At 41.2% G+C, this 144,179-nt stretch overlaps 3 protein-coding genes, 1 long non-coding RNA gene and 1 other non-coding gene across 10 annotated transcripts; 2 read left to right on the top strand and 3 right to left on the bottom strand.

Moving 5' to 3' along the window:
* Positions 1-24,474: 24,474 nt before the first annotated feature.
* On the bottom strand, positions 24,475-35,575 carry Morf4l2 (mortality factor 4 like 2). Of its 3 annotated transcripts, none has more exons than XM_027432062.2 (4): positions 35,468-35,575; positions 31,649-31,738; positions 26,993-27,093; positions 24,475-26,018 (listed from the first exon to the last, which is right to left on the bottom strand). In XM_027432062.2, exon 4 carries the CDS (start codon positions 25,992-25,994, stop codon positions 25,128-25,130), a length of 867 nt encoding a protein of 288 aa, XP_027287863.1. In that variant the 5' UTR covers positions 25,995-26,018; positions 26,993-27,093; positions 31,649-31,738; positions 35,468-35,575; the 3' UTR covers positions 24,475-25,127. The 3 variants fall into 3 exon arrangements, with proteins under 3 accessions (XP_027287863.1, XP_027287864.1, XP_027287862.1); XM_027432063.2 differs by lacking the exon at positions 35,468-35,575 and adding an exon at positions 34,521-34,630; XM_027432061.2 differs by lacking the exon at positions 35,468-35,575 and adding an exon at positions 33,060-33,213.
* On the top strand, positions 33,488-60,249 carry LOC113837583. 2 transcript variants are annotated; one of them, XR_003488260.2, is made up of 6 exons: positions 33,488-33,783; positions 35,443-35,590; positions 36,732-36,976; positions 56,423-56,631; positions 57,535-57,616; positions 60,145-60,249. It is a non-coding gene; the product is annotated as an uncharacterized LOC113837583 (long non-coding RNA). The 2 variants fall into 2 exon arrangements; XR_003488261.2 differs by having other exon boundaries at positions 33,489-33,758.
* Positions 55,250-76,843, bottom strand: LOC100766637. Its single transcript, XM_027432060.2, has 9 exons — positions 76,776-76,843; positions 72,956-73,086; positions 72,608-72,675; positions 71,682-71,905; positions 71,466-71,548; positions 69,887-70,027; positions 66,141-66,355; positions 61,545-61,694; positions 55,250-55,540 (listed from the first exon to the last, which is right to left on the bottom strand). Exons 1-9 carry the CDS (start codon positions 76,841-76,843, stop codon positions 55,250-55,252), a joined length of 1,371 nt encoding a protein of 456 aa, XP_027287861.1.
* A 906-nt stretch (positions 76,844-77,749) lies between these two features.
* On the top strand, positions 77,750-133,155 carry Plp1 (proteolipid protein 1). 3 transcript variants are annotated; one of them, XM_027432064.2, is made up of 10 exons: positions 77,750-77,856; positions 78,632-78,739; positions 114,842-114,990; positions 117,083-117,229; positions 126,104-126,290; positions 127,009-127,270; positions 128,320-128,488; positions 129,029-129,102; positions 130,111-130,176; positions 131,100-133,155. In XM_027432064.2, the coding sequence occupies exons 4-10, from the start codon at positions 117,226-117,228 to the stop codon at positions 131,169-131,171; spliced, it is 834 nt and encodes a 277-aa protein (XP_027287865.1). In that variant the 5' UTR covers positions 77,750-77,856; positions 78,632-78,739; positions 114,842-114,990; positions 117,083-117,225; the 3' UTR covers positions 131,172-133,155. The 3 variants fall into 3 exon arrangements, with proteins under 3 accessions (XP_027287865.1, XP_027287866.1, XP_035305685.1); XM_027432065.2 differs by having other exon boundaries at positions 127,009-127,165; positions 131,100-133,154; XM_035449794.1 differs by lacking the exon at positions 78,632-78,739 and having other exon boundaries at positions 77,756-77,856.
* Positions 133,156-137,879: 4,724 nt separating this feature from the next.
* On the bottom strand, positions 137,880-137,986 carry LOC113830897. The gene has a single exon (XR_003488264.1). It is a non-coding gene; the product is annotated as a U6 spliceosomal RNA (small nuclear RNA).
* Between the last annotated feature and the right edge of the window lie 6,193 nt (positions 137,987-144,179).

The following is a 144,179-nucleotide window of genomic DNA, read 5'->3' as shown; positions in this document are numbered from 1 at the left end:
AGGTCAGAAGAAGGTGTCAGATCCCCTGGAACTGGATTTATAGATGGTCCTGAGCCACCATATGGATGGGTGGGATTTGAACCCAAGTCCTCTGGAAGAGCAACAAATGCTGTTAACCGCTGAGCCATCTCTCTAGCCCCTCTTCTGAATCTCTTAAGCAGAAATACAAATGAGAATTTTTATTATCAGTAGGAAAAACATTTTCCACGTTAAATAATAGGAAGACGCACATTACAGTACTGCTGTGGAACTAAATGAGAAAAGGATCCTTTGAGATCTGTTTGTTTTGTTTTGTTTTGGTAGGTCCTCCCAACCTCTGTAGATTCCTTTGGAGCCAAGAAATTAACACCTAAAGAAATCTCTCTGGTGCTCATCCAAAATTCCTGTGAGATTCCAAGTGAGTTTCACATTCTGTTCATGTTCTTCTGTATTCATATGCATTGCCATACCTACCAGGCACAGCTTCCCATCTTCTAGGTCCTGTTGTTTCCACTGGATCCTATTCTGCTAATATCCTCACGGTGTAATACCTGTTTTGCAATCCCCAGTGAAACACAATTGCAGTGTATTTCTCCCAAATCTATGGAGAACGCCCTTTCCTCCAGCTGTACTATTAAACATACTCAAGTGTATATAGTCACAGTGCTGTTAAGACTTTGATATAGTAAAAGAATGCTCTAATTATTTTTAAATGCTCAGCAGAATGGCCTTTTCCATGATTTTTCTCTTAAAGTGTCTTCTTTCTTCCTAGACTCAAACATGAAGTCATGGAGACCTGGGATAGGAAGCCAAATTTGTAAGATGGACACCATGCTGTGTCATTAGAATAGATACTCCCTTTCAATCTATCCAAGATTAACTGCAATTTCAATTGCCTTATCAACCTTAGAGTGGGTTTTTTCCTCAGGGGTTTCTTGCAGAATTGCCTTGTCTATTCAGTTAGCTGGTATAAAGAAAAGAGGAACATAAAAATTAATGTTCGTGTCATAGTAAATGAGGCCTGAAATTCCAACTCTTGGGAAGTTGAGGAGGAGGGTTGCCATAAGATGGAGGCCAGACTGGGCTACACAGTGAGGTCTAGGCCAGCATGAACTACAGAGTGAAACTCTATGTAAAAAAAATCAAAAAAGTCCCCAAACAAAAACCCCAAACAAAAATAGAATAATAATAAAAAAATCATTAGGCTCAAACTAGGACCTTCCCATCTCCAATAATTCACAGCAACAACATGCACACAAAAGTTGTCAATGTGTAGTAAAACATAAGAATTAATTTCTCCTAACTGTAACATCACATTCATTGGCCAACCATTCTCTATTACCTTCCATACACCATCTCTTAAACTCTTTAAAGTTTAAAAACTGAGCACCACACTGGGTATAGTGCCGCACGCCTTTAATACAGAAGCGCACAAAAGGCAGAGGCAGGCAGATCTCTGTGAGCTCAAGACCATTCTGCTCTGCATAGTGAGTTCTGAACCAATCAGAGCTACACAGTGAGACCTTGCTTCAAAAATGTGAATAACAAACAATAATAAATGATACATGAAAAAGTAGTAAAACATTGGAAACATGTTACATACTTACAAATATATTTTAAAAACAAATACCTCAACTTACCTACTGAAAAATGGTCAAATAAGTTAATCCACATGAGAAGCAAGGCAAATTTTATAGACAAATATGCATACATATATTCTATTTTCCATATACAAAACACTTATACATGATACTGTGTATGTGTATATTACATACATATAAATGTATATTAACAGGCTCTAACTGACACTGCATAAAAGATTCCACATCCTGTATTTCATCCATTGAGATATTTTTCATGAACAGCACAGTAGAGCTGACCCTAGTGGGGGATGTGAACCAGCTAAGAATGTGAGTATGAGAAATCTGGCCCCACCCTTCTTCTGCCATATGGTGGTGGGGAGGGGAAGATGCCTCTTACCACCTGTGGCAGGTGTGAGAGCTCTCCCTGGCCCTCACCAGCTGCAGCACTGGGGAGGGTGGCCCTTGTAAGTCACCTGGATGACACAGAGCTGGCCCTGAAGGTGTAGGAGTGGGAAAGCTGACCCTGAGTGAGTGAAAGCAGAACTGACCCTACTCCTTGCTTATAGCTGTAAGGAATGAACTAGCCAGGGCAGTGCTGGAGAGCTCACCCTAGTGGTAAGGACAAGGGAGAGCTGGCAGTTTGACCAACCCTGTTTCTACCCAGGCCCAGAACCAGGGTTATGAGTTGGTCCACCCCAACCAACATCCACCCCATCTATGATCTGCTGAAGCACGTGAAGGGACCAGTCTTGAAGACCCAAAGCTGCAGGATCTCCCCAACACAGCACAACAAATGAATATTCAAGAGAAGCCCCAGTGAGGGCCCAGTATCCACAGGGTAACAAAAGCCAGAGGCCTTGAACCAGACTAGTGACTCTTTGCAATGAACACTCGCAAGTAAAGATGTAGGGACAAAAGGATGCACTGTGTGACTCATTGCTTCCATGACAAGATTGAGTTTTCCTTTTTCTCTCTTAAATTTTATTTTATTTTATCGGGGGTGGGGGAGGTTGCAAGGGCAGAGGGTGGATACAAAGGCACAGGGAAATGAAGGGGAGAGAGATGCATGATGTGAAAGACACAAAGAATAAATAAAAGAAAGTTAAAAAATACTTTAACCCTACAATATGTCCTGAAAATCTACACATTACACATGAACCTAGTTTAGATATAAATGATGTTCATATAGCATACTTTGAACATATTGTAGACTATTTATTTACTAATAATGGAGAATTCAGTAACTTCTGGTATTTTAGTATTGCAATATGCCGTAGTGATCATTCTCTTTTTTAAATTTGTATTAAATCTGTTCTTTGACAATTTCGAACATGAATAAGATGCATTCTGATTACTATAACTCTCCACCTTCTCTAGTCTCATTTCCACCTCTGTTAATCATCCTTCTATCCTCTGCCTTTTTTCAAACATTCCTTTTTCTTTTTTGAGAAATCATGGAATTTAACCAGAATCATCGGTGTCACCTTCAGCATAGAGCTGTACACTGGGGTCCCCTGAGCTCATCAGTGAGTACAGTGAGAGTGAGCAAAGACAATGACTTTGCCAGAAACCATCAGTAGCCAAGAGTTTATCAGGGAAGGGTAGGGTCCCATGGGCCTTTCCCTGGTCCATGAGCAACTGCTGACAGATCTAGTATTATGTAGACCTACAGCATATAATCACCGATGTTGTGAAGCTGTGTTTGAAATTGGCTGTGCCCTGCCCAGAAGACGGAATTTCAAAAACATTCTTCTTTCAGAAGTTTCTCTGTGTAGCTCTAGCTGTCCTGGAACTTGTTCTGTAGATCAGGTTGGCCTCAGCCTCAGAGATCAGCCTGCCTCTCCCTCCTGAGTGCTAGAATTAACAGTGTGTGCCACAATGCCTGGCGTTTCAGTTTTGTTTAAAGACTATTTGGGAGATTTATCTTATTATTTCTCATCTATGCTTTTCTGTGTCTCTGTCTCCCCCCACATGTGTGTGTGCAGGTGCCCACAGAGGGCAGAAGAGGACTTGGATCCTCTGATACTGGATTTATAGTCAATTGTGAGTCACCTGACATGGGTGCAGGGAACTAAATTTAGGTCTTTGGGAAGAAAAGCAACTTCTCTTAACTTCTAAGCCATCTCTCTAGAAGCAATATCTTCCAGCCCTTGTGTTCTTTTTGACCCCTCTTCCTAGAAGATCACTGACCATTAGAGGGGATGCTATGAATGTTCTGTTTAAGCCTGAGCACTCAACTATTAATTATTCTCAGTACTTTGAGCTCTCAGTTTTTATTTATCACCACACACTAGCCAGTCCTGATCATGCTTCCTTGTATTTTTATTTATTTCTGTCTGTATAACACACACACACACACACACACACACACACACACACACACACACACACACACGTAACTAGAAGTAGAATAATTGGGTCTAAAGATGCATTTAGAGTGTGCTGTCAAACTAGTCCCTGTAATAGGCTTGTGCCATCCAAATCCTTTCTAGCTGGGCTACCCCATTCGTGCCTTTGAGGCCAAAGCTCCATGCCTTTGCTCAGGCCCCTGCTTCTGTCTAGAATGTCTTCACTCCTTCTGTCCAGCAAAATCCCATTCAGTCAGTCCCAGAGGATACTTCTTACAGTCACCAAACCAAGCTGTTAGCTATTCTTTCCTGGTGCTTCTGAATTACCAAGCGATTTAAGCTTTTATTATTGTTGTTGTTGTTATGCGTTAAAATTATTCTATGCATTTACTTCCTCTGGAAATCAGTGAGCCTCTCTGAGACACCTGTATCTTGCTTCCCAGCATATCCAAGACACAGTGAAGAGCAAATATTCCTTAAATATAATCTCTGTGTATCAGTCTGATGTTATCTCTACTCCAACCTGTGTTGCCCACACCTAAAGCTGAGTTTGGTTGTTTTGGGTGCTTTAGTGAGTCCTTGGTATAAAGAGTAGCTGCATAATGTGCTAGAATACAGCAAGGAATGCAAGTATTTTCCTTTGAGACTATCTGGATTCCATGCAGAGATGGTAGCAGCCAGTCTGGAGGATGTTCCCATACAGATCAAGTGATGCTCCTGTTATCTCGAAAAAGCTGAATCACCTCACCAAATCATAGAAGCCAGTTATTGGAGGGGCATAATGGTGGTACAGAATAGACTTCAGTATGATGAACTAAATGGTCAAAACTGGCTGTATGATCATCCTAAGGAACATCTGAGCTCACAACTTCAAGTGAAGATCATACATAGAACTTAAAATTGTTTATTTTTATTTCACACGCATGAGTGTTTTGTCTATGCTTATGTGTGTATCACATACATGCAGTAACCAAAGAGGCCACAGAAGGACACAAGACTCCCTGGAACTGTAGTTACAGAAAGAAGGGTTTGAAGTGCCATTTGAGTAGTGGGAATCAAACCTGAGTCCCTCTGCAACAAATGCTCTTAACTGCTGAGCCATCTTTCCAGAACCTTATTTAAGAACTTTTAAGGCAGTGGAATTTAGCAAGTGATGAATCAGTGCCAGGGCACACATTAATCAGGCAGTGGTCCATTTCTGAGGCACATCCTGATATTATCTGAAGGTCACCAGATGCTCTGGGTCCCATAAATCTGAAGGAAGATTACAGATTAGGAAGTCTTATGACCAATGCTCCTTTTATCCCCCTTTTTCCTGGAATGTTTGACCCTAGAAACTAATATTTTAATCATTTATCAGCATATGTTCTTCATAATTTAAAATGTCGGGCAAAGGTAAGGAAAACAAACAGTAAGTTTACAAGGACAATCTGCAAAGGTCAAATTAACTCATTAGACTGTTCTATTACCAAAAGAGGCCTCTTTTCAGTGTGTTGGGAGTGTAGCATCACTTCATTCTAAAACTAGAAGGCACCTCATTTATGCTTCTACTACAGCATCATTTTAAGGAAAAAGAGACTGTTAACAGCAGCAATAATAGAAGGTCAAGGCACCAATGTATGTATTCAGAACCTCTACTGAGTGACTGATAACATGAATTCTGCCCAGGCCCCAGAGTGTTACGGGCTCCTTTCAGCCCAGATGGGACCATATTCTCTGTCCCTACATGTTTCCAAAAGCTTGAGTTGCTGCCTAATCCTTCAGAGGCATTGCTTGATTTTAGGGAAACATGCAGGTGTGTGTGTGTGTGTGTGTGTGTGTGTGTGTGTGTGTGTGTGTGTGTGTGTGTGTGTTTCTAGGCCTCAGTTAAGATAATACCAGAAGCAAAAAAGAGAGGGCTTATCAAGTCATTGTATTCACACATGGATACCCTGCTCCTGAGACAGGGCAAGGCTGAGACAGAACAGGAGAGCCAAAGGCTGGGCAGGGCTTGCTGCAGTGAACAGATGCTAGCCTGACAGCAAGAACTGCCACCTTAATGTGGTTTTAGGAAAGAATATGGAGGAGGCAGCAACAGAGCACCCTGGGCTGGAGGAACCCAGGCAGGACAGGTCCTGCTGTGTGAAAACAGGAGGCAATTAGAGGGAGGAAAAGCTCTGTTCCTGCCACTGGGGTTAGGAAATGGTGAACCAGAAATTCTCCCTGGAATCCCTCATATTCCACCAGAGAAAGTCTGGGGCCTGGCAACTGTTGCCATGGCAGCAGTTATCAGCTTCTCCTTTCTTTGCATAGATGTGCTGCCTGTCTTCTGATGCCTTTAGTGTCTGCTTCCAGAAAAAGGCCTGCTAGCTCACCCTGACTATGGGAATGTGGCTGGGGCTCATTTACATCAGATCAGCTTTAGCAGAATACCTCAGTACCATATTCTAGACCAAAGTATAGAAGGTGAGATGTGGGGAGAAATGTCTTCCTGAATCATACAAACTAGTCACAATCTAGAAGGAATAGGTAGCTTATAGTCCACAATGTGAGTTATGGTGTTATCTCTCTCTGTGATTTTCTAAGTGAACCTAGCCATCTGTTCAATCTTATTTGTTTTTGTTTTCTCATTGTTAAATGAGACTAGAAGCAGTATATTGTCCTTAGCACAGGATGTCCTAAGCTTGGCAGTATCTTATCCCAAAATAAAAGGGAATTATGTCCTTCCAGCACGTACAAATACATTTTTACAAAATTTCGGAGTCTGATCTAAATTCAGGACTGTGCACCAATGACAGTTTGGACTGGGTTCAAATTAGCGTTGGGTTGATTATACTAAAGTAACAAATATGCAGTGCAAGTAATAGAAGGTATGGCCTAGTAGCACCAATAGTCTATGTAAGGAACATGGCATGCTTGCCAGATCAGAGGAACGGGAGAATTGTAGATAAAAATCAATCTTTTTTTTTCCTGTGGTAGAGATTCAAGCCAGGCCTTGTTTTTGGGTTACTGCTTTTTAAACTCTTGGTCCTTTAAGGTCTCAAAAACTACTTTGATTTCATTAACAAGGGAATCCATCTGCTATTTATTAAGTAAGCCATTTCACCAAGGCCTGGTATAAGGCTCTTGGTCTAAACCTTTCTCTGACTGAACATGAAACAGCATTCCTTATCTGTGTTTGCTCTTCATGGGGATTTTCCTTGCATACCAGCTTAGGGGCTTTTTATAACAAGGTTGACCATAATCTACTTCAGTGGAAGGATAATTCTTTTCACCTATGCTCAGTCTGGCATAAGAAATGTCTTAGGGCATTTCTTTTGGAGTGATTAGAAAGGGATTAAGACACTTATAGCTAAGGACCCATGTCTGAATAGGAGAGGAGATCAAAGGTGTTCGAATTGAAGATCTGTGTGTACCCTGCAATGATGAAACCAGATGCACACAAGAATCAGTGGGTCCACAATGTTCTGCAAAAAATCTCTCTTCACAAGCTTGAACTAAACTATTTGGTTCCTCCAGAAATATGGCTATGTTATCAGTGAATGGGTTAGTAATGACTCTCAGCCTGTGTGGTCTATTTTAATGCTTCAGAAATATCCCCAAAAAGAAAGCCACTTATGCGATGCTGATCTTAGAATGCCAGACTTAGGGAAGTTACTTATTCTAGAGGCAAGGGTGCAGACAAGAAATGCATAAAGTATGTTTGGGTTACACTGATTGGGTGGTCTCTTTTGGCTAAAGCAGAGGGAAAACCATGACAAAGCCTAGAATTTATGACCTAGTCTAGATTCTTAAAAGCTTTGAGAATTAAGGGGATGAAATTGGGTGGGGGAGTACATTTAGTCATTTATATGGGTTAAAAAAATTATAGTAATTCTAATCTACACTGCCACTACTTTCTTCAAATTCCCATTGATCTGGCAAGAATTAATAGTTCACACATTAATGAACAAGGGGATGTGGGCTAACCCCTATACCTACACAAGGCAGATATTCCTATGCCAGTCACGTGACAAGCACTCTGTAATGGTGAAGCTCCCAGAAGTCTGTAGAGGAAATATGCTGTTTTCCTGTGTTTGGTTTTTGTGTATCTATCGGCTTGACATATTCAGTGTGTATATAAGAAAGCATTGTGACTACAATTAGTTGAATGGCCAAATTTTAAAGATGTACTATCACCATCTCAGTGTTGGAGCACTTGAGTTCCATTCCCAGCACTGTAAAACAAATAAAAGTGGTCAATTCATAATGTAACATCTGTTAGAATTACAAGCACTAAGTAATCCATAATTGTGTAAGACTGAGGTTTGGAAACTCATTAGCAGGCTAGACTTATATAAAAGAAGTGAGAAAAAACAGATGAATGGTTAATAGGTAGTGAATAGGTGAAATTGTCTTGAAGTTAATGAAGCATAAGCTTCAAGGCCCTTTAATTTCTACAAGTAACTAGATGTTGATTTGTACAGGCCTTTAGGAAGAGTTGTTGCAGGCAGGATATATAAGCTGATTATTCAATAGACTGAACTTATGTATGTCCTTACTTTTGACATTAGATGGAATCCATGAATACAGTGAGGTATCACACCCATAATTACATTAATGAGGACAGGTTTTAGAAATACAATCAAAATTCCAAACCATTAAGCTAAAATGTTTATCATTATGTGATCTTGACATAAATTTACGTTTTAAAAGAATTGGCCCTTTCTCGGGTCAGGAAAATGTAAAACATGAAAAAGATTGAGTGTTAGAGGAATTTTCCAGTGCTGACTTTGAAGTTTAAGGAGACTACTCGAAGAATGTGAATGTTTAGGAGCTAAGGATTATCTCTGATAGTCATCTAGGATGAAACTATGGTCTCTTAGTTTCTCTGAGTAAGTAAATTCTGCCACAGCAACATAAGTTTTGAAAAGGACTTCAAACTTCAGACACAGCTTGACACATTGACTTTAACTTTATAACACACTGACCAGAGATCCACATCATGCCATACCTGGAATTCCCACATAGCCATCTGTCAGCTAAATAAGTGGATACTATTTTAAGTCTGTAAGTGTGATACTTTGTTTGCATGGCAACAGAAAATGAATGTACAGTGCATTATTATCTTATGTATGATAGAGTGCTAGATGGAAAGCGGGATTTCATTAAAAATAGTGCTCGCCATTCTAGAGCATCTCTATTGTAACTTTTCTGTTGTTTTTCTTTAACAAGATGGATGTAGGCATTTGGTGTAAGAGGGAGTTGATTTGGAGTTACATTTAGCTTAGGTTTAGTTAGGTAATTTATTCCTGTGTTCCTCACACCCTTCCACGTATAATTAAGTAAATAAATTAGGATAATTACAGGGTAGTTAGTGAAAGGCATAAAATTCAAATTAGGGTTATCTAACTCTAGTGCTGCTGAGCCTCACTACCTTATTCAATTGCCATTCTTGGGCTTTGTAAATATAATGGAACAATTAAAAATTAAAACAATTAAAAGCATGGTAGTCACTCATTTTTCTTTTTCCACCATTTGATAGTAGTTCCCATTTCCTTACCTGATGCCAAGATACCTTTTTAGTCTCAGTGAACACTACTGCCAATAAGTACCACTGCGAAACCAAAAATGGAATCTTGGGCTGGGTGGGCTTAGTGGTACACACCTTTAATCCCAGCACCCAGGAGGCAGAGATAGGCAGATCTCTGTGAGTTCGAGGACAGCATTGTTTACATGGTAAGTTCCACCACAGCTGGGGCCACATAGAGAGACCCTGTCTCAAAAACACACATATATGTGGAATTTTGGTCATACATTACAACATCTAAAACTTTTCCTAATATATCAAATAGGCTTACTTTATTTTTGGTGATGTGGCATGAAATATTTATACTCACCAAGACATTATGAAATTCATAATACACTACCACAAAAAGGCATTGACATCAAAGTGGATTCTGTATATTTGAAATATTTAAGATTTGTTTATGGGGCTGTAGCTCAATATTCTTGCTAATTATACTTGAGGCTCTGTATTTTACATCCCCAGGAAAGTACATGTGCATGTACATCTGCAAGAACACACACACACACACACACACACACACAAACACACACACACACACACGCACACAAGTATTTAGTATTAGTATATGCACAAGAAAAGTTGAAATGCTCTGAAATGTTAAATATTAAAAAGAAACTTGGCAGAAGTCAATAATGGTTTCCTCAACTTTGGCAATAATAAAAATTTGAAAATGTTAAAATAACAAAAATACAGCTACCACCGATAATGAATTATAAGGCCAAAAAATTGTAAATCAATAACAAAATTGATTATGTCAAAGGAAAGACTAAAGAACAATTTAATTTTATTTAGGAAGAGTGATATTACCAAAATGTCATATGAAGAGAGGACCTGGATGTTTGCAACCAAAAGTGTTTTCTGGGGCAAGAAATAATTATAAAAGTATACCAGGAAGTAAAGAAAATACATTTTAACTTTCAAATTATGGTATTTTGTATGTCATTGTTAAATTCAAAGTGTGTTACTTTAATTTCTCATTATAAATATATGTTAACATGGATGCTAGTTGTCTGCATTGCCCATATCTTTTATTCATCCATCACCTTAACAATTGGCCACGCTGTCATCCCTAACCCATACCCTTTAACTGTCCTTTTGCTTAAAGAGGGTCCTTTAAAGGATATATTGTAAACTCCTTAACCAGCATCTGACCCTTAAGTGGTAAGCAGGAGGGAGGGGCCATGAATGAGAATCCCTGGAAAGAAGTTGTGACTGATAAAGCTGTATACTGGTTTGTTTATATTGTCAACTTGACACAAACTAGGGTCACCTAGGAAGAAGAAACTTCATCTGAAGAACTACCTTCATCAACCTTGTCTGTGGGCATGTCTGTAGGAAATTGTCTTATCGATGATTGAAATGGGATGGCCCAGCCCAATGTGGGTGGCACCATTCCTAAAGCAGGTGGGCTTTGAATGAGAAAGCTAAAAAGCAAGAGAAGAAGCAAGCCACTAGGCAGAACTCCCACCATAGTTTCTGCTCCACATTCCTGCCTCAGTTTCCTGCCGTGAGTTCCTGCTTTGGCCACTCTTGCTGATGAATTGTAATTAGGATGCCTAGTTCAGACTGTTTTATGATAACAGCAGTAAAACCAACTAGAACTGGTTAGCTGACTGATTAGAACTCCAGTGATGTGAAGAGGTTGGAATGCTGCAAGTCCAGAGCCAAATTTTCTTAGACTATCTTTAGCCCCCTTAATAGCCGTTTATTGCCCCCCTTTTTATATGATCTAACATCTTTGTGATCATTAGGTACATCCTTTGGAATGTGCAAACAGACCCCTAGTTTCCACCAAGGGAAAGGCTAAGACAGCAAGCAGATAGTGCGTGAGGCCTATAGCTGAGGTTTCCCTGCTTCTCTGAAACTTGCCTATATAATGTGCCCACCAGAGTATTTGAAGTCTCTTGACTTATGGTTTCCATTGTTCTGTTATTATAAGACTTACTGGAACTTTTCCCATGTTGGAACATGGTATCTTGGGGAAACCTGAATCTGTGTTCCTCACGGCCACTCATATTTTGCTCTACAATAAACTATCTTTTCTGTTGTTTTGAGTTTCGAGCTGATTCCTTCATCAACAGTAACAAGCTTTTAAAATGTGAAAACCCAACCTGCTTCTATACTGGGCATCATGTGGTCATAATAGCTGACTTCATGGAAAAGCCTCTCACATACACGGGGGGCCCTTAGGGGAGCTCCAGCTGCTCTGTACATTTCAAACTTCCAAAATAGTGGCGGCTTAAGAGGATCTATATTTGTATTATCACTGAGCAGCAAAAACAGGTGGCTGAGTTATTTGCTTACCCACATGAACTCTTTTATCCACCTCCTGCTTCTCAAATGAAAACAGATCTTTTCTATTTTCAAATGACAGGCAGGATGTAGACTGATAATAATGTAAAAAGAATTCAGTGGTGATAAGGGACAGAGTGCACAAATAGTGAAAAGAAGTAGCAGAAATCTTTCTCTTTTTCACTCTCGGCCTCATTTCCTGGGCCCTGTCTTTTCAGGGTCTGTAGAGCACTGCAAGGGAAGCAGTAGACCTTAGGGTCTTGGGGGTGGGGAGCTGGAGACTCTTAGGGAATAAGAAAGAAAAAAAGGAACCATTGTCTATTTATCCCAAGTGCTGAGCCTGTCTGATAATCTGAGAAGAAAGGGAATAGAAACTCTAGAAAGATAATATACTTTTAGTGTCTCCAGCAGTAAGACAAAGGATTGACAAGTGGGAGGCAGGAAAGGGTGGGCGACTGGGCTCCTGATGAAGTGCTGTTGGGATAATTCAGAGCCTAAGCTTCCTGATAACACAGACTCCACTGAACAAAGAATGTACATTGAAGTTGCCATGTAGTTCCAGTCTTCTTTTTCCACCTGAGTGTTGTCTCCCTGTTGCCTTGGTGGCAGACAAATGTGTCCACTAGACAAAAAAAAAAAAAAAAAAAAAAAAAAAAAAAAAAAAGACAGTGCCGGTTCTGGATCTGACGTGGTTTTAATGAGCTGATGCTAGCTTAAGGCAGAGACTAGGATAAAGTCCAGGGCAAGTGCGGGACTTCATAGCTGCATTTCAAAGTAGAAATGTATAACAAAAATAAAAGAAAACAATGACTTTCAGGGGAGGTATCTAGGAAAGGGACTGCACTCAGGTTTGGCCACGGAAAGCAGGATGGTGTCTGTCCCAGGAAAAGAGGAGAAAATGCTCCCTGCACATCAGGGCAAAAGTAAGAACGACTTGCAAAATGCCGGAGTGGAAAAAGTGGGGGAAATGGATGCTGCAGCTGGTCATGTACTGTAGGTCTGATACAACAGCTAAGTGCTCTGTCCATTTTGATTCAGAAAATGGTGGGAACAAGGAGGAGGATTGTTGGGGAAGTGATCTGAATCCTGCATGGGTGCCAGCTTCCTTTTACAGTGGGAGCCGGCATGGTGGGCATAAACGGGGAAAAGCGTAAGCCACTAAAGCCCTGTGGGTGGGTGTAACAGTGACTGGTGCCTGTGGCTCCCCGGCGGGGGTGGGGAAGCTGATCCTTTCCTAGACTATATTCCCTACAATTTTGTCCCACCTTCTTGTTCCTTTTAGTAAGAAAAACAAAACCAAAAATCCATAGTGGCTTAGAGCAAAGGTCTATTTCTAGTTCCCCCACATGCCCAAGTTGTATTAATGAAGGTCAGGAATGAAAGAGCCCTGCCCCACCCCAGGGTTTATTAGGGACTTCGGAAAATAGAGACTCACAACCTGGATTATTATTGATCCCTGTCACAGAGGAGACCATCATGAAAATCTCTTACTCACTACACAATAGTCTACAGAGAGCCTGTTACTACTACTATTCACAGCATAGTCACTAAAACTAAAAAGCACCTTTGCCTACCACTGGAGTCTAGAGGGCAGTGATCTATGAAGTATAGTTTCCTGTGTAGGAGAGGTGAACTATAAAGTGAGAAAAATTTCTAACAAAATAGTCATAAGAATTCAAGGTAACACACATTTTAAATGCATCAAAATAAATCAAAAAGAAATGCATTAAAATAAAAACAGAAGAGAAAATTATGCTTCTGTAAAATAAGTAAAAAATATGCCCTTTATTCATACATACTCCCTTCTCCTTCCTTCCCTCACCCTCATGCTATTTTGGGAGCTGCTCATGTCTTCAGGTCTCTCTCTTTAAGGCTATGGCAGCTTGCTGCATGCTGGTGGGGCTGGAATTCCTACGAGAGTGAGGTAAGGTTTCTGGGCACAAGTGCCAGGTTTATAATAAGAAAGGGTAAATCCATCCCTTAGCCTTCAAAGGGGGCACTCTTACAGGAAGAGCTTTCCAGTGCCACAATCCTCTAGGGGATGCTTCTACCCTTTGGTGCTCCAGCCTTCAGGAGGCTTAGGTCCTCTAGGTCTGTTGGCAGAGCTGTTCCAGACATACTGACTTAGAGGAAGCCAACTATCTTCTTTGCTGATGAGAGCATGCTGCCATTCTCCTCGTTGCCCTTTCTTTTGCAGGACTTGTTTTATAGGGGGGAACACCCCAAAGCTCCCTCACTTGACAAAGTGGTTGGGACTGTCTTTGGATCAAATTGATGTCACCTTGGGTCTGAATATATTACTTGGGGTTGAAGCAGAAATAGCTGACCTTTCTTCCCTCAGAGTCCAGTGAGGTAGCCTCTAGAATAACTGGCCAAAATGAGGTTAGCCAGCAGACAAGACCTTGCCCATCCCTCTCCTATCCACCCTGCTCTGACTCTCAGAAGGGCTTGGGATGTGCCCTGGCCTGCTTCAGTGATTCTGTGATGACTTAACTCTGTGTCTGCCTGGTGTAGACCATTTTATGTCTGAGTAATCGCAGGCTCAGAAGTACAAGAGATCCCAGAAAAGGGAGCTTGCAAAGGCCTGTGAGCCTCCAACTTAGTAGGAAAAGGTTGTTACCTCCTGTTCAAACAACCCTGTGCACTGAAGATAACACTTGATTTGAAAACCAAGGCAGTCAGGCTATGAATTGGTGTTTGAAAAACTTGTTTCCAGCTCCCTCATCATTTCCTTTCCCACACGAAAGGCTAGTATCTCAATCACATGTCCAAGCACTGATTGGTTGGCTAAGTTCTTGACAGAAAACATTGAAGTCTTGGGATCCTAGAAGGAAAAGAGAGAAAGAAAGAAAGAAAGAAAGAAAGAAAGAAAGAAAGAAAGAAAGAAAGGAGGGTAGAGGGAGGGGGGAAGGAAGGAAAAGACAAACAGACATATGCTAACTACAATCGCCCTGCTGTTAGGAGACAGTACACTGAGAGGAAGCTTTTATGATGAGGTAGCATAGATCCGATAAGACTCATGCCCCTAGCAACATACTGAGGCCTTGCTCAGCAGAAGATATGTGGATAACTGCAAGGGAACAATCCCTATAACTACCCTTACATAGATTACTCACAAGGCTGTGAATACCCAGACTATTACAAATACCATGACTGAGCACTACTGGATTATTAGAACTAGGCCTTTACAGCTTGATGGGGAGTTTCTTCCATATTTGCTTACATTTTCACTAGCCTGTTCCCGATTCTCATTAACACACTGTCATCCAAATCTCATTTGGCTAAATTCTTCCTTCCATCTTCCACAAATGTGAGATATGTAACAGTCTGAACATTCTCCTCACCTCCTGATCTCCCTTCCTTTATCCACACGAAGCCTCTCTCCAGCTTCTCTTTGGTGTACGTTGAACCTTATCTTGGCATGTGTGTCTAGAAGGACCTGCATTATCTTTCACAGATAGTCTGATGTCTCACAGTTTTATTTAGCTGTACAAGTTTTCAGAGACAGGATAGTATGTTGGTTAAAAGTACTCAAAAGTAACTGTGAACTGGATTTAAGTCCCAGATCTGCCCCTCTTAGCTGTGTGTCTTTGGCCCCTGAATAGCCATATGTGGTGGTGATAATTGAACACAGAGCGTCACCCAAGCTAAATGTGTTCTTGACCACTGAACTATACTGTTTTGTTGCATTTTGAAATGATCATGATTACATAACTACACCTTATGGTTGTTGTAATGCTCGTGTAGATCATTTAATGCTGACACATGGTGTGTCATGTGAACCTTCTATTTTCCATCCTCAATAGATGAGGTCACAGGGGAGAAAAGATCTCACTAAGCCTTAAAGCTTTTAATGAGTTTGGAGCTAGAGCTCTCATTGTAAACCTATGGAGCTCTAAGTATATTTGCTTCAATGTGTTTTTAAACATAGAATTTAAGTTGAGTTTCAGGGAAAATCATAAAACAAACACAATGATTACAGTCTTCTATTTTTAACTCCCCAAATGAAAATGTTGTTTCTTTGACTATACATAATCAACCACATAATTCATTCTGGGATACAGAAATGCATGGAAGATCATATCTGGGCTTTCCTTTTCTTGTCCTGTCTTACTAAGACAAGCAGTGGTTCTCAACCTGAGGGTAGAACAACACTTTTCACAGGAGTAGCCTAAGACCATTGGAAAACACAGATATTTACATCACAATCCATAACAGTAGCAAAATTACAGTTATAAAGTAGCAATGAAAATAATTTTATAGTTGTGCGGGTCACCACACCATGAGGAACTGTATTAAAGGGTCACAGCATTAGGAAGGTTGAGAATCATTTAAAAGGAGGAAAGAGGCAAATTATGTAGGAAACATGTGCTTGAGTGCCCATCAATTCAGCAGTTGGTGTTCTATGTTGGTTTTCTCTTTAATTCTTGTAAAACAACAAAAAAGAATATCCTATAAGATAGCAATAATCCCATTAAATGACAAAGAAACAGAATTTAGAGAGGCTGACTACATAGATTAAGTCCTTATTCTAGTAAATTGTAACTTGAATTTTTGACAGTTTTTTCATACTTCAAAAGCCAATGCTCCCACCTCCATTCTGCCTTTTTACCTTGTTTTATGTGCATTGGTGTTTTTTCCCACATGAATGTCTGTGTGAGAGGTCAGTCTCCTGGAACTGGAGTTGCAGACAGATATGAGCTGCCACGTGGATGCTGGAATTGAACCCAGGTCGTCTGGAAGAACAGCTCTTAACTGCAGAGCCATCTCTCTACCGCCCCCCCCCCGCCACACACACACACACACACACACACACACACACACACACACACACACACACACACTGCCTTTTAAATGTCTTTTAAACACTAGATGGTAACTTTCCAGGATTAAGGGACTAACAGGTTTAAACTCGCAGGACAGTATGTCAAATCAGAAGTTCACTCTTAGGTATCAAGATGTGACAGGTATGAAGTTAAATCCACATTTAAAACAATAAGTCAGGAGCTCTCAAACCCATAACGAAGATTCAAAAGGCCAAGAGCAGAGCTATGAAGAGGGGGTGAAGTGGCATTGGGATACATCCCTAACCCATTCTGAAGAGGATTTCTCTTAGCTAGGCTTTCATGAGTGAAGAGTTGTATTGCTTTCCCTTTCATCCCACAGGTTCAGCTAGACCTCTTGAAGTTGAAATTGAGAAGCACAATGGGACATTATCTGTTTGTAGCATGAGAAATCTTAGTGGCTAAGGAATGGAACTATGCTGATGGAATGTAGTGGAGGTGACTGTATTGTGGTCTGTCTGAATTTACAGTTCATCAAGAAGAAAAAAGATGCTTGAGTTTTCCTGTATGCCAGAGATGGATCAGGAAGGAGCACAAACTGCTTGGCATTGAAGCCTTTCGGGGAAAATGTTTAGATGTACAACAAGTCTCAGCAGAGAAACTGTATGGAATGTATGGGTGGCTGGGGGAACAACAATAGAATGTTTCACTGTTGGTGTGCAAATTTCAGTCTAGTAGCCTGTAATGAGAGTTTGCTTTAAGTAGTGGCTAGATCCAATCGCTATGAAACACGTTTGCTATGCTACAAGTCAAGAAGTTACAGCCCTTGTCCTGCTTACTTTCTCTTCACTCCGATGGTGGACAGGCCTGAAGTCAAAATCAGTCAGCTACAGAAGGAGGATGGGCCAAGAGAAGAAACTTGGCACAACCCTTAGTGGTGGAGGGTCATCTAAAGTTAGTGCAAGATGAACAAAGAGGTCTTAATACTAAATCAAGCCCAGGAGGTCCTCCCTTTATTATTTGATATTGGACATTCTAATCGCTTAAGGCTGAATTTGTGATTAAAAGTAATTGTACAGCTATTTGGATGACAGAAAAGTCATAAGTCTGAGAAAAATTTAACTTTAAATGTATCATATTACACAAATTGAAAGCTGCACTTTCATATCTTTTCCCTAGTATTTTTTGTCAATATATTGACTGCATTTGCTTGGTACATGTCTATCCCATGCCGTGCTTCTATGGACGAATACCATTAGTGATTTAACTATGACTATTGTGGGATATCTGTACACTGTGTGAAGGTGTATTGCTGTGATTGGTGTAATAAACGGCTGAATGGCCCATAGCTAGGCAGGAGGTATAATCAGGATTTCCAGGGAAAGAAAGGAAGAGGAGAAGAAATCTCAGCATGCAAGAGATGCCAGGAGACACCAAGAGGAAACAGGAGGTGCAAGATGGAAGAGAAAGGCAATGCCACGTGGTAGAATATAGATTAATAAAAATGTGGGTTAATTAAAGTTATATGACCTAGTTAATTGGGAACAAGCAAAGCTAAGGCCAAATTCTCATAATTAATAACAAGTCTCCAAGTCATTATTTGGGGGCTAACAATCCAAAAAGGGTCCAAAGATCAAAGAGAACACTTGCTACATATGATTTTGTTGTTCCAACTTCCTTCTGTTTACTGTTTGCCTGCTAGCTATATATTTTTCCATTGTAATTTTTATGATGCTAGGAATTGAACTCAGGGTCTTGCCCATGCTAAGCAAGCATCCTATCACTGAGGCCCACTTTATCCTCTTCCGATCATTTTCTTTTGAACTCTTCTGGGTACTTCTAATGACACTCTAAAAAAATATCCTGAACTCTTATGTCCTGTAAAAATAATCCAGCCTGGTGTTTTCTTTTCATAAGAGGGTTTAAATCATATAGATTATTGACATATTGTATAGCTATTTCTGCCTTCACAGTTCATTGTGTTTTCTTTATTTTTTTATTTTTTCCTTTTTTAAAAAATTTGAATTAGAAACAAGATTGTTTTACATGTCAATCCCAGTTCCCTTTCCCTCCCCTCCTTCCCTACCACCCCCTCATTGTGTTTTCTATTTCTATTTGCCATGTATTTTCTTTGCATTTTTCCATCCCTTCCTTTCTTGCCTATTGAACCAATGAGTTTTCTTTGAAAGTTTGAAACCTTTTTTTGTTTGTTTTTGTTTTTCAAGACAGGGTTTCTCTATGTAGAAATCATTTTCCCAAAAGTGGGGAAATAACTTTATTCAAAGGAAACAAGGAAACAACAGTATAGATTAGAAAATGATACACTGTCAAAATTGATAGTAGCCAAGATTAGTAAGAGCCCCAGGTTACAGCCTGGGGAGTCCTTTTGCGAAGTCTAAAAGAAGGAGAAGTTTTGTTGTTTGTATATTTGTTTTTAATTTTCAATAATTATTAAAAATTTTTCCAAATTGTTCATCTACCTATATTTTTCTTTCTATCTCTCCATTTTTTATTTAAATTAGAAACAAGATTATTTTACATGTCAATCCTAGTTTCCTCTGTCCCTCCCCCCCAACTAACACCCTACCTATCCCATATCCTTTCTGCTCTCCAGGGAGGGTGAGACCTTTCATAGGGGGTCTTCAGAGCTGTCATATCCTTTAGGATAGGGCCTAGGCCCACCCCCTTGTGTCTAGGCTCAGGGAGTATCCCTCTATGTGGAATGGACTCCCAAAGTCTATTCCTATGCTAGGGTTAAGTAGTGATCTACTACAAGAGGCCCCATAGATTTCCAAGACCTCCTCACTGAAACCCATTTTCCTGGCGTCTGGATCAGTCCCATGCTGGTTTCCCACCTATCAGTCTGGGAAACAAGAGTTCCCCCTTGTTCAGGTCAGCGTTTCTGTGGGTTTCACCAGCCTGGTCTTGACCCCTTTGCTCATCACTCCTCCTTCTCTGCAACTGGATTCCAGTTCAGTTCAGTGTTTAGCTGTTATCTACCTATATTTTTAGCATGATCTAGAATAAAATATCTCCCAACCCTATATTTTTCCTTGTACAGATTTTTATAATATATTTTGGAATATATACTGCACATATATTATTATATATGTTATATAATATATGGTATGATATTGGATACTTCCATAAAAATAAAATCATAAGTTCAGTTAATTATGTACTTTGAAAATTTGAAAATACACCCTTTAATTCTAGGAAGTTGTAAACTAAGTCTTACCTTGGAAATTAATTTAAATGTCAAAAATAAGAAAGACAAAGGAACTGTCCAATTTTTTGAGACAGAATCATTTTATGCAAGCCAGGCTTGAGACTCTAGCTTTTTGAGTGCTGGGATTACATGCATACACCATCACACCTGGTTTTCTTCAATTCTCGTGGTATCTTTACAGAACCTTAGTCTGGGTACATCAGGTTGAGAACTGTATCTCTTGAGGTTAGATTCCTCACACTTTACCTTTCAGTAAGGGAGAGAGGAGAGAGAATAATCATTTCTGAATATTTATTCTGTGCCCAAAATAGCCCTAGCTGGCCTGGTATTTGCTAATAAGCCAGTTGGCCACAAACACACAGAGATCCTCCTGGGTCTTCCTCCTGAGTGCTGGGATTGCACCACTACATGCACCACTACATCTGGCTGATTTATTTTCTTTTTAATGTGTATGCATGTGTATCTGTATGTTGGTATTCACAGATGCCTATGGAGGCCAGATGAGGGTGTCAGATTCCCTGGAACTAGAGTTACAGGTGGTTATATTTCTCCTGGCATGGGTGTGGGAACTGAACACAGGTCCTCTGTAAGAGCAGTGTGAACTCATATTGCTGAGCCATCTCTCTAGTCCTTAAACACAATTTAAAAATGTAATATCTCTTACATGCTTAAGCATATCAGCTTATACCCCTGGTAAGCTTCTTGTTCTAAGTTTTAATAATAAATCCTGTTCATCCTTTGGGATGTTTCATGAGTATCATTCATACAATGTTTCCTGAACTGGATTAAAGTCCTTTTTAAGAACTCATCTTAATGGTCTAACCCTAGATCCCACAAAGGATGTGGAGAAATAGGGTCTCCAAACCTACCCTTATAGTAACTTGCCAATCGATAATTCAGAATATGAATACTTAAGTCCTCTGACCCAAAGAATTCATCTACCGAAATGAGTTACTCACTAAGATACAAAGACTGCGCTATTCATTGAGTAATTTACATGCTCCATGCACCAGGGTTAAGGTGTGATAGTAGTTAGGTAATCAATAAGGTGCATATAATTATCAGCAAAACCCCTTTTATTGTTTATGCAGGTCCTTCTGCTACTCTTTCTCTGTCCTTAACCTAAAACAACCAGAATTTTGGAGGACTAATTAACATACAGTATGCTTAGCCTGCACCATGGTCATACTGGAGCTGGGTTATACTATTGTCTGACAAATATACTGACTGAACCCAGCTCCGGTATGACCACTGTGCAATGCCTAGGCATACTATAGCTAGGGAGTTGGCATGGGACTGACCTAGGCAGGCCCTCTGCATCTGTATGACAGTTGTGTAGCTTAGTCTTTTGTGGCACCCCGAGAGTGTAACCAGGACCTATCCCTGATGCATGAGCTGGCTCTTTGGAACCTATTCCCTATGATGGGATGCCTTGTTTGGCCTTGATGCAAGGGGTAGGAATTTGGTCCTGTCTTAGCTTGATCTGCCATGCTTTGTTGATTGCCATGGATGGCCTTACCTCATCTGAATGGAGATGGAGGTGGAGTGGATGGAGGGGGCAGAAGGGATGTGGGGGAAGGAATGCGAGGAGAGGAGGGCAGGAAATCTGTGGTTGGTATGTAAAACAAATTTTAAAATGCCGAATAAAAAATAAAATAAAAAAGAATTTATATCTAAGGTTGCATATGGTGAGGAATGCCTTTAATCCCAAAATGTGGGAGGCAGAGACAGGCAGATCTCTGTCCCAGTTAGGGTTACTATTGTTGTGCTAAAGCATCATGGCCAAAATCAAGTTGGAAAGGAAAGGGTTCATTGGCTTACACTTCCACATTGTCATCTTCATTGAAGGCAGTCAGAACAGGAACTCAAGCAGGCCAGGAATCTGGAGGCAGGGGCTGTTGCAGAGGCCATGGAGGGGTGCTGCTTATCAGCTTGCTCTTCATGGCTTGCTCAGCCTGCTTTCTTATAGCACCCAGGACCGAGTCAATTCAGTGGGGGCCCCACCCACAATGGACTGGGCCCTCCCCCATGGATCACTAAGAAAATGCTCTACAGACTTGTCTACAGCCAATCTCATATAAAGGCATTTTCTCAACTGAGCATCCTAACTATCAAATGACTCTAGCCTATGTGAAGATGACATAAAACTAACCAGCACTATCCTGGTCTACTTAGCAACTTTCAGGTCATGCAGGGCAACATAGAGATGTTGTCTCAAAACAATTTATGTCTAGGTTAAAGAAAGCTACTTTTTTAAATTAGCCTGTTTCTTTAGCTTTACTTTCCTAGTCCACTATCAAAATTTTTATGAACACTTTGCCAATAATCTAATATTCACAAAGGGCGTATCTCCATCAAGAGTATAAAAACCTCTACTTTAGGGCAGCATCCTTTGGTTTCATTGATAAAATGTGAACCATTAATTCACTTAAATATACTTTATAGTAAAATATAATGCAAAAAATCACTTCCAGAAGGATTTTCTCAAAATATTTCTTGACTATATTATGCTTTCATTGATTCAATGTTCTAACACATGAAATACATATGTTCAGTCATTTACATTCTGTTCTATTTTGGTGGCTAAAATAACTTTTACTGAGTATCATTTTATACCAAAATTTATACCAAAATTTGCTATGTAACAACTCTTTAAAATATTTTATTTTGCACGTCTTTAATCCCAGCACACGGGAGGCAGAGGCAGGCGGATTTTTGTGAGTTCGAGGCCAGCCTGGTCTCCAGAGCGAGCTCCAGGATAGGCTCCAAAACTCCACAGAGAAACCCTGTTTCGAAAAACAAAATAATTTTTTTGTGTGTTTTGCATGCACGTGTCCTAGAAATGAAGTTATGAATGCTTGTGAACCACCATGTAGATGCTGGGAATTGAACTCAGGTCCTCTGCAGGAGCAACAAGTGCTCTTAACTTCTGAGCTGGCTGTGTAGGCCCCTCCTTACCCTTTCCCCCAAATTTTCCCATTTGACATTTTATATTCATTCCCTCACTTTAAAACAATGAAAAAAGAGACCATGAATTTGACAGCAGGCAAAGGAAGACTTAGATGGGAGGGACTGAAGGGAGGAAAAGTGAAATGATGTCATTGTAATTCCAAAAATTTTAAAACAAGTAACTTTAAAAATGGAAAGAGAAAACCACCATACCCACCAAAATCATAACAAAGAAGAGTCCTTTTTATATCAATCTGGGAACAAAGACACTTAAATTATATGTATATTTTTGATGTAGCCTTTATTCAAATTATGCACATTCAGAATTTTGAGTATATGGTAAAATAGTAGTTATGGTTACTTCATGTGTGCTAGACAGCCTCACATTGTACCTCACCGCCTCCATCCATTTCTGTACTTGTTCTGTGTACCTCAGGCTTCCCAATATAGCCTACGTATAAGGTATTCCTTCTCTGGCTTCCAGTTCGGCAAAAGGAAGGAGGCTGTATACTGGCATGATGCAGAAGTGAAACAGAGGTTTGTCACTTATCTTGGCATCTTTTTTTTAAGGATTCATATGTGCATCACAACTGCTGTAAGATGGTTCCTTTTCCACACAATTATGTACCTACCATTCCAGTAACCTTTGCCCCATTCCTCATCACCTCCTTTGCCTAGGGGTACTAAACCCCATGTGATGGGCTAAATTATAAGCCCCCTCTTCATATAGCCCTTACAGATCAAAATGTAGTTATATTTGAAAAGTCTTTACAGACATAATTACGTTTAAGCAATGTCACCACAGCAGGCCCCAATCCAATGACTGGGTCCTTGTAAGAAATTGGAAATATATAGACACAGAGATGGTCATGGACAATCCCAAGGAAAAACCATCTCTGTCAGCACCTTGATCCTTTATGCTTTAGAACTAAGATCAATTTCTTTTCACCAGTCTGTAGCACTGTTATGCTTGTCCAAACCAAACAATATATGCCATGACTCTGCCTCTCTGCCAATGAGAAAAAAAGCCCCAAGACTTTGATCCTATAGCATTCACAATTCTCACTTCCAATTTGTCCATCACTTTCCCAAATTCCAACAAAAATCATATGCTTTTCTTGTCGCAAGTATAAAAAATAGCCATATTGGGGTAGGGGGAAGATGACTGGGGAATTTCCATGAGAATTAGAAAAATCCACAAGTATTCCTGATAGAAATACATAGGGTAACCCACCCATGCTTCCTCTTGTGGGAAAATTAAAGCTTTTAGCCTGGGTCCTGGACATAGTTTTCACAATCAAAATAAGGGGCAGTTTAGAGTACTCATCCCACTGTACATGCCAAAATCACAGGCATAAGCACCAGGAACAAACCTGGCTGGTATAAGCACCACTAGTAAGCAATCTAGCCGAGAAGCAACACTGAGGAGAAATGCCTTGACAGGGCATAATCTTATCTGCTACAGCAAGCATTTTTTAAAGATTTGTACTTTTAATTATGTGTATGTGTGGGGGCGTGTGCATGTCCATACACATACCTGAGATGGCCAGAAGGTCCCAGATCCTCTGCTGGAGTTACAGATGGTTTTTGAACTTCAGGGAACCAAACCTAGGTGCTCTGAAAGAGCGGCATAGGCTGAGCAACCTCTCAGGCCCAAGAAAGGAATTTTTCTTTTGGGAGACAAACGCTTTTGTGCCACCTAAGTATTCCAGGAACCTGCATTTGTCAGTCTCACTAACATAAAAAGGCACATCACACAGAATTTTGCTTTGAAATTTAGAAACAAGTTTTATTTAAGATCTGAAATACAATTCCTAAAATATCAACTTTTCAGAAAACTGTGGCTACACAATAATGCATTGCCTCTATCATGTTAGAACGTGCATGAGACTCAAATACAAAAACCAAGAAACAAATCACCATCCTTCAACAATTTGAGCAAAGATAGAATGAATGCCTAAGGAACAAGATGGACTTGCAGAGGATGGGCTGTTTACGTCAAGCACCATAAAAAAAAAAAGAGCACAAATGCATGGGATTTCAGGTATATACATTAAGTTGAACCTTTGGCACTAGGAACCAGGGCATCTTATCACGTAGCATTAACACATATTAGAAAACCGTGTAGTGTCAAAGGGATAGAACCACCAGCATTCAAGCAATGTTGTCAACTAGGCAATAAAATGTTCTACTGAATTTCTTCTTTGTCTAATTACTGCATACACTGGTAGCAACTTTGAAATGAGGAAAGGAGCTGGGCACTCCTTTTATTTTCTGTTTACAACAGAACAGGAAACAAACTGAAACATAAGCCCTGTTTTACATCGACAGTTGTAAAGAACATCAATTATACAATGAAAGGACTAAACAGAAGTGTTTACAGATACCAGACGATAGTGAGTGGTCAGTAGACCTTCACAGGGCTTTGCGATGGTAGTCAGCAGAAGCCACTTTGTAATCACTGGCAGTGAACAGAGAGGCAGAATTCTTTGCCAGATATTTAAGGAAATCATGCAAATAGCCCAACAATAATGCCAGGCTTTTCTCATCAAGGGGCGTATAGGCCAACATTGCCCCAATTCTCACAAATAATCTCAGTAGGTGTGGCGCCCCATAGATCTGCGACATTGGCGCATCTGGGTGTGCCAGAAGGATTTCGGCATATTGGGGCCGCTCAAACTTGTAGAGCAGCTGAGTGCCCAGCATCACATTGAAATACTCTTTTATCCCTCCCACAACTTCATTAACCGCATACTCCTTATTATCAACGTTTCCCTGTGATTTCTTACAATTGGCATACTCCTCAAGAATGGCATCTACATTCTTTTTAGCAGGGAGCTGGAACAACTGCTTCTGCCTGGTAACCAAGTCCCAGTCCTCCACCAGCCATGGTTTTAGCTCTTCGGGAATCTTCACTTTCACTTCCATTCTATTCTTGAATGCTTCCTCACTCTCCACAGTGGGGTCAGCCCGTGCCCGTTTCTTCCGGGGGGGCTGGGGCACTTCGCTGGTACTGCCACCATCTCCGTTGCCAGGAATCTTCTGCTTGTTCTTCCTGGTCTTCCGCGCAGAACCAGAAGGGGGGTTCTCAGCAGAGCGACCGCCCCATCTTCCTGGGAGGGCTGGTTCAAGATTCTTTGGCTGTGAACCAGCCGACTTCTTTCCTGAGGCAGCTCCCCTCATCTTACTTCTCTGCATGTTGCTTCGAGTTGGCTTCTTAAAGTTGTCTTCTTCAGCAGATTGTTGTCCACGAGTTTGAGAAGCCTGCTTTCTGGAACTCATTCAACCCTGTTTTTATTCCAACCACTGTAATATATAAAGTATTTTATTTGGTTGTTTACTATGGTGACTTTGAGAGCCATCAGAGCACAACACATGCCAAAATCTGTTGGATATTGATTTCAGGTCCTATTTCTGGACCATTTATAAGTGCACTTCTATCCTCTCCTTTCTCTAATCCTTACTACCACCCACAAGCCTTGCCTCACCCAACAACTCATCAGACATGCCCACAAATTTGTTTCTTGATGCTATTTAAAAGACAGGGATTTAATTTTAGAGAAAGAGATTTTGACAAAACCATAGAAGGAAGTGGATCTGAAATTTAAGACTCTGGAACAAGAATAAGGATTTGAAAGTAATAAGCAAGAGTAGTTTAATGGGTTGCAGGTAAAAAGAATTAACAGTAAAGGTTTGCGTATCCAAGTGTAGGTAGGCCTTAACTAGTATTAATGGCAGTGAAGAGAAACACACACAGAGCAATACAATATTGAAGGTCAGAGTCAAACTGGGTTCTGAACAACTAAGCCTGAGTAGTTAATCAAAAGCAGGTTTTTAAGGATTAATTTGACACCACCAGAAAGCAAAATTAGTCCCATGATGGTTATTTGCATAAAACATCTCAGGGACTGCTTGCTGGAAGATGAAACTGCAGGTGTCAGTGACAACTTTCAGGTTTTGAGGATGGATGATTTTATTTGTATCATCACCAAATGAGATGGTATATATACAAGTAAACTGCTTAGAGGAGAAAGATGCTTAGCTTTGGACTTTTTCTATCTGGGGTGTGCACTTGAACACAGAATGTTCAAACTCAGGTCAGAGCAGAGATGGAGATTTCAGTAACTGCTGTAGAGCTGGTAGCATATACTATGAGACAGTGAACCTTTTCATTGAGAACAGAGGAATTTCACACAGAGAATTCTGGAAAACTTAAAAAAAAAATAAGTCTCCTGCTACTCTTATATAGCACAACTCATTAAACAACCCCCTTGACTTACACAATCTTCCTTCTTTCCCTTCCAAGGACTCCTAGTAATTTCCCAGATGGAATCTGACAGATCTCCTAGGATGGTCTGGAAAGATGAAGTGGGAATACAACCTAAAAAGGAAAGTAGGTATCTGAAATGAAGATGAACTTTTGTGGAAATATGCAAGAAAAAAATTACAAATGTGTCTTAACATATGAAGGAAAATTCTAAGAGATCTTGATTTGCCACATGGAGTTGGAAGAAATCAGACAAATGATACATGACAAACTATTTCTGGTTGTTACAGGCTGCTACAAGCATGCCACGTTATGGCTGAACAGCTAACTTAGAACGCCACAGAAACACTTCCCCACGTGAATGGAGATACAAAGATATTCACTGAAGTGGTATTTGTAACGGGAAACTGTGTACATTTACATATTCATCAGGGAGACAGTAATAAGAATTACATATGCCCACTGCAGAATACTCTATTTAAGCAGAGGCCCATATAGTGACACTAAAAGCTGTTCAATGTTTAGGCAAATAGGTAAGTAGCACAGAAAGGGAGCCTAAAATGAACAGATAGCACAGGAAAAATTAAGCACAATTCTTATGAGCAATGCAACCCTGTTTGTTTTAAAGAGGTGTGTAAATGTGTAGAACCTGACTCTTACATATTCAGGGAAACCTCTGAGAAAAGGATGACAGTCCAGCTTTAATTAAAGCCAGATCTAGCCAATCATGTGGTTAGGTGTCATGGAATTGCCAAGGAAAATTCAGACTTAAGAATTGCTTAGAAATGAAAGCCACTGGTGCTTAGGGTATTATGCAATTTATGGAAATATCCTTTAATTCAAAGGACAAAGTTCCATGCAGATAGTGAAAGGCAATACCAGCCTTCCAAACATTAGAACTGGCAAATACAGAAGCTAACCACGTAGGAATGAAAATCACTATTTTAAGACGTAAAAATACGCCCTGTAAAGGTTCTGTAGTGATGGTAGCTAGAAAAGCCATTATCTTTTAAACTCCCATGTTCACAAAATGCTATAGCTAGGGTTTTTTTCTTTTTTTAAAATGTAGAATTGTGAATAGGATAAAAAGGACCTTGGAGAATGAGTGAATTCCAGAAAGCCCACCCTGGGACTCACTATAACTATCCCATAAAACTAAAAAAAAAAAAATCCTAAAACAATGAAATCACCCAGGAACCATTTTGGATGCCACACTGATCATCAGCACTTCCTTACCAATAAACCTGAGAATGACAGCTGAATTTATGAAACATCCTTGTTATTAATTATAGTCTTACTCATTTTGTAAGAATTCTACCATTCATACACATTCCTATGCTAAATGCAATGCCTTGACATTTCTATAGGAAAGTCCACACATTGGGCAAAGTGTGTATGACCAGAGTAAATAAAAGCCAGGACTGACTCTACCTCCCAGGTGCTGGGATTAAAGCTCCTTGATGTGCCTACATGCTTAAGGACAGCCTTACTATTTACTATGCTCTGTACTCCTTTCCCAGAAGTTTAATATCACCCCAGGAACTTTAAAATAATGCCATTATATATTGGCACACAGTGCTTAAATTTTTACTCCATTTTGTGCGTCTCTTCCCTGCTCCCCAAATCCCACTACTAAATGTTTAGTTAGCATACCTACCTTTATTCAACTTCCTCTCCCTCGTTTATATATAAGTAAAGCCCCACTAGAGCTTGACCACTAGATGCCTACATGCTAGCTCTAGAACAATCCAAAGCATTTATAACATATTTTTATATTTGCCTCTACTTGTGTATTGAAGTATAGGTAAGCACAATGCATCAAATCTTGGATCTCATCTTTAAAAAAAATCCTTTAAAAAATCGTGTACCCATATGAAGGTTATAATATACATCTTTTGGGCTATGAAAGATTTTTTTTTCATTTTTCCAACACTCCAAGCTGGAGTGAATCAAGGCATAACATATTTAAGGCTTTTTAACATGGTGCTATATTGTTTTACCTTCAAAACCTGCAATAATTTACAACCCTAACAGTGAGTAAAAGTGATCAGTCACACTACACCCTCCGGTAAGCACCAGCAAATCTTTACTTTTATTTCTGCCTTGCCTCTAAGGCAAGTGCTCCACCACTAAATTATATTCCCACCCTCAAGGGTTTAATTCAGGGCCTCCCACATATCAGGCAAGCATTCAACTGCCAAGGCAACTATACCCCAATCTTTAAGCCCCCACCTGCCTTTTGCCAATATAACTTTTATAGTGTGGTATCTTCATTTGAAAATGTATTACCAAGCCACCTTTGCATAAATCACTGGTCAGTTCTTTTTCTTTCTTCTAGGGTGCTTCTTGTTTCATATTGATTATAACACCTTTTTTTTGCTAAAATATTTTAGGTATGGTTAATAGTGTCTTATAGACTGAATGTTCTCAAATCTCAGCATTACAAGCAAACCTGGGTGGCCTTTCCTTTGCAACCTTTGGCTTTGTTGTGCTCAGGGAAAATGATGTCAAATAAATGTTGTAGAAATGAGTTCCTATATTATTTCTTTGTGTGTTTTTAATTTTCCCCAAATTTACAGCAATATTTTCTCAATGTTCATTGCTGATTAATCTATCACTTTCTCAAGGACAAATGCTAATATCCATAAATGTATGTGACCTAAAAAATTTATGTGACTTTTAAGGGGCTCTCTTCCCAAGCTCAGGCTGGCCTGGAATTTGCATTAATCCTCCTGCTTTTGCTTTCCAACCTCTGAAATTAGAGGCACAAGTCACCACACCCATTTCTAGGCCCTATGAATGATAATTCTGGTTGTTCTTGTAACAGTATCATAGTGGTTCAGTTATCATGGTTTAAGGGCATAAATGATGCTCTAGAACACTACCTGTAAATCGATATAAAAGATGGCTGATGTGGTATTACATTAGCTGTAAAATACTGGGGATAACCTTATAGTGATTTAAGTAAAGGAAGGTCACTGTGAAAGAAATACCATGAAAGAAGTTAGACAGAGATCTACAAATGGACAAAGACTATTTGTTAAGTAATTATAGGTAGTTATAAAATAGTATATATACTGACACCAGTTTGTGCAAGGGAAATCATAAAACACCCATATGCATATCTATACACAATATAGACAAGTTTGTAATTGGGTCTTCTAGAAGGAAATTAAGAAATCTGCTAAGTTATTGATCTTAGGGAGAAGTAGGGTTAGTGTATATTATTCATGACTTTGGGATGTGCTCATCCATGGATTTTACAAGTACTTTCATTTCATTTCCACCATATACTGTATGCTTCATAGGCATACTACTCAGCTAGTTCCCAAAGATCCAAGTCAACATCCTTTTCCTCTTTTGAGGCTTTCCCTAGTTCAGATCTCTCTGGCCCTTGCTTTGTCAGTTCCTATTGATCCACTTTCAGACCTCAATCATCCTCTAAATTGCTTCTCTTCTACCAGGGAAGGGCTCTCCGGAGAAACCTTTCACAAAGGAGAAAAAAATGGAGGAAATTATATAACTCCTTTAGAAATGTAGCTGTGAAGACATGGAGACACACCCCTTCCTTTCACTGCTTCATGCAAGGAGACTCCAAAGGCAGTTTTGTGTATATGTGTTACAGACACATGTACTGAACTCCAATAATTTGTTGGCATAAACCTTTAGTAAACTGTACATATGGGACCACATCAATTACATTTTTCATCTCTTGGTCTCTGGATAAAATCAGGCATACATCAACTTTCTCATTTGGATCTTAAAACATTTCTTATTCTTAAAAAAAAATCTTTTTGAGAAAGGATCTCACGTGTCCCAGGCTAGATTGAAAAGTTACTATAAAGCTTAGGATGACCTTGAGCTTTGAAGCTTCCTGCCTCCACCCCCCAAATGCTCAGATTGCAGGCATGTGCCTCCACACCTGGCTTGTGCAGAGCTGGGGAATCAAGCCTGGAACTTCATGCATGCTGCAGAAGCAACTCCACCCACTGAGCTACATTCCCAACCCCATGGATTATTTTCAGTCTGAACAAAAGAAGAAAATGATATTAAAAAAATGGCTAGCTGCTAGAAATGGTAGCTAAAATTATAGGTCCTAGAAATTTCCTCAAAAGTAAATGTACTTAGAACTTTGATCAGATAATCCAGAAGTCTTAAATTTCAGAATTCAGTTCTAGTAGTTACTTGCTGCTTCTGGAAAATGAGAAACCAAAAATATTAATTAAAAAATCCAAGAAAAATATATTTACTATTCAAAAATGTGTTTATGTGTGTGAGTATAACATGTTTCATGACTCCTAAAGCCAGAAGTATCATTCCAGCAAATATTTTCATGAGGACACTTTGGAACAAAGGAAGTTTCTTGTCCAAGATTACACAGTAAGTGGAAGAGCAGGCAATCAAATCCATCAAGTATGAATTTGCTCTTGAGAAAAATATTTGAATCTGTGACACTATTCCAGAGCACTAATTTTCAGAATGTTTTTAAATTAAGAGATAAAGATTACACAGGGCTATATTGTTTATCTAATGTGTATCTTTCCCCTTTCAGAATTTAGAGTACTTTCTCAGATGGGAGCTGATTAATCTTCCAAATATTCCTAGACATTTAGGAAGGTTATGTGATATGATTTTGTCTGTGAACTGAGGCCAGAAGGAAGGCACTTACCCTGTATTCTGCAAACAGGAATGGTTCTGCAACCAGGGTCAGATCTCCTGATCCTTATTGTGTAGCAAACTTAGCTTTTCTGATGATGACCTAGAAGGTCAAACAAAGAGATGGAAAAGGACATAAAAAGATATGAGATGGTGATTTTCTTTTCCATCAGTCAATGCAATTTTATCTCACACAAAGGACATCAAAGCTGATAATGTACAATTTTTATTTTTCTGTGGTTATATTTTCAAATGCACTTCATTGTTTATCAATTTTTGAAAAAAAGGATTAATTTCTCTTAAGTTCAATGTGAAATAAATAAAACTGCAAAGGGACACCATTACAAACCGATGCGAATCCATCATCCAGCTCCAACAATTACCAACTGAAGGCCATCTTGTTTCATCTGTAACCCCACCCACTGCTCCCCCCCCCACTTTTTTAAGCTACCGAAAAATGACTTCAGAATTATGAAAAATTTCAAATATATACGAAGGGTAAAAGATGAATACAGAAAACCCCATCTGCCTACCCCTCAGCTTAAAACGATTATTAATCTAGGGTCCCAATTATACCCCTCCCATCTCTCTCTACCGCTGAAATTATTCTGAAGCAAATCCTAGTCATCCACGTATTTTGAAGCCATTTTCAGACATTATTTAATCCCTACGCAAATATATACATTTATTTCTGCAAAATAAAGCAATCTGAAAACATAACCACATCGCTACCATAAAAGACTAAAAAATTCTGACACCGATTTCATTAAAGAATATTAAATTCCGCATTTAAAAATTCCCGATGCTTCTTAAAGAAAATTTTACAATTGGTGTGCTCGAATCAGGATTCAAACAAGGCCTACTCATCGCATGTGCTTCATATCTAGCTTGTTCTCATTCTCCTCCTTCCCCACCTCCTTTCTCTCTCTCTCTTTTTTTTTTGACTTTAATTGTGGGAAAATTCCAATCCTCAGCTATTTTGAAGCAAATCTCAGGCTAGCTAATTATTTTATCGGTAAGGCTTAATATATATTTATTATCAAAATTTCTTCTGAGAAAGAGGATGATGTGCAGAAAAAATATAATATATCGAGTGAATCTGCGTAATTTATAATTTTCTTCTGCTACAAAAATATCTTAAATAACAATTTCTAATATCGTTCGGAGACAGACTTCACATTGAATACCTTACACGCACTATTACTGTGCACATCTGAGTCCACGTCTCTGAGATGGGTACTATTATCACCGTTTTACAAACATGGAAACCGAGACACAGAAAGGAGCCTTGCCCAAGTTGGGCGTTGGCGAGTCGGGATACGAATCCCGCTTTGCCTGAATGTGAAGCTACTAGCTAATCCTGTCTAGAGACACGAAGAAAAGAGGAAATCATCGACCCTTCCTCCCCACCCCCACCCCGAAACCTGAAACGAGAATCCAGTTCTTTCCAGCAGCCGACGTGTGATCACTGCTGCTCCTCCAACCGCCATAGTAAAGCCAGGTTTCTCTGGCAACTGATATCCATAGGCAGACACGTCACCCAGGGGGTGGGCTTAGCGTTTCAGCCAATCATAGTCGTCTTGTCTCAGTTTTAGAATGTTCCATAACCAAATGATTGGATCAAGGCTCGCACGTCAGCAGTGACACTTCGCCGCAGTAAAGGCGGGTGCTAGCAACCTGCTTCTTCATGGTTAGGGCCGAAATCAAACCAATTACCGTCCTTCTTCAGTGCGGATTTCGGCCAATCACAATCGCCCTTTTAGGCTCTGAGCCCGCCCTCCAAATGCGCTACAGCCGTTGGGTCATAAGTCTATAGGGCAGCGTGTTCACGTGGCCTATTTTCACGACCCAGAGTTCCCCTGACCGTGGGTTTTTTTTACCCCCACCTCCTTTCCCTCGCTCTCTTCTTCTCCTGCAGGGAGGCATTATGGGTTTGTGGGTCCCTTCCCCTCCCCCGCCCCCGCACCACTGGGAAAGGAAGTGTCTACGTGGCTTGCGGAAATAGGATAGGCGGAAATGAGCTAAGGTTCCCGCGAGTGGGAAGAGCGAGGTCAAACCTCGGGCCACGCCCCCGAGCTTGTTGCGCAACTCTCGGAACAGGAGAAAAAAAAGGAATAACGAAGGTTTTGATGTGTGTGTGTGAGGGTGGTGAGTGCCACGGGCGGATGGCGTGAGCACCGGGGTGTATGTTCGCGGGCAGGCTCGCGTGGCCGCCGAGTGTGGTTGTGGGTGCACACCAGCCCTCGTGGCGCCGGAGGTGATGGGTGTGCGCAGGCGTGCACTCCTTGCTGTGGCGGGAGGGGCCCTGACCGCTCTTTATATTGGTGGATTGCTGTTTTTTTTTTTTTTAATGTTTGCAAACTGCTTTAATGGAAAGGAAAATAATTAAGGAAAATTACTAGTAACAGAAGTAAAGGGCTTTTGTTAGAAAAGGCCCGCCGATTTAATTTTTTTACGTGTGTGTGTGTGTGTGTGTGTGTGTGTGTGTGTGTGTCTGTTGTTTGAGACCCGGTCTCGCTAATATAATCTTGGATGGCCTGGAACTCATGGAGATCCGCCTTTCTCTTTTCTTCTTCCCGAGTACTGGGATTAAAGGCATGCGCCACTCCACTCAGATTTAATTTTAGATTATATAGATGCTCTTTATTCTCACATTTTACTCCACCAAAATAAACTCGCATGCTTAAGATTCAAAACTATATTAGTAAAGGGGCACTTCTTTAAAGTTTCCAAGTATACTCCCCTCCTGTCTATCACTGAGACCTTCCCCTTTGCCCTGCACCAAACTTACTGCATAATTGGCAGAAATAATACGAACATACAGAATTAAATTCACCTATGATAGAGACCCCTCCAAGTTTTTCTGGGCTCTAACCTTCACCTACCTTTTGGCCTAGTCTCCAAGCATAGCGATCCTCAGGCAAATATGCATTCGGTCAATTTTCCAGAAAGTTCCCTGGGTGAGGTTTATACCTCTTGAATCTGCCACTAGATGTCACCAAATCCCAGCAGAGCACTTGTTGGGAGATTTATTTTTTTTGCTCCACCCACGTCTTAATTGATGAACTCAATAATCTCTGATATATATATATATCTTAAAATCCCAAAGAACAATACAATCAAGTTTTGTAAAGTAACAACGCTAGTCAGGGAATTATATACCCAAAGATTTTTGTTAATTTCTTTCCTTAAAAAGAAAAGCCATCTGTTCTTCCAGATTTTCTTTCCCCTTGTACTATTTTTTTTACTCAGAATTAATAAATGAGCCTAAAGGCTGGTGCTAAAATCCTCTGTGGGACTTGGTGGCACATCTACAATATCAGCACTCAGCAGGCAGAAGGACCCCAAGTTGAAGACCAGTTTAGATTATTTGTTGAGATCCTGTCTCTACATTAAAAAAAAACTAATGAAAGACTATTCTTTTCACTTTTTGCCCACTTTATTTTCAAATACTTACAGTTCCTCCAAATGCTAATTGCAGGCGACTATAGTCAGTCTGTAAAGTTAACTCTGAGGTAAAGTTAGACCTCAGTATTAAAAAATATCGTCCTTTCCCCTTGAAATTTTTAGCAGATATGTGTGTTTGCACCCTAATTTTTTGTGGTGTTTCTGTTTTGTGAGCAAGAAGTTAAGTATGTGTAGTTGGTATAAAAAAGTGATATTTCATTATGCGGAGGGTCATCACACAAAGTTCACACTGTTAAATTTCTAACTACAGTCCTAAACCTATCTCCCCAAGGTTGCTCGCCTGTTCAACGTATCATTGAAGATCAGTTGAGAGTCTCTAACAAAAGTCTCTAATTCTAGGGTCAGGATCCCCGGGGAGACTCACCAGCCGCAGGGTAGATCAAGGTGTCGTTTCTCCAGGTGCACAGAGGACGAACAAGCTCCTGGTCTCTGCTTATATAGTGGCCAGAGCGTCATAGGATTCTAGGACTGTGTCTGGTTATCTTGAGTGAGTGATGTCACTGGGTTCTGGTTATCAGATGCAGCCTCGGGTGTAGAGCATTTCCTGACTAAGCTGTTTTTACATGTCTAAAAGGCATTTTTTTTTTTACTTTGCTCGTGCTCATTCCATTTTGCATAACTTGTATCTTTAGAGTCAGATAGTAAATAGTGAAACATATTTCATACTTACTTGCCTTGTGTTTCAGGGCAAATGATGATGTAGCCCTGATTTTTTTTTATTTCCGTGTATAAGCACATGTGTGCAGGAGTGCTTGCCTGTTCTTGTTGAGGCTAAAGGTCAGCTTCATTTTAGGTCTCTTCCTCTATTTCTGTCCACCTTATATTTTGAGGCAGCGTCACTCAGTATACTTGGAGTATTCTATATGGGCTACAAGATCCTGGCTTGTCATCAAGCTCCTAGGATCTGCCTATCCCTAGCAATAATCCCCCTTAAAACACTGGGGTTACAGATACGAGTCCCATGTTCAGCTTTTATATAGTTTCTAAGGAATGGAACTTAGGTCCTCATGGTTGAACAGCAGATGCTTTGCCCCCTGAGACATCTTCCCAGCCAGACCCTCAATTTTTTAAATATTTTCTGTATTTTAGATGTTACATTAAATATTTTTTCTTTTCTTTTTTTTTGGGGGGGTGGTGTTTCGAAACAGGGTTTCTCTGTGTAGCTTTGGAGCCTATCCTGGCACTCACTATGTAGACCAGGCTGGTCTTGAACTCAGAGATCCACCTGCCTCTGCCTCCCCAGGTGCTGGGATTAAAGGCATGTGCCAACACCACTGGCTTTTTGAAAAATAACACCTATTGAGCAACTCCTGGGTATTAAGGGTCTTTTTCCCCATTTGCCTTTTTGTTGTTGTTGTTTTTTGAGACAGGGTTTCTCTGTGTAGCTTTGGAGCCTGTCCTGGCACTCGCTCTGTAGACCAGGGTGGCCCTGAACTCACAGAGATCCGCCTGCCTCTGCTGGGATTAAAGGTGTGAGCCACCAACACCTGGCCTTTTTTTTCTTAACAAAATTGTACACCATAATCAACTGACAAATATCTGTTCTAGTTATCAACGATATCTATTTGTACACATATGGGTGAAGTTTTTTTTAGGATTTTAATTTCATTGCTTTTATATATGTGTAGGTGTATATATCTGCGTGTGGGTACGTGACATGAGTTCAGAGCTCAGAGGCATCAGATCCCCTGGAGCTGGAATCACAGACTGTTCTGAGACACCTGACATGGATGCTGGGAACCTAACTTGGCTCCTCGAGAAGAGCAGCAAGTGGTCTTAATTGCTGAGCCATCTCTCCAGCCATAATGATGAAGTTTCTAGAACAGTTTAGAACTGTATTTCTCAGGCAAACCAGAAGCATCAGCATCACCTGGTAAGTTATCAGAAAATTAGATTCTTAGGCCCTATCTCAAATGTCGTAAATCAAAGGTTCTCTGGATGGAGTTTGGGAATCCATACCAATACAAATTGTCCTGATGAATCCGGGGGCTCTCTAAAATTTAGGAACCTCTGCTTTGGAGGGCAAAAATGCAACACTTTTTGTACACCACTAGAGGGTGCCATAGAATGTAAAGCAAATGAAAAGGGCTTACATGTTCTGGGATACCCTGCGTAGTATCAGTCTCGTTTTGCAGATTAAGGAATGTGTCACCATAGTGTTTATCTGTCAAAGTCTGAAAGAATCTTTACCTTACAGATCGTTCTCTTCTTTGATTAATGTTGACTGAACCATTAAGAAGCTAGTAGGAGAGCAAACTAAGTATGCGGAAATAGCTTGATGATTTTCATATCTTTCTTCCTCTCCCTTCTATAATAGGGTATAACACAAAAGCCTAGGAGTGGCCTCCTTGTTATTTCTTTTTTCTCAATGCTCTTTCAATTCTGTAGTTATCCATTTCAGCTTGTGTCATAATATTTTATGTATAATAAAGGCCTGAGGGTGGTGAGTAAAGCAGAGATTTGAAAACCCATTATGGGTCACTCACTCTGTTTTATACATAAATCCCAGTAAGCTTAGGTGAAACTTAATATCATTTTATAGTAATGAAAGTGAGTTCTGGTGTTCAGTTACTTTACAAGTGATAAAATCTGAATATTCCAGGCATTTGTAATTCTAGTATTCAATTAAGCTTTCTAGTTCTCTGGTTTAGTTTCTATTTAGGTGATTTTTTTCTTCCTTTTTATTTGTGAGCCATTGATACTTTTTGATCCAATGAAAATGTAGAGAAGTCTCTCTCTTGTATTTTGGCCAGGTTTTATCTGACACCAGATATGCACTCTCTAGGTCTCCTCCTCTCAGGCAGTCCAATGGCAGGATTTTGACTCATCCAAGCACTTTTAGAACCAATTCGAGAAATCTGACATTGAGTGACGCTGACCAAGTATTATGACACACTGCATTGGGGTGCTTTGTAGAATAACAGTGTGTTCAAGGCCATAAGTGGTTCAGATTTCAAAGTTTTTCCGAATTTGAGTGATTCTTAAAACAAGTTCTCTTAGATTTTATAAACTTCAGTGTCATACCACCTATGCATGAGATGGGAACAAACATTTTAATTTCATCATGTTAGAGCCACCGTATATAAGAAAGTATCCAAGTAGCATGTGTGACTATTTAAGTCAAAATTCATTAGACTGAAAAAAAATCGATTTAGTTGCTTGTTCTGGCTATACTTCAAAGGTAGCTACATATTGTTACTAGCTGTTGTCTAAATTTGGATACAGATCACTTCCAGCATCTCTGAATGTTCTGCTAGACAGTGCTGATTTAGATGACAGAAGGTATGGAAAAGAGCCTAGTATTATAATGCATGTCTTTTGACAGATGCCCTCCAAATGGGGTATTTTTTCCTGCTCTTCTCAAGATCAGAGCTAGGGTGTTCCATTTTGTTGATAGCATTGGGAGAGGAAGGTGAGTTACCCAAGGTACTTTAACAAGGGCCATGTCTGGCACTGGAACCTGCATTTCTGACTGTTGCTACAGTTTTCTAATAGGGCTATCCTTGTACTTTCCTGGGTAGGGTTGCAAAAGCAAGATCATAAATAATGTGAAATAGTTTTAGAATCAGAGTGGTAACAAAAATGGCCTAGAAACAATGCTCTATGTATTCAAGGTAGCACAGGACTCAGCTCTTTCCATCTGTTATCTTAGCAAATCCTCACGGAAGCCCAGAGAAGTTAAATAGTCACCTAAAGTTGCTCAACCAGTAAATTGCAGCACAAGACCAGACTTGTCTCTGACTTTAAAGCCCAGGCTTTTCCCTGTTATGCTATGTTACCCCATCAATGTGACTATTGCCCTGCAACCTTAACTTAGTGGGGTAAAGCCTCAAGTAGATTCTTCACTTATAGTCAGTTCTCAGAAAATGAGAAACATTCTTTTTTAGAATTTACAGCTATACTGTTGCCTTCACATGATTTCAACTGGAAGAGAAAGATAGCTTCATTTTATTTGGTTCGAAGGCCCAAGGCCAGACTGAAACTATTTAAGGTCTCAGCCCTCACAGGGTATTCAGGGGTTCTATGGACACTGCATTAGTTTGCAAGACCACCATTAGCTCATACAGTGCCTTTATGGTAATCAGAATCATAGGCCACCTATGGGCAGACACAGTGCAGAAATATGTGCACTCCAATGGAACAGTGAGAAAAATGTCCCTCTCCTTGTGTAACCTAACCAGGGCAGTTAGTTGAAAAAAGACTTTCAGCCAGGAATTTTATTCTCTTAGTTGAGTACCATTGTATAGCGTGTAACATGCCTGTCAGGATATGTAGTCTTTACTTGTATTACTTGTAAGAAAACTATCCTTGGTCCAAAAGGTAGTGGTCAGTAGTGGTCAGACCATTCTATTGTCTAGTCCCAGTGTCTTCCCATGTCTTACGAGTAGTAAAAAAATTCACTCTATCCTAAGCTTTATTTGATATCACATATAATTTTATTTTTGTATGGGTGATTCGTCTACATGCATGTGTGTGCACTGAGCATGTTCCTGGTGCCCGTGGAGGCCAGAAGAGGGCATTGGATCCCCTTGGACTGGTAGTACATACAATTGGGAGCCAATAAATGGGTGCTCCACCCCTAAATCAGAACCAAACTTTAAAAATATCAAGTCAAAGCAGGAGAGATGGCTCAGCATTTAAGAGCACTCACTGCTCTTGCAGAAGACTAGGGTTCACTTCTCAGCACTCATGTGGTGGCTCAGAACAGTCTATAACTCCAGTTCATTGGGGCTTGACATCTTTTTCTGACCCCTGTGGACACAAGGCACACATGTGGTGTACATGCATATATGCAGGCAAAGCACTCAGAAATGTACAATTAAATACATACATCTAAAAAGAGTATTTAAAATTGGTTCTGATTATCTTATTTAATATGTCTTAAAATGATTGTCTAATGTACAAGTTAAAAACAAATCTTAATGTTTCAAAGCCAAGCAAAACTGAATTACTATAATAAGGATGTCTTTCCTTCTGTCGGCTTATACCACCTCATTTCATAGAAATTTTATAAAGCCAGTCCCGCAAATTTCTCTGGATCAGTCGCATTTGTTAGCCCATGGCAAAGCAAATAGAAATAGTCAAGGGGAAAATTTTGGCCTTTTAGTGTTATCTGTTTTTCTCTTCTGTAATTAAACTACCACCTCATGGCTCCATTTGACGTAGAAAAGCTTATTTCAGATGAGCAAACCATTGAGAATTGAACCTAGTCAGCGATGACCTTAGATGACCTTGAGATTCCAGACTTGCACATGATCCCTTGTTTTTCTCCTCCTGAGTTAATAGTTCAGCTTGGAGCGTGCTAAACTTCATGACTTTGTCAGCACCACACTTTACTTGGAAGGATCACTTAAAGCCACCCATGGTATACATTAACTCAGAAAGATAAAGACTGTTTTTCCGCAGGTGATTGTTGATGCCTTTAGTTCGAACTTTGCATCAAGAGGTTGCTTTGAATCATTTTTCTCCTGCTAAGTTTCTTTTCTTTTCTTTTCTCTTCTTCCTTCCTTCCTTCCTTCCTTCCTTCCTTCCTTCCTTTCTTTATTCCTTCCATTCCCCCTCCCTCCCTCCTTCCTCCCTCCCTCCCCCCCTCTCGTTCTTTCATTTTTTTTGGTTTTTTGAGACAGGGTTTCTCTATGTAGCTTTGAAGGCTATCTTGGAACTCACTCTGTAGACCAGGCTGCCTGAACTCACACAGATCCACCTGCCTCTGCCTCCCAAGTGCTATGATTAAAGGCATGTGCCACCAACTCCCAGCTCCAGCTAAGTTTCTTATGTTTGTAATTTCCACCCAGAGTCTACATTTTACTAGAATTGATAAACTATTTATTAATTGCCATATTTAAGAGAACAAGCCAGTATTTCTTCAAAGTATATATCTAAATTGTTTAATGCTAGACATGAGGTTGCTTGTATTATTTCCCTACTTTTGTAGAGTTTTGAATGTTTCCTTAATAAAATAATTCTTTAGCCAGGCATTGGTGGTGCAAACCTTTAATGCCAGCACTTGGGAGACAGAGGCAAGCAGATCTCTGTGAGTTCAAGGCCAGCCTGGTCTTCAGAGCGAGTGCCAGGATAGGCTCCAAAGCTACACAGAGAAACTGTCTCAAAAAGCCAAAATAAAATAAAAATAATTCTGTAAAGAAGAAAAATTAAAAAGTGTTTCATCAGTCATGGATTAGAATACAACATGGGTTTCTCTTTAGAAGAGTACTTCTTAAGACATCGGGTGTAGTTTATACTCTTTAGTAGGCATGGGCCATGTCAAATTGAAAAACCAAAAACAGAACTTCTCTACTAGATACTGATAAGGTCTCCTTAAAGGACAGCCTCTTCTCACCTCTTGCCCTCCACCAGATGCCATAAGAAGCCTTTGCTGTAATGAGCTACTGTAAGTGACGTCTTACAGTCCTTCAGGCAATTAGGACCAGAGAAAGGTTGAGAACCACAGAAAGAACTTTCCACTCATTGGTGAAACTGTTAGCCGGAAGGCAGAAAATCACAGGCAAATGGACACTAGAGGCAAGAGAGGGCTGAGAGTATATGAGAGATTTGCACTCACCCTCCGTGAGTGCTGTAGAAGGCAAAGCTGCTACGGAAACAGGAGATCAGATTGCAGAGTATGAGACAGAGGATGTCATATCTATTTTTAAAAGATGCTTTTTTCCTACCTTAGTTACAGGTTGGTTTTTTGCTTTTTTGAGACAAGGTTTCTCTATAGCTATGGAGCCTGTCCTGAAAACTCGCTCTGTAGACCAGGCTGGACTCAAACTCACAGAGATACACCTGCTTTTTCCTCCTGAGTACTGGGTTTTTAAGAGCAGGAAGACCATCTGAAAGCAAAGTATGTGAACATGCACATGTGTGTGAAAGTGCAAACGTTTAAAGAATAGGTATCTTACCGTCCTGCTTACAATGGCAGGTTCTACAAACTACGCATTGAAACAGTGCTTTTGATCTATTTGCAGCAGTGTTTTACCATATGGCTAAGCAAGTGAGGCTGTTTATATACTTCTGTGACAGAGCAGATACGGCTTCAAATATGGGGACCTCAGAGGACGTGTTCCTTCAAGACCCTGAGGTTGAGGTAAAACGATTAATAATTGAGAACCGAGAAGAGAGTAAGAACAGTTCCTAAAAGGTACAAACCCGCTCCCAGCCTGGAGTTCTGGGTGGGATGGCAGTGAGACCCAGGAGGGTACAGCCAGCTTTCAATAAAGCCGGTCTGTGAAACTTGGCTAAGAGGACAGAGAAAAATTGATGTTTGCTCCAGAGTGGGGCTGTCAGCTGTGCTCACCGCCTCACCAGGCTCCCAGCTGTAAACAAAAGTCCTGGCCCTTCATGGCACTGCAGAGCAGTCCAGGCTGGCGTAAGTCTCTGAGGACAGCTAGACCATTCTCTCATCCTGGCTGACAACCAGGAGACAGAAGAAACAATAGAAGGTAGAGTGGGGGAAGGGGCACAATTGCAAGGGCGTGAGGAGTAGAGACCAATTGGGAGGGAGTTGTGTATTTCAGATCTTAGATCTTTTGATGAAAATAGTAGAAACATTTTAGGAAAAGCAGACCCCTTCCCTGTGTAAACCTTCCAGGTAATAGGGAATCACAAAGGGGGCTTCAGAGACTCCAGTGTAGCATCCACTCCTTCATTAGCAGACATGCATGCTCATCTCCATGCTAGCTATTCTGGGTGATACTAAAGTAATAGAGGACAGCTTACACATTCAAGGGTCTCATAAGGAGTTTAGGGATATGTGTGACGTTGAGCCTTAACACCAAATAGACTTTGTTTCTTTGTTTCTGAGACAGGGTTTCATGTAGCCCAGGCTACCTTTGAACTTGCTATGTAGCCAAAGGTGGCCTTGTACTCTTGAATATCCCTCCTGCCTCATATCCACAGTGCTGGGATTAGAAGCACATAATACTGTGCTCGGCAAATAATAGACATTTAAAAATACTAAGTGACAAACTTGGAATAGAATTATCGAAGCAATATATCTGGCTATGATCACAGAAAGTGGGATTTGAGAGAAGTGCCATAAGTTAGACATGATGGCTATGACATAAAGGCATCTGGTATTTCAGGCAGAACAACATTATTAGTAAAATTGAGACCTGCTTTGACTGAAGCAATAGGTTAATATGCCACAGACTCTCTTCATTTCTTACCTCCTTACATTCCTCATCATGGCTAATCCAGTATTCAAGTCTCCCTGTAAGTGTCGCTTGCTCACAGTGTTCCTGCCTTATCTCCAGGACCAAGTTAAGGACCTTGTTTTCTGTTACTATAGCACCCTCTGCTTTTGCCTTTTCAAGATACCACCATTTTCACTTGATGAACTAAGCAAGTTTCTCTACATTATACAAGTCAGGAAGATTTGTTTGATTGTTTTTCCCTTTCTTTAGGCAAAATTTAAAACTGTTCTTTCACTTGCCCTTTTAAAACTGTCTAGCTACTGCTCAGCACTGGAGGGAGAGGCAGGCAGATCTCTGTGATTTTCAGTCCGGCATAGTGACTTACATAGTGACTTACAGGATAGCTGGGGCTATATAGAAAAATCCTGTCTCAAAACAAACAACAAAACCCCATCTTACTCCTGACATCTTTGTTTCTTTGGATGTTTCTGTTCCTTTTTCTTTATTCAGGTTACAAGTCTCTGTTCCAGGAAAGATTTCTGGGACATCTTTCCCAGCTTCCACCATAGATACATTGTCCACAATACCTGCACATTTACTCCATTTTTCTACTAGCTAACAACTTAATCAAATTTTATCTCTCCTGCCATACTGTAGGACCTGTGAGGGCAGGGGATGCTTTTCTTCACTATATATTGTACTTGGCACATGACAGAAAGTACTCCATGAACATTTGTGAATGAATCCAAAGGAAATGACACAATATTGGTAGGTGAAAGCCAATCTAAAGCTTGATTTATATGTGTGGAAAAAAATCTTTTAGAAGTTTTCATTTTTAAGGGGAGAGATTTTTTTTGCCCACAAGAAACTGTTTTAATTATTTTTGATGAATTATTCTACATAAATCTTCATACCACTCTATTCTTCTGCAATGTAGCATGCTTAACTTGTACACAGTGTCAAATATACCTTAGATTTTAGTTGTATCATCAACTATATGCTAACATTCAGCACTTTAAAATTGACCTCGTTGACATTCTATGCTGCTTACAGTGATTTATTTTTCTCCATTTTTTATTTGAATTAGAAACAAGATTGTTTTACATGTCAATCCCAGTTCCCTCTCCCTCCCCTCCTCCCCTGCCCCCACTAACTAACACCTACCCATCCCATACCCTTTCTGCTCCCCATGGAGGGTGAGGCCTTCCATAGGGGGTTCAGAGTCTATCATATCCTCTGGGATAGGGCCTGGGCCCTCCCCTGTGTGTCTTGGCTCAGGGAGTATCCCTCTGTGTGAAATGGATTCCCAAAGTCCACACCTATACTAGGGATAAGTACTGATCTACTACAAGAGGCCCCATAGATTTCCGAGGTCTCCTCACTGACACCCATGTTCATGGGGTCTGGAAGGGGAGAGAATTATTTTAAAATCACCTTTTTACCAGGTGGTGGTGGCACACATCTTTGATCCCAGCACTCAGGAAGCAGAGGCAGCCAGATCTCTGTGAGTTCAAGGCCAGCCTGATCTACAGAGCATGTTCTTGGACAATCAGGGCTACACAGAGAAATCCTTTCTCAAAAATAAGTAAATAAATAAATGGAATTCCTTTTTTGTTTGTTTTTCGAGACAGGGTTTCTCTGTGGCTTTGGAGCTGTCCTGGAACTAGCTCTTGCAGACCAGGATGGTCTCAAACTCACAGAGATCCACCCACCTCTGCCTCCTGAGTGCTGGAGGCCACCAACACCCGGCTAATAAATGGAATTCTTATGTGTGTTAAGCAAGCACTAGGCTACATTTCTAGTCCTTGAAGTACCACTGACCTTTGTAAGATTAACAGAGAATGCAAGCCTTAGCCTATTCCTGATTCTTGCTGTTCCATTGTCTTGTGCTTTTATGTTCTCTACCTCTCTGTTACTTCCATGACCCTCCCCTCCCCTCCACAAGCATAAGATTTACATGTCAGCTTCCTAAACAAAAAAATTGGCAGTAGGACCAGATACTCGTGTTTCTACAGGTGCAGTTGCTCATTCAGCATTTACTTATTGCCTGCCTTCATTGTACCAAGCTTGGTACTCATATCTACAGGTAAAAACCTCCTGTTTGTCTTAATGAAGCTCCTACTTGCATGAATACCTTACACTGGTCACTCGGGGGTAGCTTTAAACTCCTGGTGAAGGGAATTGTCTTACCTGGCTCAGCAAAGAAAGACTTTATAATACTAGATCCTGTCAAGTAATTCAGCCTCATAAGCAGACCTTCTGTGTATCTGGGCACTCAGAGATTGGATGCTTATGCCGGTTTACACTAAAGTTTCCTCCTTCCCTGTAGATCCAAAATAGTAGAGTAGAGAATATCTAGAGGACATTCAGGTGGTAGCCATTCCTTATTATTTTCAGAGTGGTCTTACTAAGGCAAATGGTCCAACAAGTTTCATCTCTTAAATCAAGCACAGTAGAGGAACTTACAGGAAAGGGTTTGGTTTTAACAATAGACTACTAAAGGATCTCCCCTATACTCTTGAGTGGGTCTAAAGCAAGAACATAGCTTCTGAGGACAATTAGAAGACATCCTGTCATTGGGATAGGTATTAATGCCAGGGTATTGGCTTCTTTCCATCTTTGATTTGGGTCCCAAGTGGTTTAGGAGGCTGCCAAATGAGGATGTCAGTGGGGCAATACATACCTATCACTGTTCACAACAGACCACAATGTCTTATAATCCTAGTACCTGATACAACAGGAGGATCTTCTCTAACAAACTCTTCTTTAACAAATTTAAGATTATTGAGGACTTGACTGAAAGCTTAGGCCCCCATTTTAACTTCTCTCAACCCTAAGATGAATGAAAAGACAAAGCAATATTGTAGCTAAACTAGTTATCACTTGGTTAAAGAATAACAGCAGGCAGTGACATTTTGAAGACATATTTGTTAGTTTAATTCCCCTTTTCTCTTACTTGGTTCCTTTTCCCTGAATATGAATGACTCTATCACCAGGAGATCTCGAAGAAAGTTTGTGTATAGGTGAAAGAGCTTTAGTCTGTGATTAATTGCTCTTCTTAGGTCTCTTTTGGGTTAAGAAAGTTCATCCTGAATCTCGGGTCCGTCAACTGGCAATAACAGATTAGGTTCCTGTCATGGGAAAAGCTAAAGGAAATAGAAATCTAATGGATCCCTAAACTCATGAACCTCTGGTGATGGAAACTGCATTTCTGCAAGTGGAGCTCAGCATGGTCTTTTACCCCATAATATTGTCATATATCAACCCAAAGTTTGTGCTCTCCTCCTTCTGCAGGAACTTGTGCTTTCTTGCAGGTGTCCGGCAAAAGATGAGGAAGGCAGAGGCTGAGGACTAAGTGGTTAACCATCCACTCCCACAAACTACATTAGCACAAATCGGTTGCAGACTAAGCCAGAACAGTCCAAATGAATGTGTGTAGCTAATAAGTGACACTTTGTTAGGGAACAAAGGGAAGTTAAAACAAGGGCCTGAGCTTTCAGTCAAGCCCTCCCTCGATAACCTTGTGTTTGATAAAGATACAAGACTGAATGATTAGAGAAGACCCTTTTGTTGTGTCATGTGCTAGAATTATAAGATATTGTGGTCTGTTCCCTGGGGTCTGTTACAGGAAAACCTATGAGGTTTTTGAGAAGAGTCAGATATTTGTTACTCTTTGTGAAAATGACATGAGCACTCAGGATAACAGATGTATTACTGTGACCAAGGTCCAAAGCATTCTTGTTCTTCTTAATGGTATGAGCTGTGTATCTAACAGTGATTCTCGTATCTGACATGGTTCAAGAATTGTAAGAAACTGAATGGGCGTTGGTGATGTACACTCATAATCCCAGCACTCGGGAAGTAGAGGCAGGTGAATCTCTGAGTTTGAGGCCAGCTTGGTCTACAGAGCAAGTTCCAGGATGGCCAAGATTACACAGAGAAACCGTCTCAAAAGAACAACAAAAATTAATGATGAGAAGCTGAGGACTGATACGACAGAGGTCAGCTTGTGGACGTTGTTAGCAATTGTAAAGGAAAGTATGTTAACACATATTTTTGGACTTTTATAGGATGATTAGTTGAAAAGGGAATTACAGTAAGAAAGATACCTAATTATTAGATTTTTATTACAGCTGGTTTTTTTTCTTTAGTCTATTTGCTCCTGTGATGAGTAGTCTTCTTTGTCAAGTTGGCTGGAGTTAGGATAATCTAGGAAATTACTGAGGACACATGTGGGTATACTTCTGTTAAGGCATTTCCAGGGAGGGTTACCTGAAGGGAAGATCTAGTTCTAATGTGGGTGGCACCATCCCCTTGGCCAGGGTCTCAGATTGACTCCAAGGGATAAGAGAAGAAAACCAGCAAAGGATCAACAGTCCCGTCTCTGCTTCCTGTGTGCTACTCAATAAACAGCTCGCATTTTGGTCAGCCTTCATGTGGGTGCTGTCACTCTTACCACCATGATGCTTTACCTAAGCATGTGGGGTTAGGAGACCATGGACAAAAAGCTACTGAAATCATAAGCCAAAACATATCTTCCCCCTCTTGAGTTGTTTATGTCAGGAATTTTGGTCATGGAATTAACAAGCCCGGTCATATACCCCCAAACAAGACTTTCATATATCAGCCCGATAATACACCTGGAGCACTCCTTGACATTAGATGGCTTATATCTGAAAGTCATAGATAAGACAGTTTGGATTTTCACAAAATTTAAAGCAGCAGTAAAAGTAGAAAACTGTGTCCTCACCTCCACCAAAATGTTGCAGCAAAGCATTATATAAGATAAAAGTCCATTACTCTGATTGAATATGTATATGTGTGAATGTGGTAGGGTGCCTGCTTTTTCTTTCCACAAGACCTTGGGGATTGTTGAAGATGATTTGAAAATCTCTTGCTCAGTTGATAAGGCAATGTACTGAGAAAGAATAAACTTGAGTGTTGCTTCTGTTATGAGACTAGAGTAAATTACTTCAATATTTTTAGTCTTCCACCCTCACTTCTTGCCTGAATACATGGTTATCTTACCACAAAGGTTTACTTTCAGGATGAAATGCTACTGAAATCTTGGCAACCCCCCCAACCACCCAAAACAAAACATGGAAGAATGCATGTCACTTGAATAATATGACCCTTTTCAAGGAAAGTATATTTGGAAAGAGTTGGCATTGCAATTCACTGGCTGAAGTTTTTTTTAAAGAGTTTCATTGTTCATTACTTAGAAATTATATAGCAAACACTAATTCATTTTATGTAATGGATTTGGTATGGGTCATACAATGATAAATGTGTTTTGATTCCTAGCTTCAAATTTAAATTTCTTTGTGAGAAACACAAGCAAAACAGCATATGTAATCTTATAGCTGCATATAAAGAGCTATGTACAGAGCATTATTGGTGAGTCTAAATCTGTCTGAATATTGGGCTTGAGAATACTTCACAGAAAACATGGTTTCTGGCAGAGTCTTGACAGATTAAAAAAAATCCCTGAAGTGGCAGAAGTCAAGGCAAGTGTTTAAACACTAGGGAATAACATATGCAGAATCATGCATTGTGAGACAGGATCTGTTATCTGTGCCTGGATTCAAGATTCTGTAGATAGATCACCATGATTAAATGGAGAATGCATTTTGGAGACTGGAGTGATAAAAGAGAGTAAGTAAAAAGCACTGGTGGGGACCAGAGGGAAAATACAGTATAGGCCATTTGAGGAACGTGGGCTTTTTCCTTAGGTGAGGAGGAAGCTGTCAATGAATTGAAAACTCAGCTGTGGGAGAAATGGACCATTTGTGGTGAAATTGACACTAGTGTGGAAGGTAGGAAAACCTCGGACTCAGTAGTTGAAGAAAATAAAGTCACAGAAAAGGGGAAGTATTTGAAAAGTAGAGTATTCAGTAGGATTTGATGATTGCTTTATTTGAGGGCTATGAAAGGAATTGTTAAAGATCTTTGACTCTAAGATGTCTGGCATAGGTGACTGAGTAGGTAGATTCCCTACTTGTCAGGAGGGAGGATTGGAAAACAAGTTTAGCAGTGTTGGAAGAACATTGTGAATTGTTCAGTTCTGGGAATGTTGAGTTTGGGATGTTTGTGGAATTCAGTTAGTAATTAAGAAAATTAAGCATACTTGTTGTTCTAGCCATGGAAACGGGTTACAGACACTGAAGCTTTAGTATACAGTGAACAGCTGTGAACATGGGAATGAATGGAATGTCTGAAGACATGGGGGCTGGGGAGATGGTTCAGTATGGAATACCACTTGCTGCATAAGCAGGAGGACCTGAGTTATAAATCCAAGAATGGGCAGGGCAGTGGTGGCACACACATTTAATCCCAGCACTTGGGAAGCAGAGGCAGGAGGATCTCTGTGAGTCTGAGGCCAGCCTGGTCTACAGTGCAAGTTCCAAGACAGCCAGTGCTAAGCAGAGAAACCCTGTCTTGAAAAACAAAACAAATCCAAGAAGTTCTGGTGATAAATGCCTGTAAGCCCAGCATTTGTGGGGTTGAGACAGGCAGATCTTGGGAGCTAGTGGGCAGCCTACCTAGCCAAGTAAGCACTCAGTTCAGTGAGAGACCTGGTGCCAAGGAAATAAGTCAGACAGTGATAGCAGAAGACATTCAATGTCCTCCTGTGACCTCCACATACATGCATATAGGTGCACACACCTGCATAGTTATATATACGTGCTACACACACACACACACACACACACACACACACACACACACACACACACACACACACACACACACACACACACACACAAATAAAAAATGGTCAGAGAAGCAAGGGAAGAAATTGGAGAATGAAAGCCATGGGAGAACAGATACCAAAGCAGATATGGCAGCTCTGACAAATGTTAGAGCAAAACATGACAGAAAAGTTTTGACTTAATATAGCCATTATGAAGGAAGTGTAAGGAATGTGGAAGGAACATTTGAAGAATGGGTAGGAGGAAGAAGCAAGAGATTACAGCGTACTCAGGAATAATTGGTGTGGTGGGGGTGTGGGAATCATAGTGAAGGCATTCTTCTTAAGGAACTTGATGGTAACTGGAAGTGGAGCACGAGAATAATACCTCCAGAGAAATCCAAAGTCAAATGGACAGTAGTTTCTATTCTTAATTTTGAGAGATTCATTCTTATCTACCCCATTTCTCTGTTGTTTGATGTTGGCAACATGATGTTGTGGTCTACAAATTTGCTGAACCAAATTCATACCTATCCTGTGACATAGGCAGCCTGTTAGCTGCAGATTATAGATGCCTGCAAGCAAACAAAGCGTAAAAAAACTGACTAAGGCTCAGCAATTTCCCATGGATAGTTTTTAAAGTATGCTATATCTCAGTAGATGTCTAGTGCCACTGAAAATATAAAAAAAGGTGAGTTTAGCCTGGCCTTTTTGTGAATGTGTTTTTAGAGAGAATCCCACACTAAATTTGGATATTTGAAGTCCTAAACAAGTCCAAGTGTTAGAAATTTGACAGGTGTAGAATAGAGATTTTAGGCAATAGCTAATTTTTACTGTGTGCCAAATTCTGAATTAAATACCTACATTGTGAAATTCCCCCAGCAACACTATGACGTAGTTACTATTAGCTTCAGTGAACAGATGTGAGACTGAAGTACAGAATAGTTTAGTAATTTGGTCAAGGTCATATAGTTACTGGGTTCTGGATTTCTTCGAGCATTTGAACTTGTAAAAGAGTAAACTGAGGCTGAGGTAATTGTCATTCAAATTTAGGCTTTATCTGGCACTAAAGAACTACACGGTCTTAAGCATTGAATTGTCTAGTAAAATAGAGAATATGCTTGTATTTTTCCAGATCCATTCTGTAAGACAAGAATAGTCCCTGGTTTTAGAAGATGGCAAGAATTTCCCATTATTCCAGGAAATTAATACTGAGACCTGTTTTTAAATAACATACCACAGAGTATAACACAGCAGGGCAGTTGCATAAAACTTTACAGTGAAAATAGAGGGTACAAAAAAAGAGCTACTTGGGAGTGGTAATGGTTGAGTTCTCATGGGACTTCTTTAAGCGGCTTCATGTTGGCAGACTTTCTTTGCCTTCCATGGGGAGGATTCTTTGTGAGGGTGAATTGACTCAGAAGCCATTCTTCCCTTGACTTAAGATCTGCTAACGAGCTGTTCTGACTAATAAGCCATCAGCCCATATTTGTAGACTATAAACATTATTCTAACTGGAGACTGGTAGAGCAGACTATGAGGCTGGGAGGAACATCTTAATTGCTTTCTCTTCAGAGATGACTGTCTCCTCAACGGAAACAACATGTAGAACAGGGGAAGTAGATGGTTACACTGCTGAAATTCCCACTACTGTACTCACTTGTCACTGACAATGTTTATCTAGTGATTGGGATTTTAATTATAGCTTGATCCCAGTCCTGATATATGGTGTATTATTAATTATTATGTATTATTAATGTATTAATAAGAACATTATAATTCTTTTTTTCAGTGATGCAAACTTGTAATTTTGTTTCTGTTATACCTGGAGACTACAGTGTATGTACATAGCTATATGAACTCTGATTTTGTAGGATTTCTTCCAGATCTCTTTTTCTGTGTTCAATAAATTAATGGAAAGGGAATGAGCAGAAACACATGTGGTATAGCAAGTGGGAAGATAGGCTTTTATTCTAATTACACATATTGTATATTGCTAGGTACCAGAGCTGTGCAGACTAACAAGTTATATAAAATGCATCTCTTGCCCTCAAAAAGCTTATTCTTCCATTGAACCAGTGAGTGGAACCTTGCTTCCTAACCCCTAGGTGGTTCCTGAACTAGATTGGTTAGTGTTCCTTAATGGTGCAGCCTAACAAGATTAATCCCAGAGTAGTGAAGTACAATTTTTGAGATTTTGGTATCCAGAAATAATGAGATAAGACTAATAATGCCAACACTGACATAAACAGTAAGAGTGGTGGGAGGACACAAAAAAATCCAAAAGAAGTAATACATTGTAAATAGTGTTGAGAGGGGCATTTGAATGGCTCAGCAAAGAAGAGAAAGTATCTTTAAATCGGTCTAACACTTTAAACAGAAGGGTACCTGTTCTTGTACAATAGGTGGGAAAATGCTCATAGGAAAGATAAAGGGATACATTTTATTCACTACATTTCTTCCACTTAGAAAGTTTCTTTTTGCTTGGCGTGTGAATTTTCAGAGAGAGCAAACGGACCTAATAGTAGGTTAAAGGGAAAGAAGAGGCTAAACCACTGGCATTCCATAAGGCAGAACAAACTGGAAGGAAGATGGAAGCACCAATAGCCTTAACAACTGAATAAATAAAGCTTTTCCTCTTGAAAAAAATTATGAAATATTTATCCAATATTAAATATTAAAAAAGAATTAATGAAAATATCCAAAACACTTTGTCATCATAGGATGCCCCCCATTTAAAAATGCTGTTTAAATCTCAGAATCACATCAGATGTGATTCAGGCAGAAATTAGTATTGGTCTGGGGAAGGGTAAGTACTGCAAGAGAGCTGATAAGTGGACATGACCTCCGAGTGAGGTCAATTCATTGGTAAGGAGGATCCAAATTTAACAATTTTGTGATTGAACAGATTGCTAAATGTCAAACCCCTTCAGTGAGACCTAGCATTTCTCCAGTCCCTGTACATTTGTGGGAAGAATAAAGAAAATGAAAGCCATTTGTACTGGATCCAATATTGGCATTATGCAAATACTTTTTCTGCCTAGGGGCTCCAGTGAGAAGGAGAGTACCTTCCACCTGGCATTGGCTCTGAGTGGCTTTGTGAATTCCTTTGGTCTATTATGTTGGTTGGTACTTTGGCTTCTTCGGCACCCAGCACCAGCTGATGGCCTGATCTGAGTCCCAGTTGGACAGCCTTTATTGCTCAGTACTGTAGCTGTCTCCAGAGCATTGTTCTTGAGACTCCCAACAGGGCAGATTTGTGTAGTTGGCCCATCTGGACAAGATCTGTAACAAGTAGAGCTCTGTGCAGTAAGCTCATCTCCATAGTCCACCCCCGCCACCATCCCCGCCTCCGGGCTGCAGCAGCCTGACACCCCAGCCCCACCAGGGACAGTATCAAAGAGATACTCTCTGCTCCTTTCAAAAGGGCATTGCTTGTGGCCTCTCATTGATTGGCACTACCTGGGCAGAAATGGGAATATAGGGGCTCTCTTCCCTTTTCAATCTAATCTCCTCCTATAAACCAGTTTTAAAATTTGTGTTTCTTGGTATGAGAGTGGTAATGTGGCCAATAAAAGCAATTTCTAGATCTGAATGTAGTAGTACATGCTGTTAATCCTAACACCAGGGAGGCTGAGACAGGAGGATTATGAGTTCAAGACTAACCTGGGCTGCAAGTAAATTCCAGGGTATGTTAAGATGTACAGAAACGCCTTGTGGAAAGAAAGATAAATAAACAAACAAATGAATAAATAAATCTAGGGTAGCTACCTTGGTCATTCCAAAGTACTGTCTTCAAAATCAAGGGAGACCAAAGGGTATCTCAATGAATAAGACAAATTCGATATGAAAATGGAGAAAGAAGGCTGGTTTTGTTCTTGTACGATAGCATTTACATTGATCATGGAATTAAGAATACTATGTGAAATGAAGCAGTGAGAAACAGATGAGAGGGAGATGGAGAGAGAAAGGAGAGATGAAAGGGAAGGAGGAGAGCCCTATTACATAGTTAATTATTATTCTGGGTCCAGAGAAAAGGACCCAGTAGTTCAAGAGGTTGTTTGTGTATTCCAACTGCTATCCTCACATTTTTATCTTTCTCGTCTCATTTCTGTGTTCTTCACAGTAAGATTACTTCAAAGAACTCATTGTACCAGGCCCATGCGTTCCTATGATATAGAGTTACACACCAACCCACTCTCTTCTGACCTTTTTTGTAGCCTTATTTAAATCCTATAGAAGAAGAAAGGGAAGCACAAAAGGGTAAAGAAACGATCCAAAATATGGCCCTCCAGCTTGTACTGGAGTTCTCTAGATGCCTAGATAGAGACACCCTCTACATGCCTAATTCCTCCTCAGGAACTTTGAAACCTACGCTATCAAAAACAAGGTTGCACAGCACCATTGTTTGCTTGCCAAGAGGAGGTGCAGAAGAAAGTTAGGAGGTCCTGCAAAATAGGGACTTTGGAGAAAAAGAAGAAACAACAACCTTAATAGTTTCTCTAAAGCTTGTTTCTATACTCCACTCTTCTTAGGTTTTAGTACTTTTCATCTCCTTTTTCCTAGATCAGCAAATAAATTTCTTAAAGCATAAGCTTCCCCCCTTTCCTACTGAGCAGCATAACAAAACCTGTGACCATGTTAATTGATTAAGGACTAGAACAAATATGCCTGGGAAGAAGTTTAGGTAGATCTGGAAGGGTAGACTTTCTGAGAGTCTTAGGTTGTTGCCCCAGTTCAGAAAGTAATAACTTTTCTAGAAGTGAACCTCTCTGTTGGACCATATACCAGTGCCCTAGCCCAGCGCACCCTATGACTGCCCACATTCTTGTTAAGTGGTGGGCAATCTGTGCCTTTGTCTTTCTATCAGTAAGGGCATCTGACTAGGTCATTCAGAGAAGTGTTTGTGGACTGAAACGACTCCATATTTGAGCTTGCAGTAGGAGGGAGAGAAGTGTCAAATAGAGGGCAGGCTCTGAATGGAAGATGACAAAAACCAAGAATCCAGTAGTCTAAATATTCTTCACAGAAGGTCCCCAGCAATGACAGAAAGTCATTCTGGAATCAGGCAGATGGACAAACAATGAGAGATGGCAGAGTAAGCAGTAAATCTGGATTGGGTAGATAAGCCATGTTTGTAAGTATAGCCACCTTTGGCACTAGGCAGTTCCCATATAGCTTGGGAACTGGTGATTGAAGTTATGAGTGGGAGGTCAAGCAGGAACTGTTTAAGCTCCTGATAGAGTTTGATGGAAGGGGGAAAAGCCCACCTGGGTGAAAGCAGGAAGCCAGCAGCTATACATTATAGCCTCCACCCTATTCATAGTGCCTGGTGGATATCTTCTGACCTTAGAACTTTATAGACAACCCAATAGAAGATATTAAAGACAAGAAAAGTAAAGGGGAAGACAGCCCTGGAGATGGTGTCAATTCTCTTGGCTCGATCCACATAGAGTTTCCTCATGGTTTCTCCCTCCTTTCGAAGAGGGGCCGGAGGTTGGGGATTATAAATGCTGGAACCTTCCATTGGACCTCCATCCCTTGCTTGTAGGCAGTGTCCTAGGCCATAGCCACGAAAATAGAAGCGGCTTTCTCTTATGATATCTTCTTCCTAGAATTACAGAAGATAAAAGGTAGTATTTGAGGCCAAAGTAAAAGCCAAACCACACATAAATGTCTCAAATGCAATGTAATACAGGCAAATGGCTCACTACACTGGCCCACTAAATGCTTTTTGTTGATCACAAAATTATTTTAAAAATGCATATATATGCATATGCTAAGCAGCTATATGTACATAAGTGATATGATTTAATATAGACATACCTTTTGAAAATGTTCAGTATCATTTGAAGTCATCTAAAATCCACCAAAGTGTCAACATTTCAATGTCATATTATTTCTAACAGGTAAACAGAACAACAAAAAACCACCAGGCAGTGAAACTGAGATATTTCGGCTTGGTGAAATTGACTTTAATGAATTTACAAAGCTTTAGAATTAGTTTGTTTTGTATATAATAGTTTTAAAAATGATTTTGACTTAAAGCTAAGAATTCTAAATGTTTTAAATGACCAAGTGAGCTAGACAAAGTAGCTTAAGGTTGATCACTCTTATGAAGATCTGTATATTTCTTTACAAATTAGCTGATCTGAGAAGGGAATGAGTAAATCTACAGTATCACTTGTTACCCAATGTGCATCACATTTCTATACAAAGCACGCCTTTTCAGAGTCACATTAACAGAGAGGAGGTGCATTTTAAGTAAGTAGTAAAGAGTATGGTGTAGACAGCAGAAAGTCTATCAGTACAGCCATTGACTGACAACACTGAGTAGCTGTGATGCAGCGGGAAGCAGGAAGTAAGGGCAGAAAGAGATAAAAGAGATAGAAGAGGGAGGAGGAAGAAGAGGGGAAAGTACCTATCATAAGAGTTTTACTTATGTAAGTAGCCCTCAGCCTCTGAACTTATTTACCCTATTTCTTCATTTTAGGGCAGATATGAGAAATATGTCCTTCGAATAGAAGATGATTCTATAAATTAAAAGTATTGATTTTTCTGCAGTAAAAGCTTCAGCTAAGTGATTGCCTGAAATGAAATATCCTTCCATAGTATGTTTTCACCTACCAACTCAAGTTTGCCCAGAACTGAGGAGGTCCCAGAGACTAGAGTCTCTCATCACTAACACTGGAGCAGTTCAAGGTAAAACAGGAAGAGTAAGTCACCTGGTATAGTGATATTAGTTACCTGTTACAGTTATATAAATTATCAGAACAAGATACATACATATTGTGTGGAAATGTAACGTGTATATATTTAAAATATGCACAAAGAAGGTGAAGAAGGTGTTAAACATTTTGTACACATTTGAGGGACATTGTGGGATCTTTATAACAAGGACTCTGCAGCTACAGAACCCAATTGAAAAATAGTTTTATAGATAAGATATATTGGTATGGTTTGTCGTATAACTCTTGACTATTACGTCACCCAAAATGGAACTGTTATGAGGGCAAGCCTGGTACTGGGCATCAGCAGTGAACAAACTGAGGTCAGAAATTCACAAACAAACCCTATTCCTTCCTCTGCCACCTGATAGCTATATTCTGAGTGACAGGCAGCATGCCTAGAATCTAATAGACACTCAGCAGATGTCTGTTGAATGGACCACAGACCTGATGAAGCACATGCTTCAGGATATAATGAATGGAGTGGCTTTTTGGTTTTGTGGTGCCAGTGTCTTGTCAGGGTCCACTCAGAAGAGAATCTCACTCAGTCATGAAATACTTGGCAGGAAAACAAGTACTATTTGCCCCACTATACAATGACTCCATAGCCTTTGGCTTCTGCAAAGGGATTAGCACTTTGAACATAGGAAAAAGTTTAAGTCTTCCCACCAGAGAGCTTTGCGCTCCTGTTCTTGATTTATCAGGGTCTTCAGAGAGAGTTGTATGTGTGTATGTCAGAGGCAGTTCACTCTCCTGCTCTTCAACTTGGAACTGATACAGTTTGGCAGCCTGGAGGCTTTGCTCACCTCTCCTTTTAGCATCTTTTATCATAGAACTTGACTCATCTCACATGCATTAATTTTCGAAATTTCTACAGCAGAAGTTTGCTGGGTCCATTTTACAGATAAAGAACCAGAGGCAAGCCAAGTATCTCAGGAGGAATTGAAAAAATGAGTTGGGTAAGTAAAGTTAAAAAAAATCTTCCTAGCATTCCAGTTCAGGACCCTGTACCACACTCTTCACCTAGCCCCCCAAGTAGAAGATACAACTACAGAATATAGGTATTGATAAAAAAATCTTCTAAAGCAGAAAGTTAGATCCAACTGCTATTTTTGTTTTTATAAATCCTATTATTTCTCCTTTTACCCAGTAAATCTGAGAGAAATTATTTGGAACTATTTCCCTGGCTAGAAAAAGTAATTTCATACAGAAGACAAAATATATCCAATAAAGTAATCTGCTCTTGGCTCTTTTTAATTTTAATATGTACCTTTTAAGACTGGCCAGCAAAGATGGGTAGCCTAAAATTCAAGGATAAAGGGGTTTCCATGTTAGATATTTATGACAAATTCTGCATGGTTAGTACTTGTATATATATTGGAGAGGGACAATGTGCCATTAAATATTACTTTGCTATTTCCATGGTTATTGAAATAGAGTTGAATTTTTTTCTACATATCTAGAAGCAGAGTGCTGAGAGGCTAGAGAAGGAAGCTATACCCAAGTCAACCTGGGAAATAAATGCCCAGTGGAGAAGGTGGGGTATGAAGATGAGAAAGAGTGATGAATATTCAAGGGAGACAGGCAGGAAAAAAAGAAACTGGAGATGGGTAGAGTAGTCAGTGGAAGATGGAGAGGTGAACAAGGTTCTGAAAGTAAGTCCCTGAGAGGATTTGCTGGTATTTTGTAATTTTTCTAGTTCTCAAGTTACTGTATTAATAATAGCCAGAAGTTTTGTCTGTCCCATTTGACAGCCTTTGCCATTGGCTGCTGTGTTCAGAGCCAGGGGCTAACCCTGCAGGGATGATGAGAAAAGGGTTTCACCCTTTCCTCTGAATCAATTAGACCATGTGGGAAGACAAAGCGGAAACACCTCAAAAATGCCCATTATTTTAAGCAGTGCTGCAGAAGAAGGCCATCGAGCATGGGAGACTGATTGAGGAGAGGTTAGAAAAAAATGACAAGCTCCAGAGCTGGGTGGACAGTTGACTGGCTCCTGGAGAACCCTATCTTGACCTTGACTCTGGGCTCCTGAGAATTGTATTTCTTTCCTTTTCCATGGGGTTTTCTCAAGCTGAAGGTTTCTAGTTCTTTTACTGGAACATCAAAGCCCTAAAAGAGGGTCCAGACAAATATGAGCTCTCTATCGACTTGTTAGCCAGTGTAGGGCCTCCAATTCCTGAATAGTTCCACTGGGGTTGCATTAGCTTTAGGAAACTTAAGAAAGGGATATTATTAATGGCACAGATTTAGTTTTCAGGTTTTATTCACATTAATAATAAGCCACAGTCCACTTTTAGGCAAGCTATAGCGTCCTAAGTAGGCATCAAGCTACTGCTAACTTAGTAATAACTGAGTACTGTGGCTCACTCTATAATAAGCCCATGGCCAACCTGCATATACATACGAGCAGATGGAATGTGGGCAGTGGCTGTTTGGATGGGTACAGGGTAAGGGTTGGGACTCAGGTCAAGCTGAGAAGCTCTGTAGTAACTATAGCAATCTTTGTTACTTGGATATTAACACAGGCATTTTAGGTAGAAAAGGGAGTCTGGACTGTTTAATGACCTGCTCTTCTTTCCTAGGAAAAACATCAAAATCAAAACCTCCTATGAATGAATCTAAGATTTTGGTCCCTGCAGACAAGTTTCACACAACTAAAGAAGAGACCTGTATAGTTATTTTAGAAAAGGGGAAATTCTGTTTTCTTCCCTTCTGCTTATCTCTGTATGTGTTTTCCTATCCCCACTATGAGGCAGGAAATCTTATAGGCAGGTCTCTGGAAGAAAGAATCTTATTCAAAGAGATGCAGTTGTAGATCCATCCACTGGAGGGCTCACTATTTAGGAACCATGAAGGAACTAAAGAGCAAAGAATTGGTATTCAGAAAAATCTATGTAAGAGCCATCCCTGTGTTCCCCCAAAAGAAATGTGAAATCATGCAGTTTGTGTGGTCATTGGAAGTCATATGGTAGGGGTGCTTCAGGAGCAGCTGAGGTGTGAGTTGGGTGTTAGGAAGAACAAAGACTCCTTGCAATAGTATGTCTCAGATAGGCTATAGTCAGACTTTCTATGTGTTACTGTGAATCAAACCCAAGATTTATGTATATGCTAGGCAAGCACTCTGCCGCTGAGCTGCATCCATTGCCCCCTAGAGTCAAGATTTTTAACAGTGGGTTTGAGTAATTTGTTTTCTGTCCTCTAATAGCAATTATGTGCTTGGCCTTTTGATTTTGAAGCCTCTGGATTAGGTAGAAAACAAGGAGTCAAAGCTTGAGACATTGTGTCTCTAAAGATTAAGCAACTAGTAGCAAGGCCTTCAGCTTTGCCATAATTGTAGCTTGCTTTTCTCTGGGTAGCCCAGGCACTTCGGTTGTCATGACAACTTACCTAGCACCTATTGTCTGGGCAATTGAGGGAAAACTGCTTCTGTTGTCATGACAACTTCCTCTTCTATCTCCCCTTGGTGATCTCTCTGCTATGGAAGAAATGGAGCTAAAAAACAAGAATGAGGCCGAACACCACGTCAAGCCTAACAACTGCGAAGTGCCTGAGGAAGACCAGGACAAATTCCACCAGTCAGAAGAGGCAAGTAGTGATCTTTCCATTCCAATTCAAGTATGGGGACCAACTTCAGTGCTCCCCTTGAAAGATACCAGTAGGACAACTTGGAGTAACTTCCTTCTTGATGTGAGGAAAACCAGAAATAGTTATTACTGTAAGCACTGCAGCTTGGATGGAAAGAGATCCTGGCAGTCGGGAGCCCAGGAATACCACACAGTCACCTTAAGTGTGGGAGCTTACAGCCCTGCTCCAGGGCAAAGTTTCCCCAATGTAACCACCGAGTAGGGGAGGGTTTCCCTATAGATCTACTCTGCTCTGGCCCCTGCTAAGGTTGTTGCCTCTCTTCTCCACTCCATTCCAGCAAAGGAAGGTCTCACCAAAACCTCATTGAAGAGATTTATTGGGAGGGAAACATCCAGGAGGTGGCTGCCTCTGCCAGGATGGAAAAAGGCAGCTCCCAACTGAACAGGCACAGGGCTTATATAGAGTTTCTAAGGGGTGGAGTTTTTCCAGGGTGAAGAGTTTCAGGTGGGAGCTAGTTGGATTTCAACTTCTGAGCTTGCATGAGCTCAGAGCTGGGCTGGATTTCATGCTCAGGTATTACTTGGTTTCATGCTCAGGGATTGGTTTTTTTGTGTGTGTGTGCTGAGTTGTCAGGGGCAGAATGTGTTTCTTTGGCTCTGGTTTCAGGGCCAAAGTGTGTTTCTTTCACTGGTTCCTTTTAGCCTTTTGGCTCTGGTTTCAGGGACAGAGTGTGTTTCTTTCACTGGCTCTGGTTTCAGGGCCAAAGTGTGTTTTTTGGCGTTGGTTTCAGGGTCAGGTTGTATTTTTTTGCTGTCCCTTTTACCCTACAGTTACTTCTCAAAGCAATAGCATTTGTGCTAAGTCAAAAGGTTCTAATACTGGCAAATACGTGTTTGTTTTATTGAGACAGGGTCTATATGTAGTCCTGGCTGTCCTGGAACTTGCTATGTAGACTAAGCTGACCTTAAATTCAGAGATACCCCTGCCTCTGCCTCCCAAGTGCTGGTATTAAAGGCATGTGCCACCATGCCTAGCCCTGGCTAACATGTTTTAAGCACTTACTATATGCCATACTCTTAATCCCTCTACTGCCTTATTGTGGTTAATGTCCCATTAGATAGATAAACAGAACTGGAGAAACTAAGTACTTAATTTACTATCATCAGTCTGAGACTAGAATCTAGGATTCCTGATTGCCCAGTAATAAAGCCCTGGATTGGGACTCAGTTTGTGGGAGGAGTAATAGGGAGGTAGGAGTCCAAAGGAGAAGGGAAATGGAACCCCCCTGTTGGTACTCACCATGCGTTGCCGTCTCTGCCTTCTACGAAGTCTCATAAATTCCTTGTGCTGACGAGAGACAAAATTGACTGCAGCATACTCAAGCAAGGCAGCGAATACAAAGAGCAGGCATACAGCCATCCAGATGTCAATTGCCTTCACATAGGATACCTGCAACACAACAGAGCAATTATCCTTTCTGGAGTCCTTCCACGGACTGTCCAGTGGATTTCCAGCCCATTTCAATTGCTTGTTCAGTTTTATCCTGAAACTTCTGTGGTTTTAAACAAGTCTATCAGGTCATTTATGTTTATCTGAAGGCCTGTGTCAAAGAGACTGAGCTATCCATCATCCTTTAGCTCACAGCCTTCTCCACTTCTGCTTTTATGAGCCTTCCCCCCATTCTTCATTTTCTTTATTTATTCTTTTTGCTTTTCTGTTTCACCTTCTGATTCTTCCTTTTCAGTAAATAGCAATAATCAAAATCATACTTGTTTGCTGTTTTATATCCCCTGGGTTTCTCATAGCCATGGTGATAATTAGGGAGGGCTCAGTTCACAATTCCCATGTGAGGTGTGTGGAGACATTTAATACTCAGAGGTCACTTACTTAGAAGGTAGTGTTAAAACTGGGAGATTCTGAGCTTTCAAATCAGTGACCTTGCATTTACCTAGCCTTCTACATCCATATTCTCTTGTTGATCTTGTAGAGTTTCTGCTGCCTTTGCAGGAGTCACTGCCGAGGGATGGAGTGAAATGGTAAGCTAAGGCTTTACCTTGGAGAGAATGGCAGAATCCTGAGAGAGTGCCACCTAGCTCTTGTCATGACACTTCAGTAATTGCAAGGCACTCTTGGCATCCACCCATTTGGCTCTTACTGTGCTCCTCTTAATACCTGCCTTTGACAGCTTTTAAGAGTGTTTGTCTTCCTTTTCCCTAGTAAAGGTTGAACAGCAACCTCTCCAGGAACAGGGTATAGCTAGGTGGGTCTAAGAAGAGGGACAGAACTTTAGTACTTTGAGATTCTCTCATTTCCATAACCAGAGGGATTCCCTGTGCAGTTTTGAGCTCACTCCATAGACATATAGAGTGTCAGGAGTGGGATTCGTGAAAAGTGACTTGTTTGTATCAGCTTCTATATTATAAGGCACTGAGAGTGCTGCAGATCCCGGGTAAGGCAAAGGTTTCATTGGATAGAATCTATTGTTGGCTGTCTGTGATAGTGGAGATTGAACCCATGACTTCATGCATTACAGGCATAGTGTGTTACCGATAAGCTATAACCCTAACCTCCCATCTTAGTGATTCCTAACTGGAAAAAAACTGCTCCACCCACAAGAGCATTTAGCAGTGTTTACCAAAATTTTTGGCAGCATGCTTTTAGAGTGGTGATGGCTGCTGGTATATTATGGGCAGAAAAAAACGGATGCTTTTAAGCATCCTAAAGTGTGTACTGTTCCTCCCTTTAAAACATACACCCACCAGAATTATCTGCTCCAACTGAGGTGTTAAAGTTGGCAAACTCTGCTTTTATTTCTGGGCAGTTCCACTGAAAGAGTGAGTCGTAGTGGGTTACTGGGTAACTCTGATTAATAATTCCTTATTGCTGTCTCTACTTCGCCACCTATGAAGAAGGCATCCCATTTAACTGTCTACCACCCAGGTCCACTGGACTCTTAGGGATTTTTAAATACTTGCTATGAAGACAGTAATGAGTGATAAGGGATAGTCATGAAGGTTTTAGACTATCAATGAAAAGTGTACTTTATGAATCTGTGGCTTCTTTTTTGTTTTTTGATTTTTCAAGGCAGGGCTTCTCTGTGTAGCTTTGGAGTCCTGGCACTCGCTCTGTAGACCAGGCTGGCCTCGAACTCACAGAGATCCGCCTGCCTCTCCCTCCTGAGTGCTGGGATTAAAGGCGTGCACTACCAATGCCCGGTGAATTTGTGGCTTCTTAATGATGTGTCATTAATCAATTTTAAAAAGATCCCTGTGATTTTATCACTCCCATATAACCCTTTGGAGGTCCTCTATTACCTTTGTGATCTAGGTGAGTTATGCTTACCATGGCCTTTGACTTCTGTCTACCTCTTCAGCTTCACTGTGCCCCTTATAATCTACCATTAGTTTTTTTTAAAGAAGCTAGTCTCCTCTACTCCCTCTGATTTGGGGATCTTATTCTTCACCTTCCACATTAGATATCATATTTTTGAGAGGCCTTTCCTGATCTTCCTCCTGTGTGTGTTCCTTCCCTTATGTACTGGTTTACCTATACCTCTTTAGCATCCATTACATACCTGACTAATACTTCCACTACCCTGAGCTTTTCTGTGTCAGGAACTATTTTTATAGTGTTCAGTATTCTATCCCCAGTACATGAGTGCTTGGCACACAATAAGTAGTTTTTGAATGAGTGGATAGAAGATTTAGCAATGTGTTCATCTCTGTGGGCTCCTACTTGCTGTCTCTGTCCTTTTGTCCTCTCTTTGCCTCATAAGCTAAGGGAAAGATAGAATTTTATCCTTCCTTCCTAGTGCAACTTTATATCTTATCTTTCATTTACCTTTTTTTCCTCTTGCAGCTATGGAGACCAAGAGCCTAGCAAAGAGTTGGAAATCTGTGCAATGAAGGAATGGTCTCTGGGGACTATAGAAAAAGACTACCCTAACTGAGTTCCCTTTAAAAGAAATCTCTTTTACTCTCATCCTAGATAGTAAAGTTTTGTTTTGGGTGGGAGTAGTGTTGCTATCAGATGCCTCTGGCTTGGCCTCATCTTCTTTACACCCTCAAGGAAATCTAATGTTGCACGAACTCAAGAGTGAACAAGAATTCCTTGGCTTGCTGATTCCTTTACTCTATGAATCTAGTAGGCAAAACTATTCATTTTAGGGTATATGCCTGAATGTTCTGCTTACTGGCCAATGAGGCTATTCAAAAGTCATGAAAATATGACAAGAAGGTCCTAAGTGCTGCAAACAAATAACCTCTTAATAAAGTCCATTTTTCTAAATAAGGAAACTATGATACCTAAAAGCAGATGGATTGTGCTCACTTGCAGGGGGGAACCAGAAAGGAAATTCTCTTCAAAAGAACACATAAATTTAAGTATCTTCCTGGGATATGAAGAATCTTCTTACTTGACAGAGAAAACAATGGGGCAGAGTTCTTGACACAGTGATCCCCATATAATGCTATTATAATAAGTGTCATAGCCCAGGCTGGCCCTATGGCTCTCCTCTGTGGATAGGCTGCCTCTAAAAGCCTCATTAATACCACAGTCCACCTAGGAAACACATACAGGAAGGGATCCCTGACATGTGCTTGATCCTAATCTGAACTTGGTCCCTGTTTATCTCTGTAGGGGCTTTGGAGTAACTTAAAGGTTTCCTAGAAAATGAAAAACCAGTAGGGGGAATACCATCTGCTTTATTCCCAGATCCAACACTCATTCTTTTTTAACTCTGACACCTGGTAATTATAAAAGTAATTAACATTTATTGAGAAATTATTATGTGCAAAACACTGTCCTTATATGTTAATACATAATTTATTTTTCACAATAACCCCATGGAGGGGGGAGAATTCTTAGTTTCATCTTATAGGCAAGGCAACTGAGAGACAATTTTCTCAAGGCCATACTATTAGTAAATAATGAGGCTGGGATTTAAACCTAAATCTGTCAGACTCTATTCTCCTACATTTAAACTCCTCTACAGCAATTTCATGAACATGCCATCAATATCTATATTATACACTGTTTAAGTCTCCAATAAAAAGTCTTATTTGGAACAACCAATGAGAGATAGCATTTCTCAGGTCCAGGTTCCCAACAAATCAGAATAAGAGGAATATGTTCAAGGCAAGATTCATTATTCTTCCATGACCAAGTACAGTACCTGGTACATAGTACATGTTCAACAAATATTTACTGAATGAAAAGAAATGGCCTCACTCCCTGATTTTCTCTGAGCCCTGCTGACTCTAAGGACTTTGAGGTGACCTTTAAATTCCCTACATGAATACACGATGCAGGGAGAACTGTTCTTAGTCCCATCAGCACAAATTTTTCTGCATAGTCAAAACATTAACAGGCCCCAGATGATTGGAGTCTACTGTTTTTAATTGCTATTATATTTGCAACCTCAAAATATTCTCCTTCCCCCCAATAAACTCTATATTTAGAGCACTTTGTACCAGTACCTTGCTTGTTAAAGAAAGAGGACAGAATTTGGTTCAAAACTCTATTTCTTTGGTCATTTCTAGTCAGGATTGACCTTGAGGAGGTCATTTATCTCTCTGATATTCATTCTCATCTGTACTATGAGAGAATGGAACTTTCTATGTGATAAGGATCTTTTGATATTGAGCATGCTAGTATTTCCCAAAGAAAATTTAAGTAAGGCACTGGCTCTACTCGTTTCCTAGCTAGCAGCATTCACATTATTATGCTGTTATTAATAGTAGGTTATGGGGAAGAGAAAATATTGGATGCTAGCTATTGTGTATCCACAGTTCCAACTTTAAATCCGGGGTAAAGAAGGAGTAGCACAGTGGGGAGCATGCAATGAGTGGGAAATAGGGGCTTGATGTCACCAGGTTCTCTTGCATATCTCTTCACCTTAGGCAAAGAGGCCCTGGATCCAGAGCTCTGGGTTGTCATGGTGAGGACAGTGGTGATGCCGAGGCCTACACGGGCAGGGGCAGCATCCATGTTGATCCAGAAGGAGACCCAGGACAGGATGACAATGAGTAGGCTGGGGATGTACATCTGAATCAGATAGTAGCCCATCTGCCGCTCCAGGTGAAACTTTACCTCTATGCAGGTGAATTTTCCTGTAAGAAGAGAAATGTATTAGGCTAGGAGTCCCCAGATTGCAGCTTAGCCTGAGGGAGTATGGGTCAGGAATAGGACAGCCCTGCTGAACCAACCTCTGGGATCCTCAGCCAATGATATTTTCAAAATGGCCCCAGGTAATGCCAGATGCCGTACTATGAAAGCTCTCACATCAGCCATAAAGATTGCCTTCTTGCTCCCGGAATTTTTCCTTAGAGCTTAAGATCTTTCAAGTAACAATTACAGAAAGAGGATAAAGAGTAAGAGGGCTCCCGGCTCAGAATCTCTGGGGCTGAATCTCAACTTTTCATTTAATAGCTATGTGATCTTGAATGATTCACCCAAGCCTTTTGATTGTTTGTTATCCCTTTTGTTTTCGAGACAAGGTCATTTTTATGTAGTCCAGGGTGACACCAAATTTGGGATTCTCTGCTGTACCACCATGCCAAGTTCCACCCAAGCTTTTTGAACCAGTTTTCTTGCCTAGAAAACAGAGTGATTAACAATATCAATTCCATTATTAGGCTGTTAGAAAAGTTAAATGAAATATTGTAGTTGAGGGCTGAGTATATTAGCTGTTTCTACCATTAAATATCATTAGGAAAGACTTAGTTTGGACATCATTTGTCTCTCACCATCCTTCTTTGCACTTGCTCATGTTCCTGAATGTGTAGGAACAGCTGGAATAAACACTCCCTATGTCTTATGCAAGTGCGAAAAACAAGCCAGTATATAATGAGAAAGGATTTGTAACAGAGATCAGCTCTGGAAACTGACAAGCATTCTAACAGAGATCAGCTCTGGATACTCACAAGCAGGTTCACAAAGAGTATAAGGAAGTGCTGTTCTGTTTCACCATTAAAAAATGCATTGGTTCTAGGCACATATCTCAGTGTTCTTTCTTTTGGCATGCCAGCCCTCTTTAATTTATCCTGCTTCTCACGGCTCTGAAGCTAAGAAAACATTCATTAATAGCTTTTCTCAAAACCATAGGCTGGGGATAGATAACACAAGAGGAAAAGCAGGTTTGTATAGCCATCTGCAAATATCCACTAAGAGATGGCTTTCAAGACCCCCTCACAGATACTAAAATCTGTGAGTACTCAAATCCCTTGTATCAAGTGGCATAATATTTGTGTTTAAATTATGCAACCCTTCTATATACTTTAAATTAGGTCTGTATTATTCATTTAAACGTGTGTGTGTGTGTGTGTGTGTGTGTGTGTGTGTGTGTGTGTGTGTGTGTATGTGTATGTGCCACAGCATATATGTTGAAGTTAGAGAACAACTTTCAGTAGTCAGTTCTCTCCTTCCACCATATGGGTCTTGGGAACTGAACTCAACTCATTTACCCACTACACCATCTTTTCAGCTTTAGATTGCTTATGATATAACATAATGTAAACTCTTTTTCCAACTTTTTTTATTTAAATTAGAAACAAGATTGTTTTACATGACAATCCCAGATCCCTTCTCCCACCTGTCCTCCCCTACCACCCCCCAACTAAAACCCTACCTATCACATATCCTTTCTGCTCCCCCTGGATGGTGAGGCCTTCCATAGGGTGTCATCAGTGTCTATTGTATCCTTTGGGATAGGGCCTAAGCCCACTCCCATGTGTCTTGGCTCAGGGAGTATTCCTCTATATGGAATGGGCTCCCAAAGTCCACACCTATGCTAGGGATAAGTACTGAACTTTTACAGGAGGTCCCATAGATTTCTGAGGTTTCCTCACAGAAACCCATGTTCCTGGGGTCTGGATCAGTCCCATGCTGGTATTCCACCTATCAGTCTGGGGATCAAGAGTTCCCTGATGTTCAGGTCAGCTGTTTCTGTGGGTTTCACCAGCCTGGTCTGGACCCCTGTGCTCTTCACTCGTCCTTCTCTGCATCTGGGTTCCAGTTCAGTTGGTGATTAGTTGTGGGTGTCTGCTTCTACTCATAATGCAAGTTCTATGTCAATGGTTTTTACACTGGATTTTTTAGGGACTAATGATAAGGAAAAGTCTATCTATGTTCAGCACAGATGAAATTTGTAATTAATGCTTTTGTTCTGAAGTTGGATGGACCCTTGGAAATGGGACAGGTGAACATGGAGAGCCAATTTCAAGGTTTTGTTAGCATTGATAGTGAAAGAGAACCCTTAGTGACTAAAGCCAGTGAGATCTCTTGTAATATTTTCTTCATATACATTTGAAAGGTAGAATGTATAAATAAATTGCTAAAAAATTAACTGCCAGACTAACATTTCTCAAAATACAGTGTTTTCTGAACTCTGCATCATAAGCCTCATGATATGTGTTAACATGCAAATTTCTAGGCATTTCCTCTAGTATATGTGATCAGAATCTGAGAGTTCTAGCCTAAGAATCAGTGTTTTTAAGACTCCCCAGGCGAATATTTTGAATACAAAAGCTTGAAAACAATTTACCTACATACAACTTGCCATTCTGCTCCCAAGTTTCTTTCTTTCTTTTCTTTGCTTTTTTTTTGTTATTGGAGACAAGGTTTCTCTGTAGGTTTGGAGACTGTCCTGGAACTCTTTTTGAAGACCAGGCTGGCCTTGAACTTTACAGAGATCCGCCTGCCTCTGTCTCCCAAGTGCTGGGATTAAAGAAGTGCGCCACCACTGCCCGGCCGACACTCCCAAGTTTCTACTAATTTCTACTCCCAGCTGTAGTTTCTAAATTCAAGAAACTCTTCCTCCCCCAGTGCCTTACAACTAAGTCACTAAAGGATATGAGGAACCAGCAACTCTTAGAAAAACTGAAGGATTGAGCTGTCCAGTTCTGAAAACCAGTTCCTCTCCACTTCCCATGCTCCACATTCAGGAAGAAAAGTTAAGTCAGGAGAGCCAGGCAGTAGAGGTGACTAGGAAACTGTGCTTGCTCAGCTGCCTGCTCCCTCGGGCTGTTTGCTCTCTGTTTGAGTATAGCTATTGACAAATCCAAACTGGATTTCCCAGCTTTCACCCAAAATTGGCTCTAGGAAAAACGAGACACTTTTGCTGCTCATTGTCACAGGCCTCTTTACTCTGCAGCATATGAGAGTGATACAAACATGGGCTTTGGGGTCAGATTTGGATTTGAATTATAAATTTGACATCTATTAACTATGTGACAACTGATTTAAACTCTACCCCCATAACTTTCTTTAAAGTTTATTTTATATGTATTCAATTTTTTTCCTGTGTCTGTGTGTGTGTGTGTGTGTGTGTGTGTGTGTGTGTGTGAGAGAGAGCATGTCACAATACATGTTGGGAGGTCAGAGGACAGCTTGTGGGAGTCAGTTCTCTCCTTCCACCATGTGGGCTCTGGGGATTAAACTCAGGTTGTCAGTTTACTTGCTGAGCCATTTCTATAGCCTTTCTGTGTTCTCTTTATTCATAATGAAATAAGGTATAGGAAGCATGTGGGATCATATCTCCTCTATTCTAGTGAGACTCTAGTGGAGCCTGGTGCCTTGTACCCTTGTCTCTCTTTGAGACCCTTTAGTGTCTCATAAACAATAAAGACCTGCCTGATTCTTACCTGTGTTGTAGTGCTTGGTGCAATAACCTAGATCCTTCTCATCCCGCAAGATAAATTGGGGAAGTGTCAACCCCTCAGCCACTTGGACAGCAGGAGCATCTTCTAGCCACTCAAACATGAGGTCATTCATGGTGTAGCCAACTACAAGTGACAAAGATATCAAAGAGTTTCAGAGTATGCTTTGGGATGAGGATAGAGGTGAGTTAAAGTTAGCTACAGTACATAGTTGAGTAGCAAGGTTTGGGGTTTTGGAATGGCACACTAAATCTTGGAAATGGGAATATTTCTGGAAAAGGAATTCCCTCAGTTGTCTCACAGGCTTAAACTAAATGAGCAAGTCAGAAATATCCCAGGCTACTCTACTGTGTAGTTCTCAAGCTTGATAAATGCCTAGAGAGAAATTACTCTGGCAGACTTAAGATGGAAGCCAGAAAGTTTGGAAAGATGTCAAGGACCCCAGCTGGGAACCTCCTGCCACTTCTTAAACCCAGAGGGGTAAGCATGTGTACTAACCACATGTCCTGAGCTGAGCCTCAGAGCCAGGGCTTCTGCCACTTCACCTCAGGGAAGAGAGCTATTTCTGTCCTTCCAGTCATGCATGGGAGAATGTGCATACCACAGACTCCTAGCCAGGGACTTGAGTTGGAAAACATTCAGACTTAATAGCTGATCGTGCCAGGTTGCTCACAGATTACTTGCAATTCACGATGGCCCATGTCACAGACATGACCATGTTTTCATATGTAAGGGAAGACTGAGGTTTACTGAATCTACTGTAAGGTCCACTGTAGCTGTGTGACTTCAGGCGAGTCATCTGTTCTTCTGTAAAATGAGGCTAGTAGAGGCTGCTCCGCTAAGTTTCAAAGTTGTGAGGGATAATGGGAACCTGCCTGTAAAGGTGGTGTATGAATTCTAAGGGTGGACCACCAGGCATTTTCTTTGTATAACTGTTTACATGTGCTAGAAACTAGGTTGACACTTTTGCCATAGAGGACCTTGGCTGACTTCACCTCTCTAGACACTGTCCTATGTATGCCTGAAGCTGCCTCTCATTCTCTGTAATCATTATCTGTTCATGGAGAATCAGAGTTCCAAGTGTGTACCTTCATCTTGCCCAAAACTGGCATACATACATACATACATACATACATACATACATACATACACACACACACACACACACACACACACCACACACACACACACACACACACACACACACCTTCAGTGTCTTAATTCTGGGAGAGTAAGGATGAAGCTACTTTAGGGACTGCAAGAAGAAATTAGAACAGAGGAAGCACCCTTCAGATAGTGCTTGATGGCTGGCCCAAGTGCATTTCTGTATAAGGCTGGGAGTCATTATGTTCCTAGCTCTATGGGATAGTCATCCCAGCAAGTAATGTGGGAACACAAAAACCACACTGGGCTAGATGTCAGGGAACCTTGGCTTATAGTCTCATCTATGATAAGAGTTGATTGTGTATGCTTGGGCAATTCCCTCTACTGTCTGAAATATCATTGGAGGATATAACTAGCTGTTAATCCAGGCCTTGCCTTGTGATTCACTAGAGTCACTTACAGCTTTCCAGCTGCATTGTGCAGGTCTGGATGTCCATTGGGAAGTTCTTGAGGTCCATTGGGCAGGACAAAATGAGGGTCAGTCTAGTGGGAGCAGTAAAGTAATAACATCAGTTTACAGGGGTGCCACATTGTATAGCACAGACCATCTTCCCACCCTTCCATCTCCATCAGGCTTCTTTTGATACAAAATCCCCTTGGTATATACTAGGTGCACCTGATGCTGTAGAGCACATTCCCATTCTTGAAGATGCGTAGTAACTTGTTGTCTGTGGTCACCTCATGGAAGTTGGCCCCTTTCTCATTGGCAAAGAAGAGGTCAGGCTTCCAGATAGAGTCGAGCATGGAGGGGTCTAGGTCTAGAGAGTCATCAGGATATTCTCGGTAAGCCAGACGTGGGTCATTCCACTGTTGCCGCAAGAAGACATTTACCCGGTAATCCTGGTAGTGAGGAGGACCTATCAGATGCAGTGCTTTTCCCAGGGGCCCAGTAAAACCAACATGAGCAGAAGGGCCACAAGGAGAAAATGCTGGAGATGCATCTTGGGGGCAGTAGATATTTTACAGTGGAGAAAGCCCACTTTGGCCAAATATGGCATAGATGGGAAGGGAAAATACATTTATTTAAATATCTACTGTGCACCACACTCTCTGCTAAGTGCTTTTATGTAGGAATGGAGGCTGAACCCAGGTTCTCGAGCATGCTAGGCAAATACTGTATCACTGAACTAATAAGTGCTCTCCTCATATGTATCATTTTATTTAAACCTTTCATCTTTCTTGCATGTAGAATGGTTTTGTGATCTACACCTTGTATATGGATAATAAAGACCAGGAAAGAAGGAGTCAAACTGCTTAACATAACTATGAGGTGGCAGAATTGGAATTTGAACTCAGGTTTTTCTGATTAAAAAGCCTGCACTCTGCATTGGTTACTTCACATATTTGATGGACTGTTCTTAGCTTGTATTTAGCTAGGGCATCCCCAGGCTAACAGTGACCTCTCAGTCATCAACTCAAGTGTCCTGTAGTTTAAGCTATGTTCACAGAGTAGGAAAAGGATAACAGAAAGGAAATGCTTGCTATTTGTTGAGTTTCTCCATTCACACTGGAACGGAAGTAGGGAGTAGGAAGACCACTTACCATGGTGGTCTCTGTGACGGAGCCAAAACTGTTGATAAAGATGTTGCAGGTCACATTCACAGGTGGGCCTAAGGGTAGCAAAGCACAGCCCATTGGCAGGGTATTCCAGAAAGCTGAGCGCAGGTTCCAGAAATCTCTCTCTGGGCTTCAGATCAGGCCACTGCTGGGAAAAGACTGACAGCTACATGGACCCACAGGCAACAGGGAGGAGGGGTTCTTTCTGAGCTATAAGATCTAGCTTTGGACTTCCAGCCTTTTTCCTTAAGGCTGCCCACCAAATACTGGCTAAGCAATGTGCCACCCAAAATAGTAAGCATGGAGGGGATTTATTAGATGGACAGTTCTTACCTTTAAAATTGGGCCTAATCCTGGCATCATATCCAGATGTCCGTCCCATAAGCTTATCCAAGAAATCAGAGGGGGACATGGGCTGGGACCCTTTGGGCCCAGATTTGACATCCTCTTTTGCCAAAGCCACACTGGACAGGAGAAGAAAAGTTTGAGGATAGTTGCTTTCGACATTTATCACAGAATATGCTTTCCCATCTCCACCCCCCCCCCTTTGGTAAATCTGCCCATTGGTCAGGAAGGTCAGAGAGAATGGGTCTCTGGTGTACTAAACAAGTAGACAAACATTATGAGCCATCATGGCTGCCCAACAATCGTCCTGGGAAATGGCCTTCACTTAGATTATATGTTTTTACTCTTAATTCTCAGTAACATAGTTAGGACTGTTATTTCCATTTTACAGTTGAGAAAACAGACTTGAAAGGTACGTTACCTGTCCAAAGCCTCAGAACTTCTGAGTGACACAGTCAGTACTCAAACACCAGACTAAGAACCTTTTTAGTGTTCTCTTCTTGAAGGCGCTTTGAAAGCATTCAAAGAAGAATGGCAGCTTACCCAGTGTGCTTAGCCAAGGATAGGAGGGGATTTAGGACAAACAGTTTCTCTGAGAACTGGTATCAGTTGCTTGGGCTTTCTGTAAGATTTTCAGGACTTAGAACCCCGCTACTGTTAGGGTGGGCTTGGTTTGTGCCATTTCTTGTCTTCTTTTTTGCATACCAAGAGGCTACATTTAAGTTTGGGGTCATGGCTACTACAGGCAGGTGATTATGGTAATTAAGCAGGGATCTATAGACATGGGAGAGTTTCCCAACAGAGTGATCATACTGAGGTAAACTCCCATCTTTCTCTACCGAACATCTTGATTTGGGGGAAGATGTCAGTATGTTTTGGCTTGGCATAGAACCTAGCCTCTTTGCTTTTGTCAGTTTTTCTCCTAAGAGAGCCAAGGAGATGGATCAGTGAATAAAATGCTTGTTGCACAAGCACAAGGAACAGCATTCAGATCCTCAGCACCCAGGTAAAAATCTGGTGGACATGGTAACACACTTGTACTCCTACCACTGGGGAGTCTAACTCTCCCGTGGCAAGGTAGATGGCTAGATGTGCTGAAATTGGCTAGATATGGGTTCAGCAAATGACCCTGCCTCAATATATAAGGTAAAGAATGATTGAAGAAGACACCTGACATCAACCTCAGGTGGCCACACATATATGCACACATGCATGCCAGTGTGCACCTACATGCATTTGTGCCCACATGTAGGCAAACACTTGTACACACATACATACAAGTTTCCTCTTAGGAACAGAAAAGTCCCTTTCACATACTTATTTACCAGTGTAGTAGCCAACACATAGATGAGCACCAGGGACTCAGCAAAGCCTGAGATCTTAGGAATGAACTCAGGCCAGAATCCTGTCTAGAGCAGGTACTGCCTTGCTGTATCTTGCAGTCATCACTGTGCCATCTCCACAGCTGCCATCTCCACAGCTGCCATGACTGCTGCACTGTGGGACTGAGCAGCGGGATGACAGCTGCCTTTCTGCATCGTAGTCTCCTTTAAGCCAGCAGCCCCCTTTCCCCAATGAGTCTGTATTCTGATCAGTGACCAGTAGAATTATTAAAGGAGCTAAGGCACCACAAGCCTTATCTAGGTTAATTCTCACACCAGTCCTCCCTGATTATCTCTGTATCCTTGGGACATTGGTTCTAGGACCCCTTTGTAGATAATCAGATTTTCAAATGCTTAAATCTTTTATATAAATTGGTATAGTCTTTTATAGTCTTGGCATATAGCGTGTGCTCATCTTCCTGCATACTAGTCAATCATTTCTTGGTTCTAACACCTAGTGCACTGAAATGTTATACATGCAGTTGTTTAGGAAATAAGGACAAGGAAAATCCAAATATGACCAGCACAAGTGCTATTGGATATTTTGTGTCTATGATGCTTGAATCTGAAGATATGGAACTAATGGATATGAAGAACAGACTGTATATAGATAAGGAGATGGGGGACCAATAAGGTGAAGGTGAAGTGGCTTCAGGGGCCTGAAGTTAGTGAATGGTACAGCCAAAATTCAAAGCCAGTAACTTCAAGACTCAATGTGTCTATCATAGTACTATCACAAGGAAAGTATCCCAGGATGATCTATCAAAGAATCAAAGTGAGAAACAGTGAAGACCTGCCCCACTGTGATTCCTAGAGTTCTGCCTTGAATCCCCAAAGCAGGTGGAGTCCCTTGCCCTGGGGACAGAGGCCACCCTGGCCCCTGGCAGGAGTAGCCATGGCAGGTGGCTTAAGCAGGCTGGGGAAATCCAAGGAGGTTGGTGGTGATGCTGGGGCAGACAAAAGTCTGTGGGTTCACCACAGGATGTCCACACTAGCCAGGTGGTTCTTCTGCTGCTGTTGTCGCTGCTGTTGGCCACCTGCCTGCTGGGAAGCCATATGGCCCTGCTACAGAGCAGCCAGACCTCCCTACTGTCCTCAGCCCCACTCAAGTCACCTCTTCTCTAGTCCCTGTCCTAGAACTCTAGGATAGGCTGTGAATCTTTGTTCTCTCTTTAGTCCCCAAACCTGTTTTGGTTCCCCACCTTCTGAGATTTTCTTGTCTAAGGAAACAAGAGTTACTTTCTGAAACCACTGTATCCACTTTCCTGCCCCTGAGAAGTTCCAAACACTAACAGGACCTAGAAAGATCCAGAACTAACGATCATTTAGGGCCCTTGGTGGTATGAGGAGAGAACTTTGCTCTAGCTACTGGGTACTTGAGCAACCCTGAACATGTCACTACCCTTCTCTAGGCTTCAGTTTCCATATGTACAGCTAATAGCTTAAACTTAGGACTCTCTAAGAGCCCCCTTCCTCTAATTCCATGCACTTTATAAGCACACATGGTACTTCTACCACTTGTTCTTGGAACTTGAGGCGGTCTCCCCTCTACAAGGGTCAACTCAGTGACCCCTCTGTGTCTGTTATATCTGCATCCTAACAACTCCCACTAAGTGGCCATTCCATTCTGAGCTGCTTTTCACTTCTAAGCATACTGTCCCACTTTGCACCCCTTCCTGCCTGCCATCCAGTGTGTCCACAAGCAATGGGGCAGAACGTGCCTCAGAAGCAAGATGCTTTGGGACACTCTTTGGGTTAAGTGGAAGAAGATACTGGTCTGGCATTCACTCTTGCCACTTTGAAGGCCACCAGTATAGCCAGGCCTTAGTGTCTTTTCTCATCAGTGTACCCTGTCAACCTACACTAGCTCTTGTTATAATGAGAAGGGGCAAATGGTCAGGGGGCGTTTACAAGGAGCCCCAAGAATTCCTCACTTACAAACCCAGGAAATAACTGCTACCTGGCTCCTCTAACAGGACAGTGAGCAGCCATGTATACAAGGGCTGCAGAAAGCTAAGGTTCAGGCAGCTCGGCTCCATCCTGCTGTGGTCCTGTAGCAAACCTATGCCACCTGCAGCCTCTTTGGCAGGCATCTGACATATGTTTCTCTCATTTTAGGGATTCAGCTGGTAGGGAGAAAGGGTTCAATTACAGGACAAATGACCTCTATTTTAGACTCAGCCACCTAGCCCCTACCCAGACCCATGCAATTCAATTATACAGAAGCTCCTCTACGAACACTGGGACCCTGTATCTGTATTGGACAGCTCCTGGGTCCTGACTAAGGAGGGTGTGTCCTTCCCCCGAAGCCCTCCAGACTGTTTTTTTTTTTTGCAAACTTAGAAGAAACTGTGCCAGCTGCCCCATCTGTTACCATCAGCCCCCAGCCAGTGTTTGCATGCACCTCCTCACCCCACTGAGCTCACCTGAGTAGGACCTTCCCTGGCAGGGTCCAGAGGAGAAGGAAGAGCGTTGCAGGAACAAGAGTTGTCATTCTGCAGGGACCTTGTAGTCCTTTCTCTGCCTGGCTGTCAAGGTGAGAGTAGATATCCCTGTGGGAAAGGCAACAGCACAGAGCCCTTCTCCAGCTTGGGCTGGAATAAGGAGCCTGTGTGTCTGGGCTAGGAGTTAAGCTCTCTTTCCTCTCCTGCCTCTTTTCTGCCCTGTCCTTAGCAGTTAGGGTGTAGAACTACTCCCCTGGAACTGAACCTGACACAAATAACCACCCAGCTCCAGCTGGACTTGTCTTGGATTGAGGAGGGCCCTCAGCCTGCCGGTCAGGGAGCCAGAAAAGATTCTCTTTGGGTAGCAATTCACTCTGCAAACCCTGGAGAGTCTTGGAGGGGAGGGAGGAAGGAGACGGGCAGAAAGACGTTTCCCTCCCTCCCACATCCCCCTAGATGCACCCTCCGAAAGCAGCAATTTAAAGGCACAGTCGCCAGCAGCTGGAGTGGGGTTCCCAGCTTGTCTGAGTTCTGGGGAGGAGCTTGGACTGCTGAGCTGCTGCTTGGGGAGAGCCTGAGGTGTTAGGTCCAGCCTCCAACTCTCCAGGAGGGATGCTTACAAGTAGACAGCCTTGTTACCCCTGTGCCCAACAGCTTTCTTTTCATCCTGGAGCCAAGATGGGGTACTAAAGTAAAGTCCTAATGTTTTTTCTAAGGGAAAAAGGCCCCAGAGGGTCATGGCGGAGCCCCAGGGTATCCTAAAAATGACAGTTTCAGGTCAAATGGAGGTGTAGAGGAGGCTGGCTGCAGGGGCTGCCTTTCTGTACCATCTGGATGGAGGCATGGAAGATGGCGGCCCACAGTCTGCCCCTCTCTTTACCTGCCCAATTCTACCATTCTCCTATCCCCCTTTAACCTTGTAGTTAATTCATTCTCTCCCTTGGTTTCCCTCCCTCAGGCAATCTTTGTGGAGTCTGTCACCTGTTGTAGCTCTCAAAATCCTTCCTCCTCAGTATCCATTCCCAGGCCTGCTTGTGGGAAGGGACGACTGTCCTGGGTGGAGGTAAGGGCCAAGCATGGCCAGGACATTGGCTTTGTAAGCTTTAGAGGAATCACAGGTGGGAAGTGAGGTGGGGAGGACAGTGCTTGAAGGCACACAACCCTGGGTGGAGGAAGAGAGACAGAGTGTGACTTTGCTTTCTGCACATTTGCCCGCGCCATCTAGATGCTTAAGGAGCTCTGTTTTCTCCTGTCTGCCTGTTTGTCCAATTTTCCCCATGTATCATCTAAGGAAGCACAGGGACTTCCCCTAGTGCCTCTCCCTCCCTGCTTTGCTCTCTTCTCTTCCTCTCCCCAAACTTTTCCATCATCCACTGTTTTTTCCATCTCAGTTTTCCTCTGTTCCTTCTCTAGATCTCACCTCCTAAGTTTGTGTCCCCCTTTCTTTCCCCTCTCTTTCATTGTTTTCATTCTCTAGCTCCCTTGTATCTTCAGTCTCTCACACTTTCCTCCTTAATATAGCAGTGAAAAACCAAAGACGTTCTTTTCTTTGGTGGAAACTCTCCTACCTGCTTTGCAGAGGTTAAGTATGTGCCGGGCAGGGCTGGGGGGATCAGTGCCACTTTGTACTGATCAATTTGTCACCTGGCTGGCTGTAGTATCTTATCCAGCCTCTCCAGAAAGATATTTGAGAAGATTGAATGCTTTTGCCCGGGGGTGGGGGAGTCCTATTGCCTATATAGAAGGATTAATAACAAGTCACTCATGTGTAGAAGTGGTGCAGCATCTCCCTTTTTTGCTGTGTTATTATTAATGAAGAGGATTTTTTGAAATTACAGATGAAAGCCAAAGAAGAGAATTTTCAGGAATAAAGGCTGAAATATTGATGAGTAAGATGAGCTTTTGGAATTGGGACTGAGAATGCTATATGCTTCAATGCTTATATGGTGGGTAAACGCAAAATACTAACTACCCTAGTAGCATCTTTAGCCACCCTTTCACCTGCTCACCCTTCCCCCTTGTTTCCCTTAAGCATCACATAACCCACTTTCAGGCAGGAGCAGAACCTGGAACCTTTCAAGGCAGAGAAGCAGGCTGGGAAGTTGAGAAAAGTGTTGCACTCATCTCCTTTGTGTAATTTCCCCAGCCTCTGACAACCCTGATCCTGTCCCTTCCCTTGCCCTAACAGTACCCCCACTTCTCTCAGGTAGCAAGACAAGACCCTTAAAATTATCTGGCCATATTTTTATTTCCCTGATTTCTCTAACACTGTCTGTTCTGTCTTCCCAGTCTTGGGCTATTTTCACATGTTGCCTACGAAGTATTCTTCCCTAATCTTACCCATCTGGACTCAGAGTTCTTGTTGCTTTGACAAGCAAGACATATGGAAACACTATCACTGCCCTTAGGTTTGAGTTAGGAGATCCTTTGTGTATTCTCAGGTCCCTCCCCTTCCATCTCCTCAGCATACCACACTCTGGTTTCTGTGCCTCTCCCCCACTCTGTCAAGAGCTCCCTGAGAGCAGAGATACATTATCTGCCAAATCCACAGCACAGGATAGGCAATTAGGGAACACTTTTTAAAAGATGCACCCTTGGCACCAAGATCCTCAAGTTTACCACCTATGAGTCACTCTCTGTCAAGTCAGAATGATAAGTTTGACATACAGAGAAAGGACCAGCATGAGGCAGTGGTAATAAGGAGAAATGAGGAAGTCGTTTTTATTCACTTGCCCCTTGGGCCCGTGGCCTCACATTCAGTCATCTGGAATTCTTGGCTAATGGAAGGCATAGTCCCCTGGGGACTGGTCCATTGTTGCAGGTCTCACCTCCTCTGTGCCCCATGGGATCCCTGAGAGCTGAAAGCATGGCAGGGTCAGCTTCCTGGGAGGACAGATTCTTTCTCATGAGAGGCTGCAGCAATGAGCAAATGTCTGGCTGGTCTGATGAAGAGGTACAGCCTTCCTAGGGTGCCCAGGGGCAGACTCTGAATAGAGAAGGAAACAAAAAAGCTAAGGAAGCTGCTGCTTGATATTGGCAGCAATCAGCTGAGATGCTAATTTCAAAATCTGCTGTACTAAAAAGGAAGCCATTTCTCTGAAATGACAGTGGTGGAAGAATCCAAAATTGTGTCCATCCTTGACCTATAACTGCTTTTCCTTCTCACTACCACACTCTGATGCACAAGAATCTCCATGTTATGAAAAGGACTGTATCTTTTCCACCTTGGCAATTGGATGCTACATTGGCATGACAGCTGGCTTCCATACATTGCTGAAGTGGTGTAGAAGTTACAATAAACACCGTTTTCATATTTTTGTGTTGATAAAAGTTACTTCTATAAGTGTAGTTTTGTAAGTACTATCAGTGTAGTTTTGTAAGTGCTAAAAGTGCATTAAACATATTTTCACAAATGTTTAATTCAACAAATAGAAGCTATCAATTTCAGTCTAGTATAGTGAAAATTGCATCTGCACCCTGCTGACAAGCAGACTTCCAGAAACTTCCATGTGTGTAGCATTTCATTATTAGAATGGGTATTGTTTATAAATTCTGTGACTTCTGGGCTACATTTGAAGAGGCAAAATTGGAAAAAGATTTCGCTTAACTTCCTGGATCTATTCCAGTAACTGTGGATGCTGTGGTCCTGATGTTGCCCATTTCACTTATTAAAGTAGAGTAGACTGAGACACACCTCAAAAAGTAGGCTGTATTCACAATCAGAGAAAACTCTCAGGCTTAAGGAAATTTCGAAAACCATGGGATAGGAAGTTGAAAGGGGGTGTTGTGTGGAAATAAAAGACAGACACCTTTGAAGAAATCTGCTGCTGCTGATCAGAGTATTTGTTAGATCTTCAAGGAACATGACTGCATCATCTTTCTGTATGTGCGATTTCCCTTTCAGAGTCATTTTTAACTTTCAAGGATGTGATAGTTTACTTGACAGTAGGAGCTCCACTTGGTGCTTGGGAGCATTGGCAGCAGAGGCAGGAGGCCGATTAGCCCTCCAGATATTGGAAGATGAGGCAGAGAGTGTGGCAGAGTATAGTATCAGAGATGCTGGGAATCTCGCAGTGCTAGATTCAGGTGGTGCAAGGGAGAACAAAATTGTATATGTTAGAAATATTCACACAAGCTTTGGAGAGTGACTGGTTCAAGTTTGATGCTTCAAAGATTTGACCCGCATTTCTTGAAACATTTCAGGCATGGACTTTGCAGGGATAGTGTGGGATTATAACTTCTGGTAGGCCTGTGGAGAGGTTAACTGAGATCCTTTCAGTCTTCAATGACAGGGCAGCTCTCAGCACCAGAACAACATCGGGGGCAACCCCTGCCTTTGTTGCTGGCTTCTGTATTCAGTATCCAGGATAGAGCAGAGTGGTAGTGCTCTAGCTAGAGAAAATGTATTGAGTAACACTGAGGTGTGCATTGTTTCTCCCCTGCTACATCCTTAGAATCATCAGTCACTCCATTAGTCACTGAAGGGCAATTTACTAGCTGTGCAAAAGTTTCATTAAGGTTTCCCACAGAGTTTGCATTGATTCTCCTCAACTCTTGGCTTTTGTAACTCTTCCACATTCTTATTCAGAGTTGATAGGACCATGCCACGACTCCTCAAAGCTAAATTTTCCTTTTGTTTGTGGCTATGCTTGTGAATTTCTTATTTCACTCATTTGGACATTGTTGATAATCTGTGGCTGTGTAGAATGAGAAGACCTTACATAGCAAAAGCAACAGAACTTAGAAAAATCAATATTTATTTTATCAAATGGATTTCATTTCTACTAGTTCATGTATGTGATCCACAAAGATGTATTGAGTGTAAATCATATTGCAGATGTTCTAGGTACCAGAGATATAATAGTAAACAAAGCAGATGTCTGTACTCTTGTATAGTGTGTATTTTAGTTGGTTAGTAATATAATTCCTTTCCAAGAGGGTTTCTGCATGGATTGTCAGATCCAGTCCTGAGCACCTCTCATAGCATCTGAGAGGTTACATGTTACAGGGCATAGAAAACAAGCAACTTTTCAGTAGGCGGTAGTGAACTTCATTTCCATCTATTGCAGAATCTGCCTGCTAGTGATGACATAGCTCATCACTCACCAGAAACCCTCCCAAAGTCTTTGTACTCTCTTCAGTAATCCAGCCATAAGCACATTCTCCTCCTTGGGAGAGTTAGGTGAGATTAGCAGCACTGTTCACTGTGGGGCCTCTCTAAGTAGTTTCTGATTGTTTAGGATCGCAGTTCCCTTCCTTTCCCCTCCTTTCCACCTTTATTTTAGATTTTCTTTCTTCCTTTCTTTTTTCATCATGATTTAATTAAATGTCCACTGTGTTAAGTAGGACACCAGACAATGAAGCAAGGAAAACGTTGGTGACTACATAGAGTTATGTACAAAGTTGAATTTGCAGTAGTTACGCCAATAATGTGGATAGAGCTAAGTCTGGAAAATTTATATGCCAAAAAATTAGAAGTTTAATTGAATGAACATTGGATTAGCCTAAGCTTGTACTCTTGTAGGGCTCATCATCTGAGTATGCACATATGTGTGCATGCAGACTAATATACAAATAGTTCCCTCCTTCATAATCTGAAGGTGGTACTCCTGCTGCTAGCAATTATCACCCAAGAGTGACTGACTATTGCTGAAGAATTTAGATTTTGATGAGTAAACTTTTGATTTGTTGCTGTGATTTCTACATATACTGTGCTAATGAAGCCCCATCAGCCACAGTTACTTAGCCAGAATAATTGGAATCCCCAGGTAAGGTGCCAAATTGAACCCCCCTTTTTGTGCCAGGAATGATTACTCATTTTTTGTGACGTTTTACTGCATATGGCCTCAAATAAAAAATTCTAATAAATAACAAGTACTTCAAAAACTCACCAAAGATGCTAATCAGATAACAGGCTACTCCAAACCTCAGCAGGTCACACACATCAGCTTTTGCTGCCACCTACTCCTGCAGTGTCAGCAACATCATCCTTAGACAGTGAGTATTGCTTTGAAAAATCTGACTTCTCTTTTCTACCCATTGTCCGTTTCTTTCTGTAACCTTCACATTGCCTTTCTACCATGTATTACATCCCACGTGTTCTATAATCCCCTCACTTTCCACAGCAGTGTGCCCACTGCTGAGTCAAAGGCAGGTGCTCTTCCACAACTGCAAACCCAGTACAACTAGCTTCAATTATGGTCCAGCTTCAGGAGAGACAAATAGGATGCTGAGGTCTTGATATTTTCAGGCAAGCAGTAGCACAGAGGCAGGAAATCTGCTCAGCTGTATTACCTTAAGCAAAGGGACTTGGGGGACCATGTGTTCTTCATGTATATTGTCAGGTCTATGAAATGGTAAAATGGAATAGAAGAAAACTGTTTAGAAAGCACACTGAGTAGGGATGAACATTTTAGCACTGCAGAGAAGCACCCATTAGGAAATTGGGAGTGAGAGCAGGGTTGTTTGGCTTAGGCAGGTGTGCTAGAAGAAGAGAATTTTCTTTGCTTTTTTCTTTTTCCTTTTCTGTTTTTTTTAATGGCTCTAATATCAACAGAATGTTTGCTGTGAATCCATTGAAAATCAAATAGCAGTTTGCAGCAGTCAGGAGAAAGCTCATGCGCTAAGCCTCGGATTGTCGTGCATCCCTGCATTCTCAGCACTTGGGAGACAGAAGCAGGAGGATAGTATGTTTGAGATCATCCTGGGATACATAGAGAGTATGAGGCCAGTTTTGGCAATGTAGCAAGACTGTTAACAAAGCAAAACATAATAAAAATGCACACAAACAAAACAAAACTCACACACACAAAAAAATCACTCCTCTACCACCAGTATGCCAGGATTCAGTCCCCAAGAAGCTTTTAATCAATGCTGAATGTTTGGTGTCTGGCGATTCTTCATTCATGAATCATGCTATAGAATTTAGTCTACTGTAGACTCTATTGACTCCAAAGGATGCTCCTCGTGGCATTGTCTTGAGTGGATTGATTACCTTATCCTGTAGAGACTAAAAAGGAAGCAGTTATTATGAGAATGTTCAGGCATTCAAATGGGCTCAAATTGTCAGAGGTAAGGAAGTCATTGTTCCAAGTTGGTGGGATACAGAACAATTATCTGATACATTTCAGCATCCTGTTTCAATTGTTCCTTCTTTGATTCATTTTGCAGATGGACAAAGTCTCGCAATACTATACAATCTTCTTGTACTTCCACTATTATCCCACTTTGATTTCCCCATACATAACTATTTAATGTTTACAAATTGGCAAAAATCAAGATAAATAATAGAAGGTATTATATAAAGCTTCTATTCTGTAGCTAGTGGCCAGGAAATATTTAAATAACTAATGTTCCATTCTGCACCCTGTTTCTCCACTGCTCTGTACTAGCAAGCTGTTTCAGAGAATCATCTTCTAGAGATGACTGAGTTCTTCTGATGCTCAGGAAGGGTTAAAGATAATCTTTTCATTTAGGAAGTCAGGCAGTAAGAAGTACAGAATGTTTGAGTCTTCATTAGATTTTATTCTACTGTGCATGTCCCATTGTCTCAGGAGGTGAGTAGAAAGTGGGAAAGAGACAGCATTCAAGTTTTGAAGGAATCTAAAGCCACCCTAGAGGCTTTTATACAAAGAAACTACACCTTCCAGCCTGTGTTTCCAGAACGTGGTTGTAGAATATGCCTTTTCCCCACAGGTCTAACAAGTTACCATGAACTCAGGAGATAAAGCCAGCCAGGCTTTGACTAGCTATTCAAGGTCAAGTGAGAATAAGCTGGATTCTTAACATTTGCTTAAAATATTAAGAAGGAATAGTCAAAATCAATGCTTGCTTCCTTAGCAAACTTTGCTGTGGTTAGTGATTAATTTGTACCAACCCCAGTGAAGATATCCTTTCTTCCACAAGATGAGCCATGAATAAAATAACTCAATTGTTCTTCTAAAGGTCTTATTTTCTTTCCTAAGGCTCCTCCTCATGATTCTGGTTCCCTTCAGCCCTACCTAGTAGCTTGCCTTACCTATAACCATGATCAGAAATGTCAGTAAAATTGACTGTCTGCTTAAGTGACTTATACGTGCCTTCTGGCTTCTATTGATGGCTGAAACATTGTTTTGGTGAAGAATTGAGAGAAAAGACTAATATTTGAGAGAAGAGGCTTTTTTTTTCTTGTGGCAAAAGAAGAAAGGTTCAACTTCCCTATGTTCTTCAAAGTCATATGCAAAAAAATCAAATAATTTGTGGTCAGATCTTTTTTGAAAGCCACAAGTAATGACCAGTAGAGTCACTGAAGTGAAAGGCTCAAGATGACCCCAGAATTTAATGAAGAAGTTGGATGAAATCTCATAAGTTTTGGTTTCTGTGTTATCTGTTTCTTGTCAGATCTTTCTCTCACACCGAAACTCAAACTAGTTTGCTTTATGCTCCTTTTGGGGAAGGAAACCCCAAAAGACATGAACATATGCACTGCTGTTGCTGTTATGTACTGCACGTCATAACCATGAACTCCTCTTGTTACAGCACAGGGTCAGGAAATCTGACGTTCCTGAGTTTCCAGGTTTTAGGAAAAGTTCACAGACGATGTTTTATATTAAGCCACAAGTTAGTCAAGTTATGCATATATAATATACATGTTCCACTGTACTCAGTAACTTGTTCTTAAAGAAACAGAGCTAAGAAAGAAGACAGGAGGAAGCAAGAAAGAAAAACAGAATTGGATCAATTTCCTGTAAATTTCTTGACTTCTCCTATTTACCCAAACCACACTGTGTGTGTGTGTGTGTGTGTGTGTGAGAGAGAGAGAGAGAGAGAGAGAGAGAGAGAGAGAGAGAGAGAGAGACAGAGAGAGACAGAGAGAGAGAGACAGAGAGAGACAGAGACAGAGAGACAGAGAGAGTGTGTGTGTATGTGTATCTTTCTGTGCATGTGGTAGTTTGAATGACCCCCATATGCAGGGGTTACAGGTATGCACAGCCTTGCCAGACTTTTTTTTGTGAGTGTTGGATATTCAAAATCAGGTCCTCATGTTTGCATAGCCAAGCACTCTTATGTACTAAGCTGTCTCCTCAGCCTTCTGAACCATTCTTTAAACTGTAGTCTTTGGGATAGCCTTCCTTTGCAGCTATGGCATCCATTATTTCAGAACAATGATGACAATAATGTCTTGGCAATGTTTTTATCTAGAAACCTTGTCAACATGGTTTTGTAATGAAGGGCCATGTTCCTCCCATGGTGGCACAGAGACTCTTTGTTAGCAACAAGAAGTAAGTGATATGTAGTGAGGTGTTTCCTTCTCTAAGAGACAAGTGGGTACATGTCATGGGCAACTTTTGAGTTCCCTACTTTAAGTAATCCCAGTGTGACTGGGCATGGTGGTACAGGCCTGTAATCTTAGCATTTTGGAGGTAGAATAAGGTGGATCAGGAGTTCTAAGCTAGCTCAGCTACATAAGTTTGAGGCCAGCCTGGACCATATGAAACCTTGTCTCTAAGTGCTCAAAGCAAAACAAACAAAGCCCATCATAACAGTTGGTAGATGGCCCAGTACCAACAGATCCATTCTTTCTCTGGGAGAATGCAGCATGTAGAAGGGATTCTGCCCCTACAATGTTAACCTCTGTGTGCTAGACGCTTTATATGGAACTTCCATAAGCCATCATCCTTATTCCTAGAAACAAGCTCAGAAATGACAACTGAATATCCAGGTCTTACAGATAGAACTTTTGGTCCCTAACAACTTCTCAAATATATGTGGAGGTCTAAGACAACCAGAGCCTGCTTTTTAGGGAACAATAACTGTAAGTGTGCTTGGTGAATAAAGAATGAGTGTTTGCAGGAACTGTCTGAAGAAAGAAGAGGCTCACAGCTAGGGTTCCTCCACTCTTTCTGCTCTACTTCTCCTGTGGAGTTCAGCAAATGACATGTTGTTTTGTGTTGTTGGTATTGTTAGTGGTGGTGGTGGTGATGGTAGTGGTATTTGTGTATGTGGAGGACATCATTTTTGTACAATACCTTTTTATTGGCCAATAAATACTTCAAATGGTACCAGTTAATGTATTTTCTTTGACCCCATTATTCTCATTAAGTAAGTCACAACAGTATCTTCCTTAATTCTCTTCAGAAAGTAAACAAAGTGCACAGGCTTTGGGTATCCTATTGGATTCATATCTTTCTCCTGCTCCTTATTATGTGACCTTTTACAAGAATTTTAACTATCCTAACTTTCTGTATCCCCAGTTTTTGTGTTGTTTGTATTGCTTTCTTTTTAGACAGGATCTTGCTATGTAGTTCATGCTGCCCTAGAGCTCTATGTATCCCAGAATGCCATGGGTTCATGATAGTTCCTCCTGCCACGGCCTCCCAAGTGCTGGGATTGCATGCATGCATCACCACACCCCATTCTCTCCCTGTTTGTTAAGTGAGAAAATAAACTCCATTGGGGTTGTTTGGAATCACATTAAGTGGACTAAGAGACATTAAACACTAGAGTACAATGAGACACAGTCCTTGATAAATGATGATTACGACTCTCAACCCTGGGGCCCTTCTTTCCTTTCATTTGCTCTGTGCTCTGAAATGGTTTTGCTCTACTGTGTTCCTAGCTTAGTGATGGAAAGACACCAGAACCGAGAATGTGGGTGATGGAAGGAATACCATGTAGAACTCAGAGCAACAGCCAATACTTACTAGAACATTGGTACCATGGCCAATAAAGCATCTGGCAGAAGAGAGAAATATTGCTAAGGGCACAGAGGACTGGAAATTGGGAGGACAGAGGAAAAAAGCATTGGAGGCAGTAGAGGAGGGAAAAATGGGGAGATGGGAAGAAAAGGATTGCAAAAGATAATGAAGGGGTACAACTAAAGAGACAGTAAATTGCTCCTGAAACATTAAACAAAAATGAGGGAAAATAAAATTAACATCTTTGTTGAAGAGGGAAACAAGAAGTAAGAAATATCCTTGTTTAGGGAAATCTCATAGAAAGGAGCAGGTGCTGGGGGCCTGTGGAGGTTGGTTACCATGGTGATACTATATGTCTTCTTTTCTATTACCTTGTGAATCTGTCAGCAGATGGTTTCTTTCCTCTTTACTGTCTAACACCAGGGCTTAGCCCTTATTGAAGCATTGTTGTTTCCATCTACAGTACTTTTGCAAAGCTGAGAGACCTACTGGCTATTGTCTGGGTCCTTTTTGATAAGTTGCCAGGTGTAGGAAGACAATGGAGAAATCATGTAGTAGGAAGCTGGAGGCAGAAGCCTGTGTACCTCATTGAGAAAAGTTTATAACACCTTCCTTTTTAAAAAAAAAAACTTTTTATTGACTTTTTGTGGGTTTCACATCATGCATCCTGATCCCATTCATCTTCCCATCCCTTCATATCTGTCCTCTGCCCTTGCAAACCCCCCCAAAAATAAAACAAAAGAAAATTTAAAAGAAAAATAATCTGGGTGTTGGTGGTGCATGCCTTTAATTCCAGCACTTGGGAGGCAGAGGCAGGTGGATCTCTGTGAGTTCGAGGATAGCCTGGTCTACAGAGCGAGTGCCAGGATAGGCTCCAAAGCTACACAGAGAAACCGTGTCTCAAAAAACCAAAAAAAAAAAAAAAAGAAAAAGAAAAAGAAAAGAAATTCAGCATGGAAGCTGTAGAGTGGCCCAGTGAGTCACATAGTATACCCTTTAGTCTATTCATCTTTTGTTTACTGCGATGAGTCATTAGTCTGGTTTGATGCCCCCTTCTTCTGCTGCATTGTCGATACTGGGTCCTCTCTGGAACTCCTCTATGGAAATCCTGTTGTTACTTTGTGTTGTAGAGATACTACTGTTTTGGATCCGCAGGTCCAGCCCCTTCACATGCTCCAGCAGACCTTAGATGAGGTAGGGGTGGGGTCTTGCAGGCTGCCAGCATAGCAAATAAAATCCTCAAGTCCAGTGAGAGACCTTGCCTCAAGAGAATAAGACAGAGAGCAATGGAGGACACTCCGGCTTCCTCACTTGCACACCTGCCCTCCAAGAGCCAAAGAAAAAGTACAGGAGAATGTAGCCTGTCCTGAGCCCCTTCTCCACAGGTTCCAATTTTTAAGGACACTCTTACATTGCACCCCCAGAAGCACAGCAAACAGCAAAACCAGTATCTTGGAAAAGAGTAAAGAGAAGATCCTCAACTCCTGAGAGCAGCAGAAGGGAATGGGCTGCTTCGTGCTGTATCTCTTGGCCCACCTGCTCAGTGTTCTCAGCCTCTGAAACAACCCTAGCATTTATTGCCTACAGTCTGGTGAAAGATGGTAGCACTGGTCCCCATGCAGTATTTGCAAGACTGAATATATTCTGAAGGACTGCCTTAGGCTACTTGCAAGTGAATGGCATGTTCCTTCTGCAGAAACAACTGAGAGCACCTTGAAAGGATGAAGGGCTGTGGCCTCTGATGAGTACCTGCATTTCTGAATATTCACTAGAGCCAAGCACTGGCTGCATTATACATGTTTTCAGTCATCTTTGAGATGGGTGCTACTGTTGTCCCTCTTTTACAGACGAGGAGAGACAGAGGATTTTGCAGAGTAAATGGGTTGTCACCTTCTCACACTCCGAGGAGCCAGAACTGGACTATGATCCTCATGTCCTATCCATAGAGCTCATGTTCAGAATCCCTTTTCAAGAGTGTATGCTGTCCGGTCTGTAAGGAGAGGACTCGGGAGAAGGGAGGCCAGCCATGCTCCTGTATTCAGAAAACCACTTAATACAAGAGATCTGGAGTCAGCAATTAAATCCCATTCCCCTCTTCAACTCCTCTGCATCTCATGACCCCACTGTCTCAACACTAGTGATAACTTGTCCTGTGTCTCCAGCCACGTAGGTTGCAGCCAATCAAGACAGGGCACTGAGATCTCTTAAGTCCTAGTGCTAGATCAACTGAGTGCTCAGCACCCGGAAGACTCTGGGCCTGTGAGTCCATGTTGAGAGCAGACCTTCCAGGTTGGACCAAAGTACTGCAGAAGGATGTCAGCCCCAACCACCTCCATGGTTACCTCTGTAACTGCCGTCTTCCAGAGGTTGCTTTCAGCCTTCCTTTCGGGTTAGCCCTGCCGCTATCTGCCTTCCTCTTAGGCTTTCCCTCTAGCTAGCTGTGGGGGATGGACGGAGTTCGCCACCCCCACCCAGGCTTTTAATGAGAGGATTTGGTTATGCCCAGGCAGCAAAAATGAATAATTCAGCAAAAGAAGCCCAGGAATATTAGTGTTTCAGAGCAGATTCCCTTGACAGTGGGAGAAGCAGAGAAGCACTGCATCTTATGGGGGTGGGGTGACAGCAGCAGAAAGAAGGAGCAGGAGGAGGGATACACGGGAATCACTAGCAGAAATCTAAGACATCCTTGTCAAAATCTCTTGGCCATTTTGGAATTAAGCTGATTTAGGCTGCTATAAAATCTCCACTAATCTGTGGCTTTTGCTTTTTAAAGGAGTGATCTATTAATGACCATCTCCATCTCAAAAGAGCAGTGTTGTCATCTCTGGGTGGGGGTTAGCCTTTTTCTTAATTCACTGGACTTTGAAACTGATTAAGAAGGCTGGGGGAGGGGGGTACAGAAGGGAGGGACAGGCATGCATTCAAGTTTTTTAAAGGAACATTTTAATTTTCATACAATGTATTTTGAACTCTTCCCAGTACCACCTTCTCCATCCTCCCATGCCTTCCCACCCAACTTTGGGATTTGTTTATACCTTCTTTCCCTATTGAGTCTAGTTTGTGTTGCCCAGCTATTTATTCTTTAAGTGAGACCTGTCTTGGTGTTGTCAACCTACCAGGGGTCACATCATTAAAGAAAACTAACTTTCCCTCTCCCAGCAACTATCAAATGCCAGTAGCTGCTCAACAAATGGTGGGATGGCATGCCTCCCCCCTGCCTTGCATCCTGGATGTTTTTTCTGGCTGTAGCTTTGTGGGTCTTGTCCATGCTGTCACAAGCTCTGTGAATTCATATGTGCAACTGCTCAGTTGTGTCTGGAAAGCACTGTTTGCTTGGCATTAATGCCTCTTATAATCGTTTTACTCCCTCTCCCTCTCCCATGAAGAGTCATAGTACAGCTCTTCCCCCGAGGTTCAGTTTCGTGTTTAAGTGCCAGGGTAGGAAAACAGGTGGCACAGAAGCCCCTTGCTGTGTGTATTGTATCTGAGCATAAGCCCCTCCCCTGTTGGGCAACAGCTATTGAGGGCACCCAGAGACAGCACCTTTGAGGATAAGATACAAACTGAGTATCCTACAAGGTGACTTGTAATTCTGTTAGGGCATGGAGAGTTTCTTGCCACTTGACAGCTTAGGACATAGCACAGAGGCCTTAACTGTTTGGATAAAAACTGGCAGTCTCTTAGTGGGGAATCAACATGACAAAAGCAGGGTTTCTAGGGCTTTCAGTGCCAAGGAGATGTAGTCCAGAGGCTTAGGTTCTGGTGTTCTAGAATCAGAAAAGAATGGGTCTGACCCCAGATCTACTTCTCCTTAATCAAGTGACATTAGAAATCAGTGAAATCTTCCTAAGCCTCAATGTTGTTATCTGTTAAAAACGTAACAACAGAACACCCTTGGACTATTTGATAAAAGAAGGTGTGTGTGTGTTTGTGTGTGTGTGTGTGTGTGTGTGTGTGTGTGTGTGTGTGTGTGTGTGTGTGTGTGTGTCTGTGTGTAAAACTGAGATTTGCCACTTGTGTTTGGGATATTTATAGGAAGAAATGTGCAAAACCTCTAAGTTCTCGCCTGAGACCCTTTGACCAGACTGGTTTTCTAGAGTTCATAGTGGTTAAGTAACTGTCTGTGCCAAGTTAACAAACATATCAAGGTGCCAATTCAGTGACTTTATTATTAGTGGCCCTTCCTTATCACCAGAGATGCAGGAGAGAGAAGCTTTAGAGTCTAAGAATCCAGAGTTTGGTGTCAAGCTCTGCCATTTATTGGTCATGTAAGTTTGGAAAAATATCCTTGAGTCTCATTGTCATCCATGGAATGGAAATAACAATACTTTCTGCCTCTCATTACTTTTCTAAGCATTAGAGTTTACATATGCCCTGACACATAGTAATTGCTCAATATATGGGAGATTCAGTGTGTAGATGTTATTGATGTTTAAAGTGAGTAGTAAATTGCTTTATATATGTAATGGGTTTAATTTAAAAAAATCTTCACTGAGTATTTAATGCATATCCAGAAGTACTGGAGACAGTGGGAAACAAAATCATTTGCCTTCACAGAGTCTAATGACTCTCAGCAAGTATTTGATGGATGAAAGCAGGATTCCACACATGCTCAGAAAATGATATATGTAGGGACATTGAGGTCCTAGAGGTTGTGGCTGAAGAGATGGTTATTTTTTTAGGATGTGAGATTCAGCCATTCACTAAGGATATGAGAAGAGTGTGTAGATTACATCAGGCACAGGATGGGGCACAGAAGAAGGAAGACGCATTTTTCAGGAGGAAGTTGTATCCATTTACAAATGACATCAATTCCATTAAGAAAACAAAATGAACAAGTAACCTTTTACTAGCTGTACACATGAACAAAAACCCCAGCCCCCTACTCCTGAGTGTTTCCTCCACAACTTACAGCCTTCTTTGTTAAATCATTGATTTGGGGAATGTTAGGAATTCAACCATACCTCTTCCGTACAGGACTAATGGGGGCTACCCAAGCAGTAGACTCATGTCTGTAAGTCAAACCCTAGGCCATAGTATGGGTCACTGATTCTACCTCTTACCCCATGTCTAGTCTCAGCCTCAGTCTCTTGGTCAACTGGGTATTTAAGCTGTAGCCAGTAAGAATAATACAGCCTGTGACACCCTCTTAAAGCAGTGGTTCTCAACTTGTGTTTCTGACTACCATGGAGGTCACATTATCAGATATCTTGCATATCAGTATTTATATTACAACTCATAACAGTAGCAAAATTACAGTGCCCTGTAATGGTCAGACAGAAGCACAGAAGGGTTGTAACAATAGTGCCTTTGGGAAAGTTGGTAAGGCAGAGTTGGAGGTCAGAGAAACTAAGTTGTCATGACTATTTCCTAAGGAATGTGCTTCTTCTTCTTTTCTTAGTTTCTGTACTCTATCTCCTCTTCTTGCTCTTGGCCAAAGAAAGAGCAAATGGCTATGTGCTGACTGGTTATACTTGCTCCAGCATTTTTCTTAGCCTGTAGAATCCTTTTTGGATGCTTAGGGAAGAAAATGGTCCGGATTGGTCTTCACCAAGAATATTGAATTTTAATACAAGTTGGCATTGGAGACTCTAACCATCTTCCCAAGAGAATTCCTTAGGGATGCAGCCTAATGAAAACCTGTAATTCCTTACCCCACTCTTCCCTTTGTTCCCTCACAGCTTTCTTGTATCTCCAGAACCGGCTTAATTTACCAAGTATTGAAATTATCCCAGGCAGGAGGAGGGAAGGGAGAGGAAGCTGGGATTGACATGTGAAGCAGGCTTGTGTCTAATTTAAATAAAAAATAAAAAAATCTTCCCAGGCAAGGCAAAGCAGCCAGCCTCTGCTCTTCACTATCAGCTGGGTTGAAGTAAACCTGGGGGCTTACTGGTTGCCATAGCAAAGAGTAGGCCCTGAGAGTATTAAGATGCTGGGAGCTCCAGCTTTTTTTGTTTGTTGGTTTTGATGAGTTATGTTTGCTTTATCCCCCCACATCTCCTTCTCTTCTGCTCCCCTCCTGCCTACCCCTCCAATGACTCAAATCACTAAAGATGAAGGCGATTACTAGGAGTAAAAGTAGGTCCCGATGCAGGCTATACTCAATACAGGCTACCCTGCTGAGGGCACTTGGGGAGGATTTGGCAATGTAGACTTCTGGGAGGGCTAAGTTTGGCATGGTGCAAACATGGTGCAAGCATCCTGAGACAGGGAAGGAAGGATGCCTGTGGAAAAAGGGAGGCAGTTCAGGCATGGAACTTTTAGCCTGAGTCTTCATACTCTGAGGGATTAGGGGTTTTGTTTAGTTTTGACAGATCCAGACATCCAGTCCACACAATTTTCTCAATTAGCTACCTTCTCTCCCACTGCTGACCTGGGTAGAAAATATTTGTAGAGAAAGTGTGGGTTCTGGAAGGACCATGCACATATTATGTAATAATTATTGTTATCCCTATTGTTATTATTTTATAAATAATTCCCTTCAGTTCCATCCATGTTTCTGAAAAAGGGAGACAGCTGACTCAGGAAGATTTTGTGGACTAGACTGCAGTGAAAACTGACCTCACTACCTTCTTAATTGGTACCCTGGGGCTGAAGGAGGAGTAATATGAAGGGAAGGAAACCCTGAGCACACCAGCAAAGGCAGACCATGGCATATGTAGGAGTTTTGGTGTCTGTTCTTTCTTGCACTCTGTGCTAATTGCATAATGCTACCTGGACTGGATGAGTGTAGCAGAGTGAAAATTTCAAGCATTATCCTCATCCCCTTAGTCCAGCCTTTTTATCCATTCCAGCCTAGGAATAATGGGCATTCTTTTTATCTCTCCACATGTGTATTCTCAGTTTCCACATTCTTTTTTTCCTCACATATTTGTGAATTTATGACTATATGCTCTCCAATCCTTTTCTCGTATCAATGTTTATTATCACTGATAGACGGCTTGTTTCCTGGAGGCAGGTTCTGTACCATAAAATCCACCAGAATTGCTCTTGGGGCATCTACATGCCATAGGAGCTCAGGGAATGTACTTTAACTTTCTGCTTATGATCCAAGAGTGACAGGGAAGATCTATGCTACATATAATGTGTGATGTTGGTAAAATTCATTTGTTACATCCATGAAATAAGGTTAAATGCTTGTCTCTTGCTAGATATGAAATAATCTCTAGAAATATTGAAGACTTTAATACGAAAGGCAAATTTGTACAATTATTAGTAGAAAATGTAGGGATTTCTTCACCACATTAAAGTGCAGAGGATTTCTTAAAGTGTGGAAAGCACAACCCATAAAGGAAAAGTAGGTGGGTTTTTACTGTAGTCCATTAAAAGTAAAGATCTGAGGAAATAAATGGGCAAGAAAAAAGAAACCAGATAGAGAATGCAACAAATGGACAGACAATATAGCAAAGGGGAAGTCCAGTTAAGAAATCATTCAGTGTTGTAATCAGGGAGAGACAAATCAATATAACTACAAGATGTTATTTTGTACACATCAGACTGGTGAAATATTTAAAAAGAATAGTGTAATAAAAGTTGGCAGCAAAATAGGGGGATCAGGATCTTCACATACCCCTAAGGATTATGTAAATAAACACAACCATTTTGGAGGTGAATTTGGAAGTTTGGGAGGGGGGATTTGAGTTTTTGTCTAACCTGTTACAGATCAATTCTATTTCTGTCTATATGCACCGAGAACTATACTCAGATTACACTAAATGGCTTGCATGAAAATGTTTCTTGCAATATTGTAATAAGGTAGTTCAGAATCAAGGTAAATATCCGAAAACAAGAGAGTGGATCAACATATAGGAAACATGGCATGCTATGTAGTAGTTCAAACTAACACATTAAATTCATAGGTATCAGTAAAACTTGCTTAATAATAATTGTATTACATGAAAGAAACAGCAAGAGATATACAGAATAGCACTATTTATATAATCCAGGCAAATAAGAGTATCTCCCCAGAAAGTCAGTGTGGATAGGAATAATGATAAAGAGGGAAATAAATGAAATAAAATTAATGAAAGAATAACTAGAAGTGAAATGAAATGGACTCTCTAGTGAGTTAATAGTAATAGTGTGACTATCAGAATTGCAATAATTGCAAGCCTTTGCCACTAAGGAACATTCCCAATCTTGGAAAAGGGCAGGAAAGAAAGGAGGAAGGAAGGAAAAGATAAGATATAGTATGGAAAAGTATCAAAACAGTATCTGGCTGCAAGCATTTGCTCATTTTTTTCTCCTGCATTTTTTTCTTCTTACAGCAGGAAGTGGTAGTGATCAGGGAATCCTAAGAGCCATGATGCCAAACATTTAGTGCATTTTGTGCTGCTGTAACAGAATACCACAGACTGGGAAATTAAAACAAAACAAGACAAAAACAGAAATTTCCCACAGTTTTTAAGACTAGGAAGTTCAAGTTACTATGCAAATGGTTCAATGTTCATCTCTGAGGTGTTGTCTTGCTATTGCTTCCTCCATAAAAGAAGACTATTAAAAAATAAAATAAAAAAGAAGACTGTTACTTCCTCACATAGATGAAAGCAGAAGGGCAAGAAATACTGAATTCACCCCAACAGTCTTTTTTTGTAGTGGTATTTATGCACTCATGAATCCCCACCTCCAAACATTGTTTACTAGGCAATTAAGGTTCTAGTACACGTATTTGGGGAGGACACACTCAGGCTAAAGAACAGGGGTATATGGGGATGTCCTTGAATTCAGTTGCTCTCCCTGGTAGAAGTGTCTCTCCTGAGGTGTACCTAAAGTGAAAGGAGATGCCTTAACTAGAGACCTTGAAGGGCCCACACACACACACATCCTGTGTGTGTCTCATTAGAATGTGAGCTTTGGCTCCTCATGTTCCCAGTCTCCATCTTGGTTCTGAAAACTTGAGTCAAGAAGCCTAACCAGTGGGGCTGTCTGTCTGATAGGACTAAGCCAATCTCCTACAAACTAGGATAAGTATAGACAAGGATGGAGCAGAGAATTGTACATGGGGACATACAAGGGGAAAGCTTCTGGAGAGAACAATTGCTTCTTTTTCTTCATCTCTTCTGAATCATGGCCTCTGGTGAGGATTCTCACTGAGCCAGTGTGAGGACTTGATGTTGACGTTGATTTTAGTGGCACTAAGAGAAGTGGGACTGCTAACCCACAAAGCTGGTCATCTGTCTTTCTACGGGAAGACAGACTCCCTTGTGCGGTAAGCATCCATATTTGTGTATACACGTCTCCTTGCCTTTGCTTTTTCTCTCCAGCTCCTCCCCCACTCCTAAGCTGGGGGGCCCTCAGTCCTCCTGGTTCTACATCTGTTGTCTTTCTGTCTGTCTTTGTCTCCAAGGTCAGACGATTGGGATTTGCTGATTTTTAAAAATTTGTAAATATTTTGTAGGCTGTCTGCCCAGGAACACAAATGGCACAGGGAGTGCCTGTCCACTTTGGATACTCTTGTCCAATGTCCTTGGCAGATTAAGGGAGAGGAAGGGGGGCTAGCACCAGATGATAATGGAAATCTTCTAGTTGTGTGTTGCAAAGTTCAGTTTCAATTTTTGTTATCAACCAACCTTCCCATGTTTTTGCTCCTCCCATTAGATTCTTCCTGGAAAAAGGCACCAAAGATAGGAGAGTGCAGAGAAAAATACCTTTTGAGTAATTACAATGTTTCCATAACCATGGTAGGAACTTTATATCTGATTCACTTGATGTTCACCATGGTTCTAAGAGATCAGTGGTATAATCTTTCCTTAGGTTACAGTTAAGAAAACTACTCCCCCAAAGAAAACTACCCCCCCCCCCCCCCGCTTCATGTGAAGTTGTGATTCAAACCTAGGTTTATCTAACTCCAACTACATTGCCATTGGTCACAGAGTTGCTATGTTAGGAACATTAACTTATATTTGTGGCTATGTCACAAATATGTGTGGCTAGTAATGAAAATTTCTCCCTGGGGCTCATGTTCCTCTGTATAAAATAAGAAAAACAGCCTTTGTCTCCCCAAACTGGGAGATTGTAGTACACTCAAAGTTGGCTAGGGGATTTGGAATAAGAGTAATTCCTTAAGATGGGAAAGAGGGAGTAAAATAAACACTCATTCTAGATCTGGGTGCCTGAATTTTAGTGATGCCATTGTTCTTCTAGAGCTGTGGCATCACCCAAGTGTGAACTTTTACCCAGGGAAATGAAAGCTTGCAGAACTGATGGGGACTGAGCAGGATAAGCAGAGTCAAGAAGGGCTGGACTTCTGGGTATGCCTATTGAGCCTGCTACAATAGAAATCCACTAGGCGTCTTAGGAAATTATGCTTATAGTGTCTTGAATAAGCCCATCATGCTGAGCAGCTGATGCTTTTCTCAGCATCTGTCCTCATAGGAGGTGTCCTCTGAGCCCCCAGGAGTTCTGCAGGTCACCCAGCCCCCAACACTCTGACTTCTTTCAAAAACAGAGCTTGAGGGCACATCTGTCAAGTTTCCCTGCTAACAAGCAATCTCTTCTGGTAATTCTTCTGCTGGAATAATGGAGCACAATCGCATTTACATGTGCTAATGTGCATGTACTCCTATGTGGGAAGTGTGGCCAGCAGCTGATTGCCTGGGCTGAGAGCAGCTTCCTTTCTGCTTTCCAGTTACCTTGCTATCTGCTTCCTTCTCCAGATAATTGATTTTGCTCCCTTCCATTCTTTCATTTCCTGGTCCTCCTCACATTCTTCATAGGGGCTCCCTGTACCCGTAAGGGCACACTGTCCCAGAACCTTACCAGGATAAACTCTAGGGCTTTCTCTGAAATGGATGATGCTTCCAGGAAATGGGGAAAGGTCCTGAGTGAAGAAGACTAAGACTAACTCAGGAGGCAGAGGGCACAGGCAGGATATTCTAGTCAGGTGATGTGCCTAGTGGTTAGGGATGTAAGATTTAGTGGCAGATTATGGGGCCTGTTGGCAGTGGAGCCAGTATTTATCCCTACTGCACGAATAGACTTTGGGAGCCCATTCCCTATGGAAGAATACTCTCTCAGCCTAGATACACAGGGGAGGGCCTAGGTCCTGCCCCAAGTGATGCTACAGACTTTGATGATTCCCCATGGAAGGCTTTACTGTCCCTGGGGAGTCGATGTCTGGTGGGGCCAGGGGTGTATGTCGGGTGGGGGGGCGTGGCATGGGAGGAAGGAAGGGAGAGGGAACTGGGATTGACATATAAAATGAGATTGTTTCTAATTTAAATTAAAAATATTTTAAAAAGAGAAAAACATGTTTTGTGTTCTCCTGGCTATGTAACTTTATACAGCCTCAATTACCTCTACCTTTAAATTGGGAGTTAATAACAATATCTTCCTTATACAATTTTCCATGGATGTAAAGAATTTAGATCTGCCTTCTAGGGGCAAAACTAAGAAGAATTTGTTCCCAATTTCCAAGCTTTGGGAGCTCCCATTAGACACATTCCTGCCCAGATGAGAGCCATGACAACTAGAGGTTCTTAGCTGCAACCCAGTGTAATCAGCATTGAAGCTGTGGGGATCTCTAAGAAGTGCTTCCTGGGCCAGCTCCAGTGCTATCACTGTGTAAGGGACTTCTCCGAAAAGAGCACATAATAGTCTCAATTATGGAAGGGCCTGTAAGCCTTATAGTCAAGAACAGCAGGCAAAACCAGGGGGGTGGGAGGGGGAGGGCAGGTGGTCATTGCCCATAGGAGCTGCAAAGAAGCTGTCTCTTTCCTCAGTAAGAGAAAGCTCTACAACACTGTAGAGCTCTTAACTCCTGTAGAGTTATCTCAGGAGGTTTAGCAGCCTGGAGCCTAAGGGAAATGCAAGAGCCTCAAATCAATGCTAACTCCAGTATAGAGGGAAGAGGAAAAAGAGATGAGAGATCCAGGCCGACTTTGAAAAACGGAATTAAATCTCTCTCTCTCTCTCTCTCTCTCTCTCTCTCTCTCTCTCTCTCTCTCTCTCTCTCTGTGTGTGTGTGTGTGTGTGTGTGTGTGTGTCTGTGTGTGTGTGTGTTGTGTGAGAGAGAGAGAGAGAGAGAGAGAGAGAGAGAGAGAGGAGATTAGGAAAGGGTTGGGGCTAGAGCTAGACAAGTTACACTATTTCAAGGTTGTACAGCACTTCCCTAATATGCAAGACACCTTAGTGGAAAGGATTTTGTTTTGTTTTGGGCTTACTTTTTAGTCACAGGCTGTCATTGAGGGAAATCAGAACAGGAACTCCAGCATGAACCTGAAGGCAGGCCTTCTTGCTATTTCATACATCATTACCTCTAATCGGGAAATTCAGAGCCAAGGAAGCACAGCAGAAATCATGGAGGAGTGCCACTTGATGGCTCATTCACATACCCACCTTAGCTAGCTTTTTTATATAGCCCACAATCCTTTGCCCCAAAGTGGGCTGGGCCTTTGTGTGTCAATTAACAATCAAGACAATCCCCCACAGCCATGACCACAAGCCAGTCTGATCTGAGAACTACATCAATTGAGAGTGCTTTCTCAGGTGTGACTCTAGGCTGTGTCAAGTGAACAGTTAAAGGTAACCAGGATGCACACCCACTGTAAATTTTCTTGGGCTGGACAGGACTGAAGCACTTCTACTCAAACTCTGAAGATAAACCAACCACCTCCTTGCAAGGGGGATCCAACATTTCCTCATTCTTTGGAAGTTTAATTTTCTGAAACACACTTTGGGAAATTCTTCTCCCTCCACTGAGGGGCTCTAATAAAATTTAATGGTGCTTTAGGAATATTCTCTTATGTTTTAATAGATAATTTTTTTCCTATTCTTTTTTTCATTTTTTTAAAAACAGGGTCTCACTGTGTAACTCTGGTTGTACTAGACCAGGTTGGCCTTGAAATTACAGAGATCCATCTTTCCTTGCCTCTCCAGTGTTGGATTAAAGGAATGTAGCAGCATGTCCAACTTAGGTTCCTTTTTTAAAATGCAGACTATCTTCACAAGATCAAGTCAGCCAAAATCCCAGTATGGATGGGGAGGGACTCATAAGGCCCCAGCCCTAGCTGAGAAGCTATTGACAAATGAATGACTGCTGAGGGACAGAGAGTCACTTGTCTTCGGTGATGTGAGCCTTTAAGTTACCCATGATCTTGTAGATGGGCTCCCACTCATCTACATACAGGCAGCACTATAGGAATTCAGTGGGTATGAATTTTTTTAAGCTCCTGAAGTTGGAAGGGAAAAGTGTTAGAAGAGATAGGAGAGGAATTAGAGGGGATGGAATTGGAGATGGATAGATCAAAACACATATGCACATGTGAATATTAAAATATTAAAAAATAAGTGCACAGGCTGGGCTACTGGAGAAGGACAATGAAGAATGTGTCTTTGTTGAGGTTGGAGCTTTCCACTGGTAGGAGCAGAAACGAGATTGGTAGCTATATGTGGTGGCTCTGAGATAAACAATAGACTAATAGTACAGATGGACAAAGTCACCCTCCACTCTAAACTTCATTACTGTGAAGTCTGGAGGGTGAAATCTCTGAAAGATGTAAGTCATCCTAGCTACCGCAATGCCTCTCATGTGTCTATGATTCTCTGACTGTTTAATAAAGGAGCCATGCCAAGGAATGTAGTAGTCTATGAGCTTGTGATAAAATGACCTCCTTTTTTTTTGGTTTTTCGAGACAGGGTTTCTCTGTGGCTTTGGAGGCAGTCCTGGAACTATTTCTTGTAGACCAGGCTGGCCTCGAACTCACAGAGATCCACCTGAGATTAAAGAAGGCATTTTGCACCACCACCACCTGGCTTGACCTTCTATTCTTATAGCTTCTGCATGTGAGATCGACCTAGCACAACCCCTGTCCCTATGACCACAGTGCCTTTATAGGTAGGTCCTTAATATGATCTTAGGAAGTCCACAACAGCCACTGTCCCACCTGAAGTTTAAGACTGTCTGAAATAATTTGGTCCCTAATGGCTCCTCCCTCATAACACCTGAAAGTGAGGGCGGCTGGGGGCAACTTCAGTTCTACTCTACTGTAAGCCATCATCAGCTACCCAAGCCAATCCAAACTAAGGAAGGATGCAAATACAGTTGATTTAAATAAATGCAGCCTCTAGGCAAACTCCTCGATTCTCCTCATGCACATTTCCAATTTCTGTACCTAAGGTTCTGCATAATAGACTTTGTTTCTCTCCCCATCTTCTTCCCTGACTGTGGAAACTTTTGTGCATGGCACTTATCCTAGGCCAATGAATCCTGACACCTAAGTAGGAACCCCTTTACTAGACTTCATGCCTATATCAGCCCACACATTCACTCTACCGCTTACCAAGAGAGCCTTTTTCAGCATTTCAACACTATTCTCAGTTGGGAAGAAGAGAAGAGAAAGTCTTCCCTACTGGGGGGAGCCTAAGGTAAGCTCCATAAAGCAGAGGTCACATCTTACACTTCATCCTAACCCCCGGTACTTAGGTTTATGACAGAGTGGCCAGGAGGCTGACAGCAGAGGATTCACTCTGTCCTTGTTGCAAGACTAGCTGGAATTCTTCTCCATCAGCACTAAATAGACATTCTGCAGTGGGAGCTCGGGGCCCCTCCCTTCTTCTGCCTGGAAAGTCCTATGCTGAGCTAGCATTGGCCTTACCATGGCCTGCAGAGCTCCTAACCTGTATCAGCACCAGCCTGAAAGAGACCTGAAAAAAGGAGCTTTTCCTGTTTATGTACTGTGCAGACGTTGTCCCAGTTATTCTATTAGCCAGGTGAAATCCCAGAAGAAATGAGGCAACACATCAATATACATCAAAAGCCATAACACATGTACACATGAATTCACACACACACACACACACACACACACACACACACACACACACACACACACACACACACACACGTTTCCCTAGGTTTCATTGTGACATTTTTCCTAATAAATATTTTTCCATTTTATTCTTATTTGTCTTTCCTGCCCTTCCTCTGTTTGCTGGTCCCCTTCTACTCAGAAGGTCCTCTCCTTATGCTTTAATGTCATATTCATTCCATTACCTTCTCTTGTTTTCCTCTTCCTTCATTTAGTTCTCTTACTCCCCTCTGATAGTTCCCTTTCAATTTCTGTGTCCTGAATGTGTATGTTTGGAGGGGGTGGAGGAAGGTACCCTTTTTTAAAAATGCAGACTATATCAGCACTAGAGATTTAAAACTTAATTCTGCATTTGGAGAAAACATGCAACATTTGTCTTTTGCATCCTACTTATTTCATTTAATATGTTCTCCAGTTGCCCATATTTTCCTTCCAATGTCATAATTTCATTTTTCTTCACTTTGGAATAAAATTCCATTGTGTATATGTACCACATTTTCTGCATGTGGATTCCAAGAGTGTGGTTCCATATCTTGAATATACATACAAACACAATTTAATAACCCACTACTATGATCCAGGCTAATTTTATCTTTTAAAATAGCTGAGGACAATCTTTTTTAACTATTTGGTTTTGATTATTTAATTTAAAAATATGTGAGTGCATATTGGAACAGAGCAGGTTCTCTAGAGTAGGAGTTCCAGGAAGTTGTGAGCCACCTGATGAGGGTGCTGGTAATTGAACTTGAGTCCTCTGGAAAAGCAGTATGCTCTCCTAACTACCAAGAAGAGTCTCAAAGCTTGTCCTTTCTCTTCTACTTCCCTCCCTCCTTCCCCTGGTGTATGTGTGTATTTTATGTTTGTGCATGTATACATAGATATGCATGTGTGGGGGGGTATATAGATAACAACCCACTTTATCTATACAAATGTGTATGTCTCTGTCTCTGGGTATGTTTGTCTATGTTCCCACACATGCATTCATGCACATGTATGTGGTATATGCATGTGCATGAGTGTGCTAGGTGTGTATGGAGGCCAGCAGCTGAGGTCAGGATATCTTCTTTAATTGCTGTCATACCTTAATCTTTGAGACAGGTTCTCTCACTGAACCTGAAGCTGACCATGTTGTCTAAGGTGGCTGGCTAGTAAGCGTTGAGGATGCTCCTGTCTCTGTTCCCTAGTGCTGGGGTCTCATGCATGTGTTACTGTGCCTGGCTTTTCCTTGGGTGCCAAGGATCCAAATAGAGGTCTTTGTGTTGCACAGAAAACACTTTACCTTCTGAGCTGAATCCAGGGACTTTAGCTTTTGAGTCAGGGTTTCTCACTGAACCTGGAGCTTATTGATGCAGTTAGGCTGGCAGGAGATGAGCTGAAGGAATCCTCCTGTCTCCACTCAGAAAGCAGGTATTTCTATAATATGACATCTTAGTAATGCTCTGCTGTGAGGAGAAATATGAAAGCAAAGATGAAGGAGCAGCAGTTCATATTAGTGAGGGTAGTGGCAAAATCAGTCATGTCTATGGTTTAAACATTGTTCATATTTTGTCTTTGTTCAGAACTACTTACACCATACTCTTGATCTTTCATGGTCAAAGAAAGGCCTTATTTGACGTTCACATTCTGTGACTTTGTTTAGCAGGGGGCAGCAAGGGCTAACTGGTAAGACAAGGGCAAGTTCGAGCTTTAGGGGCGGCTTTTTCTGACTGTCTTCCTCGCTTATTGCCAAGGGTAAACATAGTCACGATGGGGATGTCCTTCTGTATGCTGTGAATATATATTTCTCTTATTGGTTAATGAATAAAGCTGTTTCAGCCAATGAACAGGCAGGATTTAGCCAGGTGACAAATGCAAACAGGGATATAGTAAGGTAATAGGCAGAGTCAAGGAGATGCCATGTAGCTACTGGGAATATAGGACACCCGGGCATTCTCTAGTAAGCTAAGACCAGGTGGAAATACATAGATTTAATAGAAATGGGTTAATAATTAAGAGAGAGCTAACCAATAAGAAGCCTTAACCATCATCCAAACGGTTTATAATTAATATAAGCCTCTGTGTGTTTATTTGGGTCTAAACAACTGCAGGACTGGGTGGGACAGAAACTTCTGTCTACACATGGTGCCCTATGTGGGGCTCAGCTAGTTCAGTTGGTAGATCATGAGACTCTTAATCTCAGGGTCGTGGGTTTGTGCCTCATTTTGGGCACCAAGTGATGACTGGTTTAAAGGAGTCCACAATTATCCAGATAAAGAATTAACAAGTATTTATTTGGGGAGCACTCACACAATGATAGTAAATAACTGCCAAGTTTTTCCTGTTCCTGGAGTTGCAGCCTCTGCACTTCAGGATGCTCTGACCACAACCCAAGAGAGTGAGAGCCAGCCCCTTCTCTTCCTTATAAGGGGTCATGTCTGCACACCTGAAGCCAAACCTTAAGGTGTGGCCACTACCCCAAGTCGACTGGAAAAAAACGAGATGCCACTATATAGTCAGACTGCAGGGCAGGAATCAGTGATAGACAAGCTTCAACACCACCAAGATTTTGTTTAGAGAACATACTCTGTAGTAAGAATGACATTACATTAGTCCATTCTGTTCCTTAAGTTGCAAGATGATATGGTGAGACCTCTCATAAGACAGTGGGCATGTATATATTATCATTTGAAAGTGGGCAGTATATATTAGTTATTCCATACATAAGTTTTCAAAACCTTCAACTATTTTCTTTATCTCTTAGCACATAGGAATGGCAAGAATTATTTGTTACAGCATATAATTCTCTTGAATATTTAAGAGGTTAGTGAGGACAATGTGACTGCTCATAAAAAAAAACATAGATTCTGAATTTAGAATAGTTTGTTGTACTATTAGAGTAAAATGGGATTTATTACTTTTGCTAGGAGTCAGAAGTAATCACTCCTGTCAGTTGTATTGTTCCTACCATGAGATTCACAGCTCATGTAGAGGGCACAAAGAGGCAATCAAGCTTCCCTTTTGCGAGTTCTAAAGAGAAACCCATGTGTGCTGAATCCCATGTGTGCTTTACTTTGAAGGTCATTGGGTATTTGGAGGTAATTTTAAAAAAGAAACCCAGGTGTGGTGACACATGCCTTTAATGCCAGCAATTGGGAAGCAGAGACAGGTATACCTCTATGTACTTGAGATTAGCCTGATCTACACAGAGGTCCAGGCTCTCCAGAACTTCATAATGAGACCCTGTCTCAAACAACAACAAAGATTTCTCGAGAAACGCTATCCTCTGAAGGGCTGAATTTCTAAAAATATATCTAATAGTTTAATACTAATAATAATACTTTGTCTCCCCAAAGTATCCAAAACATACAAGATAGAATAGGAGTATGTCTGATGCCATATATAAGGAAAGACATGGACTGTATTGGGAGTAAAAGCATCATATATAACATATTGAGTGAACCCATTTTAGGTCCCTCTAAGTTAATGGACTTACCATGCTAGGGATGGAACACACAGCTTTATATTTGCAATATAATTGCTCCTCCCACTCCAGTTAAATTTTTAGTAGAGTTAACCAGTTCCTGTAAAGCAGGCTGGAGTGTCCTGAAGATCTGCACAAGCTAACACTAGTGACTGTGATGAAGAAGCATGTTTATGTTTAGAGCACACCCACAAGCATGGAAGGAACACAGATGGTGTTTAGTAGGTGTGGCAACAGTCTGAGGAGTTATGAGAGTAAATAGCACTGAACTTTATGCACAACATAAAGAACCAGTAGTTTAGTGGAAAGCTAGAACTAAGCCAGTTCAAGTTGTTACACATTTTACTGTTGCTGTTATGGCTCTTATAGACAAAAGTAGCTATCTTATCTCCTGCATCTATTAAAATCCTGAAATATGTGATGACTTCTGACCATTCTCATCAAATAAATACCCTTAGCACCTGTGCAGAAACTTTATAAATAGAAATGGAAGAGAGGTTTTTTATCTAAACTCCCAAGAAAGATTTTGGCACACAGTTATTTTACAGTCTTCGTGTTTAAATATAAGTAAGTTCTTTGAAAATTATGCAGGCACTGAAATATGTTTCTATTTGCATACTTATATCTTGTTGATAAATTCTACCTTTAATTTGTCAGATTATTTTGATTAATTTGACAATTCTTTTAAAAGCTGTACTTAATTCAAAGACAAGCTTAGATAAACCTAATTATCTTTCTACTCTTTCTTTTATCAGATAAAATGTTAAATCATTGTGTCATCTAAATGGCCACTATAGAAAACTCAAAGATAACCTAGGCATAGAAAATATTGTAATGATTTTATTATTCTGCAGTCAGGAAGATGGATTAGTTATTTTTCTGTTGCTGTGATAAATACCATGACCAAAAGCAACTTAAAGATGAGAGAGTAGATTTTGGCTTAGGTTCCAGATGGCTAGCTTCCATAATGGTGGGGAAGGGTTGGCATGCTGTCAAGAGGAGGAAGCTACCTGGTTACATTTTTGTCCACATATGGGAAGCAGTGAGAGCCAACTGTAAGTGGGGTGAGGCTATAAAGCATCAAAATTTGCCTCCAGTGATGTCCTTCCTCTGCCAAGGAAGGCTCCACTTCCTAAAGGTTCCATGACCTCTCTCCAACAGTACCACCTATCATGTCCCTAACAGGGACATTGTCCACTCAAACCACTGCAGGGAGTTAACATCATGACTGGTTATTATAAGGGACAAGATATAAGTCATAAATACCTTAAGAAATATTTATAGTCAATGCTGGAAATTCATTCAGCAATAAACAGTAGCTATCTGTGTGTGGATATTTGGTTTAATAACATGGACTTAAAAAAATGGTTTCAGGATATACAGAAAAACTCTGAGAGGTAGAGGAACATTTGAGGCCAGAAAAGAACCACAACTAATCTGGACATCAAATAATTGAGTTACTTTATGTAAAAGTGACACTCGTTGAAATTTTACTCTTTTGACACTTTATTCTTGTAAAATTTATAGGAAATGAATACTTACTATACCTGTATATGTATGAATGTATTCATGCACAAATATATAAGCAAAATAGCTTATAATCTTAAGGTTTTAATATGTTTGAATATTAATAATATTAAATGAAAATGATAACCACATGGAGAGCTTCAATGAGACATCACAGTTCAATTCAGTGTGAATCTAGTCCACCCCATACATGTGGACAGACAGTCATCTCAAAGAGGCAAATAGAAGGAATTTCAAGTGTGGTCATTATTAGCTAGGGTTATGTTATAATGGCTACAAAAGATATTTACTGTGCACTTAATGTTATTTAACTAGGCATTTATTGATTACCCCAGCAATGGCCAGTTTCAGAGTGAAAAGAGAAACTTCAGTTTCCTTCACACCCCAGTTGTAGGGAAAAGTATTAGTAGAGAGTCCTCTTCCACCATGCAGGGCTGAGAGCTCCTCAGAGTCACTGCCATGTTTCTGTCTTGTCTATAACATTACCATCTCTTCTAATAAATCTCTAATAAAACGACCTGTCTATCTCAGTGTCCTTCTTAAACTTTAAACATGAAACCTTTTGGTCACTAAATGGAAAATGTGGGTCCAAGATACTTCAGGTGAATGTTGATCACCCTCCATTTCTGTTAATGGCTTCCAACCAAAGACCACCAGTAGTGCATTTGTTCTTGATACAGTTGTGTTTGTTGTTTGCTACTTGAGGGGAAGTACATACAGTGCGTGAAAATAGGGTGTTTTCCTTTGCTGCAGTGAATGACAAACCCAGCTTTATCAACTCCAGGTGCATTCCTGTGATCTTTGATTGGTATTCATTGACAGCACATGCATATGAAACCAGCCAGCCAGCCAGCTTCTGCCCTTTACTAGATGGGCAGCATCACTTGAGTTCTCTGGTGCTCATAGTTCTGTTAATTACACAACAATAGTTGTGTTAATTAGGAACAACAATCCACTTTAGACTGCTTGGAGACCTCAAAACAAAATTTGTTTGCAAACAGTGTGTGATCACTAGAACTACAAAAGTGGCATCTCCATGAAACAGCTCAGGGATGCTGTGATCTATTGTCTCTGTAGGAGTGGGATTTTGCTCTTCACAGAGAGTTTTGCGATAGCTCTGGGAGCTAGCCAGAGGAAGAGGCTATAGACTACAGCAGGTACACTCTTTTCTCTCCCAAAGAACTGTTCTACCAGGGAGCATCTCTCCACCTACCATCTCTGATATATATATATATATATATATATATTATATATATATATATATATTATATATATATTTCTAGTTGCCTTTAATACATAATTTAGTACTTTCTGAAATATTTGCTCCCTAGCAAATCCTTGGGTAATGGAAAGAACACTAGACTTGAAAGAACTAGGGTTGAATTTTATTTAGGTCTCCCAGGAATGTTTCAGAACTTTCAGTTTGCTTATGTGTGAAATAAGTATAACAACCCTGTCTTGTATGTTGATGGATCAATATTAATTAAGTTTCTACCAGGTAATGTAATAAAAACATGGTTATTTCCTAAACTCTCATCAAGCTTTTGCTTAAGGAGTTTCTTTTCCAGGGTAGAGTAGTGTATGTCTGTGATTGCATCACTTGGGGAACTGAAACAGAAAGATCTTGAGTTCAAGGCCAATCTCTGAAAAAAAAATGAGATACTTTGTCTCAAAATAATAGAAGGAGGAATCCGGTAAAAGGAGTGGAATCTAGGAGTGGAATCTAGTACATATGGAATTAAGATACTATTCATTAAAAAGTGAATGTGGATTTGTGGTGAGCCTGAGAAAAAACAAGAAATAAGAGATAAGACAGAGGAGCAGAATGCATCCAGAGATAGACAAGAAATTTCAAGTAACAATGGCAATCTGGTAACCAATGTTTAATTGTTTATATTGTTGTAACAGGTATCTCCTCCATTTATGTAAACCTTGGCACAATATGACAGTTACAAAGGCCTTCATATGAATGGGTTTTTAAAAGTTATAAATCAGGGAAGAGTGGTTCCGGTCATCTGACAACAACAGCAATAATAATGAATAGAAGATGAGTTGTGAAATCTGAAGCTTATTAGAAGCCCCAGTTGTGAGCCACATAGGATTCTGAGACCTTAAGATTTCCAGGAAATATCTAAGGGAGACACTAAACTCTCCTGACAAGGGTTAGAGTGGGGACTTGAGCCAAATTTATTTGAAATTGAAAAGGCAGGCTGATGCTGTACTTGCTTCTGCTCACATAGTCACCTAGCACAGGGCCCAGCACAGGCTTACTTCTTTGCGGTAGCTGTATCTGGATCCCCATTTGGTTAAGTGTTTCTAATAGACTTGCCAGATGATGCTTTAAGCTCTCTCTTGACAAGGCCTACATCTATAGACCATTCCATTTTTCTACATTTCACTCTGTGTCTGAGAAAATGACAAGTACAAGCCAAGAAGGGGAGAGAAAAGAGAAATGGGAGGAAGGTTGGGCTCTAACTATGAACAATAATTGACATTTACTGTGCTCTGGCCTAAGCTGGAGTGGGTTAGGAACCCAGTTTGGTTGAACACAAAGTCCTAAGTCTCAAGCATTGTGTCTCAGGGCCCATCTCAAGTTCTCTTATCCTAGAAGGGCTCCCCTAGATTAGAGTAGGACTGAGAGGCCAAAGGCATGAAGAAACTGGGGCTGAAATTCATAGTAGAACATCTGTCTATAGGAAACTGTATTTTTTTGTTGGAGGTTCCCTTAGCAGCATTTCTGGTGCCTTCCCCAGAAGCCAGCTTGATTTGCCATTGCCAGCTGACTGCCCTGACATGTAGAATTGCTGGATTAACAAATCAAAGGATACCCAGTTACTTTTGGCTTTTGGATAAAATGATGGGCTTTTAAAAAATGTATGTTCCATCCAGAATTTAGGACACACATATTAAACAATAATTCAGTTTATCTGGAAGACCAATTCAATTGTGCGTTTAATCTGGCAGCCCTGCTTTGTCTGGACATAATATTTCAGAGAAGGTTGGGGGCTTTGGGGATGACCCATACAGTGGCCTTAGCACAGGAGAAGCTCTTAACCTGCTGTGGTTGGCAACTCTTGAGACACCTGCTCAAAGTGTAGAGTTTGGGTAGTTCTCCAGCACTAGTGAAGGCTAACCAAACTGTCTTGGGTTCCTGAAGATGTACCCAGCTTTCACAGTGAAAGACCTTCATCCTAGGAAATGTTTTTCTTGCTGGAAAATTGATGGCTGGTGATGGTTTTAAACTTAGAGGAGGTGGAGTCTTTGGAAAGCAACAAATGGATTGTGAAACTAACTGTTCAGTGAGACCCAAGACATTTCAGTCTTTCTACCTAGAACATTTCCTAATTGCTGTTTTAGAGACAGGCAAGTTTGGGGGAATCTCTAGAAGTCCTAGATCCGAAAAGTGTTGTGCCAGAGATCACTAAATTTCAGCCTCTGCTTGTTGTTTGTGAAGCATTTCCAGAGTGTCAATCTTCTCACCTGGTTATTATTACTTTTGCTTTTGTACCACAGCAAAGGCAATGTACTAAGAATGTCATGTTCGTTATATAAATCCTGATGGTCCCTGTGCCCTAGAATAATACCAATAGAAAGAAGATCAACTGTGAAATCTGAAATTAGTAACCACATCAGCTCACCAGAGGCTCAGTCATTGCCTAATGTCATAGAGCTAGCCCTAGCAGGTCTGACTAACCAAATCTATGCTTGTTTCGAAGGAAGGAAGCTGGACTTTGGGCTTGTATCTAGTGACAGGTACTGAACCAAGGGCATTGCTATGCTTGACAAACACTTGATCGCTGTGCTCCATCTTCAGCTCCTCAATCTATGTTTTAAATCACTACCCTCTATACTCATATTGATCCCTGACAATGTGAAGGACCACATAATGGCTAACTAAAATCTTGAATGCTACCATTCATTTTCTCAGTTACCATGGAGAGAGGATGACTACTAGAAAACCAACAAAAGTCAGTTTCTCCAAGCGCAGTTTTCAGGGAAAGATCCAGTCCCCCTAAAGCTACCACCAGCCATCTCTCTGTTGTCCCTTTTCTGAAAATTTTAGATCAAACCACTTCTAACTCCAAGATGGGTTTCTTTAGGCTTAGGTGTGGTGCCTCTTTCTAAGGTCAAGACCTTAGAGGGATCTCTAAAGCAGTGTGCTGAGTGGACTATTTCTAGGGGCAGGCTACAATGGTAGACCCAGTAAAAGTACATCCTGGCGAGAGTTTTCTTGTCATTCTAATGGTTGAGCTTCAGGCATGCAAGAGAGGCTGCTGGGGACCACTGCCATTGTACTCTTTGAAGTTCTTCCAAAAATGCTTGATTCGGTCTATGGAAATGATTGTGATGCCTTCAAAATTCTGAAAGATTTTAAAGGGTAACCCGAGGAGCAGGTAAGGCCCTCTTTGGGGGGGTCCTCCAAAAGCAACACTTCTTACATTCTGCATTTTTTGACATTTGCACTTTTAAAACAAAAGCATTTTCCCTTGAGAGCCAGGGTGCACACAATGTCACAAGTTAGGCCACGATTTGGCTCCAGGAGCCAGGGCCCCTCATCTTACTCCTAGTTTCACAGAGGCAACCCAGCAGCAGTGAAGTCCTTTCAGTAGTTGGAGAGTGGGAGAGCTCAACACAGGCGAAAGCCTGCCCCATCCTACCTAGACACAGAGGAGTGTCAGCTTCTAGTCTGTCACTTAGGCCCAGGCTTCTGGGCAAAGCAGCTGCTTGGGCATGGCTTAGCTGGGACAAGAGAGGGAGATAGGAAAGCAAGGATTCTCTGCGGGGGCCCACTTGCCCTAAGCTGCAGCAACATGACATGCACTTACCTGAGGCATTTAGCTCTCAGCAGGGAGAACTAAAGCTTCCCCTGCTTCTTCATTCTGGCCATTGGCCTAGTTTCCTAGGAAAGGTACATTAGCTTCAAGGTTAGACAGTCTGCTCTAGCACCCCAACTATAAGTTGCAGTGTCACAGCTCAGAAGACCCTTCAGCTGGCTATACAGCTAGATGTTTGGCCTTGTGCCTCTCAGAAAAAGGCCCAGCAAATTTTATTATTGCTTTTTTTGTACCAGAAGGTGTTGACTCATCTCTGTAAAGACTGCCCAGGGCTGTGGCATCAAGAAGAGGTCTAGGCAGCTGCTAGAGCTGGTCCCTCGAGGGACAGATGCAGCCTTCAGTGCTGGCAGAACCTATAGGGAGGCAGAAAAGCTTTGTGCCTCTGGCAGGCTCCCTCCTGGGTGCAGGGTTTCTTAGATAGAATGGGCACATGTTTTCTCCCACAGAAAGCAAAGCTGGGACAGCCACTCCTGCCCTAACCAGCTGTGCCCTAAGAGGGTTTCCTGGGGGCTCCCACTTGCCATAGCATCCTCATATACTGTGTATCAGAACAGAACAGAAGGCAGGAGGGATATCAACTGGGACAGTGGAGGGCCAACCTAACCACCTGCAATCAGTGGAAGAGACCTGAATGACCTATGTACTGTTGTGTGAAGTTTTCTGATGAAAATTTCAATAAAGTAGGCATGAAATGCACATAATTATCAACCATAGCCATGCTAAAGAGCATAGTTTAAAAGGCTTCTCTTAAGCTCCAGGTTTCTACCCCTTTCTGCATCCTTCCAGAAGCAGACATCCCCATTGGGAATGATTTCCTCTTTGTTTCTGGCGTAGTTTGAATTTTAACTGTAACCATGCTTCTTTTTCTGACTTCATTTTAGTCATACACAAAGCAGAGAAAAATAATAAGATGGACCTCCATGTTTTCATGCAGTTGTAACAATTATCAAAATTTGCCGGGCATTGGTGGCACATGCCTTTAATCCCAGCACTCGGGAGGCAGAGGCAGGCAGATCTCTGTGAGTTCGAGGCCAGCCTGGTCTCTAGAGCAAGTGCCAGGATAGGCTCCAAAAGAAACCCTGTCTCGAAAAACAAAAACAAAAAATACCAATTATCAAAATTTGGCTGATGTTATTTCATTAAGTCCTGCTACTGAATATTTTCTGGAGTGGGCAAGCTCGAGGATTGTGATATTAGGCCATGAAGGTGTCTAAAATAAAGACTCTTTAAAAAGTATCCCTAAGGCTGGGCCTGTAACTTAGTGGTGTTTGCCCGGGATGCTGAGGCTCTTGAGTTGGATCTCCAGCAACATACACACTCACAGTCAGTTCTGGTGTTATGATCACACCTAACAAGCACACCAGCAGTCTTTTCTGTCATGTGGTCTCTTCTGACTCCCACTTCTTTCAAATCCAACAACAGATATAAAAACCACTGCATTTTCAACATTCTCTTTGTACTTCGCTTTGAGGACTGTGAAGGGTTAGAAACATGGGCCATAGCAACCAGAAGCCTGCCCATCCTCCCGCTGACTGTTCTTGTTCAGGAAAGAGACTCTGTATTCAAACATTCTTTCGGAGCAGAACAATTGTCCCAGAAAGTTCCAAGCAGTGAATCTGAATAGAGGTGTCTTCTAAAGGTAGTTTTGCCTTCTACCTATGAGGTGGCTCTAGGAAAGCTGCTTCTGTGTACCCCATTACTGAAATGGGGAAAAAATGTGTTCCTTAGAGTTAGGTGTGTATTACTAACCACTGAAATAATTTTAATTCTGCTGCTGTTAGAACTTACACATATGCATCTTCTCTATGGGGGCTACCCTACTAAAGATGGCTAAGCTTTTAGGATTGTGTGGACAGCTGGTTTTTCCACACTGCTGCTGGCTATCTGCCATTCTTTGGGTGCTACTTTTCTGAGTTTTTATCTGAATATTTTGATTTCTAAATTACTTCTTTACTCTATCCCAAGCTATTAGCATCTCTCCCTAACAAATACACACCCAATTTACCAGTGCCTCCTGTCCATCCTTTCATTGCTCTTTGAATTACCAGAAAAAGAGCAGCACCCTCCACATGCCCCCCCACACACACACACATACACACACCCTGCACGATCAAAGAGTGTGACATCTCTGGCACTCAGCCCTCAGTTTTCTTGGCCAGAAAGGCATGGCCAAACCAATCCGCACAAAGTTGGGTGTGGAAAGTTCTGTCTGCAAGTACACATGACTTGATACGTTGCCTGCCATTCTGCCAGTCTTTTGTGCCAGGACTGGGAAAACAGCCTGTAAAAAGTGGCCACTGACCTTCCATATTTGGCCTATAATGACATGGTCATAGGTAGGACAAGAAAAGCCTCAGCTCTAGATTCTCAGCTGCTACCAGTTGAGCCCAGGAACTCACTGTTTCCTTTTTCATCTTCTAAGTGGACCTGGAGAAGTATATCACCAGATCAGGCATTTGTGTACTTATCTAGTTTTCATGGGAAAAGTCATTGGACTTCACTGAATGCCCTAGCTCAGTGGAGCAAATTAAATTTGCCTTCTGGCCTCAAGCATCTGGTAATTTGGGATGATAAGGGAGAGAACAGACGGAATATCCAAATATTTTATAGTTAACTGAAGACAGTCACACAACTAAACCGAGCTGTGATCAAGGATGGCCCGATTCTCTGGTGGCACTACAAGAACTGCATGAAACACAGTGTTTACTAGTTTAACACAATCCTGCTTTGTTCTTCCTCACAGGTTCCCAAAGCAGGCTGTGGACTGCAACCATGAAGGCTGCTGGTGCCCTCTGGAGGAAATTTTGGGCATTACAGAAGCCAATCTTGGAATGGAGAACATTTTGTTCAGCTCTCTTAAGAGACCCAGTAAAAGCAGAATCACAGAAATAGGTAGGGTGGATGGAATTTATGGGGTCAGGAGCTTCTTTAAGACCTTAAATAAATCCTATAAGGATTGTAGGAAGGACTTGAAACAAGAATGCAGAGGGAGTGTGCAGGCAGACTGTCAGATCTGAGGGAACTGGGAAACTTAGGGCACTGGGGAAAGTGTGACATAATCACCTGGCTGAGTGCCTTTCCTAGGCATTGGCATAAGAGCAAGGCAGAAACAGGAAGATCTGCCCCATCAATGAGGAGAGAGGGATGGAAGGAGGTAGAGAGGAAGGGACAAGACAAAGACCAGAGATGGAATAAATTATAAGACAGTAGAGATGGTGGAAAGGAGAAAAGAAAAGGGGCCTCATGGGGAACATGGTAGATAAGTTGGTGTCTGTGAGTTCACTAGGAAATTACTTTCTTCTGAGCAGTATAGTCAGTACCAGAGATGTCTGAGTCATTTTCCCCTGTAGACAGATCTGCCTTGGCCATTTAGGCTATGGAGGCTCTTCTTTCCTCATGCCCTACATCAGAATGCCCAAAGTTTAGTGTCTTTTCTTTTTGCCATCATGCCTCTCCTCCAGGACCGTTAATATAAGGAAGATCCTACAACTGAACTTGCATGGCAGGTACAGTCTATGTCTGGAGGGCATGCCTGGGAAAGCATGGGCTTAAGACCCTCAGCAATCAGTCATCGCCTTACTCTGCTCTGCCCTGGGAAGCTACTACTTTTCTGTTCTGCAAGAGGCATATACAAGGGGCTTGTATAGGAGCAAAAGATTTGGTCTAGAGCCAGTGTTGTATACTGTACAGTTCTGGACTCCAGTGTAACCAGGCAGAAAATTGGAAAAGTGTAACCACAAAAGAAGTTCATAATACACAATATTTGTTCTCTTCCTCCACAGAAAATTTTAGGTTCTGTTTGGTTTACTCCCTCTGTTGTCTCTTATTTCAAGACAAAACCATGGGACAAGTTCAAGAGAACATACCTTAATTCTGAGGAGTATAGAGATGACGGCAGTCACTGCTCTTGTTATAGACCAAGGACTTGCCTTAGGTCCATTCAGTAGACTCTTGCTTCTAGGTCAATAGGATTATGACTGTCTGAGGCTTCTGAACTGAGAGAGAAGATTGACAAAGATCCCACATCAGCACGTAACATTCACCTGTTCTAGAAAGTTATAGAAAACTTCCCCTAGATAATATCACCTTTTATATTTGGCACCCAGGTGCCTTCACAGACTTCAGAAATCACTCTTACCAGTATAGATGTTTCATATATTATTCCTCTTGTTACTTCTTAACCATTTTTAATATAGAATTTCCTCTGAGACAAGGACTATACACCTCAACACACACACACACACACACACACACACACACACACACACACACCTATCTGATTGCTACATTCCTTGCTTCTCTATGCCTTGTCTTCACTTTCAGATGAGAACAGTACATTTCCTGGGTAGAGTTTTGACTAGCAGATTCTGATTGTGATAATGTCTTGTTTCAAAGTTAAATCTCCTTAGAAATTGTGAACTTGGCACAGATCTTGACCTCTCCTTTGTGTCTCTGTTATCTAACTATATAATCATTGTAATTCTAGGAGGAGGAAGAATGATTTTTGCTAACAAACGGAGGGAGGGGGAAAGGTTCTAGGGTCAAGGGCAGCTAGAAGTGAGGGCTGTCTGGGGCATATTTGATAGCATAGCATGTTGGATTTTGATCCAGACCCCCTCATCAGTGCTACCATTTCACATGACTTCAGTGTGCTCAGACTGAGATATGACACATCAGATAGACCCAACGGTCAGTTGGAGGATTGAAGGATCCTTACATTTAATTCCCACCCCCAGTTCACTTTTCAGATAGATGCATCTTTGTAGCAAAATTAAATTGTAGAGAAGCTTTAGGGAAAAAAAAAGAGAAAAAATGAAACAATTAGAAGTGAAAGGCAGAAACAGAAGATGGAGCCCTTAAAGAAGGGAGTATCCCAAAGGAGGTGGGGACAGGGGGAGGAGAAGGGGAGGAGGAGAGGAGGAGGAAAGCGAGCCTATCTCTTTAAGGGGGTTGGCTGTCAATCAGAGAGCCCTTTTCATTGCAGGAGGAGAGGACAAAGATACTCAGAGAGAAAAAGTAAAGGACAGAAGAAGGAGACTGGAGAGACCAGCATCTTTGCAGCTGAACAAAGTCAACCGCAAAGCAGACTAGCCAGCAGGCTACAATTGGAGTCAGAGTGCCAAAGACATGGGTGAGTTTCCAAAACTTTAGCATCGAAGATACAGGCACAGGAATGCAAAAGAGAATTTCCAACGTTGGGGATTTGTGTTTCCAATGGTTTAAATAAGTTGTGTTTTGGCACTTGTTTTCTGTTTAATTCCTTAGCATTTAATAATATTAACTCCTTCTTTGCTGTACTGAGCATAATGCTTTCTTACCAACAAATTCCATCAGGACATGTGGAGTCCCACAGATCCTTCAAGAAAGTGCCCAGCAGGATGGATGTGACCATGTGGCTTCCTACCACTTCACTTCCTTCTACTTTCTCCTTTCCCACCCCCATCTTAAGGCCCTGGCTATGGTGGGGCCATCTGGAACACCTGGTTTCACTGGCAGCAACTTGAATATTGACTATAACCCTCAGAGGTATCAAATACTCACTTCCCTGATAGAAACTTCAGGGCATGTTTGATATCAATAGGACAGAAGAACAGGGAAAATTGAACTCAGACTTGGCAGTGCCTATGCTGGACATTCCAGGTTCAGAAAATGAAAATACATTTTACAATGGTTTTACCATCATGAATAGATATGGATTATCTATTATCTATATCTAATCCATGTCTTTGAGGAATAGATATGTATTATGTGTGCATGTGTGCTTGTGTGTATATGTGTGTATGTGTGCATTCACAGCTCAACATTTCTAGTAAATGTCATGGACTTAGCCTGAATCCCTGCTATAACAAGAGGACATCTATCTAAGGGCTCTTGATAAGTTGGCTGAGACCTGAGGGCTTTTCTATGTTCTGTAAGGACGGAAGCTGTGAAGTTCTAGTGTTCAGCAGTGTCTATTCAGAGTAAGGTGTGTGGAACATAAGGGTCTTTGCCTAGGAGAGATGCTGCAGAAATGTGTACATATTGCTCACATTTGGGAAAGAAAAGTAGCATCTTGAACACATCCCGAAGGAAAGGAGATTCAATTGCCCTCTGTATTCACCAGGCAAAATAGTAGCCAATACATTGATAGTGTCCACAGAAGTAGTTTTTCAGTTAGACTGAACTGTAGTTAACCTTGCATTTTTACGCTTCTCAAGTCACTGAGGGAACTGTTAGAAGCATATATGTCAGTAGGATAGTTAACAGGGTGGCGTACTAGACTAGGACTCTAAATAACCAGGTTTGGATCTCAGCTCAGTCTCTAATGAAGTCTGCAAAATTGGGCATGTCACCATGAATCACCACTTCATCATCTGGAAGACGGGCAATAAGAACTGTTTTGTCTACTTTCAGGGTGGAAGATTAGGCAGTCCTGTCAATGTAGACAAGTTCTCTATCCATTATAAATTCTGATGACACCAACTATTATGTAACAATGCATACCCAGGCTGGTGCTTCCTCTTTCCAAGGTTGTTAGGTTTTCTTTGTGCACACCCTGTTTTTTTTTTTTTTTTTTGTATAAGAACCATTTGACCACCAGAGTTCTCACAAGGTGAGAAGAATTGTGGAAAGAGTTAGTTCCTGCTCTGGACCCAGGAAACCTATCTAATGTGAGTGCGGATGATTGAGTAGGTTTTTCCTTCAAAGCAGAGGGGGAGTGTAAGCTGAATTGTAATTCCTCCAGAGATAAAGCCTTGAAGAAAAGACAGGAAGAAGAAAATGATCACAGGAATGTTTCTTTCCTCCAGATGAAGGTCAGCACATACACACAAAAGGTGTCACTGGGGTATATATTTGGATAAGCAATGCCTGTACTAGGGATACACGATGGGGTAGCCATTGTCTCTGCAGCCACTCAGTGACACAGTATCTGAGACAGTGTGAATTTTCAACCCTCTCTGGCAAGGCGGTGAAATGCTATTGCTTCTGATGTGGAGTGCATTGCTGTTTAACTATTGCAGTAGACAAGTCGAATTGTAGATTCTAGAATTGAAAGGAACATTGGCCCTTATCTGAGGTGAAGCTGTGTGTGGTGGCCCATGCCTATAATACCCTAGGAAGCAAGGCAGGAGGATCAGTAGAAATGGCCAGCTAGAAAACATAGGAATACTGTTATTCAAAAAAGTTAATTGAGCCAACCCTCAACACAGAATTCATTTCCTTGTCAATACATTAAACATACATAGGTCTCTGCTTAATCACCACCAGAAACAGGCATCTTATTACCTCAACCACAAAATCTCTTACGATTGAAAGTGAAGCAGGGTACCAAATTCAGTGGTGTCTGAGCGAAAGGTTTATGGGCAGTGAAATAGCTTATTAAAACCTTGTCCAGACTTGGCAGGGAGATGCCTCAGATGAATCTTTGGAATAACAATGGAATTGAGAAAGAGCCAAAAAGCCATAGTGAATATGTTCTGCTCAATAACAATGCCATCACGGAATAGCAAAACATCGACTTCCTCAAGCTTGTTGTCATCTGAGAACAGTGATGGTTACCCTGGCAACCAGACTGCAATGCTTCCCTCCAAGAGTAGCTTGGAAGTATAAAATGTGGAGGCAGAGCAGAGGCTGAGTTCTACCAGGTACCTGAAGACCATCTGATTGTCATCATAAGCACCACAAGAATGCCAGGAGCTAAAAAGAAAGCAGATTTAGACCAGCATGCTTACTGGCTCTTCCTAGAGACACCGACTAAAATGATCAAGGGCATCCTTCATCACATCACTTCTTATCTGGCTCTGTCTAGCCAGGAGTGCTTGAAAAGCTAGAGAGATTAAACATTTGGTCCATTTGGTCCCGCTTTGGGGGGGGGCTTCACCTTGGCCCTGAGCCAGGACACCAAGAAATTTAGTACACATCCTGACAATAATGTTCTCTCAGCGCTGAGTAGTGACATCTTTAACCCAGGGAGAGGGTAGAAACATCTTCATGTCCCACCCAAGCCAGTGACACATTTTCCCTGTCCTTTTTTGTTTGTTCATTTGTTTAGTGTGTGTGTGTGTGTGTGTGTGTGTGTGAGAGAGAGAGAGAGAGAGAGAGAGAGAGAGAGAGAGATTGTATAGCCTTGAAAATCATCCCTTAGTTACAGTTCTTTAGCCTTGAAAGAAAAAGACAAATACCATCTCTGCTCACAGAGCTTTAGGTTTAGAAAAGATCAGGTCAAGGCAGTAACCTGATAAGAAAAAGTCATAAGTCATGGTTAGTGAACAGACTTCCCATCCACAGAGCCTACCCAGTATTAAACTTACATCAAAGGTTCAGCAAGTCCTTCCTTATCCTTTGCCAAATGCTGTGCAAGGCTTTGAAAAAGAGTCAATGGCATCTCAAAGAAGAGGGTGAGATTCTACAGGTCAGCTTCACACTTTAACCAAGCAAAGGGAGATCTGGTAGCATAAGGTACAGCTACACTTGACTCTAGTGACAGATTGTTCTTCATTTCCCCAGAACTGGAAAAGGTAGAGACAGTGTTCAAGGGATAGATTTAAAACAACCAAGCTTATATTTTGGCCTACAAATGTTTGCACATGAATTGCACACACTCTCCACCCCCTTGCCCCCCCCCCTCTCTCTCTCTCTCTCTCTCTCTCTCTCTCTCTCTCTCTCTGTGTGTGTGTGTGTGTGTGTGTGTGTGTGTGTGTGCGCGTTTCAGTCTATATCTGAAAAAGAACATATGAAGTAAGGTGGGCCAGGTTTGTTCCTAGTGGTAATAGTAGTAGTATTAGCTATATTAGTAGTTAGCACTCATAGAAGCAGCAATGATAATAATGCCCGTCTAATAAGGTGGTTGGAGTTCTTTCTTTGTCCATATGGTGTGACTGTCAATCAGGCTTGAATCCTCAGACCCCATTGCCTATAGAGCCCCTTTGAATGTGGTATAAGAGCTAATATCATACAGGAAAGACAGCAATAGGCAAGGCTTTGTCCTAACAAAATGAGACCAGAAGCGAAAGTCTCTGTCTCTGTCACCTCCTTGTAATTATTGTTTTACTTCTAGAACTCCACCCATGGATTGCCATCTATCCCTAGTACCAGTCACAGCTATTCTAGCATCTTGGCCATGTTAATGGCTCTAGGCCCTGATCAAGCAAGCCTCTGTTTGTAAGTTGAAGTTAAGGGGTGGATTCTGGGAGGAGGGGAAGACTGCAGTACAGATCAGAGACTTAGGGAGATGGGACCAGTTTCTCACTCAAAGAGCTTGCCTGTTGTTTAGTTCTATTGTATAGCGTTCTTCTATCTCTCCCTTTGTCAGCTGGATTCAAGAGACAAGCTGGGAATTGTGCAGGATACAATTGGTCTCTTTCTCCCATTCCTCTGTATGAAAGCCCTTCCTCTCCTCCCTTTGATGAGTTCCCAGATTCACACTGGATTTTCATCATAGAGCCAGTCCTTGAGGTGTGCCCAGGGCATGGGAAAGGAGGGAGGGTGTTGAAACACTTGGTTCCTCCCTAAAGAGACTGAATCAGGATCAGGACAATCAGTGGGATGGGCCTTAATCTGAGAGTCACAATAGTCCTGTTGATCTCTGACAGAGAACATTGATGAGAAGGGAGGTTTTATTACAGATTGATCATGCTTGCTTGGGGGAATTTGAAGATAAATATAACCAATTCTGAACTAATGTCTTCTGAACTAATAGTTTCCCTACAGGACTAGGTTACATCCATTTTAACACTAGATAATAGGTAACTTTGGTTTTGAATTTAAGAAATAAATGTGTTCTCCCAAACAAGATTGGAAGTTTTCTGAGGAAAAGGAATTGGGCTCTTATTTTCTTTCTATTTCTTGAAGCATCTATGTGTTTAATGTTAGTGTCCTCAAGCCACTGAAACACAAAGGAAAAGAAAGCGTCGTTAATTTTCTCTGTGACCACTCATCAAAATGAGACATTGAAATCTCATTGAGTAACAGTTGTATTGTGTAATTCTTTTATACTGACTCCACCAATTCACAATTTATACTTAGCTGGGAAATGACAGAATGCCTTTTAACATTCAAAACCCTGTTGACCCTGAGGTATTCTGAAACAGAGAACTTATGGTTTTAGGCTGTTGTTCCCATGTTCCCAAATTTATTTCTTGGATTGTGAAAAATCAACGTGAACCCAATGGACTTTTATTCAGAATGCTTTAACTGTCAACTACTATGATGAAAAGACAATCTCTTATATGTTCTGAGTTTTCCCCTGTTGGAATTCAAATTTTGACTTTTACTTGGGCAGATTAGCTGAGATTCTTTACTTCCGCTGAACTTAAATACCCTTAGAACAAACATTTCATCTGAACTTTGAGGAATTTAACATCTGATGCTTGTTTTGATATTGTTGAAATATTTTATAACCTAACAACAGTAGAGTTATCTCAGGGCACTTGTGTGGATTCCACATTAGAGAGAGACTCACTCAAATCTGTGGCTTTGCTTCTTGCTGTGAACAGCAGTAGAGCAGAAAGAGGGTGTTAAGTTATTATCTGAGGTCTAAGAAAACAGAGAAAATTATCTGTAAAAAATAAAGTATCAGGTGGTGATTTAGAGTTGCTCCCAAAGTTTCGTCACCCAGTAAAAACACTGAATGTGACATTTTCTGGTTATTTTGATGACCACCAAATGATCATATGTCCAGGATGATAAATCATTCTTTGTTTTATCACTTGGTGATAAGAGGGAAAAAAATCATCATTAGTACAGATGATGTAGAGGGGCATCAGCTAAAGCATTGAGCAGGTTTCTCTGTTTGGCTGGCAAGAGCTCAAGTTCCCAGTCAGACCTGCCTCACCATTAGACCATCCATGGTGAAAATGCTGGGGTCAGTCAATGGGGACAGGATGACCACTTGCCAGGGTGGATGGCTCTCTTTACCCTGGGCTAAATAAATAGTCCTACCATTGTTTACTGGATCTGACCCCCTCCCCACCCCCGAGCCTGCAGGGCCTTGCAGAATACCAAGGAGGCTCCTGAGATCTCAGGAGAAAACAAGGCTTCTTTGTCTGGGCAAGTTATGGAGGGCTGTGTCCAAGGCCTGACCCTTTGAGGGAGAGAGAGGGAACAGTGGGGTCACTGACCTCCCCTCCCCCACCTCAGACTTCAGAGACCTTCTTTACTAGAAGAGTCTGAGTGGCTGAGGGTGGAGAGGAGTTAAAAGGGCAGAGAATGAAAATGGTGGTGCTGTTTACTTCCAAGTACCTTTTCTTGACTTACTGGATACATGTTTTGTAACCTAATGATGTCTCTCCAAGACAGTGATCTGTTTCAGCTGGTTCACTTTTCTTTGGTGTACACATCATGTATTGTACACATCTGTGCAAGTGTGCACATGCACACACATCATAGTCCAGTAGTGAATATCCTCTCTTGCAAAGTTCACATGGAACTCTCAGCCTCGACTCATAGCAGCACAGCTACAGACCAATGGCTAGCCTCTTGTGGAGTGCTTCAGTTTGGGGAAAATGAAAGGGACCCAGCTCAGCTACAAATGTTTGCTACATTCCTTGGCTTGAGCTTCTGAGCCTCATCTCTAATGTAATGTACAAGGATCTCAAAGGAGACACTCTTTGAAGGGCGGGAAAGGTTGTCCTGTCAGTGAAGGGTGGGTAATAGGGCTCACTTATTCTATGGTTCTCATAAAAGACACAAATGCCTCTGTCCCAACTCTTCCATGATAGGCATTAATTGATCTTTCAATATCTGTTGAAATTGTCCAACTTAGCTGTGGAAACCACAACATTTTTTATTTGCCTCTTGCATTTATTATTATTATTGGTGCCTTTTTAAAGTTTCTAAGCACTCTTTATCAAATAAAGAAATGAATAAGAAAGATATGAATCTACAGAACTCTACAAATTATTAGAAAGTAGGAGAAAAATACAGTTAAGTATATGATTACTAGAATCTGTGATGTACTCTACAACTCTTGTTTTACATGATAAAGAATTGACAAATCTTGTAAAAAAAATACTGAGGAATATTAACCACTTAATAATAAGTAAGTAAATCTATAACATTTTGTTAAGCACAACTTCCTCAACCAATTTTACCTAGGTATGTTATTGTAATACTTACAGAAACTTAACTCTATGTTGGGATCTCCACTAGATTGACACCAAGAAACAAAGCATGCCTCATAAATTCCCTTTGTTTGCAGATTCTGGAAGTTTTCACATTAGAATAGTATTGTCTAGTAGACAATTTAAGGAACAATCTATAGCTGAAATCACAACATTTTTAAGAAATGTTTTAATAAAAACTGAGCTCATATTAAAGAGATCAGTCAATGAATTTCTATTTCTTCTGGTACCCTGGTATAGATAGTTGAACTTGGCCTGGAGAAATACATGAATATAAAAGTTCAAACTTTAGAAAATTATTTTCATTCTATAAGGAGATAAGGTGTTACAACATACTTACCACAAGCCATGTCCTGATTATCTGTATATACATTTCTATAATAATAGATGTCTAAAAATCAACTGATCTATATATGTATGTATGTATATGCACAAATTACTAAATATATGTATCCTTATAGTTTATATATTATATATATGTGCATATATTAAATATAGACTTGTCTACATACACTATCTGATTATCAATATATGCATATACATTCTATTTAAAGATCTTAACATTTTCATTTTTCCACCTTTTGCAGATCTGGTCAAGAGGCCAGAGGGAACTGCATGTTTATCTGTCTAGTCAGTCATTTGCTTGGCATTTTATCAGTTTCATTTCACATAACACCAGAACTTGGGCCACAGCTGCTTCCAGAGTCTGTGACTACTTTATGTACCTTTCTTGTCTCTCAGCAACACAGGCCCAGGGCTGAGAGGTACCTGGTCTGGGGATCTCAGCTATTCTTAGCACTCTAAGACACCTGTGTTCCCAGGTCTTGCTTGTTCCCATGGCCCACATCCCATGCTAGAAAGCTACTGTCGCCATTACAGAAAGTCTCTTTGAGGCTGCCCCAACCACAATCTCAGTGTAATTTCAAGAGTACAGAAACTGGGCAAGCTGCAGTGGTGTGGAGAAAACATGCAAAGCATGGGAAAATCATCAAGCCTGCATTAAAGTAGAGTTGTGTAGAATAGGGCATCAAATACTCTGAAGCTGAAGCTAGTACAGGTGGTTGTGAGCTGCCTGACATGGATTCTGTACAAGAGCAGCAAGCCATCTGTCCAGCCCCAAGTCCACATCTGTATTCATGACGATGATGATGGTGGTGGTGTGCAAAAGAAACCTTCCTTTTCCTATGCCAGTTTCTGTCTTCCCTATGTTACTCCTTCTATGTAGACTAACAAGGATTTGGCACTTCTTGCAACAAATATACATCACGTGAGAGACTATCCAGAAACATGCAATTTCTATCATACCTTATACCTGGAGTGCTCTTTCAGTTCAAACTGTGTCTGAAAATACTAACTTTCAGAAGAAAGAGTGGTTACCACTCTTTCTTCTGAAATCCTACATGTATGTGCTCTCTGCAGCCATTTACTTGCTTTCCTGGAATTGTTGGTGGAAAATATCCCACCCACCGAATTCATCCTTCCTCAGTAAACTGAAGACGCCAATCTTGCAGAGTTTGTACTTTTCTGTTTTCATATCCCATGTACAGTGCCGGGCATGTTTATTCATGGTTGACGAATAATTAAAATAAATCAACAAACTACAAAATTAAGAAAAGGAGGGCTAATCTTATCACTTCCCTGGATTGCCACTTGAATTATTTGATTCCTTTTAAAAACCCATATATTCTGTATATTGAAGATGAGTATTCATTTTTAGGAATGGAATAAAGTAATGATTGTGGGTCAATCTCACATTCCAAAAGCTAACACCTGTAGATTATCCTTTAGAACTCCCAAGATAACCACTCTCTGTGCTTGGCAGCATGGGCTGCTTGGCCCAACAGTGGATATGAGTGGATCAGTTACCTATTATGCGTACCTGACTCCCCACTCCTCTTCCCTAGGCTTGTTAGAGTGCTGTGCAAGATGTCTGGTAGGGGCCCCCTTTGCTTCCCTGGTGGCCACTGGATTGTGTTTCTTTGGAGTGGCACTGTTCTGTGGATGTGGACATGAAGCTCTCACTGGTACAGAGAAGCTAATTGAGACCTATTTCTCCAAAAACTACCAGGACTATGAGTATCTCATTAATGTGTAAGTACCTCCCCTCTCCCACACCCATGTCTTCCCCCCCTTCACCCTATCTTGGGGGTACAAAAGTCATCAGCATCTTTATTAGTAGGGGACCAGTGTGGAATCACCTAGAATTCCTGACCATCCTTCTGTGTGTACAGATTTTCCCATGCCATGTTGGAAGCGCTAAGTGAGGGACAATGTCAGGTTCAGAAAAGAGGTCTGCCTCCTCTCATTGATCCCTGTTTGCTCACACAGGGTCCGGTTTCTATTAGGTATGTTCAGTGTTCCTGGAATTGTCTCCACAATGGCAGGTGGAGATTCAATGACTGGGGAGGGTGGAGTTCCTGGTCTTGGTCTGACACACTGTTTTTGTGTACTCAGCCGTAGTAATAAGTCTCCCCTACTCCTAGAACAAGTTGGGCTACTGTGCTTCATGCATCTCCAGGTTTGTCTAACATATTTCTCCTATGGAGTAGCACTTCTGAAGGATCAGGCTGGGGGGGAGCTTAGTTCTCGAGGATGCAGGATTACAAGGAATAGGGAGAGAAGAGAAGCACATGCCTTTGCCCACCTACTACTGCCTGGTTTCATTTACTTCAGTGAAGAAAAGGCGAAGGAACACAGGAGAAACCTAGTGTTTCCTCTCAAGAACCTCTAGCTACTTAGGCATATACTTTACTAGCTGACAGAACTGTGTCCTCTGAACTAGATTGTCTGGACTTTTCTGTCAATGCAGGATTCATGCTTTCCAGTATGTCATCTATGGAACTGCCTCTTTCTTCTTCCTTTATGGGGCCCTCCTGCTGGCCGAGGGCTTCTACACCACCGGCGCAGTCAGGCAGATCTTTGGCGACTACAAGACCACCATCTGCGGCAAGGGCCTGAGCGCAACGGTAACAGGGGGCCAGAAGGGGAGGGGTTCCAGAGGCCAACATCAAGCTCATTCTTTGGAGCGGGTGTGTCATTGTTTGGGAAAATGGCTAGGACATCCCGACAAGGTGATCATCCTCAGGATTTTGTGGCAATAACAAGGGGTGGGAAACAATTGGGCATGAGTCTGTGGCCTCATCCCCACCCAAGGTTGGGTCCTCTCCAGAGGCCTGGCTTTTGAGTGAGGAAGCGATGGCTACAGCTGAACGATATGGTCAGGAAGAACGTGGTGCCTGGCCGGCTTAGCCTCATCTTTCAAAGGTTCCCTAGAAAATTTCATCTCAAACTGAAAAGCATGAATTTTGTAGGATGCTTTGTACAATAAGACCATTTCTAACCAATCTGTTGGTATCCCTTTATTTTGTTCCTAGCAGGGACTACAAGAGTGGACCAGACTATACAAGAATCTAAAATACTAGTCATGGGATTGAGACTTAGACATGTAACCTGAAATGGAGGGTGGAACATAGAAATTAAAGAATTGACTCCAAGTGACAGTATTCTGGGATCCTACACTATTGGGGGTCCTAGAGAGAATTAGGCTAGATCTGCATATGTCCCATTTGTCTTTGGACTAGCCATGTTTTAGAAAGACATACATTCGTCTTATTTTCTAGAGTTAAAGATCTTTTGGGGTCTTGAACATGTGTGTGTTGTGATGACTTTTCATAACCAGCAGTTAGCTTAGAATGGTTTTAGATCTGAAATTTAAATCTCCTATTGGCATTGTTCAATGACTAGGGAACAAAACTCCTGTGGCAAAGAACATTTTGTAAGCTCAGCCTAAGGCACAAAATGGCACAACTTTCTTTCAGGACTTTTTTTATTTTTACTTCTTTACACCTCTGCCCTCCAAATCCCCTGAAGCCCCTCTAACCCAGGGATCCGCCTCACTCCAACTCCCACCCATTCCCCCTACCCTCCATCACACTTGGGGCCAGTTCTCTAAGAGACACTGCCAATGACACTTCACAGAACTGCCCTGCTAACTAATTTCATTTGAGGGAGATACCTGGAATTTGACTTTACTGGCGCATGCCACTCCAGGATCTTCCAGTTTGTTTCAAGGCCTGTACGTTGATGCTGATTTTTAACCACCCCATGTCAATTGTTTTAGTTTGTGGGCATCACCTATGCCCTGACTGTTGTATGGCTCCTGGTGTTTGCCTGCTCTGCTGTGCCTGTGTACATTTACTTCAATACCTGGACCACCTGTCAGTCTATTGCCTTCCCTAGCAAGACCTCTGCCAGTATAGGCACTCTCTGCGCTGATGCCAGAATGTACGGTGAGTTGGATGTGGAAGCCTTAGATTTCCTAGCATCTATAGAAACAAGATGTACTTTTTTGTTTATTTTTTTGTCTTGGGGTGAGGAGGATGGTGGTTATGGAAATATTGTAAGATTATGAATAAATGCATCTTAGTTTTTTAATCTCTTTCCACTGAAACTGAGGATCCCAAAAGAGAACATGGGAATTGTGAGAGTGTTTATTTGTTGGCTGTTATTACTCCTCTAATTGACTGTTCTTACCAAAGCCCAAAGCAACACATTTCAGTACTATAAGATTTCACCATTATTCAGTACCATCTCTGCTTTTATGTAAAGTTTAGAAAATGGGATCATGCTTATTGTCAACATCAGGTTTACTGCCAGGATAGGGAAGGTAGAAGGGCTCTGGAGCAAGCCTCCACTTGAAGGCTTGTAGAGATTACTCTTGTGGAGTTTACTCTACTTGTGGAGATCACTCTAGTCCTATGACGCTTACTCTGCTTGTGGAGATCACTCAAACACTATGACGTTTACTCTGCTTTATTTTTGCATCTTAGGTGTTCTCCCATGGAATGCTTTCCCTGGCAAGGTTTGTGGCTCCAACCTTCTGTCCATCTGCAAAACAGCTGAGGTAAGTGAATGATTAGGGTTATTTTGAAATAGATTGGCTAAAAACACAGTATTTCCAGCTTATAACAGAAGTTTCTCCTTGTGACCTTCAATTTCAAGGATGATAGTATCTCCTTGTTGAACTTTTTAAAAAAGATTTTATTTATTTATTATGTATACAGTCTTCTGCCTGCACGCCAGCAGAGGGCACCAGATCTCATTCAAGGTGGTTGTGAGGCACCAAGTGGTTGCCAGGAATTGAACTGAGGACCTCTGGAAGAACAGTCAGTGCTCTTAACCTCTGAGCCATCTCTCCAGCCCCCTCCTTGTTGGACTTTGAATAAGCAGATTTCCTTCTACAAAATAATGGCTAAGTGTGCCTGAATCAATGAGCATACTGATTAATAGTACAAGCACCTATTTTCCCCAGATTTACATCAAAAGTCTTACTGCTCCAAACTCCCCTTGTTAAAAGAAAAACGTATAGCTTTAGTGAAATTTCCCAAATGAAAATCTTCATTTTGGTTAAAAACTTATTAAGAGAATAGGCCGTGCACAAAGACATACATGGGCTCTATAAAATACTTTAAATTTGGAACTCCCTGATTTCCAAGGAGAGGTGAAATAAGTACAATTGAAGAAAAAGTGTTTCATTGAGAGCAGATATGTGTCATAGAGGCAAGGTATAAAAGCAAATCCTGGGGAGGAAGTGAGAAAAACCACATCTTTGCAAAGTAAGTATTGACTTTAAAATTCGGGATCCTGGGCACAACTGTAGGAAACAGTTAATTATTTGGGATCGTTAATCTCTTTTCTGAGTCTTTGGGATACTGCAGGTGTGAAGTGCTATGATAGACAGTGGCAAATTGGAGGTTGACACTTAGGGAAGTGAAAATTTAGTTAAGAGACACAAAATTAACATACTGGCAAGATAGCAAGCCATCCAGAAAACTGCATTCACTATTTACAGTGGATTGTGCTTTTATTTTCTGTTACAAGAACTAATTCTTTCGCACACATTTTCCTGCAGTTCCAAATGACCTTCCACCTGTTTATTGCTGCATTTGTGGGTGCTGCAGCCACACTAGTTTCCCTGGTAAGTTGTTTTAAAATAACATGAGAAAATAAGTGATGCACGGATAGCTTGAGTGGCATTAGGGTCAGACTAGAAGAGAGACTCCTTCCAACTTGGAAAGGCCAGAGAGAAGTTATGAAAGGGGACAGAAAGATGTGCGACTCCAGATTTCTGCCACGGGTTGTCAAGGCACTGACAAGAGCATGGAATTATCACTAAACTCCATTTGCTTTATCCCAGGATCCTGTATACTACAAACCTCTTAGATAGTCTCCAGTGTATTTAATTACCCTCAGGGAAACTGGCAGGGCCTCCTCACATTAGAATTGTTATAGCTGTGCTGCAGTCCTATGCCTTAGGTCCTGCAGGGAGTGTTAGTACAGTATCAAAGCAGTGTGCTCTTCCTAATACACTAAAGTCAAAGTGGTTTACCTCAAGTCTCTGAGGTAGCTGTTAACTCCAAGGAAGATCTCATAGAATCCTCCTCAGTACCTGGAGGCTTTCACAAAAAGCCACCTCACTTCTACTTTGTAAAATCAGTTGATGCATACGAGATAGGAGGGCTATGCTGCATGATGTAGCTATGTGTCTACAGCAAACACTTTTTGACTGCAAGTCACTTATACATGCTGTCGTGACAGAGCACAGACAGAGCTAATCTCCTAAAGGAAAGGTCAGTGGTTACCAGAACCTAGCTCTGGAATACAATTTTATTGATTAGGTTATCTGGGAATGGGCTGTGGTTTAAGTGTCTAATAGAAGATTTCTATTCATTTATAGAAAAAACATAATGTGCATTTTAGGGTTTTTTTTATTTTGCAGAAGACTATTTCTTTTTATTTAGTTGTGATTTTGTTTCAGCTCACCCTCATTTGTAAAAGGTTTTGAGTAGAGAAACATTCCCTTTCTAACCTCACTTATTTTCTCTCGTCTGTTCCCTACAGCTCACCTTCATGATTGCTGCCACTTACAACTTTGCTGTCCTTAAACTCATGGGCCGAGGCACCAAGTTCTGATCTCCCGTAGAAACGCCCCTTTGTCTAATAGCGAGGCTCTAACCACACAGCCTACAGTGTTGTGTCTCCTATCTTAACTCTGCCTTTGCCACTGATTGGCCCTCTTCTTACTTGATGAGTATAACAAGAAAGGAGAGTCTTGCAGTGATTAATCTCTCTCTGTGGACTCTCCCTCTTATGTACCTCTTTTAGTCATTTTGCTCCACAGATGGCTCCTGCTAGAAATGGGGAATGCCTGAGAAGGTGATTCTCCAACTGCAAGTCACAGAGGAATGAAAGCTCTAATTAATTTGGGAGCATCTCCTCAAGTCCAGGATGTACTTCCTTCTCAAAGGGCATTTCCATTGAGAAAAACAAAGTGGAAAGAAAGATCTCAGGGAGAGAGCAGAAATGTCCTTGGTCTCCTTGCCATCAATAGGAGCCAAATGTATTCTCCTTGATGCACAAAACCAAGAACTCACTCATATCTTCATATTTCCACTGAAGACAGAAGCAAATGAAAGAATGCTAGCAAAGCAATAGCATTTGCCCAAATCTGCCTCCTGCGGCTGGGAGACAGGGGTCAAAGCAAGGATCTTTCACCCTTAGAAAGAGAGCTCTGACCCCAATGGCAATGGACTATTGAAGCCCTAACCCAGCCAACCCTACTTACTGCAGAAGGGAGCACAGTGTCTGTGTAAACAAAGGGGGCAAATCTGTCTTTACACCTTATTAGGAAGAGAAACAGTGTTGTCAGGATCTTCTCACTCCCATCTCCTTGATAACAGCTACCATGACAACCCTGTGGTTTCCAAGGAGCTGAGAATAGAAGGAAACTAGCTTTCATGAAATAAGACTGTGGCTTAAGAACAGCAGTTGGTGGAGACTAAAGGTATAACTTAAGATGGCCCTTGGGTAGATGCAAGATAGTTAACTCTTTGGATAGCATATCTTTTTTTTTTTTTCTGTCAACTAATTGTGTCCTCTGGTGTATCTTCACAATGGTGCTCTTTTCCTGGGGTTTTATCCATTCACTCATAGCAGGTGATTTGAAGATCTTGATTAGTTTGATAATGGTCCATGCTTCACATTTTCCAATTGTTTATCTCTTATTTGGATTTAGAAAGAGCTGGAGAATGATTTTTGATTATTGTTCTTTTTTGGAAAAAAGGATAACTGGACAGTAAGCATCACAAAATATTTGAAATTGGCCAGTCCCACTAACTTATTTGGATTTTCCCCAAGTACTCTGCCATTTGTAGAAATAGGCTTGGTAAATTTGAACCTCAATTTGAATAACCTGTCCAATATTTTCTTTTCTAACAAATGACAGGTGATTTTACTTGCTAATGTTATCTTGGCATTTTGAGAATTAGGTTCAGCATAGAGGGTATTGTCTCTTGGTATATATAGGTCACATAATAGATTGTACCATCTGTCAGCCGTTCATTTGGTAAGCTTCATGGAGATCTGGAAACATGAAGAGAACAAACAGAAAGTATTTGAAACCTGAAGAACTCCCAGATTTCAAGCTTATCTTGTATTTGTTAACTTTGGGATTAAAAAAACCCTCTGATCATTTTTATTGAAGGAAAGGTTATTATAGATCTTTTATTATAGATTTGTGTCATTCTTATTCCCCAAAGTGCTTTCCGCCATGTTCACGGATTTTACAAGAAGACAGCGAGACTTGTTCTTGGGCCAGTATATAAGATAAACTAGCATGATACACAATAGTGAGGAGAGGGGAAAGGATCTGTAAGAAACCAATCAAGATCAAGGGAAGTGAAATAATCGGTATCTTTTATTTTCTTTTGATTTAATAGCGTAACAGATAACCAACTGTTCCCTGAAAACCTCACATACATATATACACACACATACACATACAAAGAGAGTTAATCAACTGCAAGTGTTTCCTTCATTTCTGATAGAGAATTTTGATCTTAATAACATAAAGAATAAACTTTTAGAAACTCATCTTATAAAATGTATTTTATAAAATTTAAGAAAATAAAATTAAGAATGTTCTCAATCAAACATGGTGTCCTTTGAGTGAATTGTTCTGTTTGATCTCACCAACAGTAACTTAATTATAGCTAGCTTAAGGTGCTCATATATTTTTCAGGCCATGTAGTTATTTTTATACTACTTCTATGAAAATATAATAGATACATACATTGTTTTTTATATACCTAAGACACTGAGAAATATATGCAAAACAAAAAACAGTTTACCTAAAGAAACCCAATTAATGCCTGTTTGAACTTGAATGGATTCTTTTGAGACAGGGTTTCACTATGATCCTTGGCTGTCTTGGAACTCTCCATGTAGAACAGGTTAGCTTTGAACTCATAGAGATCCACCTGCCTCTGCCTCCAGAGTACTTGGATTAAGATGTGTGCTGCCATGCTGGGCTGAACTCAGGTCTCTATATTGGTTCATTTTGTGTTTAACGGTTTATTTTCTCTTGGGTTTCAGAGTGTTCTGCTCACACTGAGTCAGTAAGATTTACTTTCCCAGGGTCCTTGTGATGCCCCAACATCTGTTGTATTTAGTATTACATTCTTTTTATCTTCTCTCAAAATTGTTTAGTTATCCAATGAAGATACTCTGGTGCTTCCCAAGTAAATAATACTTTGTTGTACTTGGGAAGTACTAAATGAAAGGTTTGCAGTTGCATGTTTATAGAGCTGGGAAGATAGAATGAGGACAATATAAATTAAAATGCTGTGGCATTCAGGATTAACATGAATTAATGATATCCACTATCCTGGAGAGCTTAGGCCATGAGCTCACCCAACACAACATTGACAGCACTCTGATGACCAGCCTGAAGAAAGCTAACTTAAAATTAGCTGTAGATTTGTCTCATATTTGTGTCTGACAAGGAACATGAGAAAGGAGCCTTTAGCTGTAGGCAACATGTTAGTCATCAGTTAAGGCATCCTATTCAGAAGTGATTCAGCTTTACTCTCCTGATTTCTGCTTCACCACAATTAATATTCCTCAAGTGAGTCTGCTCGAATGACTTGAAGACAAAGAGAATAAAAAAAATATAAGATTTATTTTTAGACACTGGAAACAAGGACACAGCACCACATTTTGGAGATCTGACTGAGGGTGCTACAGAGTGAATGTATTTTTGCCTCAGAGGAGCAATAGCCAGTTCCCAAGAAAGCTGTGTTTTCCATCTGTCCTTACTTAGTTCTGCCCTCTGGGATGGATCTATAGATGGAGTTTCCAGGCTCTCAGAAGCTGAGAGCATCTCTAATTTATCAATTGAGCTCATTGTTCTTAGCTCTCCCACACACCATAAACCTTCTTTCTCTGAACTGAAAGAGCTCTCTTTGTGTTCAGATCAGCTAAAAATTAAAATACAGCAGTATAAACAAGAAACATTTTCTTACAACACCAGGGTCTGTATTGGCTGCAGTTTTAGTGTGTGTGGAAGCTGGCCCCCACCTTTTTTCAAAAAGAGAAATGCATTCATTCTGTATACATTTCATTGAGAAAACAAGCTTTTCACTAAACCCTGGGAGGTTCATGTTCGGGGGCTTTGTGGTTTGAATGATCATAGAGACATGGTCTTACACTCAAGGATCTCTCACCTTCAGGCATAGCAGAGGGGTCTCCCAAAGTGGACTAGAGTGGGGGCCTGGAGCATGAAAAACCAATCTGGTTGGTTGGCTGCAATGAGTATCTGATTCCTCCCTTCGATATGTGGGAGAGGCGGTGGTTAAGGGTCATGACTTCATGTGGCTTTGGTTTTCTGGGACCTTGATACAAACAAAACTTCAATTTAGAGCTCTTGACAACTTGTGACTTGCTTTCTGTCACCCCGCTTCTTGCCTTACATGTGACAGCATTTATGCATACACTGGCACAATGCGTGTTCTTGCTTCCACCCACTTCGTCATTTGAGGAGTCAGAGGGCACATGGATCAGTATTTCTGTAAATACAGGCTATTCAGCCTGCCTCTTTCAGCCCAGGCTAAATATGAGAAGCAAAGGAAACAAGGGGTCACATAAAATAAGATACAAATGCAAGAACATATGTACAGAAAAGAGGCCTGATGTGGTATGGTGCTTAGCATTAAAAAATGTTTAATAGCCTTGAATAGTTTTGCTAACCAACACGAAAAGTAACCAGCTCCATTGATACTGCATGTATCATGGGAAGCACTGTCTTGAACACACCACGGAGGAAAACCACAAAGTTGTGTTGCAAGGGTTTCACGCCTGAAAACAATCTAATTAGTACTTGAAAAGTCACAGCTTATTTCAGTCCTAATACATGAACGAACTCACAAGCAGAACAACTTTTTTTAAAGTAAGGGTAATATGGCTTGTCCACATGAACACAAAAATGAGAAGGTAACAAGTATCATCCTGTACAAAGAACTAATGCACAAAAATTGTCCTCTAGCCTCCATAGGCCTGCTGTGCCACATGGCACATACCTGCACTCACACCTTATTCAATAAACACATTAATAATGAAAAAAGTTTAAACGGGCCCACTTCAATAACTTGGCAGTGAAACCATTAAGTGTGTAAGCCTAATGATCCAACTTCCATCCCTAGTTCCCACATAAAGGTGGAAGAGAGCAGACAGCTACCTCCACAAAGTTGTCCTCTGACTTATGTATGTGCATCGTGTCACATAAGTGTGCAACTCTGACACACATTATGGTCACCCACACACACATAAACACACACACAATAATAGCAAAGTTAAAAACTAATGCTAGCTGGGTGTGGTGACACACGCCTTTTTTCCCGGCACTCAGGAGGCAGACACAGGTGGATGTCTTGGAGTTTAAGGCCACCTGGTCTACAAAGCAAGTTCCAGGACAGCCAGAGATGTTACACAGAGAAAACCTGTCTCAAAAACAAAATGAAACAAAAGCAGAATAATGCTATATGAAGACAACATTGCTGGCTACACGTGGCTCAGATAATTGTTACTAGCAAGATAGCCTTCCATATTATTTTTAAAACAAATTTGTCATTTCAGTATTCTCTATTTCTTATGTGAAAACATAAATGATTCTGTAAAGTACATTATTGTATTTTTCTTCACCTATCTTACCTGGGATAAACGATATATCTCAAAGGAAGGTGTTTGATGGGTGTTTACTGAATTTGTGTGTATGAATGTGTGTTTCTTTTTAATAGCTGAGGTGATTTTAGGCAGTTTTGATATTTGTCTCAGCCTAAAAACGTTTAGTCATACTCAGACATAGTAATATTTTGATGGTTATTTGTCTCAGTGTTAAAGAAAACTCAAAGTAATTGAAGATAATTATAGCCCACTCCATAGGCAACCATTTCCAACTATAACAACTACACTTTATTGAGTATTCTATAAGATTCCATGCACATCTTATCACAACTTAGTTCTATAAGGCAGAAGCAAGTTATCCCTCAGCCCTTTGCTGGACTGTGTGCCCTTTTCAGTTCTTTCTATTCCTACACAGGGATGTTGATCTTACCCCAGCTCAGCCTACTAATAAAGCTACATAGAACAGCTGTAGCACACATTTGGCAGAGTGCTACTTTTCTGTTGCTGTGCTAAAATATCATGACTATGGCAAATTACAGAAGAAAGGGTTTATTTTGGCTTGGGTTCTAGAGGTTTAGAGTTGTAATGGAAGGGGCAGCATAGCAGTAGGCAGCAGGCATGGCAAGCAGGTCAGAAAGCTTAGAGCTCAGACTTTACCACAAGCATGGAGCAGAGAGAGTAGACTGGGAGTAGGGCAAGGCTATATAATCTCAAAGCTCCCTATCGGTGACTTCAAGTGAGGCTGCAGCACCTACAACTCCTCAAACAGCACCATCATCTGGGAACTAAATGTTCAAATACCTGAGCCTATGGGGGGGGGGGCATTACTCATCCAGACCCTGCAGTTGCGAAGGAGAAAAGCAGTGACTGACTGTAGCTCAGTTCCTTCCAAAACTACTGAGAGAAGCAAAGAACTGTTGTCAGCTCATGTTTTTCAGCAGTCCCCAAACATACCTTTAATTGTACAACCCTACCAAACTTGACATTGCAGTCTTAAAATGTGGCATGAGGATAAATACCTGAGCAGAAACCACATCTTAGCAATATATATCCCAGGATGACTTTAAGAGACATTAAAGTTTGGGATTTTCTGGGTGTAATCTTATAAGATGCATTAAAATATATCTCACTATTTTTATGATAAACAGCATATCCATGTACTGCTACACTAACATATTTAATATATGCTATTTTAAAGTGAGATAAATATGAAATTATTTAATATATTCTCTGATAGTTATAGAATACATATCTTATTTTAAACATGTTATTATTAGTATTTTAGTGGGGTCAGTATGAGTGACAATGCTTCATTAACTATGAAACTATGCTTTAATATTCTAGAATCCAGAGTTCATTTTAAACCAACACTTGTCTTGAATGGACATCATAGCTGAAAATGAAGCCTTACGAAGATGCATGTATCTAAATAGATGCATGTTCCCAGAAAATTGTGTCACTGAATTTTCAGTCTTACTGCAGTTAAAGATATTTTGCTGAAATTTGATTTATCAAATTTCATTCTCCCTAACATCTAATCAGCGACTCTTACAAGACAAAGTAATAGTTTACCTCCCATATTCTTTGTGCTTCTAGAAAAAATTAAAATTAATATAAAAAGTATTAGATATCATTATGGCAATTTCAAGTAAAGTCTGTTTTAGAAAACTATGAAACAAGATGAATTTGCATGTCATCCTTGGGCAGAGACCATGTTTATCTTCTCTGTATCATTCCACTTTTAGTATATGTGCTGTCAAAGTGAGCACCAAAGTAAAATATTTATGCAAATGAGTTTAAACTATTGTTATAGCTAGTTTTAGGCAAGTTAAATGGGAATCAATCTACCACAAGACCCAATGATACCACTCTTGGACATATACCCAAATGATTTCCAATCATACTACAAGGATACTTGCTCAACTATGCTCATAGCAGCATTAGTTTTTTATTTAAATTAGAAACAAGCCTCTTTTACATGTCAATCTCAGTTCCCTTCCCTCCTCCCCTGACCCCCTGTCCCAACCCCTTTCTGCTCCCCAGAGAGGGGAAGCCTCCCATGGGGGACCCTCAAAGTCTGTCACATCATCTGGAGCAGGGCCTAGACCCTCCCCAGTGTGTCTAGTCTGAGAGAGTATCCCTCTATGTGGAGAGGGCTCCCAAAGTCCATCTGTGCACCATGGTTAAACACTGATCCACTACCAGTGGCCCCATAGATTGTCCAGACATCCAAACTGACCTCCTCATTCAGTCCTATGCTGGTTTCCCAGCTATCAGTCTGGGGTCCATGAGCTCCCCCTTGTTCAGGTCAGCTGTTTCTGTGGGCCTCCCCAGCCTGTCCTTGACCCCCTTGCTCATCACTCCTCCTTCTCTACAACTGGATTCCAGAGTTCAGCTCAGTGTTTAGCTGTGGGTGTCTGCCTAGCAGCATTATTTATAATATTATTTATAAAAGCCAGAACCTGGAAACAACCTAGATGTCCCTCAAGCGAGGAATGGATAAAGAAAATGTGATACATTTACACAATGGAGTATTACTCAGCTGTTAGAAACAAGGACACCAGGAAATTTGCAGGTAAATGAATACAACTAGAAAAAAATAATCCTGATTGAGACAAACCAGACTCAGAAAGACAAACATGGTACATACTCATAAGTGGATATTAGTTGTAAAATGAAGGATAAATATGCTACAATACACAGACCCTTTGAGACTAGGTAACAAGGAAGGCTCATGGGAGAACACTCAGATCTCCCTAGAAAGGAGAAATAGAAGAGATTTTATGAGTGGACTGAGGGCCAGTGTGGATGAGAAGATGAGTGATCACTTTGGGGTGTAAGAAGCAGAGTGCTGAGGGGGACTACCTGTGGGAGGCATTTCAGGGTCAGGTGAAAGCCTGGCACAAGGGAATCTCCCAGGTGTCTACAGGGAGGACACCAGCTTATTCTCCTAGCAATAGTGGTTAAGTAGCCTGAACCGGCCATCTCCTGTGACCAGATTGGTGCCTGGCCCAAACTGTCACCAGAGAGGCATCATCCAGCAACTGATGGGAACATGGATACCCACAGCCAAACATTAAGCAGATTTCAGGAATCCCACAGAGGACAAGGAGAAAGGATTGTAGGAGTCAGGGGAGTCAAGAACACCACTGGAAGGCTCACACAATAAACTAAACTGGGCTTATAGGGGCTCACAGAGACTGAACCAACAACCAGGGAGCCTGCATGGGACTGACATAGGCCCTCTGCACGTGTGTGATAGCTGTGCAGCTTATTCCTCTTGTGTGGTTTGTAACAGTGGGAACGGGGGCTTTCTCTGACTATTTTACAGGCTTTGGGGACCCTAGTCCTCATACTGGGTCCCCTTATGTAGCCTTAATAAATGGAGAGGTGTTTGGCCTTACAGAAACTTGATATTCCATGCTTTATTAATACTCACGGGAGACCAGCACTTTCCTGGATGGAGATGGAAGAGAAGGGGATTGGGGGGAGCAGGAAAGAGGGTGGGGGAGGGGATGGAAAGGGAGGGGATGCTGTGGCTGGGATATAACATAGATAAATAAAAGTTAAATAAGGATAAAACTCACACACTTGGCAAAAAATTCCCTGTTACACTTTTTCTTTAAAGTTACAACAAAGAGGAGATGGAAAAAGGAATCGGGAGTTAATACTCATTGTTCTTACAGATAACCTGAGTTCAGTTTCCAGCACCACATGGTAGCTTACTCCAGGCCTTATCTGCAATTCCGGGGGATCTGGTGCCCTTTTCTGGCCTCCTTGGGCAGCAGACACACAGGGAAGGTACAGATGTACATGCAGTCAAAACATTCATACACATTAACACATAAAACTAAAATCGTTTTTTAAAAATTGGGCAAATAGGTGACTCAGTGTTCAGCAACATTTTTACAAGATGGCAAAAAACTTTTCAAGTATCTAATTTTAGTTTTCTGTTTAAAACATTATTTTTTACTTGGATTTGTGAGTGCCTGCTTGTATGTTTGTGCAACACATGCATGCCTGTGCAGGTAGAGGACAAAAGGTGGCATCAGGTTCCCCAAAATTGGAGTTAGAGATGTAGGCCACCATGTGGGTGCTGGGAAGCATACTTGAATCGTTTAGAAAAACAGTAAGCACTCTTTTTGTAATTTTTTTATTAGATCAAATTAGGAACAAGCTTGTTTCACATGTCAATCCCTTCTCCCTCTCCCTCCCCTCCCCCCAATCCTACTCCCTACCCCCGAACTACCCCCCACCACATCCACCCTCTACTCCCCAGGCAGGGTAGGGCCCTCCATGGGAGCTCCCCAAAGTCCACCACATCATCCTGGGCAGGGCCTAGGCCCTCCCCCATGTGTCCAGGGCAAGAGTGCATCCCTTCACGTGGGATGGGCTCTCAGAGTCCCTTCTTACACCAACGAAAAATACTAATCCACTACCAGGGGCCCCACAGAGTGTGGAGGCCTCCTCATTGACATCCATGTTCAGGGGTCTGGATCAGTCCTGTGCTGGCCTCCCAGACAGCAGTCTGGGGTCCATGTGCTCCCTCTTGTACAGGCCAGCTGTTTCTGTGGGTTTCACCAGCCTGGTACCGACCCCTTTGATCTTCATTCCTCCCTCTCTGCAACTAAGTTCCAGAGTTCAGTTCAGTGTATATCTGTGGGTGTCTGCCTCTGCTTCCATCAGCCACTGGATGAGGGCTCTAGGATGGCATAAAAAGTAGTCATCAGTCTCATTATAGGGGAAGGGCATTTAGGGTAGCCTCTCCACCATTGCCTAGATTGTCAGTTTGTGTCATCCTTGTAGGTCTCTGGAAATCTCCCTAGTGCCAGATCTCTCCTCAGAACTATAATGGTTCCCTCTAATATGTTAACTCTCATCCTACCCTCCTCTATGCTTGCCCCAACTCAATATTTCTGCTCCTCCATTTCTTCCTCTCTTCTCCTCTTCTCCTCCTCTCATTCTGGCAGCTCCCTCTCCCTTACCCTCATGCTCCCAATTAGCTCAGGAGATCCTGCCCCTTCCCATTCCTGGGGTCCATGCATTTTTCTCTTAGAGTCCTTCATGTTTCCTAGTTTCTTTGGTGAAGAGGATTGTAGGCTGGTAACCCTTTGCTCTGTGTCTAAAATTCATATATGAGTGAGTACATATCATGTTTGTCTTTTTGTGACTGGGTTACCTCACTCAGGATGGTTTCTTCTAGTTCCATCCATTTGCCTGCGAATTTCAAGATTCCATTGCTTTTTTCTGCTGAGTAGTACCCCATTGTATAAATGTACCACATTTTCTCCATCCATTCTTCAGTTGAGGGGCATCAAGGTTGCTTCCATGTTCTGTCTATTACAAACAATGCTGCTATGAACACGATTGAACATATGTCCTTGTTGTATGGACCTGCATTATTTGGGTATGTGCCCAAGAGAGGAATTGCTGGATCTTGAAGTAGACTGATTCCCATTTTTCAAAGCAAACGCCATACTGATTTCCAAAGTGGTCTTACAAGTTTGCACTCCCACCAGCAATGGAGGAGTGTTCCTTTTTCTCCACATCCTCTCCAGCATAGATTGTCATTGGTGTTTTTGATTTTAGCCATTCTGACAGGTGTGAGGTGGTATCTCAGAGTTGTTTTGAGTTGCATTTCTCTGATGGCCAAGGATTTTGAGCACTTTCTTAAGTGTCTTTCAGCCATTTCAGATTCTCTGTTGAGAATTCTCTATTTAGTTCTGCACCCCACTTTTTAATTTCATTGTTTGGTGTTTTGGTGGCTAGCTTCTTGAGGTCATTGTATATTTTGGAAATCAGCCCTCTGTCAGATATGGGGTTGGTAAAGATCTTTTCCCATTCTGTGTGCGGTCGTTTTGTCTTACTGACTGTGTCCTTTGCCTTACAGAAGCTTCTCAGTTTCAGGAGGTCCCATTTATTAATTGCAGATCTCAATGTCTGTGCTACTGGTGTAATGTTCAGGAATCAGTCTCCTGTGCTGATTTCAAGGGTATCTCCCACTTTCTCTTCTAGAAGATTCAGTGTGGCTGGATTTATGTTGAGATCTTTGATCCATTTGCACTTAAGTTTTGTGCATGATGACAGATATGGATCTATCTGCAATCTTCTGCATGTCGGAATCCAGTTGTGCCAGCACCATTTGTTGAAGATGCTATCTTTCTTCCATTGTATAGATTTAGCATCTTTGTCAAAAATAAGGAGTTCGTAGGTGTGTGGGTTAATATCAGGGTTTTCAATTCAATTCCATTGGTCTATCTGACTATTTTTGTGCCAATACCAAGATGTTTTCAGAACAATGGCTCTATAATAGAGCTTGAAGTCAGGGATGGTGATGCCTCCAGAAGATCCTTCATTGTACAGATTTGTTTTGGCTGTCCTGTTTTTTTTTTTTTTCATATAATGTTGAGTATTTTTCTTTTAAGGTCTGTGAAGAACTGTGTTGGGATTTTAATGAGGATTGTGTTGAATCTGTACATTACTTGTGGCAAGATTGGCATTTTTACTATGTTGATTCTACCTATCCAAGAGCATGGGAGATCTTTCCATTTTCTGGTATCTTCTTTAATTTCTTTCTTTAAAGACTCAAAGTTCTAATTGTACAGGTCTTTCACTTTTTTGGTTAGTGTTACCCCAAGATATTTTATGTTGCTTGTGGATATTGTGAATGGTGATGTTTCTCTGATTTCTATCTCATTGGATTTATCATCTGAATATAGTAGGCTACTGATTTATTTTAGTTAATTTTATATCTTGCTACTTTGCTGAAGGTGTTTATCAGCTGTAGGAGTTCCCTGGTAAAGTTTTTCGGGTCACTTATGTGGACTATCATATCATCTGCAAATAGTGAAAGTTTGACCTCTTCCTTTCCAATTTGTATTCCCTTGATCTCCTTTTATTGTCTTATTGCTCTAGTTAGAACTTCACGTAAAATATTGAAGAGATATGAAGAGAGTGGACAGCCTTGTTCCTGATTTTAGAGTAATTTCTTTGAGTTACTTTCAGTTAGTTTGATGTTGACTGTTGGTTTGGTATATATTGCTTTTATCATGTATAGATAATGTTCCTGTTATTCCTGTTCTCTCCAAGATCTTTATCATGAAGGAATGTTGGATTTTGTCAAAGGCCTTTTCAGAATCTAGTGAGATGATCATGTGGTTTTTCTTTTTCTGTTTGTTTATATGGTGGATTACATTATGGACTTTCATATGTTGAACCATCCTTGCGTCCCTGGGATGAAGCCTACTTGATCATAGTGGATGATTTCTCTGATGTGTTCTTGGATTTGATTGGCCAATATTTTGTTGAGTATTTTTGCATCGATGTTCATGAGAGATATTGGCCTGTAGTTCTCTGTTTTAGTTGAATCTTTGTGTGGTTTGGGTATCAAAGTGATTGTAGCTTCATAAAAAGAGTTTGGCAACATTCCTTCTGCTGCTATTGTGTGGAACAATTTGAGGAGTACTGGTATTAGCTCTTGTTTGAATTTCTGGTAGAATTCTGCAGTGAAGCCATCTGGCCCTGGGCTTTTTTTGGTTGGGAGACTTTTGATGACTGCTTCTATTTCATTAGGGGTTCTAGGTTGATTTAAATTGCTTATCTGTTCTTGATTTAATTCTGGTAAGTGATATCTATCCAGAAAATTGTCCATTTCCATTAGATTTTCAAATTTTGTGGAGTACAAGTTTTCAAAGTATGACCTGAAGATTCTCTGGATTTCCTCAGTGTCCGTTGTTATATCCCCCTTTTTGTTTCTGATTTTGTTAATTAGCATGCTGTCTCTCTGCCTTTTGGTTAGTTTGGATAGAGGTTTGTCTATCTTGTTCATCTTCTCAAAGAACCAACTCTTTGTTTCATTCTTTGTAATGTTTTCCTAGTTTCTATTTTATTGATTTCAGCCCTCGGTTTGATTATTTCCTGGCATCTACACCTTCGTGGTGAGTTTTCTTCTTTTTGCTCTAA

This window comes from Cricetulus griseus, chromosome X (genome assembly GCF_003668045.3).
Source record: "Cricetulus griseus strain 17A/GY chromosome X, alternate assembly CriGri-PICRH-1.0, whole genome shotgun sequence".
Taxonomy (NCBI): Eukaryota; Metazoa; Chordata; class Mammalia; order Rodentia; family Cricetidae; genus Cricetulus; species Cricetulus griseus.
The sequence above is the reverse complement of the archived record's forward strand: the minus strand, read 5'-3'. Positions and strand labels throughout refer to the sequence as shown.

Bases quoted from the DNA above. Each gene is read 5' to 3' on its own strand.
- Morf4l2 (XM_027432062.2), bottom strand. From the start codon at position 25,994: ATGAGTTCCAGAAAGCAGGCTTCTCAAACTCGTGGACAACAATCTGCT.
- LOC100766637 (XM_027432060.2), bottom strand. From the start codon at position 76,843: ATGACAACTCTTGTTCCTGCAACGCTCTTCCTTCTCCTCTGGACCCTG. The intron at 73,087-76,775 runs GTGAGCTCAGTG...TCTCCTGTCCAG, and splicing joins CCAGGGAAGGTCCTACTCAG to TGTGGCTTTGGCAAAAGAGG. The intron at 55,541-61,544 runs GTGAGTACCAAC...CTGTAATTCTAG, and splicing joins GGCAGAGACGGCAACGCATG to GAAGAAGATATCATAAGAGA.
- Plp1 (XM_027432064.2), top strand. The intron at 127,271-128,319 runs GTGATCATCCTC...CAATTGTTTTAG, and splicing joins GGCTAGGACATCCCGACAAG to TTTGTGGGCATCACCTATGC. The intron at 130,177-131,099 runs GTAAGTTGTTTT...TGTTCCCTACAG, and splicing joins CAGCCACACTAGTTTCCCTG to CTCACCTTCATGATTGCTGC.